This window comes from Oreochromis aureus, linkage group 23, assembly GCF_013358895.1.
Source record: "Oreochromis aureus strain Israel breed Guangdong linkage group 23, ZZ_aureus, whole genome shotgun sequence".
NCBI classification, from domain to species: domain Eukaryota; kingdom Metazoa; phylum Chordata; class Actinopteri; order Cichliformes; family Cichlidae; genus Oreochromis; species Oreochromis aureus.
In genome coordinates, this window is record NC_052963.1 from 27,886,242 (window position 1) to 28,030,420 (window position 144,179).

At 39.7% G+C, this 144,179-nt stretch overlaps 5 protein-coding genes and 2 long non-coding RNA genes across 12 annotated transcripts in view; all 7 read right to left on the bottom strand.

Annotated features, from left to right (window-relative positions):
- Window positions 1–22,926: 22,926 nt before the first annotated feature.
- Window positions 22,927–39,164, bottom strand: LOC116327369 (hydroperoxide isomerase ALOXE3-like). The gene is made up of 16 exons (XM_031748944.2): window positions 39,099–39,164; window positions 38,825–38,997; window positions 37,293–37,497; window positions 35,847–35,931; window positions 35,195–35,308; window positions 34,608–34,708; window positions 33,947–34,113; window positions 33,626–33,769; window positions 30,214–30,417; window positions 29,934–30,020; window positions 29,682–29,851; window positions 29,123–29,244; window positions 28,943–29,043; window positions 26,791–26,961; window positions 26,407–26,632; window positions 22,927–23,159 (listed from the first exon to the last, which is right to left on the bottom strand). Exons 2-15 carry the CDS (start codon window positions 38,969–38,971, stop codon window positions 26,453–26,455), a joined length of 1,998 nt encoding a protein of 665 aa, XP_031604804.2. The 5' UTR covers window positions 38,972–38,997; window positions 39,099–39,164; the 3' UTR covers window positions 22,927–23,159; window positions 26,407–26,452.
- Window positions 39,165–49,470: 10,306 nt separating this feature from the next.
- On the bottom strand, window positions 49,471–56,366 carry LOC120436319 (polyunsaturated fatty acid 5-lipoxygenase-like). Its single transcript, XM_039607140.1, has 4 exons — window positions 56,252–56,366; window positions 56,028–56,128; window positions 50,093–50,296; window positions 49,471–49,589 (listed from the first exon to the last, which is right to left on the bottom strand). The coding sequence occupies exons 2-4, from the start codon at window positions 56,094–56,096 to the stop codon at window positions 49,494–49,496; spliced, it is 369 nt and encodes a 122-aa protein (XP_039463074.1). The 5' UTR covers window positions 56,097–56,128; window positions 56,252–56,366; the 3' UTR covers window positions 49,471–49,493.
- Window positions 56,367–57,634: 1,268 nt separating this feature from the next.
- On the bottom strand, window positions 57,635–58,432 carry LOC116327371. The gene is made up of 3 exons (XR_005610313.1): window positions 58,202–58,432; window positions 57,909–57,995; window positions 57,635–57,822 (listed from the first exon to the last, which is right to left on the bottom strand). It is a non-coding gene; the product is annotated as an uncharacterized LOC116327371 (long non-coding RNA).
- Window positions 58,433–68,581: 10,149 nt separating this feature from the next.
- LOC116327379 (hydroperoxide isomerase ALOXE3-like) lies at window positions 68,582–88,088 on the bottom strand. Of its 3 annotated transcripts, none has more exons than XM_031748960.2 (15): window positions 87,919–88,088; window positions 85,144–85,297; window positions 84,858–85,056; window positions 84,600–84,684; window positions 82,115–82,237; window positions 81,917–82,020; window positions 81,197–81,363; window positions 80,937–81,080; window positions 79,755–79,958; window positions 78,416–78,502; window positions 78,136–78,305; window positions 76,658–76,779; window positions 75,236–75,336; window positions 70,190–70,360; window positions 68,582–70,074 (listed from the first exon to the last, which is right to left on the bottom strand). In XM_031748960.2, exons 2-15 carry the CDS (start codon window positions 85,288–85,290, stop codon window positions 69,895–69,897), a joined length of 2,004 nt encoding a protein of 667 aa, XP_031604820.2. In that variant the 5' UTR covers window positions 85,291–85,297; window positions 87,919–88,088; the 3' UTR covers window positions 68,582–69,894. The 3 variants fall into 3 exon arrangements, with proteins under 3 accessions (XP_031604820.2, XP_039463066.1, XP_039463067.1); XM_039607132.1 differs by having other exon boundaries at window positions 85,144–85,315; XM_039607133.1 differs by lacking the exon at window positions 87,919–88,088 and having other exon boundaries at window positions 85,148–85,281.
- A 7,093-nt stretch (window positions 88,089–95,181) lies between these two features.
- LOC120436326 lies at window positions 95,182–98,697 on the bottom strand. Its single transcript, XR_005610314.1, has 3 exons — window positions 98,615–98,697; window positions 97,717–97,857; window positions 95,182–97,457 (listed from the first exon to the last, which is right to left on the bottom strand). It is a non-coding gene; the product is annotated as an uncharacterized LOC120436326 (long non-coding RNA).
- A 2,565-nt stretch (window positions 98,698–101,262) lies between these two features.
- LOC116327372 (arachidonate 12-lipoxygenase, 12R-type-like) lies at window positions 101,263–110,622 on the bottom strand. Its single transcript, XM_039607059.1, has 6 exons — window positions 110,562–110,622; window positions 106,747–107,006; window positions 106,434–106,577; window positions 101,818–102,021; window positions 101,538–101,624; window positions 101,263–101,454 (listed from the first exon to the last, which is right to left on the bottom strand). The coding sequence occupies exons 1-6, from the start codon at window positions 110,620–110,622 to the stop codon at window positions 101,263–101,265; spliced, it is 948 nt and encodes a 315-aa protein (XP_039462993.1).
- Window positions 110,623–113,722: 3,100 nt separating this feature from the next.
- The window catches only part of LOC116327377 (polyunsaturated fatty acid lipoxygenase ALOX15B-like), a 30,521-nt gene continuing 64 nt past the window's right edge, over window positions 113,723–144,179 (bottom strand). The window contains exons 1-17 of one of the 4 annotated variants that reach the window (XM_039607128.1): window positions 126,910–127,096; window positions 126,555–126,627; window positions 121,550–121,695; window positions 121,250–121,404; window positions 120,877–121,081; window positions 120,637–120,721; window positions 120,373–120,489; window positions 120,185–120,288; window positions 119,715–119,881; window positions 119,315–119,458; window positions 117,312–117,515; window positions 117,059–117,145; window positions 116,815–116,984; window positions 115,785–115,906; window positions 115,598–115,698; window positions 114,552–114,722; window positions 113,723–114,405 (exon numbers count right to left, since the gene is read on the bottom strand). In XM_039607128.1, coding sequence (XP_039463062.1) covers window positions 114,226–114,405; window positions 114,552–114,722; window positions 115,598–115,698; window positions 115,785–115,906; window positions 116,815–116,984; window positions 117,059–117,145; window positions 117,312–117,515; window positions 119,315–119,458; window positions 119,715–119,881; window positions 120,185–120,288; window positions 120,373–120,489; window positions 120,637–120,721; window positions 120,877–121,081; window positions 121,250–121,396 — 2,004 coding nt within the window. In that variant the 5' untranslated portion in view covers window positions 121,397–121,404; window positions 121,550–121,695; window positions 126,555–126,627; window positions 126,910–127,096 and the 3' untranslated portion in view covers window positions 113,723–114,225. The other 3 variants (XM_039607129.1, XM_039607131.1, XM_039607130.1) reach the window with 3 other exon arrangements.

Sequence of the window (144,179 nt, forward strand, 5' to 3'; positions counted from 1 at the left end):
GTAGATGTCACACCGTAGAAATTTGTATTTATCTTGTATATTGGTTTTATTCTGATTTTTATTTGCATGGTTCTATTCTGTTTCTATTGCATGTTTTTGTTTTTTTAGTGTTTTATCTGACATGGTTTTAATCCACTGTGGACTGGCTGGGCATGGGATAAAGTAGTTGATAGGATCACCTGCTGAGGTATGGGCAGTAGCGGTTTTTGATACGGGCGACACCGGTAGTTGCCCGGGGCGGCATCGTGGTGGGGGGCGGCATCACGGGCATCGGCAAAAAAAAGAAAAAGAAAAAAATTGCTCGTACTCATGCTGCCCCGACATGATGCCAGCGCATTTTGGGAATGTCGTAGGCACCGATCGGTTTTCTATCGCCCATTTGCTGGGAGTAAGGGCGCCCTCGTTTGCGAGGTGCGCCTGCTGCTTGCGGCACAGGGAGGAGAGGGCGGGGCGGCGGGGGATTCTCTGGCTGGCTGGAGCAGCATCTAATAACCAACTCGCAAAATAAAACAAAATAAAAACAAAACAACAAACACGAAAACACCGGACATTATGATACAGACTTATAATTTGCACCGATGTTTTTTCGAAATTCTATACGCGAAAAGTGAGCGCGAGAGCCCTCGGTGCGCCTGCTCGCTGCTGAAGTCAAAGTAAACTTTATTGTCATCTCCGCTACAGTCCAGTATATAGAGAGACGAGACGACGAGGCTGCAGTTACTGCAGTGCAAGTAAACAAACAATATAGTAAGAAAATAAATATACACTTTAGGACTAGGGGTAAAGGGATCAATAACAATTTAAAATTTATAATTTGATGATTTAAAGTCTCACACATAACCCGTCGAAAGGGGAGGAGAGCCCTGCTGCTTCCAAATAGAGCACATTTCATTCATAATGTTGTAAATCCAAAACCATTATGTATTCATGATCTGAATCGTGGGTTGTGTGAAATCCCAGAAATAAACCCTAGACAAAGTGAATCTGTGAACTAAGGTGTAGGTCTATTAGGTTATGTTGTGGTGATCCTCGAGTTGGGGGATGGGTGTTCATACTGGAGTGCAAAATTAAAACCAATGGAAGATGGACAAGAAAAGTTCAAAGCCATCAGGTGCTCAGTTTAGAAAAAAGAGAAAAGAAGAGGAGAAACGACCAAAAGATACAGGCTACGTCCACACGTACCCGGGTATTTTTGAAAACGCAGATTTTTCTATGCGTTTGCACCTTTAAATCCACACGTAGCGGCGTTTTCGGTCACTGAAAACGGAGATTTCTAAAACGCCTGCCAGGGTGGATATTTTCGAAAACTCCGTTTTGCATTTACGTGTGGACGAGGAAAAGCGGAGAAAACGCATGGCGTCATAGGTGTGCGCCTTTTTGACGTCACACTGTGCGCCACGTTATTGTTTCGGTGAAATTAATTTCTACAATACTGTTACCGTTAATTGTACTCTCTGCGGTGTTTAAATGCTTACATATACACACACAGTTACTGTCCCTCCACACATACGACTCGGTTCTGCTTCTATGCCCCATCTTTGTTTACTATTTCCCACCGAGGCTCCTAGACTTCTGATTGGCCAACATTTCTACACGGTTAGGAATATATCGCCACCTGTTGCTTTGGCATGTTCCTAGCAGCGTTTTCCTTCATTTCTGCGTTTACGTGTGGACGGGATTATTTTTAAAAACGAAAACGGAAAATCTCCGTTTTCAAAAATACCCGTGTACGTGTGGACGTAGCCACAGGAAAGCAGATGTGTGATTGGATAATGGCAGGTCATGTATCCTGAAACAATCATAATCAGAATACTTTATTAATCCCTAAGGAAATTATGTGGGTTACAGTTGCTCCAAGAAGAAATGGTAAAAAAAAAAATGGTAAAAATAGTAACAGTAACAGACTAAACTCCAAACATTATGTAACATTATGTTACAGATTTTACACATTTAAGAAATAGCACTAATATATACAGATCACTCAGTTCTAAATATCAAGGATTAACAGAGGTGATTATAAATAAATATCAAGAAGATTGACAAGAATATTACAGAGTAGAAAAGAGCGTGTGTAAAAAAGGGTGTAGCTATTGCAGTGTTTACAGTGTTTTAGATGGAGGAGTTGTACAGGGAAATGGCCACAGGCAGGAATGATTACTTCTGTCGGTCAGTGGTGCTTTTTGGTCAACTCAGTCACTCACTGAACGTGCTCCTGTGACTAGCCAGCATCTCATGTCATAGAGTGGGTGGGAGGTATTATCTAACAGTATCTTTATCTTGGAAAACATCTGCCTCTCAGACACCACCCTAACAGAGTCCAGCTCCATCCCCACAACATTACTGGCCTTGTGGATCAGTTAATTTAGTCTGTTGGCATCTGTGACCCTCAACCTGCTGCCCCAGCATGCAACAGCATAGAGGATAGCACTGACCACAACAGAGATACAACGAGATAACATCAATTAGTAGGGATAGTGAAGTGTCACTTGGCTATGATAGTAAACAGTAGACACTGATGTAGCTTACTGAATCTTTTGGACTGTGTTCAGCACAATATTATATTATTATATTGTTGATTTGTCCTGTTCTCATTGTATGACGAATTATAATGGCTGTTCGTTAGCCGTTTGCATACTATGCATACACTCTCTCTCTCTCTCGGGGGCAGAGGGAGTGTTCGCCCAGGGCACCAAACAGGCTAGGACCGCCACTGGGTATGGGTGTGGCCAGAGGTGGCCTATCAGCTGTGCAAAGACCTTATAAAAGCAGGCTAGCTTTGCAGTGGGAGGAGAGAGGCCTCAGATTGTTTGTTTTTTTTTGGGGGGGGGGGGTTATTTGTGCTCCCTGGCCTGGGAATAAACTGTTTCCGATCAGACCTGCTTCATATTTGTGCTCTTGGTATCTGACTGGCTTGCTCCCCCTTGTATTTAAAAGAATCATTCTCTTCAGTGTGACGTTCTGGCGCATCAGCTTTAGTGTCTGCGTTACATAGACATAACCTATCAACATATAATGCAGTGTGACTCATACCAGCCGAAGCTGTCTGCACAGCTGATGAGACTGTGGCACCTGATTTAAAAGCAAGCGGTGGGTATTTGTCATGTGCGAGGACAGTGAGTTCCTGAATTTAAACTTGTTTATCAAGGTTAAAAAAGTCTAACAGATTCAAAAATGTATTTTTTTAATACTCGCCAAGAGGATGAGAAATTGCTACGAAACCTTGTTAAGATATTTGATGTGGTCATAGAGATCAAATCGCTTTTTGTGAGACTACACATATAATTTTCACCCGTGCTCGTGTGCAGCTTCGTCTACCACAGCAGTATCTCAGTGGGGATAGATGGTAACCCGGGGGACTTTTAATGATTTTTATTTATATTGTATTGTGTTTTTCTTTGGAGAAGCAGAAGCTGGTTAGCAGCTGCTTAAATGAGGAACTATGTGGGACCTTTCTGACGGTGGCGTCACTGTCCAGCGCTGAGGGTTCTGTTTGCATCCGTTTGAGGCTGGTGTACTTTTAGGCTGTATAATATGGGGAATTAAAGTTTGTCATGTTATCTTTAGTTTCTGTGGCTGTGTTTTGCTCTCAGATCTTAAACAGCTCAATCATTGCAACACTTATTTTATTTTATTTTTTTTGTGTGTGTGTTTTTCTGAGCGCTGAGAAAAGCGAGCTCACTTTAGTTCACATGTATGCCAGCATTGCAGAGCAGCACGTTTTTGTGGCTCTTGGCTCTGGAGATCGAGAACTGAGCCTGTGTATTTGTTTAACCCAAAATCTACAGCTTTTGTGACGTTTTTCCAGACGATGTTCTTGTTTATATGACCGCTTTTAATGATGTTAAACGCAGGTCATATATAACAGTCTAGTGTGAATGCGTTTCTCCTTCAGATCTTTTCTTGATCCCATTTCTATTGCGGTCAAACAGAAGTGCTTAGGAAGTACACTTTTAAACTATTCTAGGATGCCCAAAGTGTGGCTTTTATTTTGAAAAGAGTGTGGGAATTCCGTGTTGGCATATAGTTAGGGCGTCGGGCTGATGCATGACTCATGAGGAAAGGCACGTAATTGGTTTAGGGAAAGGCAGTGAGTCAGAGAATAAATGAAGTAACGTTTTTCCCTGTTTGATGTTCAACATCTTACATATTTCTGCACACACAGCTGAGGGAATATGAACAAAGTAACTCCCTTTATGGCTTTACAAATTTCTGGTTTTGTTTGCATTGCAGAAGTGAAGTTTAACAAATATTTTCATTTTGTCTATGATACAAAGAATATTAACATTTTTAAACTTCAATGTTTAAAAAGATTTTAAATAAAATACTAAAATAATATTGTATCAATATTTTCCACAAAATACTGTGGAATAATATATTTTTTATTGTAAATAAATTAGTAAAATGTTTTTTTTTGTATATTAAAAAAATGTGTTCTAGTTGAACTGGTTTTCGTGATAACTGGTTATGTTTGTCTATATTGTCCGTGCTCTACGCTCCAAATGTTGCAGACTTGTTACCACTGCTTGCTAATGTGTCAGTGAGTAAACAAAGGTTGCTATGTCCAGTTCATGCAAATCTATATTTGTGTTAATGCTATAAATATAATTATCCCTCTGAGTACACTCGTACCACAAACCAACATTTTCCTTTTTGAAACCACTGATCGACCAAATAGATGCACTTCTGCACACATCCTGTTCACACTGTGAGGTGATTGACTTGTCTCTTGTCTCTTCAGGAAACACGGCCACGTTAGCTGGTAATCATCACCTCTTATCACTTTAACAACACATGCAGCTGCCTGCTCAACAGGATGTAGCATTGTGGCATTGCTTTGTAGAAAACAAGCAAATGCACCTTCAGCTGAGAGTTTGGAGGTTTTTTGGGGGGTTTTTTCCCCAACCTGCAGAATAACTTAGTCTGAGATCAAATTCTGATCTGCCTCTAGATCACAAAGTTTTGAGCACCTGGAATTTGAGCGGTGTGCTGTACTGTCAGTAAAATCCAACCACAAACAGGCCAAACACTCATTAAGGCTTATAAAGGGCTCTGTAGTTGTTCAATGAAAGCACTATGTGGGAAATAGCTACGGGAGGTTTCTGGAAGTCAGTATTTAAAAATGCCCACCTTTATTCTTCACTAATAAACGTATCAGCTGAAGGTCCAGGTGCCTTGCTCGGGTCTCATTTCACTGCATATACGATGAATGTTTCCACATTCACTTTACATGCATTGTTTATGAAAGCATTGGGACTATCAGTCTCTCTTGCTCCCAAGTTAGGTGTACGCTTTGTGGGAACTTGTTCTGCTGGATCTGCATCAGAGAACTATCCACTGAGTGTTATTAATTTAGCTTATTTTTGCCCTTCCTGTATGTAAGAAGGTTGGGCCAGCTTTTTGTTTAGATATATTAGTTTCTAATACCAAGTGCTTCCAACTGTGGGAGGCCTAAAAACTATCTACAGCTGACGAACACAAGGAAACACCAGAGACAGGATGTTACGGCCCTGGGCCTCGGAGGGAGTGAGACCGCCTTTTCCCTTCAAGCAAATCCAAGAGCGCCAGGACTCTCGGACGATTGGCTAGCTGGAGACTCGTGCCAGCCCCTGTGCATGCAGATTGCACTGTGTCAACCCACATAGACGATTGGCTGCCTGGGGATCCTGTGGCACTCCGTGAAGCAATCAGTGGCTGATCGTGCTCACCTGCCGCTACAAGACTGGAGATCCTTCACTCAGGGCGACTGCTTTGGAGAGTGTGTATCTTGCCCTTCCTGCCTTTGCGGGTTAATCCCGGTGTATGGTTGAGCTTAACCTGTTTAGAGTTGTCATTTGTTATTCTCACCTGTGTTTGCCTTATGTGTTAATTGGTTGCCCAGTGGTGTGTTGAACACAGCCCTGTCGGTTTTCTGTTCAAAGTTGGTAATAAACCTTTTTTTTAACTGATTCCCCTCAGGGTGGCCTTGTTTGTGTTAGTCTCCTTAGTTATGTTGTGACTTTTGTGCCGGGTCGTAACACAGGACCCGAGCGATGTATCTGGACCTTCAGCTGATATATCTATTGTTGAAGAATAAAGGCGGCCATATCAAATATTAGCTTTTTAAAATTATATAAACTGCTTTTGCCTTAAATACTGCATTTCTGTGCATTTTTGCACATGCTAAAAAGAAATTAAAAGTGGCTTGAGACTTTTACACAGTAATATAGGGTAATCAAGAAAGTGGGAACAGCTAGGTAAAAGACAGGCACAGTGAATGAGACAGGGGAGCAAGTGAAACTCAAAGCAAAACACTGGAGACAAGCAAGTCAGAAAAAATCCCTCAGGGAATGAACAACAACAAAACGAAGCCCATCGTTAAAGACTCCAAACAGAAACCACTTCAAACAGCACTAGAGGATGCTAAAGAAGGAATGTGAGGAAGGCTAAAATAATAAACCGTATTCTACTCAAACTATTCAGTAGAATACAGAAACCAAAGACTGAAGAACATAACAAAGCACTAAATTCACTACAGGTTCAAAGGAAATCACAACAGGAATACCCTGATATCACCATGATAGCAACTGTTTGGCCTTTGCCTGAAACAGCTCTGATGACTACCTGTGAATACAAGGGACATGTGTAAACACATAACTAGTTGATCAGGTTTTTCCATCTCTCAGGTTTATAACTATTACATCTTTCACAAAGCTGCACCCTGAACAGTTTGTGCTGATGAGGCGCCGTATGGACGGCTGGCTGAAGAAGGAATCATCGACAGTTTTAGATCTGAACATTTAGCAGCTGTGTCGATCTAAAGGATGAACGCAAGACTGTTGTTTGATGTAAGTGAAGCATGAGTGGTTTGTTTTTTATCTTACCAAGTCAAACTTTTTGCTCTCTTCATGTCAACATGTCAGGCGAGGTCATGTCACATTACAGATTGGGAAATTGGGAAAAGAGTTGTTAAACAGCTGCTGTCTGTGAGCCAAAACAGAAAACTACAGCTGCTTGAGTTTAAAGGCTCATTACAGAAAATTATCTGAATCTGGCAGAGAAAGTCTCACAGTTCCCCCAGGTCCTGCACGCTTGCGCAATTGCAGGACTCTCTCCCAGACCACAGACTCATACTCATAATACAAGTCAGAGCTTTATAAAAAATAAATAAATAAATAAAGTTGTGTTTTCAAAATTGGAGTTCAAGTTATTTTTACTTCCAATAGTGCTAACGTACTACACAGGTCAGGAACAAGATTTTTTTTAATTTTCATTGTAATCAGGCTAAAGCACTTAATTAAAAGTAGTCTAACATAAATGTAAATGCTGTAATTTGATTATTTTAATAAACCATGTAACTTGGATGGATTCGATGCTGGCGTGACCACAGTGCACACGTCCAATGTCGCTCACAGTGGTCCAAGGGACCGCTCAGGGAGTTTGTGTGTTCGCTCAGACACATGAAAAATTAGAGGGAACATTGGTCCTCATCATGATTTCATTTTGTTCCTGTTCTTCAGCTCGCTGGCTTTTATTATTGATCTTAGAGATTTCATTATTTCCTATTTTATTTCACTCATGTGTATAATTTTAATCATTTAATCATGTTTGGTCAGGTGTTATCTAACACTATTAGCCTAGAATGAAGAATGTTGTGAAGGTTTTGGTACAGTACTGGTGGTTAGCACTGTTGCCTCACCATCTGGCCGGGACCTTTCTGTGTGGAGTTTGCATTTTCTCCCTGTGTTTGTGTGGATTCTCTCCGGGTACTCGAGCTTCCTCCAACAGTCCAAACACATGCAGTTAGTGGAGTTTGGTTACGTGATGAATCTAAATTGCCCATAGGTGTGAATGCAAGTGTGAATGGTTGTCTCTCTGTGTTAGCCCTCAGGCTGGCCTCCTGTTCAGGGTGTACCCTGCCTCTTGCCCTATGGTAGCTGGCATAAGCTCCAACTCCTCCCCTCTGCGCCCCTCAACCCCGATAAAGAAAAGATGGATGCATTTCTCTTTGTTTGTTTTTTTTTGGTATAATTTGCTTGTTTGTTTGTTTTGTCATTTTTGTTATTACAATATTGTAAATCTGTAGTGAGAGTTGGAAGCAGGTGGAAAAGAGACCGGTGGAAAGAAGACTAATCAAAGTGAGCCGAAGTAAGGCAGATTACATGTGTGTGAATGAGAGGGACACAGGTGTAACTGTGGAGCTGCACGGAGCAGACGTGGATGAGTTTAAATATTTATTTGCTCCACATAAATAACTGAATTCTGCTTTTTTTTTTATGACTCTTTCATAGTGTTTTTTATATACAGTGCCTGTATTTATTTTCCATATTCATATTTATTATATATAAAAAGGATTTTGAATGAAATACCATTCTTTTACTCCAGTAAAGGACCTAAATACTTTCACCTTCAAGTATGACCTTCTTTGCTCAGTGCAAACTATGAATCCAAACACGTGACATTAGTCCTGTTTCACAGGAATCAGTCTGCTGCCTTCAGTAGACATGTCATTTACACAAGGGTGCAGACACCCAGCTCGAACCTTGTTCACAGTCTGCAGTTTATGTTACACTGCCAGGCAGGTTGGTGAAGTTTGTTTATGTGTCATAAACCTGGCCGTGACAAAAGATGTGTGTTTCTAAATGTAACAGCTCGAGTATTGAAGTGGGTCACATTTCATTTAAGCAAATAAACCAGAGGCAGGGTCAGATAAGGATATAAGTGCAATAACGAGTGTGGGTGTGTGTGTGTTTGTGCCGCTGTCTGGTTCAATGGCCCACTCTTTTGTGTTGTTGCTCCTGTTGTGTTGAACTAATTGGATTTGTGTTTCCTCCATTTCTTTGTGTCCCAAACCCCCTCCATCAGATGTTAAAGCACACAAATTCTGTGTGCAATAAAAATCAGAAAATCAGAAAAAAAAAATCAAAAGCAAAGCCAGTTAAAGGGCTCAAAAATATAATATTTAAAAGTGACAACGCGATGGAGAGCAGAAACTGAACTGTGTATGAAGATTTATTTGGGACTTTGGGTGATATATTATTCTAAGGTAACAAATGATGTATTATTGTATGAAAAGGATGATGCAATAAGCTTCAGCCTGCAGGTTTATAATGTCCTGAGAGAAAACAGAAAGCCAAGTTTTTAATAGATGCATAAAAACCTATAAACCATGGAAATCTACTTCACCAACTGGTTTGTTGCTATGAAGCCAAGGGGATTTGACTGAGAAACCACAGACTGAATAGCTAACAAGTCACTGAGCTGAGCATGACAACATGGTTTTTCCTCTTTTTTTCTTGCTAAAAGGTCCAAAGTTTTCAGAAGAGTTTTTGCTGAGGTCAACTGGACACAAGAAATGAGGCAGTTCTACTGCACTTAAACCTGGAAGCTACGTCTATCTTTTATGCAGTATATGCTACAAAGTCTATGCAAACCATGTAACAGTCCATTTCACGCTTTTCCTGTCCAAAGTGTGAAATGGACACAGTGGACCAAACAAAAACACAAAGTTTAATTTTGAGGTAACTGTGGTAATAGATTTGTGTACTCTAACATGGAAAGCCAACAAAAAAGAAGAGTTTCTTCTCCATCTGTTTATTCTCATTATATTTTGTTGTGTATTTTAAAGTACAGAAAGTATTTTCTGTGAGTTAGGAAAACCTGATTGGATTCAGAACCTCAGTTCTTCAAGGAGGTTACAACATTTCTGTCACATTTACAAGGTATTAATGACTGAAACATGCTGCTTGTAAGTCACATGACTAAAGGACTTAGGACAAAGATCATTCAGTCCATCAAAGTTTTTAACCACTGACAGGCTGACCTTTGAGACTAACAAAGGAGAGCTGGTTTGCTTATGTGGAAACACTTACATACTTTGGTGCTTCACTACTAAACAGTCTGGCAGCTGTAATGATAAAGACATGGAGTAGTTCAAAAGCAAATGAGAGCACATTTCAATAAATTATGCATTATTATGGCTCGCTCAGGTCGGGTATCTATAACGGCCTTCTCCATGCATGGCAGTGCATTAAAGAGCACATACACCAACTAACATCTAAATGTTTTCATTGGACTACAGCAAGTTATCCAGTTGTTAAGTGATGACGTATGAACCCTGTTTCCGGGGCCAAATTACACTACGTTCATTAAGACTGTTGTATTTTTAACGTGTTTTAATGCTTTGTATCTTGTTCTGTCTAACAAGCGCCTGAAAAAAGTCAGTGATCATTGTCGGCCTCTCTGAGTTTTTATCACCACTATTCATCAGCAGCACGTTTTAAAGCTCAATTTTTAAAACCTTAGCTCAGCTCGCGGTCGGCCAGACACCAAATATTTGATCGGATCAGAAAAGAATCGCTCTGAGGCTAACAAAGATTTGAATGTGTACATGAAGCTGAGGAACAGGAATTTTGCATAGTGAGTAATCCAAACCATGCAGCAGTATATCAGTGACTAACCCTGTATTGAGGATGATTATGTTAGGTGTTCCCACGACTGAACTTTGGTCTGTTTTCTGCATGTTTTTCCTGCCATGCGATCGGATTTCAGGGATTCTCATGTTAACTTTTATTGAGGGGGGAAAAGCGTTCATCCTCTAGCTTCACTGTGCTAATGTGTATATTATTAGTTTTCTCCCTTCATTTATGTCTGAAGTGACAGCCGAGCTGTATATGATCTTTATATGGAAACTGAGTTGGTAACTCCATGAAACTTCATAAAACCTGTTTTCATGGATGGGTGTTAAACTTGTTGTTGGTACACCTGGTAGAGCAGCCACACTGATCTTTGTATTAAAGATGAAAGACTTTTTATGATGAAAGAGTTTTTAACTCTCAGTGATGCAGTAGTGTTTGTTTGACTTTGGCCCTGAAGAGGAATTTGTATCAGCTGACACCATCAGACATAAGAGGCAGTGCACACATCAGTAGGCTCCTGGGCTGCTTGCCATGTTTTAATCTGGCATTCTGACTTTGGCACCTATAAACTCAATTTTAGAGTTTATCTATATTGTCATCTATAATGACCAAGAATCTGTGTGTTGCAGTAGCAAGAAAGCGCATTAGAAGTACGGGGCAGTGAATACCTCACAGAGGTGCTTGGTTTGTTTAAGAAATGATGTACAGCATGGATGGACTTCCCCACAGGACTGACTCACAGATTCAAACTAAACCATAACAACATCAGTTATTCATACCTCTCATTACGTCTGAACACTCCCGGAGCACTGTATGAATGAGAAGGCCTATACTGAAAATGTTACTCTGACATTTATTTAAATCTAGTCATGTCCTGCAGATAATTCAATAATAAGCTGTCTTGTTCAGGTTCTCATGATTTGGCTTCCTGCCTGCATTCAAAACAGCTTGGTGCAGACATTAAAACTGTAGCCACAGTGACCAAATATACAATCATCAACACGCTCAGTGCAGTTGTGCTTACCACTTTGGTTTTTTTGCACACTTGTCACATAACAGTTCTCCCAGAACTGAGTAAAAAAGTTTTTTATTTTCAGCATGTTGGTTCCTGTTTGGTAATCTAGCAACTGCCATCAGCTCTCTGCACCAGCACTTGAACAGCTTTACCTTTTTAAAATGTCTAAGTTGTTAAACATAAATATATAACCTGGGTTAAGAAGAAAGCAAAAGTAAAAGCATGCTTTTTTCTGCTGTAGCAGGTTAAAGAGGAGTTACAGTTACAGGGTGTTTTTTCTCCATTGCATTTCTGCAAAATTCTTAGAAATGTCACTTCAAAGTGACACATTTATGCTGTTGCAAAGTCTGAAAGGATGCATTCCCAAGACAAGAAAAAAGTGCACACATTTCTGCACTGAATGATCACCAGCTGGGTGTCTTTTTGTTTAGTGTGTTTTATTTGTGGAAAACTCAAACTGCCTCTCTAAAGTTTGGTTCTCGTTTGAGGAGCTAATTGAGCATCAGTGATAAGACCACAGCGTGTCTTTATAACACCAAATGAGCAAATCAAAAAAAAAAGCATAAACATTTGCATTTGCAATTTCGTTACAAAAACACAAATGTTTTCTTTTTGTTTATTTTAGTTGGGCTGATTTTCTTTTGTGGTCTATGATGTGACAGTCTGCATTTCGTTTTGATTCTGTTATGACAGACTCAGTGCCTACCCCAACACACACATGCACACACACACACACATTTTGCTCTTTATGAGTAACAAACATCTAAATAGGGAACCGTGATGTAAAACCACAATCGACTGAGACAAATATGTCTGCACTGCAGAAAGAGGAAAGGAGGCTTTTGAATCTGACGAGCGTTGTAAAACAGACCCTTGGTAAAAAAAAAAAAAAGGCACTTATGCACACTAACATGTTTCATAAGAAATGAAACAAATGTTTTTGTGTAAAAGCTGTAAAAGCAAAAACATTCAGAGGAGAACACCTCTGAGATTCTGGTTATATTGAGCAATTTTAATCAAATGGATTACTTTTATCCCACAGAGCCCAAAACGGATGTACTTCATTTTGTGCAGTGAGTTGTGATGTTGTTGTTCTGGTTTGTTTTCACACTGGTTCTATTTGTGAATGTATTTAAACTGATAATTTTCAAACTTAACATTAAACGAACTTATGCGAGTTTAGATTTATGTAGCTGCCTGACTCATTGTTGTAAAGATAAACATGGAGTGTTTCTCTGTGAAAAAAAAGTCTGTAGAGTCTGTACTCTGTACATGACCTCAGATATATTGCTTATTCAAAGTCTTGGATCAATTTTGTCTGAGAACGTGCTGAGGTTTCTGAGAAAGTGCAACTTTAAGATAAGAAGCCCTTCAGCACCCCCCTGGCCCTCTTTTTGAGTCATCCCGTACGCCAAGGAATATCAGATTCATGATGGTGGGAACAAGCTACGGGCTGCTATGCAGCCTGTACAACAGAGCTGCTGATGTCAGACAGAGACAAGTACAGAGCCTGTTCAAACCTGAAAAAAGAACAAAAGTGACAAAGGTTGTGTACATGTTTGGACAGCTGAACAGTTACAATCTACAGAGTGAAAACAGCTGAGCTGAGAGTTCATTCTCAACAGTAAACATGTCTGAGTGTGAGTGATAGGAAGGGCGAAAGGAACATTTTATTTAAAGCAAAGTCACTTTTAATGTGTCACTGAAAGTGTAGTGAGGAAAACTGAAGGATATTTTTTTATATTTTTTATATTTTTCACCAAACAACCAAATCCCAGCACAACACAAGCAGCAGTTTTACATTTTGTGGTCCCAAACTGGGTTTCATACAGCAAACCTATTTTAGACCATGAACTCACCAGCAAATTGTTTACTGAGGTCAAGGCCGAGCGTTGCTTCCCTACAGACCTCTACAGGACAGGAAGTCTGGCCTTGAGCTCCCTTCATTCTGGCTAATGTTAGCTAATGCTAGCTTGTCTTTGAATGCGAGCAAATTGCTCTTTCATTCAATATAATGTTGTCTGAAAGTGAAAAAGTGAAGCGTCAAAGTTCAAGCTGTTAACATGTGAGAGGATTTATGGTTGAACTTTAACCTGAGAGGTGTTAAAGAGTTACATTCAATTAAAATCTAACTCTCAGTGAGGTGACCCGAAGACCGAGATGAAGACGTGTAGACTCATACTTATGGTTTAATGTGAAAGTTTGTGTGGTTATATCATAGCAACGGTGACAAAAGCAGGAAATAAGAAGTTGGTATATAAGTATAGCATGCCCTACGGTGCATTCGAAGCATTAGAGGCACATATGAACTGGAGCATCCCTGCCAAACAGAGCACTAAATCGATAAATGTGCAGCTTATGTTCATATAACCACATCTGGAAGTCTTTTCTGGTGACTCAACACCTTAGCAGCGTTACTTCACAGTTTTATGGTGGTTTTCTCAAACAATCAAACCCACAAAGGAAAGCTTACAGGGGGGTAAAATAGGTCACAAGATCACAGAGCTCTCACATCAAGTTGCTGTTTCATCACAGCACTAAACATTTTTTTCGACTACTTTTCGAATCATGCTTGAATGGTTGCCATCTTTGCACAGAGCCAAGTTCTGACATTCAGGTCAGAGGATTATTGAATATATTAGAGTTTGAATAAGCTGCAACAATTTAGCAAAAACAACAAGACAAAAAGAAAGAACAATCCAGATTTTTGTGAGTGGTGTCAGGGGGAAATACTGGCCACTGGTCAAATCTGAATGTTACCAAATCCAGTGTGGTTGGCGTGGAAAACCAGAAACAATTTCCCCCAGGTTTTCCTGTCTCATGTTATTAACAGATACAAAAACAAAGTTTAACTCACAGCATTGGCCAACACAGGCGGATATCTGATCAGCTCAGTTCTTACATCTCATGCTGTTTTTGACTCTGTAACGTCATATCTTCTGGTGCTGATTAGTGTTTTTTGCAAACACATTGGGATATAAGAAGCCTGGAAATGCCCTAGTACAGAGTCATGTCTCTAAATAAAGATAATCTGTCTCTATCCTTTCTGTCAGTGTCCTTTGATGCACTGTTTGTATGCAAACTATGATCACAAAGGCAAATACTTCCCAAAACTGAACAATGAACAGTTACACTGATCAAAGATAAGAGCCCAGCACCGGTACGCAGGTGTGGTCGGGTGTAACCTACAGAGAGAATACAGCAGAAATCATTATGAGACGACAGCAGGAACATTTGTTTAAGTGAAAGTGAAGTTGTATGCATATTCATGTTAATTCTCACTCACTCTTGTGATAATCAGAGTTCACAAACCAAACTCCAGCAGGAAAAAGTTCAAATGAAACTCAGGCTGACTTTCATTTGAACTCAGGCTACAGAGGCTTCGGGCCATGGCTGTCTTCTTTAGACAAAATGGGGACCTTTGTTTTCAGGCCGAGGGCTGAACATTAAACTCGGAGGCAGCTGCTAACAAATTCTCAAACAAACAACTCATTTACTCAAACTTCTGCTTAGTCATGACATCTCTTATGTAACATCATGGTCAGTACTGGTAATAGCTTCCATTATAACACAACTGGCTTTAGACACCCGCAAGTGTCTAAAGCCAGAATCTGTTTTTTGTTCTTTTACCAACTCTGATCATCAGTGTCCTGGCATCATCTAGCCTGGCATCAATAGTTTTAAATAAACTGCACCAGTTTAGAAGAATTCCAGCATTGTTGCCCTGAATTTTTGATCTGTTTTCTGATAACTCACTGGTGAAAACCTGGAAGGTTTTGTGCATGGTGGGTAAACTGTCAAGGCTCATTTCATCATGGGGGATAAATAAAGCAAACTTTAAATTGTCAAACTTGGAGAGAGTGTAAAAGTGATTTGGTACAGTTTTAAGGAAATGTTTTTCACCTCTAAAACTTTCTGTTAGGACAAATCTGGACCACACTTGTGTCAGCTGAGGGCCTGAACACAAACTTCACACGGCTTAATAAGATATGCTGAAGTTATTGTAATAAAAGGAAACAGCTGATTGTGACGGGGTCGGGGGGAGCACCGTTGCTCTTACAATGTAGGATGCCGAGCAGTGAAAAAAACCCAATTAAATTCCAGTTTGTTATTTTAATGCTGAGTGTGTAATCAAATCAGCCGACATTTCCCATAATACAACTTCAGCAAACACTCAAAAACACGATGATATGACTCCAGACTTATTAAAATGTGTGAATCTTTAGTGCAATAGATGCTGAGAGCAGTGAGAGCCTAAAGTGATTTGTTTGGCAGTCGCTTACTCTACTCCAGGAAATGGATACGTGATGGATCATTATCGGCCTTATGAGCCCGTGAAGAATAATCTCATGTTCTCGTATTTTCATTTTTTCATTCATTTCTTAATGTTTAATTCTGACTTTACTGTAAGCAAGCCAAACGAGGCTGCCGTTCCATGTCTACTCAAACTTTCAAGCATCGCGTTAGAAGAATGAGAAAAATTAAAAGCACGGTATGTCTGTGTCACCGTGAGCAGTGCCATTCAGATCAAGCACAACAACATTTTTACATTTTTACAATCTCTAAATTAATACATGCACATTCCAGGGACAATACAGTTCACAGTTTGCAGTTCATTTAGTGGTTTCAGTGGCACAGAATACATATTGACTTAAAACAATCTGTAAACAAAAAAATTAAGTGAACAATAAGTGCTTCCAGATTATTTTAAACCGAAACCAAAACATCAGGAGCAGGTTATGCTCCTGATGTATTCAGCATAAGTTAACACAGTGATTTAGGCAGGCAAAGAGACACTAACAACTCTGACTTTAAGCTCAACATAGTTGGGACTGCTCTCACAGCTAGAGATTGACGAGGTACAACACAAATGCTACGGCAAGGGGGAGCCAGGACGCCAGGTCAGGGGGGTGATGATATCAGCCACCCGAGATTGGGTACCAAGCCCCAAGTGCGATAGAAGGATTGTTGAGTGTGAGAGGAACTGACCTGAAAGATAGGATCATGGCCAAGCTTGAAACCTGGATCCCCCGTAGCCGGTTATCAAGACTACGTGAAGTACCCTCAGAACGTCTGCTAGATGATGTTAATGCAGCACTACGGATGATACCTACAGCCACCATTACTGAGACTAACAAGCTGATCTACACTACAGCAGCAGTGATCAGTGCGATGCTTGGCTACAACTTGAACAGCCACAAGCAGTACCCTCCATGGAGAAGGAGGCTAGAGGCTAAGATCAAGGTAGCACGGAGGGAGGTAGCCAACTATCAGAACTGCAGAAAGGTGCGATGAAGAAGGTGCCTAAGAAGTACAGCAAGCTGTCCGTACCTGAGGCCTTGGAAACTGCCAAGCAACGACTCGCCAGCTGCTTGAAGAGGTACACTAGAGAGATTGAAGGCAGGGAAATAAAACAGCTGTTCTCTACAGAACCAGCCAAGTTGTACTCTCAGTGGCAGGGGAACATTACGAGAACAGCACCACCAAGGCTGGAGACGGAACAATACTGGAAGAGCATATGGGAGAAGGACGCAACCCATAAGCCACTGACATCAAGACAAGGAAGGTCCTGACCATGCATGGAGGGTTTCACCCCGAGTCCAGCACCCTGAGGCTGTATGCTAAGCGGAAGGAAGGAGGCTGGGGACTGGTGAGTGTCAGCACCACTTTTCCAGGATGAGACAACAAACATCCACGAATACATCAGTAAGATGGCCCCAACTGACAGCGTGCTCAGTGAATACCTCAGGCAGCAGAAACCCAAGAATGAGGAGGAAGAGGAGGCACCATCATGGAAGGACAGGCCCCTGCACGGTATGTACCACCGGCAGATAGCGGATGTGGCTGATATGCAGAAATTCTACCAGTGGCTGGACAAAGCCGGATTGAAAGACAGCACACAGGCACTAATCATGGCAGCACAGGAAGAAACTCTGAGCACAAGATCCATAGAGGCTGGGGTCTATCACACCAGGCAAGACCCCAGGTGTAGGCTGTGTAAAGATGCCCCTGAGACAATCCAGCACATAACACCAGGGTGTAAGATGCTAGCAGGCAGGGCATACATGGAACGCCATAACCAAGTGGCCAGCATAGTATACAGAAACATCTGTGCCGAATACGGCCTGGAAGTCCCAAGGTCAAAATGGGAGATGCCCCCTAGGGTGTTGGAGAATGACCGAGCTAAGATCCTGTGGGACTTCCAGATACAGACGGAAAAAATGGTGGTGGCTAACCAACCGGACATAGTGGTGGTAGACAAACAGGAGAAGACGGCCGTAGTGATCGATGTAGCGGTTCCGAATGACAGCAACATCAGAAAGAAGGAATGCAAGAAGCTCGAGAAATACCAAGAGCTCAGAGAAGAGCTCGAGAAAATGTGGAGGGTGAAGGTAACAGTTGTCCCAGTGGTAATCGGAGCACTAGGTGCGGTGACTCCCAAACTAGGCGAGTGGCTCCAGCGGATCCCAGGAACAACATCGGAGATCTCTGTCCAGAAGAGCGCAGTCCTAGGAAAAGCTAAGATATTGCGCAGGACCCTCAAGCTCCCACCCTCTGGTAGAGGACCCAAGCTTGAAGGATAGACCGCCCGCAGGGGCGAGCGAGGATTTTAAAAAAAAATATTTGTGTAAGTGTATATATCAAGGTTTAAGGTTCTTTATTCGTCACATGCATAGCTATACAGGTGTAACACACAGTGAAATGTAACCATATATATAGATATATATGTGTGTGTGTGTGTGTGTGTGTGTGTGTAATATAATAGTATAGAATAAAAGCAACATGGCATGAGTCATGCCATGTTCCTAGTTATAGGCGAGTCATGCTGGACGTCCAGTAGTAGAGCCAAAGAATGTTTTTAGCTTCTCTGGAGTGCTTTTAATGCTGGTTTCAGAGGTGAGCACTTCCCTATTGTCTGCGTTTCTGAATTTTATTTTAAAAAACTCTGTCATTTATGTTGTAACTGGAGTAACCACAAGGCTTCCAGTTTTAGTAGCTGTGGCTAGCCAAGTTCATGTTTCTAAATCAGCAATAGTCAACAGTTGAAGAAATCAAGAATTTAGCTGATTGTGAAATCATGCTGCCATAAAATGGACAGGCTGCAATGCACAATTGCAATGCAATGCATTTTGAAAATTAGGTGTGTGCTGTGTTAGTCAAAGCCCCCCACTGTGGCATCACTAGAACACCCATGATGCCCCTGTGACAACACACCGGGAGTCTCATATTAACTTTTTATCTCCCAAAGAGCAAAAAACAGAAGAACAGCTGGCTCAGAGCTGTGTAGAACAAAAACAACGGTTTAATAACTGGATGCTTTGATGAGTTTGATAGTGTAATTTAACATGAACACAGATCAGTTTTACAGTTTCCAACACAATTACAAGAAGTATGAATGATCTCTTCCTTTGATTTACTTTCCAGGTATGAAAACAACCTCCAAACCTTCTTTGAAATGACTGACTTACTGATTGTGTCCACCGCTCCAGCAACAGAAAGTGTGCACAGTTGTTACTGTTTTTACGAAACGCCATCGGTGCTGCAGTTCTGCTTATTGCGGTCAGCTTACTGAGAACACATTTCAGCGAAAAAGGTGAAATGAAATCTGCGAGCGAGCGGGCTGGGGGTGCTGATGCAATAAAAAGACATTCAGAAAGCTGGAACTGTCTAACTCTGTTACGACTCACTCGCAAACGTTCCAAACACCCGTGCCAAATCTTCCAACTCATGCGCAAGAGTTGTGCTCTCCTATCCACTACTCCGCACACTAAGCCTATTTCCCTAAAATATAAACCGATTTTCACCATTTCACGTTTTAGTGTGGAAGCAGGCTTTACGTTTATGAGCTAGAAATAAACCTGCTCTATATTTTAATGGGAAAGGGAAAAAAATGTGGGGGGTTAATATATATATAAATATATATAATATATATGAATAGTTTTTGCTGTCCGTCACTTAAAATGATTATTGGCCAAACTTTAAAGAATAGTTTAAGAAAACGGTGGAATCAAAACAACACACCAAGCTCTCTGTGTTGGGATCTGGTTCGTTACCGATGAGACTAATGTTTAATGTTAAATGTTTAATGTGAAACTTACCTTGAGAGCTGAGCCTGAGGACTCCCGTGAGTCGTGTCACCTCGCTGCCCCGCGAAGTTCTTCTCCACTCGTGACATCTGTCCCGCTGAAGTCTGACATATTCTCAGTTTAGAACAATAACCGGGTCCCCTTTTGACAGAGAGTGCTTCTGCCGACACAGCGCTCTGAAGAATGAGGAGGAGGAGGTGGAGGGGGAGGCGGGAGTGACTCACCCTGCATCTAGTGACACCGAGGAGCCGGACTCCAGGTTTAGAGATTAGAGGCTCTTTGAGCTGAACGTCCCCATAAGAGAGCTTTGTTCATGGCTGAATAATTCCGAGTTAATCTCACCTGCAGGGAACAAAGAGCACGGTGGTAATGCATTGTTTGAAAATTCTGTGAAGCTCTACAATTTTTTTTCAGACTTTCGCTCCGTTTTCTTGGCCAGCACAAATTTAAAAGTGATTTTTTTGTCTCCATCTAATGGACAACCGGAGCGACTACACACAGAGAAGCAGACTTCATGTCTGAGGAGAGAAGCGAACTTCACGTCATTACAGTTTTTTCTGATTGCTTAAGCACATTTTTTGTAACTATTGGCTATTTTTGCAAAACTCTACACACAAATAAGAAAACCTGTCACCCAATTATCAAAACATTGTAGTTCTCTTGCAAAAGCGAACACAGCTAGATTAACTCTTCACACCTTCGTAAAAATGGTGTTTTCGTATCAAACAGTACACACAAGCCATCATCTACTAAACACACAATGCGCCAACTACACACTGATGGTATGAATACAAAACACATCTGACTTTTGCTTTCTCTGTGCACAAGGTAGGCCATGTCAGTTTGAGCTCATACTTTTGTCATAGATCCGTAAGCATAGAGGGATCCAAACTTCTGGTACTGGTGTTTATTCACACACATCAAAACAAACACAAGTGTTTATTTCCAAGTATAGGACTATTTGCAATCACCATATTGACTATATGGGTTTCTTGGTCTGCAGTGAACATGCTTCCTCTGCCCCAGCATCTGGTCGTCTAGCAATTCTGTAAAGTAACAATTTCAGTATTTTTACATCTATGGTATTTTTGTGTTTCTCATTAGAATATGGCAGTGCTACAAGTCTTAGTGCAAAGTGACTGTACTAACCGATTCTGATTTCGAAATGTCCTTATGATGCTTGCTACAGTGCAGCAGCTCGAGTTAGGCTGAACCCGTTGGCCAGCTTCCCTCAGGGTCACTCCATGGTTGATTACATGGTCCACTATTGTAGCTCTGATGTCATCAGCAATTCTATTTCTTACTCTTCCTACCCTTCCTCTCCCCCCTCCTCGTCCTCCTTTCCCCCCTCCTCATCCTCCTCTTGCGCCTCCTTCTCCTTGTTGTCCTCTTCGTCCTACTTCTTCCCCTCCACGTCCTCTTCCTCGGCCTCCTCTACTTCTCACTCTTCCTGCTCCCTCCATTGTACTCCACACACAGAGCTTACCTGTAGCTTTTTCATAGTGCTTAGGCTGATTGCAAAGTGAACTAATTATCTAAAAAAGTTTTCACATGTGAAAGTGTGCCAGACAGTTGGCAAAATAGCGTAAATAATGGCCATAAATGTGTATAGTTTTGCTAGGAGTGTGTTGGAAATTTGGTAATTGAGTGTAAGCAGTGAGTTGTGTTTAAAGTTCTGCAAAAAGAGTGTTGTGCAGTGAGTTGTGTCTACAGTTTTGCAAAGTGTGTGTTACAAAATGGCAAACTGAGTGCAAAGCAGTGTTTGTGCTTTTAGTTTTGCAAACTCAGTGAGTGGTTTTGCTATAAGTATTAATAGTTTTAGAAATTGTGCTATAAGAATCACAGTTAGGGTTTAAGCATTCAGAAAAAACTGTAAACATACATAATATGTATGTTTAGGCAGCAAACCTCCATACAAAACCCCAAAATATAAAAAAAAGATATAAAACGTTCTTTATTCTCAGCAGTTATTGTCTGAGTAAAATAGCAGTTTCTTCCTTCTTCAGTTATAGTCACAACATTAAAACTTGAAAAAACACAATGTAATACATTATGAGCACCATACATAACAAGGAAAACCAAAGGCCTTCATTTCTTTTAGGCCTCCAAGGTCATTCAGCCTTCAACCATACCAACAAGCCTGACTTTTAACTCCTTGGAAAATACAGCACTGGGCAATTCAGCCGTGTGAAACATAAGAAGGACAAAAGAAATTCAATAAAAATGTGATTCTAACTGACAAACTTCAATAACTACCTCATGATTTCTTTGGTGAATCTACACTCGCTGGATAATTTATTAGGTTCAGGCACCCAGACAAGAACTGTTTTTATTTTTGATGGCTGAGGTTCAAGAAGCTGCTGGAAACATTCCTCAGGGACTTTGGTTCATGTTATTATGACAGCATCAGACAGCTGCTTCCTGATTGTGGGTCCCGTCCTGCTCAGCTGGGCCAAGATCAGCGGCTTAACCTGAAGAAATTCGCAACCAGGACACGGCACATGAAGGGAAGGTCAGCAACAGCACCGTGGCCTTCACATGATGCTCGACTAGTGCTGAACCTGAAACACTCAATCCAGCCTCTCTGGCATCAAACCAAATCACAGCAAGTAACACTTAATCTGTTCCTAATAAAATGGCTGCTTAAACTGAGTGCACATCTCTACCTAGTGGGGAGCTACAGTTTTGACATTTAACTCACTGTGAACTCTTTTCTCAGAGTGCTCTTCACATGTTGCATAACTGAAGAGGAGGGGAAAAGTTTTTGTCCTTCATCCCTCTGACAATCAGACTGCTTTAAAAACAGTTAAGGAAGAAATTCATTTTCCTCCTTCTGCCTGTTTCTGCACTTATGTTAATGTCACATAAACACACAAATGAATCCAGCTTAAAAATGCAGATAATAAAAAAGTTGTTCATCAGCTCAGAAACCCTCTGCTGATGTTTCACTTTCCCAATCTTGCTTCATGTGTTCGGCTTCTAATGTGAACTCTACTGAAGAGCATCGAAACAGATGAGAAACAGTCATCTGCTTTTATGCTTTGTTCATTGTTATTCCTGCAGCTCTTTGTGGGGCCCAGGAAGGGAATTATGTTTAGGTGCTGTCCTAAAACCTTTTATTCAGACACATTTATGTCTCAGTCCCACAGCTGGCATGATAATGTCAGACTTCAAATACAGATAGAATTTCCCAGCAGTCAAAGGCCCAGAGATTAATAGTAGCAGCTGTTGTTCTTGGCTGCCCCAACATAAGAATGGGTGGGGTTTTATTTATTTATTTATTTATTTTTAAAACAGTGTGATCTGTTTCCAACGCGGAATGTAATTTCTTGGAAATTAAAACAGAATGGACCTCAACTGTCCAGTTTGAATATTTTAATCCCATGTGATCAAAGTACACATGTAACGGAAACAAATGATTTACCCCAAATAGAAAGTGAAAGATATAAAGACATGAGTTTATCAGATTGTCACGGTCTGGGTGGCAGACCATGGGGATGTGGGGAAGTAGGACCCAAAATGCAGGACTCTTGTGATGAAAAAGTGTCTTAAAGGCAAACAATAAATCCCCGTAAACTCCCGCTTCGTGTCCCTGCGCCCGTGCTCTGTGCTCCGTGTCTCCGTTCCCTGTGTACAATCCGTTCGCTGCTTCCTCGTTTCCTCCTGGGAAACACACACAAAGGCAATACTTTCACACAGCGGCACACTAGCACTTACTTCACACAGTTGCTTAGAAACTGACGGGAAGTCACGCAACAATCCAGCATCCTGTTCAGTTGCAGGTGTGTGATCCTCGACCTTGGGTGTGGCCAGCCTTTCAACGGGAACAACCCTCCCTCCAGGCCTGGTGTGCCAGGAAAACCAGGACACTACACACACACACACACACACACACACACACACACACACACACACACACACACACACACACACACACACACACACCAGTCAGTACACAGGAAAACAAGGGACAGCAGCACCAAACACACACCATCAAACATTAACAAGTCCATAGACTGCTCATGAACCCTGGGTCGCTCAGAGCCGGGTCCCTGACACAAATGAATCGGGGATTCACTGACAACATGCTGTCTCTGTGTGATGTATCAGGAAGTCAAGGATAGTGGATACACCGGATGGAAGAAGGATAGGGAGAGGCTGGTGTGGCAGAGGAGGATGTCGGGGAGAGTGTGAGACTGAGGCAGATGATCCTCTGTGGTGAACCCTAAAGGGAGCAGCTCAAAGGAGAAGTTGTTTATCATTTTACACCTCATTGAACTGCATATACATTTCTAAAGTTTTAATGAGTTTCATTTCCTTTTATAGTGTGTAGCCTTTACATATTTGTATACTTCATATTTTCTGATATCTGTATGTCATATATTTATAGCACACTATTGTATTCTTAGTTCTTGCCACACACTATCAATGAGTGAAAAATATGTTGATCCTGTGTATGTCCAGGCAGATCTGACATAAAGCTGACTTTTGACTTAAAGTTTAACACTTAAAGAGTTGGGTTCAGTTATATTCCCCAACTTTTCTTTCTTTTTATTTTTGCTGTTGAGTAATCCCATTTTAATATTAATTTTATACTGTTGCTGACTCATCCATTGCATATTATGGAGATAGCCAAAGATGGTCTGCTATGAAATGGGACAAGCTGGAACCCGTGTGTGCTTATTTTAATAAACAAACTTAGATTATCAACATACAATGATGGCTTCTGTCTTATAAAGATGATCCAAAGAATATGTGCCCCAGTTTAGGTGACTGAAATTCCAGGATTTTATTTGGATTTTATTTAGCATCAGTTAGCATGTATGTTCCCATACAGTCTGTGGATGCAGCTGATAGCTCATAACTTAGCACTCAACTGTCTTTTCCAGGTATGCTCACCTCAGGCTCCATGAAACCAACATGGTGATGGTCATAAATGTGACATAAAATAAGGAGTTAAAAAATGATTGGGGTAAAGTATACACATCCATCTTTTATATGCTGCCTGTCAGCTCAGATGGAGATGAAGCTATAAGCATTTATTTGATATAACCTCAATAATCAGCTGTGTAAAAAAGCATAATGGATCCAGTCATAACTGAAGTCACACAGATTAATTGAGTTTAATGTTTTAAACATGTGATCACAACACGGTAGTTACACAGTATTTTGTCATCACTTATCACACAGTTCCTAAGATGATTAAACTGTATTAATCTGAAACTGCATATGTAATTGTCTCATTGTCTGTCTCTAGGTTTGTCAAATCTCCTTTAAAACAGAATGCATCCTTATCTTCATTTCTTCACTTCTTATTTAAAGGGATGTAAATGTTTTATATGGAATCATTTTTGTTAGTTTTTTTTTTTTTTAATCAGAATTTGAGGTAGGGGAAACTCAGTGATCAGTAACTGCTGCAGACATGCAGTACACACTGGAATAAGAAAAAAATACAGATCAAATCATTCATATATTGAGACAAAAGACTACAAAGAACCCCCTCTTCATAAAAACTTTCTGACTTAACATTCATTCTTATAGTTGCACTGGTTGTTATAATCACTGATAAGCTATTAAGCAGTTTAAAGATTATGATGTGAAACAAACAGTGTTGGGGAGAAACGGAATACATGTACCACCGTTACGTATTTAAAATACAAAATATGAGTAACTGTATTCCGTTATAGTTACCGTTTAAAAAGGTGGTATTCAGAATACAGCTACTTTGCTGAAATAAAGGGATTACACGGCGGTACTTTCCTTTTTCATATGTTCGGCTATGCCCTTTGCTATTTTTGGTTTCCACGCCTCAAACAAATCATGCATTAAGAGGCTCTAATGCCTGTGTCTCAATCTCGCGGCCCATGTCACCCCTACTTGCGGCTGCATAATTACATGAAGAAATATTTTAAAAAATTATTCACAAAAATGATTTAATATAAAGGCAATAGGCAGAGTGTTACAGGCATAGCCCTAAAGAATGTAAGTAAGTAAGTAAAGTTAATTTATTAAGCGCTTTTCATAGACAGGTAGTCACAAAGCGCTGTACACAAAGATTAAAATAAACAGTATGATAAATAGCAAAATGCACAATATACGCAATATAATAAATAATGTAGCTTCATGGGCAGTGTAGTCCGTGCTGCAGGGAGAATGGACTGTCATACCGTTATGTGTCTGTGAGCGAGGGAGGGAGAAAAAGGAAAAGTACGAGTTGTCACCGAGCAGAAGCGGGAGATGGAAGCATGTAAATATAATAATAACCACTGCAGCCAAAAAGAGTGCCTGACGAGCCCAGTTCTAAGTAAGCTATTAAGACTCGGCTGTACACTTTTTTTTGTGTTTTTCTCCGAAACAATAAATTCAGTTGGAGCAGCCTTTCAACGCCTCTCTCTGTCTCTCGCTAGCAAAGTTGACCCAGACAACAAAGTAAAGCTAGTTTTCAGCTACGAGCCGCCACAGAACCCGACATATTAGCCAGATGTCCCTTTACTACGGTTCGGAGCCGTGAACCTGTTCTATATACGCGCAGAATAGTTTTCGATACGAGAGCGCTGCAAAAAGTGCGGACTTACCTAATGTCAACCTACTGTTACTTATTTTATATTAAGATTTAAAAATCTAGTCGGTATTGGTATGGCGAGTAACCTTCAGTAAAAGTCATAATTCACACAGCAATAGTACATTCATGTAGTTGTAAAAAGCATGATAATATATTAAGTATTCCAAAGTATTCAGAATACTTTACTCTCATTGAGTAACGTAACGGAATATGTTACAAAATACATTTTGGGTCATGTATTCTGTAATCTGTAGTGGAATACATTTTAAAAGTAACCTTCCCAACACTGGAAACAAAAGCTAAATCAGTAGAAACAGTTCAAATCTGAACACACTCTCTTCCTCCTACCCCGTTATATTAATATGAAGCTGAAGGAGAAGATGCATTTCAGTATTCAAATGGACACACTGTTTTCGACCACCTCTGGATCCAGGTATGTGTATGGCAGGTCCAAACTTGAGTTTCTGGCTTTGATGTCTGCACTCAGCTTTTTGAGCTCTTCTTGGAATTCTTTTATCTTCAGGAGAGGAAACCTTTCAGTGAAATGTTTCTCTGGGTACTGGCCAAGAAAAATCTGTTGACATCAATATGAAATCAATGGGAGATTGTGTTTTGGTTTCACTGTCACGCCAATCAAATATGTAACTCTAGTAACATTTTAATGTATTTTACATAAAATAAACATAAATGTAATGACATACATTTTTCATATGGTCTTTGGTGAGTACTTACACTATCAGAGGACTGCTTGCTGAGTAGCCATACGGTGGCCATGGCATGCACTGTTGTGTTAACACTGGGAAATGTCTCCAGTATTGTTTTCTCAGTTGTTGTCCCCTTTTCTTTTGGTGGGGCAAGTTCCATGGTAGTAGGACTGTTGGGCATCCAGCCACCAAAGTCATACTGCATTGGAGAAGTAACGGATACATCATTTATAGGATTTGAAGGATAGTTTTTAAGTCTGATGGCATTAACCATTGGATCCCAATGTACCAGATAGTCCCCAAATATAAGAGGTTGTTTTCTGAGGTGTTTAACATCTAGGTTCATCCATCAAGTCTAACATCCTGGTATCCATGAGGTTTAGCCAAGTTAAACATTAGCAGGTAGTTAGGTAGCAAGAGCCCATCTAAAGATGTGGCACCATGCTCTGACTGACTAAAAACTAAATAGCAGCCATGTTTAGTAAAGTCATGCTACTTAACCAATAATGATTTGCTACCTGGTGGCTAGCTACAGAGCTATGGTTAGGCTAATATAAACACATAAGGCACAGGGAAGATGAATGTGCAAAAAGTCTTACTGGGATACCACAGAATTGTATCATGACGGTGGAAGACCCACGAGCTATGTTGCTTTTGTTTTTGATGGAGCAATGTCTGAACTATAGGTCATGTGGAGGGGAAGCTGGCCAAACAAATGAATTTATGAACAAGGCAGATAAATACAAAATACTAGACTGGGTAGGCAATGAGAAAGATGATCCTGTTAAGTTGCTGGTTAAATGTGATAATTAGATCAGCCAAAGAAAAAAATAAGAGAATGACTTGCTTTAGGGTGTGCAACAAGCTTAGGACTGCTGGGTGAGGACTGGTACACCCTGTCTCAGGGAAGAATCTCTGAGCCCTAACCAACTAGATGAGGCAGAATTGTTGTTTTTACACAAGCTCAATAATAAGTTCATATAATAACTGTTAAACCAGTTCCCAAACTCTGAAAAGTATATTTAGAATTGGTGGCTAGCTTTTAAGTTAGTCAGCTCAAGTTAACCCATTGTTTGCCATATAATTTCAAACACTACAATGTTTCAGTGGTTAGGTCTTTTAGTGTGGAGAAGGTGAGTGCAATATATAATGACATCTTGTTTCTGAGTCATGGCAGACAGAAGATGCTGAAAATTGATCACATTTCAGATAGATAGATAAACAGAGTTAGTTAAACTACAGACATGTCTTGAAAACCTGTACTTAGGACTGCTGGGTGAGGAGTGGTACACCCAGCCTCAGGTGAGAAACTGTAATTAGATTACAGTTGCAATTGTATAGTTACTTGCATTACAAAAATGCAATGCTGCAATGGGCAGCATTCATTTTAAGAAAAGTAATAATTAATGTGTAATACATTACTTCTTTTGAGTAAGGACCCCAACACTGGTGTTTAACATACAATATAAAGCACCTTGAGGTGAGAGTTATGATTCTGCCCTTTATGAATACTATTGAAATAAACTGAAAAACATTTAAAATCCACTGCATGATTTTCTATGAACTTTAAGGTTTATTAATATTTTGGAAGTTAAATTATGAACTACTTGAATGACCTTATGATTTAAAATGTGAGCTGTGGCCTACAAAAGGTGTGGGGGGTGGCTGTAGCTCAGGAGGTAGAGCAGGTCATTTACTGATTGGAAGGTTGATGCCAAATAACCGTGACATGCAGACTAGGGGGAGCAAGGGATCTAAGATATTAACCCCAAGTTGCTCTCCGATGCATCCATCTGAGAATGAATGAATGAATTGGTGAATGTGGCATGCTGTAGAGAGTGCTTTGAGTACTCTGGAAGAGTAGAAAAGCATATAAGAATCAGTCCATTTACCATTTACAAAAATGGTCATGAGTGTAGTACACAAATGAGTGGACAATAAATGGGATTCCAGTTGGAAATAGCTGTACTTACTTGCTGCTTCCATGTTCACAAGGCAAAGTGCAATTGTGATCATAGAATACATTAAGTATTATATTAGCTGTTGATGGAGTTGTATAAATTCTTTCGCAAACCTCAAAAGTTAGTGGAGTTTACCTATCCAAAAGTGATGCATGGAGGACAGAGAAAATCTGACCAGTACACCATCACTGATAATCAGGATAAATTAAAATGCTTCACCTGTCCAGAGTTTACAGCTGAGTGCTGGGCAGAGCAAGTGAAGATCACCATGGTGACAAACTTGACCATCTCATCCACAGTGGTGAATTTCTGTGGAATTCCTGAAAATATGAAAGAATAAGTTATGAATAATGTCAATATTAAATATAATATAATATACAATGAAAACATTATCAGCACCTGTGCTTTCCTGTGAAAGGAATCCATACTGAAAAATTTCTTTAATCCAGTTCTGCAGTTCTGTATCTTCCTGGACCTCAGCATCAGTCTTGTAGTAGAAGGCAAGTGTTGACTTCACAAACCTTTGATGAAATTGAGACACATTCAAATATGTTCCTAGTTTCATTGTAGGTTTCTAAACACATTTCTAAAAAGCTATTATGCATAACAGATGATTATCAAATAATGACATGCAAAACATCCCTGGTTGAATTCTAAGCTTATAAACACATTAACAGATTAAGTTCACAAATTGTCTGAAGCTCATTTGAACTTGATAATTACAATATTTTCTCCTCTGATTGATATTACTTCCCACCCCTGACACTGAGTACTATACTGAGGAAAAATAATGACTGGGAAGCCATCGGGAATAATTTTCATTTGTTTTGGCATCCATCTCAAAGTGCAATACCTCATTTACCAGGGTGTGAAGCATGGTCTTGGAATGAACTTCAAAATAAATGAAAGTTATTCTATAATTATATGTATGTTGGGTCAGACAAAGTAGTGATAGAACCTGCTGATGATTTCCCAAAGCTGGAGTCCATCATCCCTGTAGTAGAAGTTTGGCACATCTTTCAGTCCACGTTCCGCAATATCATCTGGGATACAGAGGGAGCTGTAGGTCAGTGTGGACAGTGATCTTCTCAGGATTGTGAGGGCACCCTCTCCACCAGAAGATGTAAACTAGAGAACAGTCAAATCTCAGTGACAAAAAAATACATGCTGGTCAAAAAAAACATTTGTTTGTCTTTTCTTCTGTTTATACCTTAGCAAAAGTTCCACCTTTAGATATTAGGAGCATCCGAGCTAAGAAGTTGATGTTCAAAGTGTAGCGAGTGTGAGGTATGAGAAGCTGAGGGAAACAGAGAAATTCATTAGTAAGAAAACTACTTTTTCCTTTCTTCTGTGATTTTTTTATATTCACAAGTTTAATTCTGTGTTTCACTGCTGTATAACAAATAAGAAAGTAAAAGACTAACATCACGGTCGCAGGTTTTGTTGCTTTGCACACCATTTAGTGGTGTGTAATATCTTAGCTTTCGTACCTTGTACAGTGGATGCACCATGGGCAGGTTGCGCAGCAGTGACACTGCAAAAACCTCAGCCAGCAGGTGAGTGCGCAGCAGGTGAGCATTTAGCTCATACAGGTTGAAGTTTGCACTTCTCACAAACATCTTGGCAATCAACCAGTCATACTCAGAATCACTAGGATAAAAGATTGGGTTGTCCTCTTTTGGTTTCTGCTTCAGCTGCAGGAGAAGAAATACATGTGTTTTTCTTTTTTGTACTAGCTTTTTTTTATTCAATACTAAGCATCAAACACTTTTGTTAGATGTTGCTTGTGTAGAATATGTGTCATGTGTAACTAAACCCAAGGAGCAGACCAACTTAAATGCACAGTGCAGTGAAAAGCTTTTTTTACAGTTAAAATCTAAAGTAAAGGCACAAAAAGGAAACACACTGAGGATCTCAGACGATCTAGGGAGAGAGAGACACGGTAATTAGTGACTGGAAGGCACATGACTAGGAAAAGATCTGGATAATGAAAGAACAAATTTATAGTTACTTGTCAAACTATTACAAAGTCTTGGGTGGGGAGTTTGAGGACAGCTGGCTGAGGCAGAGAGGAACAAAGGTGAGAGATGTGGTGTGCGAGAGGCATGGCACCCCCATGCCTCTCACCAGGTAAGCAGCAAAGGGCCCTATTTGGGGATGGTGGACTGAAAACAGTGTGACAAGCAAAACATGCTGATCAAAAACCCTCAACTTCGTGATCAGTAAAGCAAACCAGGAGTATTCCAAAACAATGGGAGAGCTGGGAGAGGAGAAAACCAAGACCTGAATCCAATAAACTTGATTATCAGACAAAATAAGGTAGACAGGTTACGTTGGATGAGTGAGGAGTAACTGGCCGTTGAGGACAGTTACTTCCACAAGAGCCTCCAGTGGCCGGACCTCAGTACCGAGTTGTTTCACAAGCTAATTGTCAATTAAACTCTGCTCAGCACCAGAGTTCAAAAGCACTTGTACAGAAAGACTGCCAGTGGATAGTTGCATGGGGGACCTTCGAGTCCAGAAGACACCACTTACCAGTACCCCCACATTTACAGATTGGCACTTTCTTTTGGTTGAACCACGCAGGCGGCCAAGAAAAGGCCCACAGACCTATGTGCAGAGTCACTCCACAAACCTCTACCAGTGGTCCTTTGATGCAACCTAGCTGCATCAGCTCCCACGCAACTAGCTAATAGACTATGTGCACGTTAGCATATGCTACTTCTGGTGCGGAAACTCCTGTGGGGAGCTTTGTTTCCGGTGTCCTATTCACGCCTTGTTTACGGTCCAAAACAAGTTAAGCAAATGAATGACTCAAGCGGCGATTTACATTTCTATAGATCTCTTGGGCATTTACCCAATATATCTGTAAATGATGTTCATCGACTTGTCGATATTTTTTCCCACGCGCCTCAGAGCAAAAGAGAAAAGGGATTCAAATGTTATATTTCTCAGTATCTGTAAACAGCGGTCCCTCGTTTATCGCGGGTGTTATGTTCTAAAAATAACCAGCGATAGGTGAAATCAAGTAGCCAATTTTATTTTTTGACGGTGCAAAACGTTTCGTCGACATCGTGGACATACAGTACTGCACTTCAGAGTCACACTGCTAGCGATCGATGCAGCGATTCTGTACTGTACAGGAGAGATGTCACGGAGGAGATCGTCTACAGCGATCAGGACGCAGGACACAATGTGATGTAAAAAAAAGCATGCAAACTTGCACTAAAAAATCTGCTAAACAGCGAGGTGAAAGGTGAACCGCGTTATAGCGAGGGACCACTGTAATTTTGAAGGTAAGTCACAACGTACCCTTCATAAATACTAATGTATAGAAACCCTTACCAGCAATCATTCATTTTTTGTGTGGCTTTTTTTACGGTTTGTTAATACGCTGTGTAGGTGTGTACTTGACAAGCTGATATCGACATAATGGGGGAAACATCTGGTTTGACTATTCTTCACCTGTAGTTTGAATGCTGAACATTTGCCTGTTTAAATCATAAGACCAGTCACTATACAGAGATGTGCTTCTGAATGTGGATGATGTGTCTTCTGATTTTGTAATGCAGTTCTGCTTGTGTTGAGTGATATAAACAACTGATTGATCTAAACTCTTTAAACATCACAATTGATCATTAGATTTTTTTATGACACAACAGTGGTGAGTGTTCCCACCTTCTGCTCTTTGTAACTTAACGCGATCTTTCCGTTTTTGAGTTTTGGACATGATTTTGGAGTATATCTTCGCAGTAGCGATTGACGGCAAAGTAAAGCTACCGGAAATGTACAACCCTACATCCGGTCTCAAACCAGGAAGTTAGCATTTTCTCGTGCACAGGGTCTATAGCTAAATCCTAAAAGCTAAATTCACAAGATTCTCAAAACTCTGGTTCATCCTGTGAGGCTAACTTGTCCATCATGCATTCATGAAGGCAGAAAGGTAAAAGAAGATAGGATTCAGCCCATCTTAAAGCGTGGTCCCTAAGGGAACTAATTATTAGTGGACGCCCTGGGAGAGCTTTTAAACATCAACAAATATTGCAGAAGAAATCCTCCAGACGCTGAACTTCAACAGGTAACACACTGATGAGCAGTCAGACTGCAGCCTCCATTTCTGCCTGGTCTTGTTGAAATAGTAGAATCACTGTTGTGATTGCTTTGAAGTTTCTTTGTGCTGTTTTTCAAAAAGCTGTTGGCTTTTTGTTCATAGCTAAATATTAAGAGAAAGACCATATGTGACTCCTCATAGGTATTTGTGTAGGTGTATGGGATTGCAACTTCAGGTTTATATTGTTAAATGATATTCCTGAGACAGTGTGTTTCAGGTGGCAATTGGAGCAGTTCTTTGTGGCGAAAAGTAAAATTAACATAAAAAGTAGTAAGACAAATTCTTTTTTTTTTCCTGGGAGTACTTAACTGATGTACTGTGTTACATTTAAGAAAATATTTCTGTGTAATGTGTATAACAAACCTTAACACAAACATTTGACACACAACATGCAATTAATTTGAACAAATGCACTGTCCTTGATATGCTGCTTAGAGAGTAATGACTCTCAAAGCGGAGCCAATCAGAACTCATTGATAATCAATAAGAGAACTGATAAGGAATTGAATCCATGAAGGATAGTGATAATGGAATCTGAATCGCTAAATTCTTATTAATTCCCAACCCTAGCTAAAGCTACTGAGAACTCTTTTCTGGCACACACATTGGCAACAGGAAAAGGAATTGACTTAGTAAGAACTAATCTCTATGCAGAAGGAAAAACACAAACTAAGTCCATATATAACAGAAGCACATTGTATAAAGCAGTTTGAGTGCTCAGGTAGACTAGAAAAGTGCTATATAGGAGCCAGTTCATTTATATGTTATTGGTGTTTGTGTTCTAAGCTCACCTGAATAGCAACTGGCACTAAGTGATCAGCATTGTTTTTCCAGAGTAGGACAAGGGGGGCCGTCAAGAACTGTTTGTTCCCATTGATGGTGTTTGACTCCACTCCATCCAAAAGCTTGTAGTCACACAGGAAGATGTTACCCTTCTGTTTGAAATTTCAGAAGGAATGACAAATTATTTGACCCCATGCATTTAGTCTGGGTATTACAACTGCAAAGTAAAATTTGCCAACACAAATACCTCACCAACATGCAAGAAAGAGCAACCAGATTTCAGTCAATTTAATTTAATGGAAATTTAAATAAATAAAAAACAAACAAACCTCTATTTCTTCTGCCAAATTATGCTGACCATCAGGGAAAACCATTTTATCCGTTACAGGTAAGTTACTAGGCAGTTGTGTACAGCGTTGGATCAACATGGGATTGGTACCATTTAGAAACTGATAGCCAAAGAACGTATCTTCCTTCCAGTGGTTACAGACGTATTCTATAAATAATACATAATTTTACTTCAATGTGTTTAAAATGCTGAAGTTTACAATTCTTCACAGCCACTGTTAATATCATAACATTTGACTGCAGGCAAAACAGGAAAATAAAAATGATCATGTCATGGACATAAATGCCAGTCAGAGTCCTAATAATATGACATATTCTATGGTCCTTTGATTACTGCTAACATTTATATCTACATGTGGGGAAATACAGGTATTTTCCTCACATATTTTTGTTGCTATAGAACAATTACCCTAATGCCCAAAATCTAATATTTAAAAAAAGCCTCTGAGTTCTTATTGTTTTATCTAAAGCTCAAATCCTTTTACACTCTATGACACTGGAAGTTTGTTTTTCAGAAAAAGGGAATTTCACTCTGTCCCTGAATAAAAACCAAGTGTCCCTGACTAGATCATTATTTTTTCAGTTGTACTTTAATATGTGCTATTATGCACTATACAATATGGTCTAATGATTGCTCATTACCTGATACTTGAGTTTTGTGGACATTTAATAGCTGCTTAATATCCTCCATACAAGTAAACTTGTTAGACTGAAGTATTCCCATCAGTCCCAGCCTTCCCAGTCTAGAAAATAAAGTCACAGTACATTTTTTCAAAAGATTGAAATGCACACACACACACACACACACACACACACACACACACACACACACACAACCCCGTTCAGCTATCTTAGTGAGGACCCTCATTGACATAATGGTTTCCCTAGCCCCTTACCCTAAACCTAACCATTAAAAATGAATGCCTAACCCTAACCCTTACCCTAAACCTAACCATAACCTAATTGTAACCCTGACACTAAAACCATGTTTTGAGCCTCAAAAATGGCTTTAAATGCCTTCAAAAATGTGAGGACCGGGTTGTGTGTCCTCACAAGTGACTGCTGGTTCTCACAAGTATAGTAGAATGCAGATTTCGGTCCTCACAAAGATAGCTAGACAAGAACACACACACACACACACACACACACACACACACACACACTCTCTCTCTCTCTCTCTCTCTCTCTCTCTCTCTCTCGTTATCTTTAATATGACATGAGGAGTTCACCCTGTGGCTCCAATGTAGACCATCTCTGCAGTCTTAGTCAAAGAGAATCGGATGTCATAGGGGAGTGATAAAAGACTGTCTGCCTTCAGGTGGGAGATTCCCTGCTTGTCCCAGCTGGAACAAAAGACAAAAAAAACAAACATATACAACTTAAAAAAATAAAACAAAGTGTAGTGGTATGGGATTTAGAATATAGAAAACAAATGTCCTTGCTGATTAAACGTATATACACACAAGTCTATGCTTAGACCATGCACATGAAAGTTTAACCAACAAATCTGTCATTCATCAGTGTTACCTTGTCTGGATTTGTTTGTACCCTACAAACAAATTAGATCTCAAGGTATTATATTCCTTCTGGCTAACATGGTCAAATTTCATCCAAACCCAAATAATCCCTCCATCAATCCCTCTGATCCCGACCATACTATTTCTTCCCCCATTTATACATACAATGAAAAATAAAAACCTATTTAATACTCCAACAAGTTGAACAAGACACACATTATAGATTTTAAAAAAATTCTAGCAGATATCATGTGGTGGTTAAATCATCTTGCTATATCATAAATATACCTACAACTGATCGAGCCAGAGGTGGAGAAAGATTTCAGGCCTTCATTTAGTTGGTTCTCATGCGCTCATCTCTTACCTGTAGACTTCCTGTCGTTCCAGAAGCTCCTGCTGCCGACTGTAGTGACCAAGAAGTCTGTGCTTGTCTTCAATTACTGTGAGCGCTAGAAAGAACACACACACACAACAAGGTATAAACTCTTCTTAAACACAGAATGGTTTGAATTGGTCTTCCTGCTTGGTCTGTTTCATCAGTTCTGGTTACCAGTTGCTGATGTTGCTGCTTAACTGGTTTTCATTGTGTTGTTTGTTTTGTTTTAATTAACTCCAGATGTTTCTAGTCAGAGTTGATGATAAATTATAACATGATATATTATTTCCATTATTCCCACAATCTTGCACTGCAGTGTTATTTAGTTTTCAACTCCAACTGCTCTCAAGTTTAACACTGCACAGTAGAAGAAGGAATTTCTAGAACACTGCCTCAATTTAGATTTCCAACTCAAAAATAAAGACATAAAGACCTGGATGACCTCTAATTTCCTGCTTCTTAATTCAGATAAAACTGAGGTTATTGTACTCGGCCCTACAAATCAAAGAAATATGGTATCTAAGCAGATAGCTATTCTGGATGGCATTACCATGGCCTCCAATAACACTCTGAGGAACCTTGGAGTCATTTTTAACCAGGATGTCCTTCAATGCACATATTAAACAAATATGTAGGACTGCTTTCTTCCATTTGTGCAATATCTCTAAAATTAGAAACATCCTATCACAGAGTATGGATTATAGATTTATTACTTCCAGGCTGGACTACTGTAATTCATTATTATCTGGATGTCCTAAAAACTCCCTGAAAAGCCTTCAGTTAATCCAAAATGCTGCAGCAAGAGTGCTGACAGGGACTAGAAAGAGAGAGCATATTTCTCTTATATTGACTTCCCTTCATTGGCTTCCTGTTAAATCCAGAACTGAATTCAAAATCCTGCTCCTCACATACAAGGTCTTAAATAATCAGGCCCCAGCTTATCTTAATGACCTTGTAGTACCATATCACCCCATTAGAGCACTTCAACAATCAAACAAGTGCTGCTAATTGACAAAAGTTGCAGTGAATTTTCCACTGTCAGACATTTGTGACAGTTGGCATGTTTGGACTGTATATGGACTTTGTGTAGTGCAGTATAGTGGAGTGTGTACTCAGTTTGTGTGTGTGTGTGTGTGTGTGTGTGTGTGTGTGTGTGTGTGTGTGTGTGTGTGTGTGTGTGTGTGTTGGCGTGTTGAAACAATGAGGAATCTCCTGAATGTCACAGATGTCGGACAAAAAGCTACCAAAGGTAGACTGGAATGCAAATGCTGTCTCCAGGTGGAAAACGGCGCTTGCTGTTGATGTGGCCATTTGTCTTGTGGTGGACAGTAACTATTCTTTCAAGCATTTTCTCTCATGTTTATGATGTCTTCTAAATGAATAGCTTTATAGTGTTTTGCTTTTAATTTATTAATTTCTAACATTTCCACAAACCTGCCCCCTCTCTGAAGGACTGCACCTTGCTGTCAGTGATCCAGCGGTAGACAGGAAAGCTGTATTTCCCTCCCTCAGGAGACGTCACATCCACCTTAGCAGGATACCAAGCCTTGTTTGGGACAAGCGTCTGATTCTCTTTTTCTAGCTCTATCAGTGCTAGATGTCCAAGGGATTTTTGGCAGGACACGATAAAATGTGACACCTGGAGTAGAAGTAGTGTAGGAGACCTTAGAAACAGGTGAATACCTTTGAAAAATGTACATTAGGTCAGCATGTATCTAACTGACAATTGTATTTATTCACATGTCATTAACTTCTAGTAATCACAGTGCAGTTACTAAATAGGCAAAATTAAAAAGCACATTTCAGTTTCTGAATATTTAATGTTATAAATAAGTATATACTCTCATATAATCTGGCACAAATTTAAACATGCAGCTGGATTTAGCTTTGTTTCGAATTTTTTTATCTGATTAGTAAGGAGGGCCTCCATCCTACTTTGAAAAGTGCAACCCTTGTTTCTAACAACATGGCCAAATGTATTAAAAACCCCAAAATGTGAGTACCCACAGTTGAGGCTGTGCACTACAGCCTTTTAAGGTGGCTGTAATTAAACCACTACTTACGGAGCTCTTACTTGATCCAGAAGTCTTAGCTGATCATGAGCTGATTTCTAACCTTGTTGTGTTTATACATCACTATTGCATGTCAGGTTTTGTCTGTAAAGGTTCTCAGTCATCCAGGTCATCGTAGTCAAAGGAGTTTGCAAAGAAAAGCGTCTGGACTTCTTTAAGTTGCTTGAAGACGTTTCACCTCTCATCCGAGAAGCTTCTTCAGTTCTAAGGTCAAATGGCCGAGAGTCCCAGATTTAAACCCAGTGGGAGTATCCCCCGAAAGAGGGACAAAGGACCCCCTGGTGATCCTCTAATCACATGCGCCCAGGTGTGAAAGCGGGTGTGGGACCTAATCAGCCAGGGTTTCGGGTGAGCCCATTGTGAAACCTGGCCCCACCTTGTCATGTGAATTCCTGAGGTCAGATGGCCCAGGATGTGAGTGGGCGTTAAGGCGTCTGGGGAGGGAACTCAAAACTGGATTATAGATGGCAGACAGTTGGTGTCGTAAACCACCGCCTCTGTTCAAAGATGGTCGCTCACAGTGGACATAGATGGCCTCTTTCACTCCTCTTTCAAACCATCTGTCCTCTCTGTCCAAAATGTGAACATTGGCATCCTCGAAAGGTTTTGTCAGGTTTTGTCTTCTGTCCCACAGTTTGTGTTTCATCCAGTTTCCCTATACTCTCTTTTCTTACGTCCAAGCAGTCAGGGCAGATGGCTGCCTCTCCCTGAACCTGGTTCTGTTGGAAGTCTTCTTACTTTTATAAGGGAGTTGATTTCCTACTGCCTTTATATTACTCACAGTGGATTGTCTGTCTGTTGGGGTTTTCAACCTTACAGTAGAAACCACCCCGAGGTGACTGTTATTAAGAATTGAGTTTGTATAAATAAAATTTAAATGAATATCATACTTACTGCTCCCCTGTAGAAAGATGGCACACAGCTCCACAGGTGTGTGCGTTCACTCTCTCCATCTGTGCCGACTAACTTAATGTAGATTTTGTTAAAAGTGGAGGCACTTGACACGTTGCCAGTGAAAACGATCACCTCATAATCGCCCATTCTTACTCTTGAAAGAAGAAAAAATCCTGATGGGGAGAGAATTACAGTAACCAAAAGATGAGATGAGAAGTCATTTCAGTTTTCTCATTTATCTACATCAGTTGCAGTCCAGAGTTAGCTATCTTACCTCCACTAGTGACACCAAGATGTTACTCTGAAGAAGTTCCTTGTTGATCTAACAACTCAAAACCGATATCTCTTTTTATACAGGACTTGTGGGAGTGTCCTTTAAGGTGCAGCTGTCAGCAATGTTCAACCTTTTCAGTGTCTTGAAGCTTGATGCTCAATCATCCAGGAAAGTAAGTCCTAAAAGGTTGATTCTTGCCGTCACTACACAGAATAAGTGCTAATCCATTGATGCATCGTGAGGGACATTAATGTATTAATGACATTAATGACATTAATCATATTAATGTACAGAATTCACCTGCCTGCTGCTACTACTGCACATTCACCCAATGTATATACTATGTATATATATATATATATATATATATATATATATATATATATTTATTCCTCTACCCCCTTTTTTTTGCACATGTCGAGGGCGTGTCAGGATACATTTCACTGTGTGTTATACTTGTATAACTATGGATGTGACAAATAAAGAAGCTTGAACCTGAACCAAGGATATACACAATATCAATATATATCTGCACTGCTTTTTGAAGTGTTTCATTGTGTTTGCTGGTACAGATTTTGGTCAATGTTCATCTTTCAGTACAGGTGTGACTTAGCATCAGCTGCATGTTACCAAAAGCAAGCTGAGCAAGTTATCAATAAAGGTTAAAAATAACAGAATCTCATCAGAAATCAGGATCAGTGCTGCTGCATTTTAATGCTTTTATTGCAAATAAAAATTAAATACAAGTAAAAAATTTTTTTTTTAAAACCCAAGTGATTAAAAGCAAAGCATTTTAGCAGCTATTAACGCTTCTTTCATTCAAAAGATGAGCCATGAAACATGAAATCTCTTTCCTGCTCAGCCAGTTGGGTCAGCAAAATACCTTTCAATCTATCAGCAGCGTCCCTTTTTGACTGTTAGTGATGATACACTTCCTTAAACTTGTTGTGAAAGATCAGAGTTCAATAAACAGGTTAGGCACTTGCATTTGACTTACGGGTCTAATTTCACTTTCAATTTTACTGCTATCATTGGATTTCTCTTTCTAAAGTAATTGAAGATTCTACTTTTATTTAAAAAAATGTTATTTTAGAAATAAGATGAGATTGTCAGAAAGTTCAATGATCATTCCAGTTTTAAAAAATTTCTATTTTCTCAAAATGATTTCATGGTTTAAGCTTTACAGGACCAGGTTAAGATGACAACTATCTTTCAGAACACATAAAGCAGTATGAATTAATTAAATTACAAAAATGATAAAGGAGGAACAAGGAAAAGATACGACAGAAGTTAACAGGGAGAGATGTTATGAGGAAACTGTCATTCATTGAGTGTTCAGACGTTTCTCAGTTCCTGGAGCTTTTACTCAATCAAGGAATGGATGACTTAAATTAATTTGTCAGTAACGTATTAAAATACAGTGTATATTTCTCTACTGTAGCACATCTCCAGCCAAACAGATCATGTCTCCATGTCTGCCAAGAAATAGCAATGATTATGATCTTTACCTAACCCTAACCTGGTAGTTTTCTCTAATCATTATCAAAGAATGCATTTTATATTGATAACTTATAAGACAACAATACAAATGAAGTGTAAAAATCTGTTAAAAATTGTGTTTCTGATGTTAGCAGCTAAATGTTTCACACCACCTAGTCCTTCAACTTCCAAATCCAGACTTTTTTCCTTTTTTCCTTTTCAATATAAATTAAAATGTGCACTTATGCATTTGCGATAAATTAAAAAAAAATGTCAGTCTGACCTAAATGACCTTCATTTGTGCTGATGATTGCTTGTTGTATGTCCTGCTTGATCTTTGGAGTCAGTAACTTAGACTATATTATGAGACAGTTTGGTGTTACATTTGCTTGCAGAATTACAAAAAATGTTTAAACTTTTTCTGATATGGTAGTACAATTCATCACACTGGCAATCAATTGTGATAACAACCGACAGTTGTATAATTACATAAGGAACTAACAAGAAGCAGGTGAAACCCCATAAAACCATGAAGAAGAAAAGAGGAAACGATAAACAATAAAACAAAAAGAAACAAGGAAATTTAGTAAATGCACTATACTCCAAACAAGTAACTGATAAGTAATTACTTATTCAAACAGGAGGTTCTCTTTAAACCGGAGAAGTTATGAGGAAACTGTCATTCATCCAGCGTTGTGGAAAGAACAAGCTTATGTTTTAGATTGCTGTTGTTTCCTTAGTGGGCTCCTCGTTTCTCTCTCAGGAGAACTTCCTACTACCATTCATGCTGCTCATAAACCTTTCCTATTATTATAAACTTAGCAGCTATAAATATATATTTTTTAAAGTTTCCAGTCAGATTGAATTTATACCTGACAGGACATGTCATGGTCTCCCAGTCCTCATGTTCTGTCTCTATCACTCTGTCTCTCTTTGATGTCAAATCTTTGCACTACATGTGGTATGCAAGCTCAGGTGAAGCTTAGACATTCTGTTATTTAGCCTCTACATCAATGAGTGTGTCATGGCAATAATATGCAAATGTATGTATGATACCATAATGTATACACTTCACTAGCTGGGCCCACGTCCTCATTTGAGGTTTGACAGTGTTTTAGTAGATAAAGTTGAATTGCTTGGGCATGAATTGAGCCGCAGTTTAGGGAAGGCCTGGAAGGGGACTGGCAGTGGATCCCAGGCCTGGCAGATCCCCATGTGCTAAATAGAAGTGAAGAAGTTAAAGAATTAAAAAGGGAGGGAGGGTGGGGCACGTAAATGAGAACAAACAGCTTGTAGAACTGGGGGAACCTATATAGATGAGAACCGGAATGAGCGTGTTTGGAGGCGTGGTGTCACTCCTGAAATTCAGATACTTTATCTTCAATTTAAAAAAAAGAAATGGAGTGAAGAACATAGTAATGTTAGCAATGGGAAGATTCATGAGGTGGCTTAATCAGTCATGTCTTACTCTTGATATAAGACTAAAAGTATGTTCTTCTGAAAAACAAAATAACCTGTTAGAGCAGACATTTTCATTGAGGCTGAGATGACTTAAATTGTAAGGTGAGCTTAAAAAAATCTATATGATTCTCTATTCATCACCATCAGAGGCTGCCTCCCCATGGATACTGCCTTCATACATGGCATAATTCAGTCCCATGTTGGGGACAAACTGGAGATACAGTCACTAAACCACTGGAGTCTTTTTATAAACAAACTTTAAGAAATGCTGGACAAAAAGTAAAAGACATAAAGTAAGAGACGGAACAAGAGAATATAAAAATTAGCACTAGTACTAATGGCCATGTTAAAGAAGGCGGGGAGAGTTTGTGCTCTTGGAATCGAGCGATTTTAATGTTATGTATTAGTTAGTCTTGAGTTCAGTATTTTCTAGAGTCTCTTAGTTTTCATTGTTTATATTTCTAGTTCTTGAGTGATTATGTTTTTGATTATGTTCTCCTTTTGTGTTCAGTCTGTATAGTCTTGTCTCTGTTCTGCCGTCAGTGTCCCCATGTTTGTTTACCTTTGTTCCCCCAGTCATGTCTCCATGTCCGCCTGGTCTCTCTGTGTTCTGCCTTCATGACTATCTGTCTGGTTTCTGTGTCTTGTCAAGTTATAACGTCTGTAGTCCTGTCCCTGTGTTTATCCCCTCCTATACTCCTCCACAGTACTCAGTACACAGTTTTATGTTAATTCTCCATCAACTACTAAGGAATTACAGTTATTTTTATCCACAGTCACCCATTTACAGACATTCAAAATTAATTGGAAAAATTAACATAATAGCGAACATGAAGACTCTTTATTATTTGAATAAAAAAACACTTTAGAGTCAGAATTTTTCCGCAAGAACTTTATTGGATCCCTTTTGAGTTGCTGCCCGTTTGTGGGTCTATCTACCTTCAGGTTTGTATTTAATCATGGGAAAGCTGCTCTTTTGGGTTAAGATCAGTTGGCTGATTTGACCATGTAAGAATATGCTTTTTCTTTACCTTAAAAACTCTTGAGTTACTTTTGCAGGATGTTTTGAGTCATTATCTGTTTGCACTGTTAAGCAAAGTCTAATCAGTTTTGCAGCATTTGTTTGAGTCCGATGAGAGGGTATAGCACTGTACACTTCAGAATTCATCCTGCTACTTCTATCAGCAATCATATTATCAGTAACAACCCCAGTGACCCAGTTTCAATGGCAGCCACATTTCCAAATTCAACAATGCATTTGGGAACGGATAAATAACAGGGATAGCAATTCAGAACCGGTTACTGAAGAGCATGTGTAAAATATATTTTAGATGAAATATGTATTTTACATTAAGTATATAAAATATGTGGCAAAAGCTGAGAACTTGCACAGTTTTCTCACTCAAAAACTGATAAATAATCCAGTATGGGAAATAACTCCCATGCAAACCAATGATGTTTAACCAAAACATGATTACATATAATTAAATTCCTATTTATATAATTAAAAAAAACAAACCAAGCACAAAGTGCTAGGCCTTATTCATCAATTGGTGGAACACAAACTGGGAAGGAGTTATTTTCTATTAGTATATACTGTATGTGCTGTCAGACAAAGTTATGATATAACCTGTGGATGATGTCCCAAAGCTTGGGTCCATCATCTCTGTAGTAGAAGTTTGGTACATCTTTCAATCCATGCTCTTCAATATCGTCTGGGATACAGAGAATAGAATAGAATAGAATAGAATAGAATAGAATAGAATAGAATTCAACTTTATTGTCATTGCACATGCACAGGTACAGGGCAACGAAATGCAGTTTGCATCCATCCAGAAGTGCTTTAGCCGTGTGTCAGGAGTTTTCCTGTATTGCAACCCAGGTTGGAATAAAAGCGCTCAGACAGGTTACCGGTAACCTGTCTGAGCGTTTTATTCCAACCCTGCTGCAACACAGGAAAACTCCTGACATTTCTTGGTCGCCGAGCGGATGGGACACAGCACTTTTGTGTGACCCCACAGGAAACCTCATCGAGTCCTGACGTCGTGAGAAGCCCGCGCTGAAGTCTGTCGACAGCTCCTGTCCAGGTACAGGATAAAGACCAGAAGCGTGAATTCGGGTTCTGGCCAGCGTTCTTATAAGTGGTCCACGGCGGTGGGGGTCGATGAGGTAGACCTGAGAGACCGGCAGCAACCAGGTGAATATTAACACTCAGACACCTCGCGTAAAACGTTTAGGCTCGCCCAGAGGGGCTGGTAGCATTTTAAAATAAAATAGAGCTCGTCTGGGACTGGTAGCTCCCCCGTAGTGGGTAAAATAGGCTCGCCCAGAGGGGCTGGTAGCATTTTAAAATAAAATAGAGCTCGTCTGGGACTGGCAGCTCCCCCGTAGTGGGTAAAGGTAGCGCGCGTATAAAAGTACTGTTTTGTCTTACTATTGTTTTATTTTTGTTGGTGGAATAAGTTGATTTTACAGCACAATAAGGAGGCTGAACTATTCCACTGTTTTGTTTGCTGTTAGCTACCCAAGTACTGGTGAAAAGAGAGAAACAGGTCGTGTTTCATCACGTAAAGATGACACCGCTTTCAAGAATAGCTTGAAAGTAGAAGGCCGTGTCAACTACCTCTCTCGATTCTCGTGCCAGAGAAGGTGCCGCAGTTGTGTAGTTGTAAAGTATTAAAATTAAAAGGATTAAAATGGGTAATGAAGCTTCAAAACTCACTGCTGATGAGCAGTGGTTAGAAAAGAAATGTCCAGGGGCCGGACAAATTAGTGCATATAGATGGAGAAATCCAAAGAAAACCTAAATGTCCCACGTGGGAGGGAAAATGCATTGACTAAATTATAAGAATCCCTCCAAGGAGAAATAAATACTGAAAAGGAAGCTAAAAAGAAAACAAAGAGTACACAAGAGCTGTAATATTTTAAAGCATGGAAAGTGGAATGAAGCGGAATAAACAAAAGGTTAAATTAAGGTTAACTTAAAGTAGAGCTTATCTAGTGATAAGCATGATAATAGGAGAGGTTAACAACCTGTAAACTGGTATTAACAATGAAACATAGTTGGCATGACGACCGTGCCTAGAATGAATAGAATGCATGAAACCAGATAATTCACACAAAATATATCAAATAAAAAAGAGAGATGCATAAGGTATATTAAGGCTGTGTCATTGTTCAGCCAAGGAAAATGTCTCCAGCTTGGGAAGGTGTGAAGCTGCAGATTCACACAGACCCGTGATGGATACATAATAAAATATAAGCTAATATACTATTGTATATTAGTAGTAAAGTAGTAAAGTAGTGTATTGTAATATACTATTGCTGTTATAAAAAAGGAAAAACAATACTATGATAACATTAACAATGACATACTATTAATAAGAAGGGGCACCTCAGTCAGTTATGATGTGAGGTGGAAGATTGTTAAAAGTAGTCTGAGTCAAGCTTAAGGTTTGCTCAAACTCAGTACAATGATATATGAGATGAAGAAAATAAGGAAATAACTACACTAATCAGGTGCATAGAGACACTTGACCTGCTTGTAAACCTGTCATCTTACATGAGACTTTGTTAAGATGAAGACCTATACTAACAACTAATGAGAAGCTGAATTAAATATGTGGACACTACCAAGCTAATGAGGAGCGGTGACGCGCATGGAGATGCTGGTTTTGCTCACTACAATTGTATAAATAGAGTTTGAATTCATTACTGTGGATGTACAGTGAGTGACCTCTATATATCTTGAAAAGCATATCTGAAATACTCGTATGAAAGCATATTTTGAGTGATTCTAACTGTGTGAATGCTGTGAGTAGTAGGTTTTGAGTGATTGGGTGTGATTTGTACAAAAATAATAAAATATAAGTAATAATAACACTACAAAGGTTCATAGTGGAGTGAGTGAACGAGTGGAAGTGTGTGTGATGATTCCTGATGTCTGAAAGAGCTCAATTTAAAAGTGTGTGTGAAATAAAGGTGTATTGTTTTTAGATCAAGATTTAGTAGAATTAAAGAGGGTTTATAGACTATGAATACAATTTGTTTTATTTTTTGTTTGTTTGCTTAGTGAGTCTGGAAAACAAATTTGTGATCATACTTGTGGATCACAGTGACATATCATGATTAGGCACATGATTTAACAATGACGAGTTTTAGAGCTGTGAGCTATGAGCTATAGGCAATGCAAAGTTTTTCCTAACTTAAAAGTTTGAAATATGTAAGATGTATGAATTCTTTGAGAAATAGGAATTGCCTAAAATGCCTTAAGTCAAAATGTAGTGTTGCATTTACAAAGAAGAAAGCGGAAGAAGCATTCAGTAACTTAAGAATAGCCTAGGACGAAACTGTGTAGGCTATGCAGTAACCACAGCAGATAGAGTTGTAGAAGCGAAACCGTTGACATCCTCACACACGCAGGCCAAGATATAAATATATACACTGACAGACAGTATGTTTTTTCAGCTGTGCAACACTTTGAGATCTTCTAAAGACACTGTTGGAAGTGTTTATATTGCCAAAACAGTTCAAAGGTCACTGAAGGCAATAACTTTGCAGACCAAAGCCGCAAAAGCAGCAGCACAACAATTGTAGACACATTAATGTCTGACTCCTCAATGCAAATACCACTTGATGTGCTTATAAACGAACAGAAAGTTGCACCAACTACAGAACAAAAGAGGTGGTTAAAAGGTGGAGCACAGCCAGAAAATGATTTGATGACTTGTAATAGCAAACCAATACTACCAAAGTACACATATCAGCAGCATTATTGTCAACAGGAGGGGGGGTAGGAATGGTAGATAAAATTGTCGGAACATGCATGATTTGCCAAAAACCTAATGCACATAATGCGCATAATGCACACCACCTCATCCTTTTCATACAATCCACATGAGTCTATTGAGCTAAATGAAAGCCAAGGCTCAGAATACGCTCTAGTGATCATAGACATGATCTCAAAATGGCCAGAAATCTATCCAGTAAAAAAGCAGACGCCATCTCAGTAGCAAAATGTTTGTGCAACCATTTTATTTCAATATATGGCATCCCCACTCTGATAAGATCAGACAATGGGACACATTTTGTTAATGAAGTAATCAGTAAGGTCTCTGAAGCACTGGGAAATAAAACAGAGACTGAGAAAATGCATGGAAGAAACAGGGAGACCATGGCCTGAGTGTATAGGCCTGGTAAAAATGTGGATGAGACTGACACAAAGTTCTCAGAAACTCACAACTTGAAATTACTTGAAAATAAAGAGATTGTTCTAAACAACTCTCCAGTATTTTGCAGGTTGAAACCAGGTGATTGGATCCTGATCAAAGTTATCCAAAGGAAAAATTGGAGTTCACCAAGGTGGGAAGGTCCTTATCAAATGCTACTCACCACACCAACTGCCTGCAAAATAGCAGAAAGACCGTCCTGGATTCATCGAAGCCACTGCAAAAAAGTGAGTGACAACATAGACTAAGAGACGCCGACGCCCCTGCCTGTAGGTGATCTAGGAAGGTGGAGAGAGGGCTGTTTGGGTAGAATCCCGCCCTGTTCTTCTCGCCCCTAGTCTACTCACCTATAGGACCTGGTGCGTCTGGTCACCATGAAGACGCTCATCCTCCTAGTGGCTAGTATTGCACTCCTGGTGAGTTTATTAACACTCACCCGAAAGAAAGAAGATGAACAACGCATGGTTTCGATATATACATGACAGCACACCCAGAAAAGACTGCTATGCTTGCTCCTATATGCCCCTAACGACTGTACGCCACCTTGTATGCGAAGGAATGGACATAATTCAAGCCAATGGGAAACACCACCAACTGCAAAGCAGTACAGACACACGCAGCCCTGAGGGCCCGTGAAGAGCAGCAACATCTCAAATGGCACCTTCTGGGTGCAAGGGATGGCCTGGGATATCCTTCCTGGGAATTGGACGCCACGTCAACATCAACGTCAACAACAAGGAAAAGACGAAGCACCCCAGACCTCAAGCAGCATGATTCCATATGGGGTTCCGATGTCCTAGAGGAATCTAAACTTTGGACTTTTTCTGAATGCTTCATGTAAAATCGACGACGAACAGGATCAGGAAACTGACGCTCTGCGCATTGCAGTAATGCAACACAGGGTAGCATTGGACATAATTCTCGCCGAGAAAGGAGAATTCTCTTTAGCAACACATGTTGCACATACATTCCAGATAATGTGCACTCACCGAACATGACTGATGCTCTGAAAACACTCAGACAACTTCGAGATGCACAACAACGAGACTATGTCACAAACACAGAGAACTGGCTTACGTGGCTTTTAAGCGGCTCTTGGAAGTCCCTGCTGATTAAAGGACTTGTTTTCGTTGGTGTTCTTCTGCTGTTGTTGTGTCTGTTCACTTCATGTGTCGTACCTTGTTTGAAGAACATGGTATCAAAAACAGTAACTGCTTCAATTCATGCTTACATCACCCTATCACAGAATGATGAAGATGATAATGAGATAGACACTTGGATATAACATACTCACAAAACCCACTATTTTATGATGTCTTGGCTAAAAATGTCTACAAGTGGCCATAGACTGATGCACTGTTAGTGGTTGCTATGTACATATATAGAAGGAAAGATCAAACAACAGGTGGGAATGTCAAAAGATTTCAGGATTTTGGCATTTTTATTATTATTTTATTTTATTACTTTATCTTTTGCTCTTTATGTTTATGTTTGCTCTTTCAGTAAGTCACACTTTGTGCAGACTCTTAAATGGGGAAGTTACACTCTGTACTCCAGTCTGCACGCAGCAGCTATTTTATCTCTTCCTGTATCACTTCCTGTATGTGCTTTCAATAAAAGACTACTTCTTTATGCTGAAGGGGAGAGTCTCTCTGAGTCTCCCCGTGTACACGGTAACCTGTCTGAGCGTTTTATTCCAACCTGGGTTGCAATACAGGAAAACTCCTGACACCGTGATATAGATATATTACAATATATATTAGCAATAATATAGACATGTAAGTATATTACAGAAATGGGTCTATTATGGTATGTTATAATGTACACGGTATGAAGTATGTTATGAATATTCTATAACTATAAGTATGTACAGGCTGTAGTGAGTACAAGCTATGTACAGGCTATGAACAGGATATAAATATGAAATAAAAAAACTATACAGAAATATGAGATATACAGTTATACAGAAATGTGAACTATGCAAGTTATAAACAGTTGTAGGATTAAAAATTATCATATGTACAGAATGATTATTTACACAGAACTATACAGTAGTGCAGTTAAGATAAGTGAGGTATGTGGATAATTTCTACAGAGGCTATATAAAGTGCTAGTGGTTGTGAGTGGTGGTTCAGTCCATGTTATTATTGTGTGTTTGAGGGTACGGTTGTCCATTGTGTGTGTGTGTGTAGGTGGTTGTGGGTGTGTGTATGTTCAGTCCATGAGTTTAACGTGGGTCAGATGTCAGGAGGGAGTTGTAGGTCACGGTGGCCAGTGATTTCTTCAGGATTTCGGCAGCACCCTTTCCACCAGAAGCTGTAAACTAGTGAACAGTCAAGGCACAATTAGAGGAGACTACATGATACTCAAAAAGAAGATATATTGGACTTTTCATACCTTAGCAAAAGAACCATTCTCAGATATCAGAATTTATCTGAAGCGTGTATTCATTATTTCAGAAAAATTTGGCTTTCTTGTCTGATTTATATTCACATTCTTTGTGTGTAGTCCTGTGTTTCACGGCTGCACAATCAATCAACATCAAAGTTATATAGCTGTGTGCCTTAACATAGAAGCATGAAGGCTCCTCAGCCTTAGTTACTGTAGATCGTTGGTTAAATGATCACCGAGCAATATTTGTTAATGTAGACCTGCCATAACTGTGGGGGACTAGTCCAACCGGAATAGTATGGTGGGGGGAGTTTTGTTCTTCCGGTACGGCCAGTGTGTTTTATCGTGTGCTGGAGTACATATTAAAGTTTCACAGTGGACTAACGTCGGGAGTGATTATTGGCTCATCACATCACACGAGAGTGCTACAGTTACCTTGTACAGAGGATGCACCATGGGCAGGTTGCGCAGCAGTGAGACTGTAAAAACCTCAGCCAGCAGGTGAGTGCGCAGCAGGTGAGCATTGAGTTCATACAGGTTGAAATCTGCACTTCTCACAAAGATCTTGGCCAACAACCAGTCGTACTCAGAATCAGTAGGGAAAAAGACTGGGTTGTCCTCTGCTAGTTTCTGTTTCAGCTGCGGGAGAAGAGGCAAAAATGTTGTACATTCAATCTACTTATTAGTACTGATTAACTAAATACAACATGGTTTTTAATGCCCCATGTTCTTCCCAGAGACCAGACAGCAAGGTTTGTCTACATCAGTGGTGGGCAATTCCATTTTTCTCACAGGGGTGAGATAAGACACTGGAACTGTTGTGAAGCTCTGCACTAATCAGGTGAACTCAGTTCTGGTCATTATTATTTTTATCTATTATTTTTTATCTAGTTCACAGTTTGTGCAACTGTGTGAATGTACAGTGTGTTTTAATGCTTAAACAATGTGTGATGCAGAAAGATAAGACAAACATAGTTATCAAATATATTTCAGCTCTGGAGCAACTTTGCAGCAGTTGCATCATGGTTCACATTTTGAACAGGACTGGCCAGATGTTTAAACTCACTTAAAAGACTTATGTCTTTTAAAGTGTTTGGAAAGTGTTCTGGATACTATTTTAGCTAAATTTCAGTGTGTGCTAGTCGGAATCACTTCTGCATTTTTTGAGTTTGCCCCAGAGATCAGAGATCAGCCTTAGGGCTAGAGATTGCACAGATTGTCTCCAATCTAATGTTACACATTTATGCAAATCATACTGGTCTTCTGTGTCTGATAAACCCTGGCTACATCACCTCAGAGAGGGTGTCATGTGTTAAAACATTCAAAACATTCACTGACCTCAGGTTACATCGTTATTGATCCATGAGATTGTAATGCTACTTTCACAGCACTGTTATAGATTATTAAACCCCGATTCTTTTGTCCCCATGATAGAACAGAGAAAACCCGACTCATAGTGGTCAAAACATTTTATATTTCTTTTTATTCAATCATCTTCCGGAAGAGAGAGTCCTGCACAGCCCAAACGCCAGTTGCAGAAACTCTAACATTAGAAGCTCAAGATATGTCTCATATAGTGTTATTTTTGTACTTCAGACGTCACACACGTCACACACAGTTTCATTACCAACATTCCTTATATGGCAAAGTTCCTCTTTTCTGTGTCTGATTTATTAATATACCTGTGCACTAAAACTTCCTGTGCAGCTTGCAATAACTTCCCCTTTCTAAGGTCTGTTGCCAGGGCAACCTGTCTAAACTTAGTTTCACTCTGTCTGCTCCTCATATTCTGCAAAAACATGCAGTTTCTGGTCAGCCTGTGACCTAGTCAAGTCTGGGCCTCTCATAAAACAATCTAATGAGCAGATATGCATTAAAAAATATCTATCTATTTCTTAACAAGATCTTGAGGGTGAAAGCTCATCTTTAATTTCAGGTGTGACTGTGCATGAGGTAAGTACAGTTATGTTGTTGGAAATACAGGAGAAAACAAGGTTAGCTCAAAAACTCCTGAACTGAACTTCTTGCTTGGATGAACCAAGTCAAAGGACTTGGTGCTTCCTCAGCAGTATCCTTCTTTGATTGTTGTTTAATCACCTTATGCTATTCTGTATGAAAACAGTACAGATTAGATTCTAATGATTTTCTAAAGGGCCACTCTGAGTCCAACAACCAGTGGTTGCCAATACATAAACTAAAATGTATGTCCAACTTGTCAGGATGGTTTGTGCTTTAAGCTGGTGAATCTCACCTACATGGCCCACATTTGTGTCAGTTATTGCTGTCTTATTATATGTCCCACTTGATCTTGCAGATAATCTCAAAAGGTTTAACAAATTTTTGCCGCAAGGATTGCCAATTCACCTCTTCACACTGGCAATAAGTCATGATAACAACTGACACTTGGACTATAAATACACAAGGAACTAAGAATAAACAGGTGAAACCCCTTAAAAGAGGAGACATGAGGAAAAGATAAATGATAAAACAAAAGTAAATAAGGAAACTTTGCGAAAGCACTCTGCTCCAAACTAATAACTGATGAGTAATTAATCATTCAAACAGGAAGTTCTCTTAAAACCAGAGAAGATATGAGGAAACCGCCATTAATCCAGTGTTGCAGAAAAAAACAAGCTTATATTTTAATTTGTTTGTTGTCTGTCTTTGTGGGCTTCACAGTTGGCCACATTATGATTTAAAAAAAAATTACTTGGACTTGAACCAGTTGGAAATTAAAAAAAAAAAAGATGTTCCATGACTTATCTCTATTACTGCACAACAAAAATACCTTCAAAAGGCTTTAAGGAAAAAAGAAACATAACTCAAGTCGCTAAATATAAAAGCAAAACTAAAGGAAAAAGCTGGAAAATCTCAACAATTCACATGACAAAAAAACTTTAAATGAAGAGGGTGTGTACCAAGGTAGGGATGCAGCTTTTCCTATCATAAGTTGTGAGCCTCCTCTCTTCGTTTGAGGGACCAGACCCTAAACCAGCTGTCATAGGGGAAAATACGGGGCACAGGGCTGTTACAGAAAAGCACTCAACCATTCATGCCCATATAAACAGATGTGGCAAATTCAGACTCACCAATTAACCTAACATGCATGTTTTGTTATTCAGGGAGGAATTGCAGTCACAGGGAGAACATGGAAACTGCTAACTGGCTAAATGGATTCATAAGATAGTGTTTGTTTTATGAAACTAAAACTGGAACTGAATTATGTAGTTTTGTAAGAAATAAACTTGCATCATCAGCATATAGTGCCTTATGAAGTCTAGCATAAATTTAAAGTTTTAAGACTAGACTCTAGTTGTTGGATTTTATTTAGATGTTACTTAGCAGGTATCTCTGTGTAGCTTGATAGACTATCTAGCTTAGCAGTCCATCCTGATGTCCAAAAACAAACAAACAAACAAACAAGAAAATCTTGGTAAAAGCCATAATTCTGTGATTAAACACGGATTTCAAATGGGTCACATGTCAAATGTTTCTCCGTACATCGTCTACAGTGTAGACTCTACAGACTCTTACTCAGACAGAGGTGAAACCACCATCACTTACATAATAAAAGCTCACTAAACTGTTAGAGAAAGAAGGGGCCCAGTCAATATTGAAATCACAGAAAAGGAAAACACAGTGCTTTAAGCTTAGAGCTTAATGTTAAAATGTGATCACAATGTGGCAGTCGGGCAGTTATTTTCTCATCACTTACAATAAAATTATTAAGATGATTAAATGAAGGAACGTCTTAAAGACACTGTTGTCTCAGAGTGTCTCTGTGTAGCTTTGCCAAAACGGAATACAGTAAATGATTCATTTTCTTGTTTGAAAGAATGAAAATATTTGTTTGATTCTTTTTTTAATATCAGGCTTCGCTGTAGATGAACTCAGCAATTAGTGAAAGCTACTAACACTAAGCACAACACAGTGTAGAAAGAAAAAAAAACTGATTCATTAATTTACTCGGACAAAAAATAAAATAAAATTCCAGAAACAAAACCAATCATGAAAACCTCACCTGTTTCCTTTCTCATTAACAAGATAAGATTTAAGATTTATTTACAATGTAAAAGAAAAGTTAAATCATTAGGATCAATTCTAAATCAGACCACAAGCTTTTCCATGCGCCTCCTTTCTAAACGTGAAAGAGATGCTGCAATAATAATTGAGCAAGCAAAAGAAAAGAAAAGAAAATAAGATTAATTTATGTTTTGAGACTGTTTTGAGAGTGTTTGCACAAATCACTAAATAAGAACTAATCACTGTGCAATAGACATTTGGCTGCTGCATCTCAATAATGAGTATATTTCATTGCTTATTTATATATGCTGTATTTATATATTGTAGAGATTAGAAAGATATTTTGCTGCTATTTTTATATCATCATCATTACCATTGCACTAATAATTAATATTGATATTGCATTCAGATGTTCAAGCATACTGGTATCATATTAGCCTTTATTTCAGGTCCAGTTATAACCACTTTAAACTGTTGAGTTGAATCTATAATCCTAAATGCTTTTGAATGCTTTTTATAATCTTAAATGTTTATAGGCAGATTACATTGCATTATATGAAAGGCTCACCTTTGAATATAATCTGGGCCTAAAAGTCTTGACAGGAAACTGCAGGTTTGCAGAGTGTGCTTTTGCAAAAGTGAAACTAAAAGCAGAGTGTAAGTGCAAGTTATTCTGAGGAGCAGTTTGGATGATGCTATTTGAATAACCAGGGTGTTCATTATTATTTTTTATATACTTTTATATTCTTTTATTAAGCTTCTAGTAGTGGTTCTTGCTTAAAAGATTTATTCAACATATTACACATATAGTTTCAGTTGTGTACGTGCTGGCCTTCCGTCTGGTGGAAAGGTTACAAGGTTTAGCTGGTGAGGTGAGAGGTGAAACAAAGTGCAGCAGAGGTGTTATTTGGATTTCCTCCTGTGTATCCCTCCTTAAAATGAACCTTAACAATATATATATATGTGTGTGTGTGTGTGTGTGTGTGTGTGTGCTATATTTATGCTTATATTTATATTCTCTTTTTCCCCTTTGTTTTTTATTCTAATTTCTTACTATGCAAATTTCTGTCTGCTACCGGAAACTGAATTTCCCAGAGGGACCTACCCGAGGGATTAATAAAGTATGTGAAACCTCATATTTAGCTCTCCTGACAGGTAAATATGATGTTTAGCTTGGTTAGACATTAGCAGGAAGTTAGCTAGTTTCCACTGAACGATGAGATACCATGTTCTCAATAAAGTATCTCTGCACAACTAAAGCAAATAGCACTGCTAAAACTTTGGATGTAACTGAAGATGGAAAGCTAAATCACAGAAAGCTGTAGGAAAGTTGGGCTAGTTGATATAAAATGTACTGCCTGGTGACTAGCTACAGAACTATGGTTAGGCTAATATAAATACCTTAGCACAGAGAAGATGAAGACGTAAAAGACTGCAGTTGCAGTTTGCACAACTTTTGGCCCAGAGGAGGGGAGACTCGCTAAGCATCTGGCTTAGCAAACAAATAAGTTCAGTAACTATTCGAGGCCAAATACAAATAACAGAATCACTCGTCACTGCTTCAAAGAGAAAAAGCAAGGCTGGAGTTAACGTTCTGACCACCTTTTCAAAGGTTTACAGCTGCTTTTATAAGCATGCTGAGTCTGATGGCATGCTGACTGATGCTATCACTTATAACTGGAGTCTGATGAGATAGTGTGCATGAAACACTGATACACCGGTGTGAGGGCCTGATTCTTGTCAAAGAAACAAATGTGTCACAGTAACAAAGATCTTCAGAGATTATGTGACACACTCTCAGGTGTTTTGTTGGGTATTTTACTTCCCAAAACTAGCTGAAGCAACTGGGCATTACAGATGCCATTCTGATTTCACTGACTAAGGTGGAAACATAATGACATTTGACGCAAAGTTATCAGAGCCTTTATTTCCGACAGTATTTGTTTTCTACAGCGACCCAAAGGCCTGTCCCACTAGAGTTTTGTAAAAACAACCAGGGCAATGGTTTTGCATGGCTGTTAATGAGATATTATGATCATAGACAGCATTAAACATTATTGCTTTTGGGGTTGTTCAAACTTCTTGAAAACCCTCAGATTTTAGTAGAATTTGTCTGTCCAGAACAGATCCATTCATGCAGGAGAGACACATTTAGAACTGAGCGTATTCTAATTGTTTCCAAATTGCTCAACTGAAGGATGCAAGGGACGGGGTGGCATGGAGGCAAATGAGCCACTGTGGCCAGTACCAAAGGGATCAGCTATGAGAAGAAGATGCAGGACAGAGAACATTGCAAAATTTGATCAAAACACTAGATGGATAATCTGGGTGGAGTAGAAGGCTTCACCTGTCCACAGTTGACAGCTGAGTGCTGTGCAGAGCAAGTGAAGATCGCCATGGTGACAAACTTGACCATCTCATCCACAGTGGTGAATTTCTGTGGAATTCCTGATGATCATAAAGAATAAACTGAATCACATCAACACACAGAAAGTAACTTTAAGATGGATTATATTAATATACAACATACAGATTATCATCATGAAAATTTACACTTTATTAAGAGCTCACCAGTGCTCTCTTGTGAAAGGAATCCATATTGAAAAATGTCCTTAATCTAGGCCTGCAGTTCAGAGTCTTGCTCGACCTCACCATCAGTCTTCTAGTAGAAGCTGAGTGTGCCCTCCACAAATCTTTGACAACCAAAGACACAGACAGTCAAACACATTCCTATTTGCATTAGAGGTTGTTCAGTACAATATTTAAACACTTATAATGCATAATGTATCATTATGAAAAATATAAAATGTACGAAACTTATTTCCACTTTATCAATCATTTTGTTTCAATATGCAAAAAAACCCTAGAAAATCAAGAAGGGGGCAAATACTTTTTCACAGAACTGTATATGTGTCTGTATGTACACTGTCTTCTCCTTAACAGATGGGACAATCTTTAGAGTTTCGTTAAGTTATTTCATCATCCCTTTGTGAAAGCAATGTTAAGAATTATAAATATAGCCCTCAAATATTACAGACCGGGTTAACAGACAAAGCATTAAACTGATATTTTGATGGCTATCAGGACTGCGTGAACCTTATGACAAGTATTGCAAAGTTTTAACTAAAACTTTATTTTTACGTTTAAATGTTTTGTGGCTGTTAATCCTATGTGAGAGAGCAAAAATATAACAATTTAAATGAATTACTATGAGGGCACCAGTTTGAGCTTAAATGATATTAAACATTAGTTCAACAGCCAAGTGATCCAGTAGAGTACAAAGTGTATGAGAATTGAGATCTTAAATTACTGACCAAAGAAATCAATACATGTAATATTTCCCTTTAAATGTGTCATTTAAAATTACAGTGAAAGATTTTTTGGTGATCATCACTGGCCATACAAGATTATTCCCTTAAACATCAAACCCAAGGTTTACGATTGGTTATATTATGAAAATATTTAGAATAACAACATATTTATCTGTTCCTTACATTAGCAGGGTGAAAAAGCACCACATGCTCAAATAGCGTTAAATAATGCAACCTGGTGTTAAATAATGTAGAATAGGTTACTCCCTTCCCATGCAGGGCGCGGATGTCTTCTATTGGCTAAAGTACCATTCATCCACTAACTTGCGCTCATGTCATATTAGTCCCTGTATTAGTTACTACTGAGAGGTAAACAGTGGTATTTGAGGATTGGTTAATAGGAGAGGCATGAAGCCAGGACTGCAACATGAATGAGTGGATGTTTTTACTTTTGTCTTACCTTCGAAATTCTTAAACCCCTATGCCACAAACCTTCACTCATTAAAAAAACAAAACAAAACCCACATTAAGAAGTCTGACTTGGAACAAAATCCAAGGCCTTACGAGGGTCTGGAGCATGATCTTGGATGGAACTTTAAAAACTGATGAAATGTTATGCTCTAATTCTTCACATGTGTTGTCAGACAAAGTGGCAATAGAACCTGTGTATGATGTCCCAGAGCTTCAGTCCATCATCCCTGTAGTGGAAGTTTGGCACATCTTTCAGCCCACGCTCCGCAATATCATCGGGGATACAGAGGGAGCTGTAGGTCAGCGAGGACAGTGATTTCTTCAGGATTGTGAAAACACCCTCTCCACCGAAGCTGTAAACTAGAACAGTCAAATCTCAGTGACAGACAAATACTTAAGATGATACTGAAAAAAAAAAGGGTTTCGGCTTGTTGGTCTTTTCATACCTGAGTGAAAACTCCATTCTTAGATATTAGCAGTTTCCGAGCTAAGAAGTTGATGTTTAGAGTGTAGCGAGTGTGAGGTATGAGGAGCTAGTGGAACAAAAGAAAATGATTATTAAAATCATGACTTTTTGCTTTCTTATTTGATGTTTTACACTCATGTGTTTGTTGTGTTTGCTGTTTCACTGATGTACAACCAAGAAGAAAATAAACAACTTATATTAACATCAAAAGTCTTGAATCTTTCTATAACAATTAGCTGCTTGTAAAATCTTGTAAATATAAGCCTGAGTTACCTTGTACAGAGGGTGAACCGTGGGCAGGTTACGCAACACTGACATTGCACCTCAGCCAGCAGGTGAGTGCGCAGCAGGTGAGCATTTAGTTCAAACAGGTTGAAATCTGCACTTCTCACGAAGATCTTGGCCAACAACCAGTCATATTCAGAATCAGTAGGGAAAAATATTGGGTTGTCCTCTGCTGGTTTCAACATGTTTTTTTAAATTCATCACCTTTGTTCTCCTTTGACCTTGAATGTACTGTCATGTTTTGAGAATGTGACAGTAGATATCTGGGTAACAAGAAGACTTTGCTGGAATGATTGTGAAGTGTATCTTAATTCATTGAGAATTTTCAAGGTCACAAGGGGGTGTCACCAAAAGACACCCCCTTGTACTCACTGTACTCGCTGTTGTGTTCTGCTGATGCTTCTGACTATTCTATTATACTGTACTATTCTTGTGAAAGAGAGCAAGAGGAAAAATATGAAAATATGAACCCTGAATCCTCCCTTAGTTATGCTGCAGTAGATGTAGGCTGCTGGGGGATTCCCATGATGCACTGTGTTTCTTTTTCAGTCACCTTTTTCACTCAGTATGTGTTTACACACCTCTCTGCATTTTATCATTAGTTATTTATAATCTCTGGCTCTTTTCCACAGCCTTTGTTCTGTCTTCCTTCCCATCATCCTCAACAGGTCAGGTCAGATAGCACTGGGGAATTCCTTCTTCATACACATCCCAGCTGGGAAGAAATGGAGAAAGAAATGGATGAGAGGAGGGGTAACGATGGTCCTCAATCAAAGAAGTTTGTTTGCACAAGTCTCTGCATAAATCATGTGTATGATTATTTCATGCTCAAATCTGTGATTCATCAATAACTTCTTACATGAATTTGTTCATACACACACACAGCTAAACCGAGACAAAACTGAAACTTTGATTGTTGCACTGGACACTGCGATGTCTGACATTAAACAGATTATGTTCCTCACAAAAATGTAGCCTCAGAAATGTAGGTGTTATTTTTGATTAATCTTTTTATTTGGCGTAAAACTTAATTCAAATAGTAACAACCTGCTTTTTTCACTTAAGAAACATTTCAAAACTTAGATCAGTGGTGTCAACAAGTAAACTTGAGATGATCATCCATGCTTTTGTTTCTACAAGACTCAACAACTACAACAGTCTGTTTAATTGTCTAAACAAGTCTGTCTCCAGGTTGTTCAAAACTCTGCACCATGACTACTGACTCACTCAAACAAAGGAGCTCGTAGACCTCCTGTTTTAAAGTCACTACACTGGCTACCAATCAGATCTACGCTCCATTTTAAAATTTTAGTTTTAACCTTTAGACCACTACATGGACAGGGCCCTTCTTATACTGCTGATTTGAGATACATATATATATATACACACATACATATACACATATATATACATATACACATATGTTGCACAATATGGTATGACAGTGTGCACTATAACGATATTAATGCTAAATTAAATATGAGTTGTCTTCGTCCTCTGCTGTGCAACCGCTAAACTAAGTCATACTCAGATTTAACAGGTACTGGTCAATAGGCTGTTGTGTTTGGTTAGAGCTCAGTTATGATCACTTTTACCTTCAAGAAAAGAAGAAAAACATTCATTTGTTTATTTTAATATTTATTTTGATACTTCTCATGTGCAGTCAGGATAGGCCCCCTGTTGAAGTGGGCAGGGCCTGGCCCCTAAGGCTCACCCACACCCACAGTAGGTATGACACCTCACAAGACATCTCTGTTCACTCATCAGCAGGAGAGGTAGCCAGAAGAAAAGTAACTCATGCTTGGATTTGTTCCCAACCCCAAACAATCCATCAACAAATCAAATGTACCTCTGACATTCACCATAGTTGTACACTATTGGCCAAACATTGTCAAGTAATAATTTAATACCCTACTCAAAAAAGTAGCATTGCATGCATTTAATACATTTTAGCAAACCATGGTTTATATCCAGTGTTGGGGAGTAACGGAATACATGTACCGCCGTTACGTATTTAGAATACAAAATATGAGTAACTGTATTCCGTTACAGTTACCGTTTAAAAAGGTGGTATTCAGAATACAGTTAATTTGTTGAAATAAATGGATTACACGGCGGTACTTTCCTGTTTCATATTGTCGCGGGTCAGGATTATTTGGGTTAGTTTGACAGCTGTTCTGTTGTTCCAGGCAGCAGCGTTACGGTTGCCATGGTTACAGGGTGAAGCGCTCTCTCTCTGCATGTTTCCTGGGTGAGAGAGCGCTTTTTTGTTGTTGTTGTTGTGCTAAGCTAAAAGGCAGAATGCTACAGGCATGGCCCTAAAGAATGTAGCCTCATGGGCAGTGTAGTCCGTGCTGCAGGGAGAATGGACTGCCATACACGTTATGTGTCTGTGAGCGAGGGAGGGAGAGAAAGGCAAAGTCCGAGCTGTCACGGAGCAAAAACGGGAGCTGGAAGCATGTAAATATAATAATAACCACTGCAGCCAAGAAGAGTGCCTGACGAGCCCATTTGTAAGTAAATGGTAAATGGCCTGTATTTATATAGCACTTTACTAGTCCCTAAGGACCCCAAAGCGCTTTACATATCCAGACATCCACCCATTCACACACACATTCACACACTGGTGATGGCAAGCTACATAGTAGCCACAGCCAGACGATCTGATTTCCTCGTGTTGGCGTTGTTCCCACATCATCATAATAAATGTTGTTCCAGGTTCAACATTGCAAGTGACCAATCACCTTCTTGTGACGTCATACTTCTGCGACTTATAATATAAAACAAACAGGGGCTAAAAGAGGCTAAACTTTCATATGGTATGTCTCTGGCAACATTTACACGATGTCCCAGGGACAACATTAACACGATGTCCCAGGGACAACATTTACACGATGTCCCAGGGACAACTTTTACACGATGTCCCAGGGACAAGATTTACACGATGTCCCAGGGACAACTTTAACACGATGTCCCAGGGACAACATTTACACGATGTCCCAGGGACAACTTTTACACGATGTCCCAGGGACAACTTTAACACGATGTCCCAGGGACAACATTTACACGATGTCCCAGGGACAACTTTTACACGATGTCCCAGGGACAACTTTAACACGATGTCCCAGGGACAACTTTTACACGATGTCCCAGGGACAACTTTAACACAATGTCCCAGGGACAACATTTACACGATGGCCCAGGACAAATTTGTAAATTTCTGGATTACTGTTAATCTCCATAGAATCAAGAACTCATGTCCAGTTTCACGGCTATGGACCAGTTAATTATGTTTCCAGGTGATAGTTTGATTCATAGATTCAGCACACAACCATTAGTCTAGGCCTTTTAGTTCAAATTCTCTTCACTTATGTTTGTAAAATGATCAGGGAAGCTACTGCAATTTTGCCTGACATTGTTATGACAGCTATATTCACCTGTACATTTATTATATATCATAATATATTGACGGGAGAGCTATATTCACCTGTACTTTCATAATAAATCATAATACATTGACACGCAATTCTCTGTCTGGAGAACACTGGTTCGCAAGTAGCCTGTCACTAGCAAACAAACAGCTATCCATTTCAAGGAAAACATATGTATTATGCTTACCGTTTATTAAAGAAAAGTATCTTGAGAGGAATTGAAATTGCTGGATCGGCGGACAAAAGGCGGTTTCCCGAAGAACATTTGTTTTTTTAAGGCGGGTATTTTTCGAAGTCGCAAAAGTATGACGTCACAAGAAGGTGATTGGTTACTTGTAATGTGGACCCTGGAACAACATTAATTATGATGATGTGGGAACAACGCCAACACGAGGATATCAGATCGTCCAGCCACAGCCACCCTGGGGCGCACTGACAGAGGCGAGGCTGCCGAACACTGGCGCCACCGGGCCCTCTGACCACCACCAGTAGGCAACGGGTGAAGTGTCTTGCCCAAGGACACAACAACCGAGACTGTCCAAGCTGGGGCTCGAACCGGCAACCTTCCGATTACAAGGCGAACTCCCAACTCTTGAGCCACGATCGCCCCACAGTAAGTAAGCTGTGGGGCGTAAGCTAGTAAGCTATTAAGTAAGCTATTAAGTAAGCTATTAAGACTGAATTGTACACTGTATTCGTGTTTTCCTCCGGAAAAAATAAGTTCCGTTGGAGCAGCCTTTCAACGCCTCTCTCTGTCTCTGGCAAGCAAAGTTGACCCAGACAACAAAGTAAAGCTATTTTTCGGCTACCAGCCCGACACGGAACCCACTGTATTAGCCGAGGTCCCTTTACTACTGTTCGGAGACATGGACCTTCAGTAACAGTAATAAATCACAGCAATAGTACATTCACGTAGTTGTAAACAGCATGATAATATATTAAGTAATCCAAAGTATTCAGAATACGTTACTCTCATTGAGTAATGTAACGGAATACGTTACAGAATACATTTTGGGGCATGTATTCAGTATTCTGTAATGGAATACATTTTAAAAGTAACCTTCCCAACACTGTTTATATCGGTATCCGGGATCTTTTAAATCCGTCAACAGAACATTTGCCTTCAAAGACTGAGAGCTTCAAATTAAATAAAACAGTGGACTTTAAATTATTTTAAAACACAGTGTAATTTGAATTCTGTCAATCCAATTATTTACAGCTGCTGTCAGTGAAATGCATAAAGGATGTCAGACTAGAGCATTTCCACAAACCTGTGCCCTCTCTGATGTAGTGCACCTCATTGTCAGTGATCCAATGGTAGACGGGAAAGTGGTAGGTGTGTCCCTCAGGGGATTTCACTTCTACCTTAGCAGGATGCCAAGAGTCTTAAAAAAACCTGTTCTGTTTCTGTAACTCTACCAGCACCAGCTTTCCAAGGGATTTGGGGCAGAATATACTTAAGTGTGACTCCTGCAGTAATGACAGAAAAACCTCAGCTTTAGGTGCTTATGATAAGAACTTAGTTGTTACTTTACAACAATTAGAGTACAGTTACTATGAAAATGGGAAAAATGAAAGTGTATGTTTCAGTTTCACAGTATTTAATGTGCTAAATCAATATTTAATCTTATTTAGCCAAGGTTGAGGATACATGAAACAAAATTAAAAACGCATGTGGATTTCAAGACCTACTGTTTCTTTGAGAGATGGTATCCACTTCCTTGGGATTTGCGTTCGTGGGCTCCCGTCTGAACCAACCAGTTTAATGTAGACATCCTCAAACGTAGAGGATTCTACGTTTTAATGATTTGCAGCAGCTGCCCTGCCATGTACATCATGAGGTGCTTTGCGTGGTTCTCCAGTATACCTGCACAAAAACAAAACAAACAAAATGAGAATCCCCTAAAGTTCACATGATTAGGAGATGAGCTGGCTGTCAGTGTGTCAGCTGACAGTGGAGTTACGATTTCAGTTTTGGCTCTAATTATTGATTTACAATTGTATTATTATAACTGGGCCGATCCTAACAACACAAAGGTCATAATTTCAGCCAGACCATTTCATGATTTAGTGAAAAGATTTTTGTTGTTGTTTTATTTTGCTGAAATAGAGGTTCCTGTAAAAGTCAAAAAGCCTTGATGCAATAAACAAATTTATGTGATTCTTTTATGCATTTAAAATTTAAAACGGGTCAGTGCCGACCCTAACACAAGAGGAAGGGTAAATGCAGTACAATGTAAAACTGTAGCTCTTTCTCTGTCCACTAGGTGGAGATGTGGGCTCAATTTCATCACCCACTGTGTTAAAAACAAATGATGGTCAGCCTGATTTTACTTTGGTGAGAGACAGGTTTGTTTGAGTGTGTTTCAGAAACAGTTTTGATGTTAAACCTTATTTGGAGTGTACAAAGAAAAAGGGAGAAGCAGTGAGTGGGAGGAAATGCCTCTTCGTTGTCATCAGGGGAGAAAGATGCTGAAATAGAAGGGCAAGAGCAGCTGAAGACCCTGTTGTTGGTTCTCAAAGGAAAACCACAGGTACAGTGGGCTCACCACATCTAGACAAATGGAAAATGGCAAAAGAGGTCACTTCAGAGAGGAGAAAGCTGTTTTAGCCTATGTGATGTCTGTTGGAGCGATGACAAGTATCAGAAAGCTGTAATATTTTAAACTATCAGTCATGCAAAGTTACTCTAGTAGAGTTCAAGAACAAAAATATGAAGGTGAAAGTGTGAAGTAATGTAACACATGAAGCCAGTGACTGTTGGGGTGGTAAAACTATACTAAATTATACATCAACAACATTCAGATCGAGGTTCAGCAAAAATGATAGAATAAGGCGCCAGATGATAGATGGAGGTTGTGGTGCACAATTTTTTTTGTATTACTATGACTACTGCACAACTGAAAAGCAGTGGACTTTTTTTTGCATGAATTGGCCATAAGAAGCGTGGATCCATGTGGATTATTAGGACACCCCAATCTGAATAACTGATGCTGAGCCGATTATCTCCTCCTTCATGCCTCACTCAAAACCAGGCTCCCAGTGTGCCTTTACAGGAGAGGTTTCTAGGTATCTTGTGATTATTATCAAAGAGGTTTTTCAACTTGTTACAAACAAAAACATTTCCACGTTGCTAAGATAGTGCTCGAAATCAATTCAAGCTATGTTCGTTTTCCAGACTGTTTATAAACATTGGAGTGAAAACTGGTTCTTTGAATACAAATTTTGAAATGGTGTCAGTCCCACATGGATCTGCTGCTGTCAAAAGTGATATGATCTTTCTCCATGATCAGCATAACATTTGCAGATGAAATGAAAGGAAATTCCCTTATTATTTATTTTTTTGCCTAATCACACAGACACATTACACTTTGCAAATGACTTTAAATAATTTATAATTCAATTTGAAATTTCGACAGAAGGTTGTAGCTAAGTTACAGCTTAACTGGTTCTTAGCTACTGCTATAGAAAGCAATAATTAATTGCTTTTTCATTGTCCTATTAAATGATTTATTGTTGGCTAAGCATACCAGGTAGAACACATCTACTAAATTGATAAGGAATCCTTCATTATTATTGGTTAATATTGATAATACATTTGTTTGTGTTCCTGCAGCTGAAGCAGCAACAAGCAAAATATAATCTAATCGCTTTTCCTACTGATTCTGAGTATCACTGGTTGTTGGCCAAGATGTTTGTAAGAGGTGCAAATTTCAACCTGTTTCAACTCAGTGCTCAGCTGTTATGCATTCAGCTTTAACAGCTTTAACAGCTTCATTTCCATTATTGTTTTTATTACAGCATGACCTTGGTGGTGCTACTACCTTAAAGCTTTCCCTAAGTACTGAAAAGAGGACAGCAAGCGAAAGAAACTTGAAAAAAGGTATTTTTTAAAATTAAATTTTGGTTTTATTATTACTGTTGTTACTATTATTTTATTATGCTGAGCATTAGTTCAAGTTTAATTTAACTTCAAATTTTGTTTCTCTTGAACATGATCTGGTTGTTTGTTTGTTTTTTAAATCTCAGACTGAGTAATTTTGCTGTGGCTGAGTGAAAGAGCAACTAGAAGGTGGATCTTCAAAATCCTGTACGTGAGTGCTGATGAGAAGAAAGCATTGATACCTCAAACCAAAGTTCTTTTTGGGCTGATTATGTGTTTGTTTATTAAATATTTTTTTTTGTATTATCCTGATGTATCATATCACGTTGTTTAAGCATTACACATACTGTATGCTTTATAGTTTTGTTGCTCTTTTTTGATTAACCTCAGATGTGAGGTTTTTATACTTTCTTAAACTCTGAATTCACAAAGCGATTCAGTCCAGCACATTTTTTCCCCTCAGAGTGATGTTTACAATAAATAAAGTCCCAGACTGAGAATCAGTTTTAAGCCTAGTAAGCAAGCAAGCAAGATAAAAAGATTTGTTGTCAATGTAATGATGCATGAACACACGTTATGTACGCCACAAAATGGCCTCCTTACAAGAATGTGTTAAGTTCTAATAGTGACCAGAAGGAAACCACCACACACACTGAAAATGGGTTAACACAAGATTTATTTTTCCTCTAAAGCAGACTAGTGGCTGAAGACAAACTTCTGGACTGCAATCAAAGGCCCAAAGCTGCCATGGTTAGAAATGTTAGACTGGCTACACACAGGAAAAAGTGGTAACTCACAAGAAAAAGCAGCCAAACACATGTCAATCTTGCATTTTCCTGAGAAAGGCTTTCCATCCACCTTATCAGTGCTTCTGTTATTAGGGAGTAGGTTTCCACACCAGATCCTGGGACTTCAACTGTCAAACTCTTCTTCTCCAAGTCTTTACCAACTTCCTCTCATTGGTTACTTTCTAATTCCAGAGTAGGCTATTCCTCCGTGAACTCAGCACACCGAGCATCTCCACTCCAGTCATTTTATCACAGCAAATCCACAGGAATCCTGATTTAAACGAGTCCTCCCTCCAGTGTCATTTGATTATTTTAAAAGCAAAAACTTCCAGGCTAGGTTAAAAATAATTTCGTTTAAAATGTGCACTTTTCATACTGGAGTCTCATGTCAGCTGGCTTCCCTGCTGCAACAGTGTACTCCAAATAGCTGGCAGCTGGACTAGAGTAGAATCTCCACTCCACACCTCACAGCTCACACAAAAACACTAAATCATGCGATTATTAAAATGAAAAATAATGCCAACCCAATGCTTAGTGGGGGGTTTTCTTAATTTTTCCACCATGCCACATTCTGCAACACACACAAATCAAGTGAATCCACCTTAAAGATCCAGATAATAAACCGAGTTGTTCATTAGCTCAGCAACTCTCTGCTGAGGTTTCATTGAAATGAACTACACTGAATTAAAAGTGTGGTTGGGCGGGTTGTGCTCTCTGCTTTGTTTCTTCTCTCTCCTTCTCTGGAGGATGATGTTCGCTGTCAGTAGTTTGAGGTGGTTTGATTGTGTTTTACAACAGCTACAGGTAGGCTGCATGTCTGCACCTTATTGTGGGTTACCCACACTTTGATTTATAGTGTGACCACCTCTTAATTCCAGCTGCTGTGTAGGAAACATCATTATACCTACCAGTTGTGATACAGTGTCCTTTTATTCTTGTGAGTGGCTTTGGAGACTCCAAGCTTTTCAGTTGCAATCATTAAATGTAGACTAATAGGACTATTTCATTTTTAGCACTCTGTCTACAGTGGCAGCCGGTGTTGAGGCCTTCTGGCATTCTGGCCACAATTAAAATTAAGAGTTTATAACCTGCAGCGGCCTTTTCTCAGGTCTGCTGTCTTGCCTGCATTGTCCTGTCTGGAAAAGAGCAGCTAGGGGTGGGACTTTTTTCCCAGAGCTTTCCTGGGGCCTGGGTTCTGGTTGCCATTTTCTATTATGGAGTGATTGTTGTGCCAGAGCTATCGCGGGTGAAACTGGTGCTACACAGTTCAGGTGGCAGCCTAATGACTTTACAGAAGCTGAGAAATATTAAAATATACAAAGGGAGATGAAAAGAGAAACAAAAAGCTTCTTCTCTTGCTATATCAGCGCTTATGTGGTGGTATTCTCTGAGTGGCAACACCTATCATTCAGGAGAATATTGTAGTGGCTGTTCAGCTCTCTTGGTTGCTGTGGACGGCCGGCGTCTCCTTTAGTACATTCTGCTACTAACACTCACACACATCCTCTCTCTCTCTGTCTCTAACTCACACACACACACAGCAAAATTGTATATTTGTCTACAGAAAGTATACGGTGCTCCTCTAGGGAAACCAAATATGTCTGGCACAACAAAACATTCAGACCATAATTTTGCCTGTTACAACTGCTGGACAGGACATGTTTAAAACAAAGAAACAAACAAAAAAACTTGTGTGGCCTGTGGATATTTTAGCTTGTGGATATGGCAATACTTTTATTTTTATTGCAGAAAAGGATGAGAGTATGAAGTGCAGACTGCTCCAGGACAGAAACAACTGCAGTATACTGTTAACAGAACTTTGGCTTCTCGCCTCCACTTGCTAATGCTAAGTTAGCCAAGAACCCAGAATGATATTTAAGCCGAGTAGCCGCTGACCCCAGACCAGCACTGTGAGAAAGTGAACCGTCATTTGGGGTGAAGCCGCTGCTGAACTTTAACATTTCAAAAACTGATGGCTGCAGCCTCTGCTTCTACCAGTTCTTGGGTCACATGGTGGAGAGTCTCAGATTTAAAACCCGTGGGAGTTCCCCCCCCCAAAGAGGAACAAAAGGACCCCCTGATGGTTTGAAAGAGGAGTAAAGGAAGCCATTTATGTCCATTGTGAGCGACCATCTTTGAACAGAGGTGGTGGTTTACGACACCAACTGTCTGCCATCTATAATCCAGTTTTGAGATCCCTTCCCAGACACTTTAACGCCCACTCACACCCTGGGCCAACTGACCTCAGGAAATCACATGATAGGGTGGGGCCAGGTTTCACAATGAGCTCACCCGAAACCCTGGATTGTGACCTACGCCCGTTATTATAGGGATTTGTGTTGGTGTGTGGGGCTGGAGCCTCAGGTTTATATTGTCAAATAGTAATTATGAGACAGTGTGGTTCAGGTTTTTATTTTTTAGCAATATGAAAGTAACGTAACAGGTAGTATAATGAATGTCTTTCTCCTGGGTGTAATTAAGTGCATTACTTTTAAGAAAAGTGTTTTGTGTAAGAACTTTTTTACTTTACTTCACTGAGTAATGACCCAACACTGATCACAACAAAGAGGGAAATACCTCCAACATGCACAAACATTCGACCACACAGAATGTAATTAATTTGCATGAATGTAAGTATTTCTTTGATATTCTGCTTAGTGGTGGTGGTGAGTCTCAAAGTGGAGTCAGTTAGAATCAATAAGGAATCCAATCGATAAATGATGGAATCAGAATCGCTAAATTCTTATTAATTTCGTCCTTACTGCTAGTATTTACTAATATCTTAGCACTCCACGCCTTCATCTAAACATGACAAAAGCCATGAATCTGCAATAAAACAAGGATTTTGACTGGGTCAGTGTTTATATTCCATCTTTTACATACGGAAAACAGTTCAGAAAGAGATCAAACTATCATCATTTATGTCAGGCAAGCTTAAAAACCAGTTGATATAAACAGGGCCTAAGTATAGTTCACACAGAAAAATAACACAGTAAGCTCCTTCTTCACCCTTTAAATCATGTATTCACAGGCAGAAATTTCTAAGAATTTAAATGAAACATCATAAAATTATGCATTCATGTCTCTTTTAAAATGATATAGCTATTAATTTTCCTATTTCAAAGTAGTTACACTTTTTATGGATTCATGCAATACACTGCAATAAGACAAAAATATTGATTATATAAAGCTTGTATTGAAACAAAATTGAGAATCAAAAACCAGAGAAGTGCAAAGGAGAACTTATTTCTTCAAGCCCTTCTCACCCTAGCAGCTTTCTATCTATGTATTTACCTTTTCATTATTCAAGAGAGAAACAGCTTTAAAATTATGATTAAAAAAATAGAAATACTTCTAAATCAGAAACACTCTTTCCACTGATATATTTTCTAATTACAAAACATAAAACCTGAAACATAAAACCTGGCCATTGTATTAACTGAAACTCAGAAGAATATTTTAGAAATTGCTGGTAAACTAAAGTTAAATCAATAGAATGCATTACGGGCAGACCTCAAACTTTACTTTCTTTTCTGTTTTTGTTACTGAACTAAAGGAAGAGAAGCTGCCTTCTAATATTCAAATTGACACACTGTTTTCAATCACCTCAGGGTCCAAGTATGTGTATGGCAGGTCCAACCCTGAGTTTCTGGCTTTGATCTCTGCACTCAGCCTTTTGAGCTCTACTTGGAAATCCTTTATTTTTTGGCAGGGAACCTCCTCACTGAAATGCTCCTCTGGGTACTGGCCAAGAAAGATCTGATGAGATAGATATGAGATCACTGGCATGTTTTGCTTCTTCCACTCATAATGCATAGTAGTATGACTTTTGATTTTGACATTTTGATGTACATTACATAACTTGAACACTTACAGAGTCAGAGGACTGCTTGCTGAGTAGCCACATGACGGCCATGCCATGAACTGTTGTTTGAATATCGGGGAATGTATCTAGCATGCTTTTTTCACTTGCTTTCCCCTTTTTAGTTGGTGGGGGAAGCTGCAACGTGACAGGACTATTGGGCATCCAGGCACCAAAGTCGTACTGCATTGAAGAAGTAAAGGAAAGGTCATTAATAGGCTCTGAAGCACATAGCAGTGTGACATTGGTGTTTGGTCAGGCCTGGAGAGTCATGGGGTTTAATACACATTAAGATCTAACTTGATTAAAGACAAACATGAAGGAAAAGAGTGCATCCTTAAACTGCTGACCCAAAAACTAGAAATATTTGATGAAGAAATCTTTAAGAGCTTGAATGAAGGTGACTGGACTAGAAAGATTGCATTGTAGGTAGCCGACACCACCCCTGTTTAATGGTCATTAAGTGGACATTGATGGCTTCTTTCACTCCTCTTTCAGACCATCTCTGTCTTCTCTGTCCAATATGTGAATACCATCAGCCCTAACCCTTTTGATCTCTACAGCCACTTCATAAACACATGGCACAACATAGAAGAGTCACGTCGACGGGCAAGACTCAGCTGTTCCTCTGCATCTGAACAACAAAGGTCACTCTTTTGAGGATGCCAGTGTTCACATTTTGGACAGAGAAGACAGATGAGGAATGAAAGAAGCCATCTTTGTCCACTGTGGATGATCATCTTTGAACAGAGGCGGTGGTTTACGACACCAACTGTCTGCCATCTATAATCCAATTTTGAGATCCCTTCCCAGACACCTTAACCCTTTAAAACCAGTCAGAGCGGGCACGCTCTGTTTTGCGTAACTATTTTGAAATCCCTGTAGAACTGGAAACACGTAAGATACCGCAATAATTTTTTTTGCATATGAAACCGGAGGAGTTGTACTTACATCTTATGCCATCAGCTTGTCCTATGTTACGATTTCCTTCCACATATAGCTTTGCAAAAATTGCATAAAAAGCACTTGCAGCAACAAAAACATAATATTCAAGAAACACGCTTTGCTGATCCGATCAGCTGTTCGTAACACTTCCTACGTTGGAATAGACGTCAGCGCAACTATCGTATGTCCGCCATTACCTGCCCGAAACTGGAAGTGACATTATTTTCGTGAAAAATGTTTTTTTTTTTAACTTTCAGGGCCTTATAAGTCTACACTGGTGTTTTTAAAAGTTATGTTTGACCTTATGCTTTTCTGTATAGTTCCTGGGATGCTTAGAACTCAAATTGCACTGCTGGAAATAGTTTATTTTGATGTACATGCTGTTTTTTTTGTTGCAAATTTGCATTTTGATATTTATTTTCGTTTTTCCTGCAGTATACAAAAGTTGATCTCAAAACTAAAACTATGAAGAAACTCAAAATAAATTTCCTGTTTTTGGAAACTATTTTGTGCAATTTTTTTGTATTTACAGTTTTGAGGGATAAACTTCTGGGCTATAACAGTTGTATTGATGTATAGCAACTTGAAAAGCTCCCAAAAATGACACTACAGCAGGGCTCTAGACTAACTTTTTGCCACCGTTGCACTTGTGTGCCTTTTTTTCTTAGGCGCACCAGCACAAAAGTTAGGCGCACCCAAATCTTTCAACGGCATTGCTTAACACCGCAGTTTTACATGTGCACTTTTTTGGGGGAAAATTGCTGTCCATACAGACAATATTGATTTGTAAATCATTAACTAACAATGTTTTGCTTGTGCTTAAAGTGCGTTGGCACTCTTTGGCAATATTGTAGACAATATTAAACTTAATCATCACATCGGCCTCCTCTGACGACCTGTTTGCTGCTGCCTGTTGCTGAAAGGCAGTGGGGAGAGGGGACACTTGGGCAGTGCATTTATCACGACATATAATGTGTTTTCTGGATACACTGTGCTTTTTCAGCGTTCAGAGATTGTCAGAGCACTGGCTATGAATTTCAGAGGGATCAGGCCTTAACTTAACAAAAAATGTAACAATTGTTCTTTTCATCTTTTCTTATTACCCACAGCTACATCCACTTCTGCTGGGCCTAGCCTACTCACTAGGGCTGGGTATCATCACTGATTTCTATAATCCATTCGATTCTGATTCACAAGCTCCCGATTCGATTCAATTAAGCCTCAGACAGTCAGAAATATTATAATTCTGATCATTTATCAGTACTGATACACATGAGACTTCAACAGAATTGTGAACATCACAGCAGATGCCTTTGTGTCAAAGTAACTGAGAATAAAACAGAAAAACATGAAGGAGATCTTCCTGGCCTGGCTTTTTATAGCAGATAACCTTAAAAATATTCTGCAACTTTGTTGCAAAAGTTTAAATTTCTTCAGTATTGAACAGCAGAAATTAGGCTTTCTTGTCCGAGGTCATTTAAATAAAAAAAAAGAAAGACAGCGGCCGACAGCGCTGTAAACAACGGTAGACTGGTGGGTAATAAGCGAATGAATAATGCCGAAAACAGAGATTTAAGATGGGAAACTGTTCTTGAAGTACACAGAGGGAGAGAGAGAGCTGTGCATGAAGTGTGTGTGTTTCAGCCCCGACGGCATGTCAGTGTACGGGCCGTCGGGTGAGAAAGCCGAGAAAGAGAACGCTGATTCAGATGCGTCGGGTCCGCTCTGTGTTTACGTCTTTGTGCAGAATCAGTCTTCCTGCTCTCATTTGCTGTTTGGTGGTTGTTGAAATAGTTTTGTGAGCTTTAACCTGAGATTCTGGCGTTTCTGCCAAAATACATTTATATTTAAAAGTCGATTCAGGATTTAATGAATCCATATCGCTTTATTCAAGCTACTCACCTCTCTCTATCCACCTGCACTTTCAACTGGACCACGGCCAATCAGAGAGGTCCCGCCCTTGACTATCTCTGATTGGTTTAGACCACTATAGGGGCATAATGTGTGTCTGCTGTTGACCACACAGAGACTCAGAGTTGCGGAGTCTTTTTTCTTTTCTTTGCCCGAACAGTTGCTCGCACCGGTGCGACTTAAGACTTTTTTTAGTCGCACCATTGAAAAATTTGGTTGCATTTGCAACCAAATTGGTTGCACTCTAGAGCCCTGCACTACAGCATGTAAAAATATAAGCATAAGCTCTGGCAGACTTGGTTCTATGGTAGGTCTTAAAGGGTTAGTGCCCACTCACATCCTGGGCCATTTGACCTAAGGCTATGTCCACACTAATGCGTTTTCAAACGAAAAAACTCATCGTTTTCTCTCCGTTTTGGCCTCCCGTCCACACTGAGACGCCGTTTTCGCTCAAGGAAAACGCAGCGTTTTGAAAACACTCTCAAAAACACATATATTTGAAAACGGTGCTTTCCCGTGGCAGTGTGGACAGCAAAAACGATGACGCATGTTAGCCATATGATGCAGTCATGTGACCACTTCAACCAAGATCGTGGAGGGCATTATACAGCAGTTGTTTTGTTTGCTCTCAATTACAGAGGTGGAGTTGTTGCTGCGAGTAACACAAAAGTACAAAGTTGCAAAAGCGAGTGAGAATTAAAGAATTTGAAGAAAAGCTATCTGGAGCATGTACAAACTGATATTAATCTTTAATAGCGCTGTCAAAATTGAGAGCAATCAAAACAACTGCTGTATAATGCCCTCCGCTATCTTTGTTCAACTGGTCACATGACTGCATCACATGACTAAAATGTGTCATCGTTTTAGAAAGTCTGCGTTTTCCAGCGTCCACATTGCAATGGGACAGCTCCGTTTTGAAATGTATGCGTTTTCAAGAGCGTTTCCAAAATGCTGCGTTTTTCCTTGAGGAAAACACCGTCTCAGTGTGGACGGGAGGCCAAAATGGAGAGAAAACGATGAGTTTTTTCGTTTGAAAACGCATTAGTGTGGAGATAGCCTTAGACTGGTTCTTATGTAGCACTTGCAAAGCACATTTTCCTATGTCTCCATAAGTGCTTTCTAACATTCACACTCCACTGGATGCATCATAGAGTTACTTAGGGTTAGCATCTTGCCCAAGGATATGTGGTATACAAACTCGAACTCGACAGGGTTTGAACCACCAAAATTCCAACTAGTAGGTAACCTGCTCTACCACCTGAGCTTCAGCCATCACGTGAAAAGCAAGATGGACCTCAGATCATCAGTCAAGCCAGACTCTAAAATTAATATTCTCTTAGCACTTAAGTATACTTACCTTTTATAAATTATCCTGCCACTAACAAAGGAACCATTGTTAACTGAAGTGTTTTCCCCAAATTGAGAGAAAAGTATTCATGGAGTTGGCAATAATTTTTTAGCTAACTAAACAAAACTCCTTTGCCTTAGCAATTTAAATGTCTTGAATAACGCTATATCATCCAGGTAAGTAAATCCCAAAAGGTTGATTCTGTTCATCTGGATGTAGCATTTTCAGTGGAAGAAACATTTAGTCACTCATCCTAGTGACTTCTTCAGTCTCAGCTGACTGCAGGTTTCCCCAACCTTTGCGCAATTACTGACACTAGCACAACTGAAAGGGATGTGAGGTCAGTTCCTTGATCATGAATATGCAAACTGTCATGACCATTGATCAAGGGCAACTTTTCATAGCCCACTGATCAAAGACCATTGATCAATGGCCATGAGCACTATTTACTGAGAGTTGGGGAATGGCTCCAATCACAGCATTGTAAGATGGTGAAAGATGTACCCTTAGGCCTCCTTCTCGATTCAGAGATGGTTTTTCCCTTCTTGTGTAAATGGCCTCCTTGACTCCCCGTTCAAACCAGTGTTCCTTCTTGTCCAGGATGTGTTCAGGTAGCTGAGACTGAAGTCACTTGGATGAGTGACGAAACATTTCTCCACTGAAAACTTTACGTCCAGATGAACAGAATCAACCTTTTGGGGCTTAGCAATTGAAATTTGTAAAGTGATTGTAGTTTATTTCTGATATATTGTAAGGTAGTTAATCTTATCACTTTAAAATCTTGAAGATTCTTGCATGGCCTTAAACTATTAAAACCTAAATAAATGAAATTAAATGATGTTAGAAGGTTTCACCTGCCCAGAGTTGACAGCTGAGTGCTGGGCAGAGCAAGTGAAGATCACCATGGTGACAAACTTGATCATCTCATCCACAGTGGTGAATTTCTGTGGAATTCCTGATGATTAGAACAAAAAGAAATGCCATTACTTTAATACACTGGGGAAACTAAAGCAAAGTTGTATCATTACAATATTGTAGGTGCACATAAAGTTCTATTATCATAATAAAGTCTCGCATCATGCTTTGGTCAGTGTATATAATATATAGGTAGTCCAAATATGCCAAAAACTTTAAACTGCTCTAAATGCTCAGATTCACACTTTTTTTTAGCCAAAGGATGAGGTAAGGTGTCCAATAGTAGGGATCACTACTAAACTTACCAACTATAATCACCTGTTTCTTTTTTGAATGCTAAAGTGGGAGTAGCACAAAGGTAATCCACAGGCAGTCACAGACTGCCCATCTACCTGCATCTACCTGTTGTTTTCAGGGAAGTAGGGTACTCCTGATTTTGCTGTTGTTGATCTTTTAGCCAGTGGAAGAGACAAGTGAAGTTATGACATACGAAGTGCTGAAGTGGATCAAAATGTTAAAAACAAACATTTCCACCATAGCCGGTGTCTGTATTGTTCATTCTATATTTTTAGTCTTTGATTTTTCTTCTACATCTCTCTGCTGTCTCCCCCTTCTGTTGCCCAGCCCCTTGTCAACCAATCAGAATTTGACCATGGCCGTTCATGCTCAGCAAACTGCTTATGGGATTTTGGTCGACTGCATGGGAGCTTATTTGCAGTGGTTTCTAAACTGAAACATGTATGCAGACAGACACATTTGTGGGACCGTAAATCACGTTGTGTTTTCACCCAAATTCTGCTCAAGGGCAAGGTCATCTTCTTGTCATTTTTACAGGCAGTTTTTCACATTCACTGAAATCTGTACTGCTAAAACTTCTAGTTTGGACTGTGATGTTCAGAAAATGAATGCATTCTTGCACCGCTTTACCATTGAAACATAAATGCCATCATTAAGTTTAGTTATGGTGTAAAAATGTAAGATAGTTTAGAGCTGGTCAAAAACTTGGGAAAGTATAATGTCCTAGTGGTCAATAATAGTTGGTGAACGAGAACAAGTTGTCCTAAATTGATTTACAGGATTTTATTTCTCATTACTTTATGCATTATAGCCAGTGAATGACAGAAAAAAGCTCATAATTTTGCTTCTGTACTTTGATGTTATTTTTTTGGTACGTATTACAATAACCTGTGAATTCGAATAGATCATGGACCAAACGACCTACTATGTTGTTAATGTTCTATTTATTAGTCTTGGATCTATATGATATTTGAACTGTAAATCAGGCATTTAAACTCTAGTAGAGTTAAAATCTAAAATCATAGAGCTTTAAATGAGCAGAGTAAGTCCAAAATAAAGCTCACCTGTGCTTGCTTGTGAAAGGAATCCATGTTCATAAATGTCATGAATCCAGTTCTGCAGTTCAGAGTCTTTCTGGACTTCAGCATCAGTCTTGTAGTAGGAGGTGAGAATTTCTTTCACAAACCTTTGAAAAATAGAGCCATAAGCAATGAAGCACAATCCCAATTTAAATACAGATTTCTTAAACACACTAGACCATAAAATTTGTTAATTTGTATAAAATGTGGTATTTTTTCCCCAACCTTTGGATCTATTTTATATGAACACTTTTCTTTTTTACATAGTAAGGGATGACAGGAAAGGAGGCAGGGTATGAATCTTTTAAGGTTGTTTGATTTAATTGTCATCTATTTTGGAGCAGTTGTTTTGGTTCTGCCACAGGCCTGACAAACAGCCTGGCTATTCAGTGCATACGTTTATCAAACTCCCTTACCTCTAGAAGGATAGAAAGAAATTTGTTTTCTAAGTATAACTTCAATAACCATACCTGCTCATCTATCTTCTTCTTGATTTAAAAAATGTAATAAAAAGTGTATCAGAATCTCCTGAGGGATTTTTTTAATGCATGCAAGTGAACCCATTCTCAACCACATTTCCACAACAAATAGGTTTGAGTTCTGTTTTTTCTTTTTTTCCAAAATGTTGCTGTACATCCAGTTACACAACCACAAATAAAAAACACAAAGGGGGATTGAGTCTATCTGAATGCAGTCCCAAATGGACAGCCTGGACTAGGAATAATGTGAGAGACAATTCTGGGGACTGGCCTATTAGCAAAGGAGAACCTCTCTGGAGGCTGAGAAGGAGACCAGCTAAGGTGGGGAAGCCACACTAGAGGCTTGCAATAATGGACACAGTCCTTCTGGATGGCCTCAAGACAAGAGACCAGAAGAGAAGATGGAACCCCTCCTGTGGCTTGACAGGGGGCTAGTGACGGTCAAGGAGACTGGACTCCTCCAGAGGTTTGGCAAAGGCTAGTTGCAGAGGCTTCACAGGTGGTCTAAAAGCCACTCAGTGGGTGCAGTGGGGCAGTTTATCATGGTGGCCAGCAACAACAAGGCAGCAACAAGGCGACTCGACTCTACTCTGTCTTGGCCATTTTCCTTCGCAAATAAGTACAGTGTGTGTGTGTGGGTGTTTAAGCAATGTGGCAGAAGCTCCCATTATGTAATATGTATTCGACACAAACAAAACCATGGAGGATGTCAAGGCGATGGTATACTGCCGCTCTGACTTTTCTTTTTGCCAGACTGAGGAAACCACGGTGTTGGGTTTTGTGTTGCCATTCCCCTCATTTCCAGGTTTCAAATATGGCAGTTTGGATTTTTGCAGTCTACTGATGTCACATTTTTAGATCAACTCAGCTTGCTTGGAACGCCAGCCGAGTAGGTACTAAAAAAGTATCTGGTATTACCACCTAAAGGAAAACCCTAAAAATCAAGTTGACCTGAGTAAGTACTCAGAGGGAGAGTCAGAGAACCTGAAGATGATTTCCCAAAGCTTCAATCCATCATCCCTGTAGTAGAAGTTTGGTACATCTTTCAGCCCACGTTCTGCAATATCATCTGGGATACAGAGGGAGCTGTAGGTCAGGGAGGATAACGATTTCTGCAGGATTGTGATTACACCCTTTCCACCAGAAGCTGCAAACTAGAGAACAGATACAACAAATACAAGTGAGAAGCAAATACTGTACACAATACTAAAAAAGAAAATGTTGTGTAGGTTTTGGTCTGTTCAATGTGTTGGTCTTTTCGTACCCGAGTCAAAACTCCCGTCTGAGATATTAGAAGTTGCCGAGCTAAGACGTTGATCTGAAGTGTGTAGCGAGTGTGAGGCATCAGAAGCTGGCAGAAAGGGGGAAATTTATTAGTAAGAAGATTACTTTTTCCTTGCTTATTTGATGATTTCCATTCATGCAGTCATGTGAAAAAGAATGTTTAAACAGGTTTCTATGCAGTCTTGTGAAATTCTTACTATACTTATTGGCGACCGTCAAGCCTTTGAGTCGCCGAGCAGCTGAATAGGGGAATAATGTTGACGCGCCCGCTGATCAAACGTAAATCAAAGTTCCAGATTAAAAACTTCTTTATTTGTTATCAATCCTTAAAATCCGTAGAAAAGCAGTGACAAAAGCATTCTAAAATGGGCGGTCAGCAAAAGTCGACTTCCCCCATCACCCACTCATTCACAAATTCCCTCGCGACCTGAACAGGTGATATAGCAATCACTATTACTATTACCGACACCACGTGACCCAAAGCTACGCCTATCCACAACAATACTGTTACCTCTTAATAAGAATTAAGAGGGCCAGTGGCAGCCAGTTGCTGCTGATGAAATGCACAAAGCCAAGAGCTACACCTCAGACTACCGGTGTCAGGGTCCCTCTGTCTAGGATTCAAGGTTTTGAGAGATGTTTTTGAGTTTTGTTTAAGCCTTGTATTTTGGATTATCTTTGCTTTAGGATTCTGTATTGGTTTCTGGTCTCAGTATAGTTGCAATTCTTTTTAGTTCAGTCCTTTGTTACAGATCTGTGTTTCCTGTTTGTTTTCTCTGGCCTTCTCAGTTTTGTTATCCAGGTTTTAGTTTTGTTTATATTCAATCTCATATTTCTGTTATAGTGCCTCCCGTGTTCCCTGTGCATTCTTGTGAAGTCACTCTAGTCTCAGTGTTTGTTTACCTTTCTGTTTTTGTTTCAAGTCTGTGTTTCTGTTCGTGCATTCTGTTTTTTCCCATTTTACTTTGGTGGTCTTTTGTCTCTGGTGCCGAGTTCCTGATTTTTTTTCTCAGCTTGCGTTATTTTTATAATGTTCTTTGGACAAATGAGATCAAAGTAAAGATGTCTGATGACAATGCACAGCACCACATTTGACAAAATGTGGTGCTGTGCATTGTCAGCACAAACACCTTGTACTAACTGTTAAACAGAGTGATGGAGAAGTGATGGAGAAGTGATGAGCCAGAGGAACTGGACACTACATTAGTGCTGCTGCATTGACTTTCCGCTCTTTTCCTTTTTGAGAAATTGACTGCCACTAGTTTGTGCTATACTCGACTCCAAGGCAGAGCAGACTTAGACTGTTTAGCCTCAGTTACCTTGTACAGTGGATGCACCATGGGCAGGTTACGCAGCAGTGAGACTGTAAAAACCTCAGCCAGCAGGTGTGTGCGTAGCAGGTGAACACTGACTTCATAGAAGTTGAAATTTGCACTTCTCACAAAGATTTTGGCCAACAACCAGTCATACTCAGAATCAGTAGGAAGGAAGATTGGGTTGTCCTTTGCTGGTTTCTGCTTTAGCTGAAGAAGAAGGAAGAAATATGCTTTTAATTCATTGCATTTGATCTATTATCCTCATTATTTGATGAATAACCATAACCATAACAAAAAAAAGCTGATGCTCATCCTCCGTCCTCACCGTGCTATTGTTTATATTTTCCTAACCATAGGTCTATAGGTAGCCACCACGTAGCAAACCATTGTATGCCAGCTAGCCCAATTTCAATAATGCTACACACATTGCTGCTGTTTAGTTTCCTGCCGTGTGTTCTGCTTCTTTTTAGAAATCCATTTGTCTTCTTTTTTTGCTTTGCCTTTTATGTTTTTTGCATCTTAAGAAGAAAGTGTGCCCTCTTGATGCATGCTAAATCATTCAGGTCTGAGAAAACATTTCATCACTCATCCAAGTGACTTCTTCAGTCTCAGCTGACTGCAGGTTTCCCCAACCTTATAAACAATACATTTGCACAATGACTGAAACTAGCACCACTGACTAACAATGGTTTGTGAGGTCAGTTTCTTGGTTATGGGCGATCGTGGCTCAAGAGTTGGGAGTTCGCCTTGTAATTGGAAGGTTGCCAGTTTGAGCCCCGGCTTGGACAGTCTCGGTCATTGTGTCCTTGGGCAAGACACTTCACCCGTTGCCTACTGGTGGTGGTCAGAGGGCCCGGTGGCGCCAGTGTCTGGCAGCCTCGCCTCTGTCAGTGCGCCCCAGGGTGGCTGTGGCTACAATGTAGCTTGCCATCACCAGTGTGTGAATGTGTGTGCGAATGGGTGAATGACTGGACGTGTAAAGTGCTTTGGGGTCCTTAGGGACTAGTAAAGTGCTATACAAATACAGGCCATTTACCATTATTAATATGCAAAGTGTTGTGACCATTGAATTACAGGATGATTACTGTTCTGGGACTTGGGGGATTGAATCACAGCACTGTAAGATGATGAAAGATGCACCCTTTAACTTTGTCAAGCATTAGTATTATTGAGTGCTGACCTCACCTGAATAGCAATTGGCATCAGCTTATTATCAGAGGTTTTCTGAAGCAGAATAAGAGGAGCCATCAGATACTGCTTCTTTCTGCTGATGGTGTTTGGTTGCACTCCATCCAAAAGCTTGTAGTCACACAGGAAGATGTTGCCCTTCTGTTTGGAATTCCAGAAAGCATTACTGATGATTTGATGCCAGGCATGCAGTTTGGATATTACAGTTAGGAAGCGAATGTACCAGTAAGATCAAGAGAAGAGAATTAAACAGTTACCATCATTTCATCTGCCAGACTTCCCCCACCATGGAGAGAGACCATGTCACCGGTGACAGGAAAGTTTTTTGGGAGTGCTTTACAGCATCGGATCAACATGGGGTTGACACCATTGAGAAACTGGTAGCCAAATAAAGAGTCTTCCTTCCAATGTTTATGAACAAAGTCTGGAAAAATAATAGTTTTTACTTGATTTTGGAATACAGGAATCACCACCTAAAGAGTCTTGATGCATGCTATATCATCCAGGTAAGTAAATCCCAAAAGGTTGATTCTGTTCATCTGGACGTAGAGAAACGTTTAACCACTCATCAAAGTAACTTCTTCAGCCTCAGCTGACTGCAGGTTTCCCCAACTTTATAAACAGTACATTGATGAAGGCTACACAAATAAGGAATTCAAAACTAATATTTTAACAGTGGAGCAATCTAGGTTTGTACCCAGAACTCATTTTAAACTGAACTGTGAACAGGAAGTCAAAAAATACAACAAGAACTAATGCTCAGATTTACTGGTATGATAAACTGAAAAAGACTAAAAATGATCAAAAAGTTCAAACACTAGAATAATAAACAGGAAACTGACATACATTGACTAAGAATCCAAAAATCAACACAAGAAACAGACTAGAAACCATTCTTGTTTTTAAGTGTAGTTGAATATATAACATCGTGCAGTATGAGCAATGTTTGAGTGAATGAACTTCTGATAATTTGTTACCTGTTACTTGAGTTCGATGAGCGCATAAAAGATGACTAATATCATCTATGTGAGTCCACTTTTTCTTTAACTCAGCCATTTCAATCAGTTCCAACTCTACCAGTCTAGAAAAGAAAAACATAACTTATTATGATGCTTGTGATTTCATTAGATGTGTAGAGATAAAAAGAGATGTGTAACAGGACATGAATACTTCACCCTGTGACTGCAGTGTATTTCATCTCTGCTGTCTTGGTGAAGGAAAACTGGACATCATAGGGCAGAGACTGAATGCTGTCTGCCTTAATGCACTGGGGTATCCCCTGTGCATATACATCCCAGCTGGCCACGATAGAGATAACAGAGTGGTGAGTGGAGAGCCTAATTACCAATGTATCTGCAGTCTCAATATAGATATATATATAAACCTAACCAAGGGCGTAGATTTGGCATGGATGGAAGGGACATGTCCCCACCAATATTCAGCGATTATTGAAATGTCCCCACCAATAATTTGATCAAACAAACCCGATAGAAAGAAAAAAAAAAATCTGTCAACGTCTCATTCACCCAGCACCAACTCACCAAGAGTTAAATTACGTTCTGTACTGGAGTCCTACCTCATGTGACAAATATGGCCAATGTGATTGGCTGTGCCTTTCGGGGAGCTCTGTTTAGTTTTAGCAGCGGCAAGCCTGCGCTGCGAGGACCTGCAAGGAGGAGAGGAGGATGGCAGCACAAAGGAAGAACCTGGATATAAGAAAGCATTTTTCAAAGAAATCTGTAAGTCACTTAAAGCCAAGTTCACTCATAAAATGTGTCCGTCATAATAACGTTACAGGGTATGCTATGCTTTGGCCCACATCAGTCTAAAATTGTATGTAACCATGAATAACATGTTTCGGAAACTAACTGCACAACAGGCAGCACTATTAGTTATCTCAGTCTCAGAGTAGCATTTCTAATTTTGATTGAAACTGTCAGAGAAAACGGCAGCCTCGAGCAAGCCAGGATATTAGTTTACAGAGGCTGTTAAAATTATATGTCTAACGTTAAAATGTTGGTGACACAATAATTTCATCCTAATGGCACTGACATATTCATAGGGTTAATTTTTGAGACAAAATATCATGAGGTAGTCATGATTTTGCAAATATTCCACCTTGTAGTGCAGTTTGCACAAATTGTTTTAAAAATGCACTCACCCTACAAACATTACTGATGAGCCAAGATCTGCACAAAGTGACAGAAACACTGAAGCAGCTACACATTTTATTGTTATTGTCATGTATGTCCTATTTGTCAGGCGACAGAAGAACCAACACAAAGCTCAGAGAGCAATGGTGATGCAAGATCACAGGTGAAATTGGATGATGACTTGATGGTTCATGACTGTATTTGAAGCACATGTGTGACTGCGTATATGTGGAATGTCAGGCTGTTATTTATCAGGTGACAGAGGCAGCTCTGCCATGTTGTAGCTCAGACAGAGGTGAAGAGGCAAGGTCACAGGTGACTGACTGATGATTTGGTGCTATAGATTAACTAGTATTTATTATCATGACAATTGTTAGGCTGCTGATGTAAACTGATTCATTAGTGTATATCTGACAAAGAATCCGAATTGACATGTCTCACTTTTTATATGGCACGAATCAATGTGTTATTTTATCAGGTGGCAATATGTCCTAGTGCAGTCAGAGGGGAGGAGCCAGGGCCAAAGGTGAGGCACATCAAGCACATAATAATAATTTTAATCTGAGGATAAAATGCATGTACTGAGGCTGAAAGAAGCTTCAGTGCTCTCAGAAGACTAAAAACATGACTAAGGTCAACAATGACTCAAATGAGATTAAACAATGCTGCTGTATGCCATGTCCACCAGGAGACACTGGACAGTATAGATGTAAAACAAATATGCCAGCAGTTTATCTCAGTTAACGAGAGTAGAAGGCATGTGTTTGGCTCCTTCACATAGTGGACATTGAGGTGTTGTGTGGGGCACCAGTAGTCCATGTCTGTTGCTGTAACAGTAGTTCATGTTTAGAATAAAAAATCCCAGCTCACTGATCTGATCGGGGCAATAGTGCCTAAAATGTTGCATAATTTTGCTGAGAGATCTTTTACTTTGTGGTAATCTTATGGACAAAAACCAGCAGGTCATTCAGTGTTCCCTTAGTGCTAATGTATCAGAGATGTTGGTGTATTATAACTGAACTAATGTTGTTAAGTCCTTAAAGTCATATTCTTTTATTGTCATGACTCTATTTTTATTTTTGTATGATACCTGATTTATATGGAATATGGCTCAAATAAACTAAAGTCTTAAATACTTAAGTAATTTAACATTATATAATTCACATATAAAACTATGAATTGTAATTTTAAATGGTTTAAAAGCATGTAGAATAGCACACGTAGGCAAGTATATTTATCCTTCTTTTATCAAGAAGCAAAGACAAAAAGGGGAAAAAAAAGAAACAGGGCAGAGTTCGATGGTTGAATCATCCGTCCCCACCAACGCCAAAACCAAATCTACGCCCTTGAACCTAACACACTTAAATTTTACATGATTTTTTTTATAAATCCTGGTGGATTTTGTTTGCTGTTTATTTGTTTCCATATTTCATTAATATACACCAAATTTTGATTTCAGGCAACTTAATGTTAAGATGCAAAATGTAAAAATACTCTAATTTCTTACCGAAAGACTTTCTGTCGCTGCTTAAGTTCCTGCTGCCGACTGTGCCCACCAACATGACTGTTGCTGTCATCAAAGATTCTGAGAGCTTCATAAAAGATTTGAAAAAGATAAAAATAGTACATTAAGGTCTTTTAAAATACAGTATCATTACAGTTTTGCTTGATCCTCTTTATTGCCTCTTTATTGGTTATCTTTTTGGGTTTGATATCTTCTGTTGTCATTAAAATGTAAAGATGAGACAAGCACATTTCCACAAACCTGTCCCCTCTCTGAAGCAATAGACCTCACTGTCAGTAATCCAGTGGTAGATGGGGAAGTGGTAGGTTTTGTTTTTAGGGGATTTCACTTCCACCTTGGCAGGATACCAAGAGTCTTTGAGAATCCTTTTCTGTTTGTCTAACTTTATCATCACCAGCTTTCCAAGGAATTTTGGGCAGGACACAATAAAATGAGATACCTGAAAAAAAAAGAAAAAAACTTCAAATGATCCACATCACATGTAGTTTTAAATAGTTTTAAATATGCAGATGTGTTTCAGACTCACTTGCCCTTTCAAGAAAGATGGTTTCCAGCTTGTGAGATCAATGCGTTTGCTCTCTCCATCTGTCCCGACCAGTGTAATGTAGACACTATTGAAAGTGGAGGCCAAGGCCAGATTGCCAGTGAACACGGTCACTTCATAGTTAATCATGTTCACCCTTCAAAGTAGAAAAATCCTGATGAAGAGAGAATGTTAATAACCATCCTCAGCAAACAAACAAGACCAAACAAAACAATTTACATTTAAATTAGTACTTTATTCGATGATAGGTTGCAGTCCAGATTGAAATAGTTTCATAAATCATCTGCCTTATCTCAGCAAATGAGACCAAGAACATCCTCTGAAGAACTGTTGATATGAAAAAAGTCACTGGTAATATCTTTAATATCTTTATGTTTTGTAGGACTGCTCAGTAAGGTGCATCAGTCATTGCTAATCACAAAAGTATGAACAGGCAGAACCTGCAACAACTATGCACGAGTTAGAAGGGAATTATTTTCTAGGACTGTTTTATTAAATTAGAATGAATTATACATTTTATCCTTGTGTCTTTTCTCTCCTTCTTCCCCTCATCTCTCAACTGGTTGCTGCAGCTGGCTGCTCCTTCCTGAGTCCTGTTAGAGGTCCCTTTCATTTAAGTTAGTTTTTACTCCCTTCACCTGTACGTCCATCTGTATTTTGAAATATTGATGTTCCAGAAGGAGTTTGATGAGTAAAAATCCTGAAAAATGATTAAATCTTATTCATTTTATTCTGTAAAATCCAAATGGCTGACTTCCTCTTCTTATTGAGTTCATTATATGGCTCCAAGAGACTTTTCTGAACAACTTGGGATGTTCAATATGGTAACTGCACTTGTTAATGTAGCTGAACAACAGTGAAAGTCTTAATTAATTGACATTTCTTACAGTAAGTGGTGCTATTGAGCCATTTTATCTCATCCAAACCTGAGACAGATTTCAATTTGAACCGTCTCTGCCATGTTGTAGCTCAGACAGAGGTGAAGAGGCAAGGTCACAGGTGACTGACTGATGATTTGGTGCTATAGATTAACTAGTATTTATTATCATCATCCCAGTATCCTCGGCTGAGGCTGAAAGAAGCTTCAGTGCTCTCAGAAGACTAAAAAGATGGCTAAGGTCAACAATGACTCAAATGAGATTAAACAATGCTGCTGTATGCCATGTCCACCAGGACACACTGGACAGTATAGATGTAAAACCAATATGCCAGCAGTTTATCTCTTTAACGAGAGGAGAAGGCATGTGTTTGGCTCCTTCACATAGTGGACATTGAATTGTTGTGTGGGGCACCAGTAGTCCATGTCTGTTGCTGTAACAGTAGTTCATGTTTAGAATAAAAAATCCCAGCTCACTGAGTTGATCGGGGCAATAGTGCCTAAAATGTTGCATAATTTTGCTGAGAGATCTTTTACTTTGTGGTAATCTTATGGACAAAAACCAGCAGGTCATTCAGTGTTCCCTTAGTGCTAATGTATCAGAGATGTTGGTGTACTATAACTGAAGTAATGTTGTTAAGTCCTTAAAGTCATATTCTTTTATTGTCATGACTCTATTTGAAGCTGTTTTTATTTTTGTATGATACCTGATTTATATGGAATATGGCTGAAGTAAACTAAAGTCTAAAATACTTAGTCATTTGTTTAATAGTAATTTAACATTATATAATTCACATATAAAACTATGAATTGTAATTTTAAATGGTTTAAAAGCATGTAGAATAGCATATGTAGGCAAGTATATTTCTCCTTCTTTTTTTTTTTTTTTTATCAAGAAGCAAAGACAAAAGGGAAAGAAAAAAAAAAAAGAAACGGGGCAGGGTTCGGTGGTTGAATCATCCGTCCCCACCAATGCCAAAACCAAGTGCCCTTGATTTGAACTGCTTCTTTAATGATGTGATAAGGCCATGGTGCGGCAAGGTCAGATTCATAGACTCATTCTTAATAGGTGAAGTCAGTGCAGTTAGATAAGTGGTGTGTGCAGGAGTCCAAGCCGCCACTGAGGTGTTTCTTTTTCTTTTTTAAAGAATATTCTTGTTTATTGCATTTTGTTATAATTATCTTATCTCACTATCTTAATTGGCCTCTTAGACTAACATCGAGTGCAGATAAGATGTCTGCTTTAGTTGTGGGGCTGACACTCTTGACATCAGTAACGGTGCGTAAGCAGGATAACAATGGCAAACAAAAACAGCTGCATAGTTCAAGTGTGGCGCTGGTATGATCAGTTCTGTCACTTATACTATTGTCATTTAGCGATAGAACAGCGGACTCAGATTATTACCAGTTTATATCGAAAGCTTACGAAAAGCAAGTTTTTGTTCTGTATGATCGGGTTTAAATAGTCTGACTCACAGAAATAACATATTGAGACATTTATATTTGACCAGCTGCGCAGAAAACATCGCTGAATCGACAAAACTCGGTCATCTTATCGTTAGACACCGTCAAGGTTAGTTCACAAAGGTCGTTCACAAACGCATACATTTGATCAATGCTAATGATATTTTGTTGTCATTGGGAACAGAAAGAGAAATCGTTCAGAAATGTTTAAAAACTTGCATCACACAGAGCCTTATTCAGTATGTGTACAAAAATGTGCGCACTCAACATGACTGTTATATTCATGTGGCGTATCCCCGGGACTGTTTTGTTCTTTCCACGTTTGATCCGTTATTCTAAATCAGCAGCCTCCTGCACTCTACCTGCAATCTGCACACTGCCGTGCCTCCACTTCTCTGTGAAGGAAACCAGCTTACCTGGAGGGGAAGCGGAGAAAGTTGCGAGGATTTCAGAGAGACGTCTGCACAGCCAAAGCGAAAACGCGCAAGAAAGTCCGACAGAAGAAATCCTGGGTGATTACTTTTATAGTGTCCGAATAGGTCACACGAGGAGGAGGGGCAGTGGCGGTCCTAGCCTGTTTGGCGCCCTGGGCGAACACTCCGTCTGGCGCCCCCCCCCCAACACACACACACACACACACACACACACACACACACATATATGAAGAGAGAGAGAGAGAGTATGCATAGTATGGAAACGGCTACTAAACAGACATCATAATTCGTCATACAATGAGAACAGGACAAATCAACAATTGACAATGACTAATTAGTATTATATTATTGTATATATTGTTTGGAGTTTAGTCTGTTACTGTTACTATTTTTACCATTTCTTCTTGGAGCATCTGTAACCCACATAATTTCCTTAGGGATTAATAAAGTATTCTGATTCTGAATGTTTTAGGATACATGACCTGCCATTATCCAATGACACACCTGCTTACCTGCATCATTTGCTCGTTTCTCCTTGTAGGAGCCATAATTAAATGTATTGAATTTTAATGATCACTGGGTTTTATTTGTTTCGTTGCTATGGTGATGTGTAACGGGAGTCACGTGGCTGCTAGTGGCGACATTAAGAGGGCGTTGTCAGTCTGTCATTCACTGGTTTGATTTTGACAGAGAGAAGGGCTGGGTAGAACGAGTTTCCCCTTGTTGCATTAGAGCCTGTGATGTTTTAAGACTGAATCGCGAGCCGATCACATTACTCTGTAAACTTTTCAAGCACTTTAATAAACAAGCAAGCAATTCCACCTCTCGCATTATTGCGTAAAGTTGACAGCGCGTCAGGCAAATAGGCTCAGTCCCCGGCCTCTTCTTTTCTCTTTTTTAAACTTTAAAACGGGTTGTGTGTGAGACTTTAAATCAACAAAATATAAAATATATATTTTAAATTGTTATTGATCCCTTTACCCTGAGTCCTAAAGTGTATATTATTTTTTTTTACTCTTAAATATTTATTGTTTGTTTACTTGCACTGCTGTAACTGGAGCCTCGTCGTCTCGTCTCTCTATGTACTGTACTGTGTGTAGCGGAGATGACAATAAAGTTTACTTTGACTTCAGCAGCGAGCAGGCGCACCGAGGGCTCTCGCGCTCACTTTTCGCGTATAGAATTTTGAAAAAACATCGGTGTAAATTATAAGTCTGTATCATGATGTCTGGTGTTTTCGTGGTGTTGGTTTTTGTTTTATTTTCTTTTATTTTGCGAGTTGGTTATTAGATGCTGCTCCAGCCAGCCAGAGAATCCCCGCAGCCCCGCCCTCTCCTCCCTGTGCCGCAAGCAGCAGGCGCACCTCGCAAACGGAGGGCGCCCTTACTCCCAGCAAATGGGTGATAGAAAACCGATCGGTGCCTGTGTCATCCCCAGTATGCGCTGGCTGATGTCGGGGCAGCATGAGTACTAGCAATTTTTTTTTTTTGCCGATGCCCGTGATGCCGCCCCCCACCACGATGCCGCCCCGGGCAACTGCCCGTGTCGCCCGTATCTAAAACCGCTACTGAGGAGGGGAATATTTGTGGAGGAAGTTTCAAAAAAAAAAAAAAGGAAAAACAAGTGAGTGGACATTAAACATTACAGACCATAAGAAAGAAAGAAAACAAGAGCGGAGCAAGGAGCACCTTTTATGTGAAAAGAAAATCCGAAACTCACTGGAGTCATGAGAAATAGCCATATGCTCCAGCGTCTGCGGGATAGTGTCAAGAAAACAAACTGTTATTGAGAATATCCAGTTAGAATACTGTTAGAACATCCAGCAAGGATGGTTGCCACATTTAATAAAAGTTAAGATAATGAATAAAAAAATCACACAAATCTGTTGGTTTATTTTGTCTAGGTTACAATCCTATTTTTTCTTCCTTACATGTTTTAATTTATTGACTTTAAAAAAAATGGAACTCAAATCTCAAATAAACTGGCAAAAGCATAACAAGCTATATAACAGCACAGCTTTTCAGGATGATATTCAAGAACAGACGCAGACTGAAGACTATTACTAATAACAGTCAGCACACTCATTCTCACAATGTCAAAAATATCCAGCAGGAGTGTGAGAGACACAATAATGGGACATTGCTCCTCGATTTTAAACTGAAAGTAAAACCCAATGAGTTTCGTTTTTAGTCATTTCCCTGGAAGTGTGGCGCCCCTGTGAACAAACAGGATTTTGGCAAATCCTGTTTGGCAAAAGGATTTGCCAAACAGGAATCTTTTGTCCTTTAGTATTTGACTCATTATATATTTAGACTTAAATAAATGATACCATGAAAACATGTTATACATGAGGTTATTAAACGAGAATAAACATTTATAATTGCATCGTAAAGAGGAATAATGTTTTCTAAATGAGGAATATTTTTGGAAAAATTCTAGTTTAACCTCACATTTTCTTTATGTTTTTGGAATCTCACTGTAGGATTTGGTATAACCTTTGTATGCTTAGGTGAAGTGTGTGTGTGTCAGTATGACCTCATAAAGAAAAACTGCTTAGCTAGGCGTAATGATGTTTCACTATGTTATATGCTGTTTTGCTCAGAAGGATGAAACTCAGGGCCAGCGCCAGGAGCTTCCTGGGAAAAGATAGTGGGAGTTGCTCTCTGCCCAGCCTGTGGGACAGAAACCTGTTGTAACTAAAAGATACAGAGAGTTGTGTGTGGGGAGGAGGTATAAAAGAGGGGCTGAGAAGTCCCAAGGGAGAGCTGGTATGATTGTGAACTGTGATGTTTGATGTGTGTGTTGGCTCTCCTGCGCAGTAATAAACAGCTTGATCACAGCTGTTTCTGTGTTGCAGAATTTATTTACAAAATTCCACGACAGGAATTAAGCACTTACTAATATCTTACTAATGCTTAATAGTGTGACATTATTATAAAGTGTTACCATATTTTTCAGTAGTGACAGATTACTTTAGTGATGAAAATAATTATTTGATATCTTTGGAACACATTGTGTGTTAGTTGGTGGACTAACTTTTGCTGCTACTCATACATTTCTTTAAGTCAGTCACCAGGTTTGTGCACAACTCAGCAGGTATATTTTTAACCACTACTCTTTGAAGATGTTCTTGATCTAATGTACTTCTTCCTGTGCTGCTCCTACTGTGCTGTGCCCAGTTAGCTTTTCATTCACCAGTCCAGTTCTTACATCAATATTTGATAGATCAGCTTTAAGTTTGGAAACCATGTGAACCAGTTCACTCCTCCAGGGAAAAAACACACACAAAAACAAAACACTCCCTTCAAGTAAAACATCAACTTACTTGTTAAATATTACAAGTTCCTCTTGTATGAACAGATTTAATATTTAATAATGGAAAGCTAATGATTAATATTATGTCCTTCCTTCCATTGTAGAAAAAATAAATACTTCATTATAATCATATGCTACAGGTTGAACTGTTCTGTTACTGTGACATTTGGCAGTTGTTAGGAGGCCTGGGTCGTTGACCCAGGGTTTTTGAGGTTGTTATATCATTTATCATTTCTAGTCTCTGGTTTCTTAAGTTCTGTCTTATGGTTTATGTCTCTGTCGTCTCTAGTTGCTCTGTCTCCCCTGTCAGCTGTATCCCCTTGTCTAGTTCGCGTCTCTGTGTATCCTTAGTTGCTATATCCCCGTATCCAGTCAGTCTGTGTCTGTAAGTTCAGTCTGTGTTGTGTTTCCTGTTTTACTTTGAAGGTCTCTGTCTTTTCTCAGTGTGTTCAGTTTACGCTTCTTTGTCTCGTTAGTCCTGATTTGCCCCAGCTGTGTTTCCCTCCTGTTGCCCATTCCCTGATTACTCCCTCTGCGTATTTAAGCCCTGTGTTTTCCTGTGCTCTCTGTCGTGTTCTACCGTTTACTTAGCTGTGTGTTCTGTTAGTCCTCTGGTTTAAGTTTATTTTGATTTTTTCCAGTCATGTTATGTTACCCTTTTTTGAGTTCAGTATTAAAGCTGTTTTGAGTTCACCTTTGGTCTCCGGAGTCTGCACCTTGGGTCCTATTCCTGTCTGCACACAGCCTGCACCTAACAGAAGAACGCGACCAGAACATGGACCCAGCAGACTCCATATGGTATCGGCGACCCGCAGTTTCTGCCTTCCTCAGGGAGAGCGTGAGGCAGGAGGCTAAGCATGCCCAGGAGCTCCAGTCACCCTTCTATGGGTCTCGTTTGGCTTTCGGAGGGCCCCGCAGCCTCCAAACCGCCATGGCTACGGCCGAGCCGGCACCTATGCCTCGGAAGATCAGATTGAGCACGTGCTCATTCTCTCCGGTCGCTACACCAGATTTCCAGTCCAACAAGAGGGTTAAACGGCAAAGGAAGAAGGATTACGTGACGCCGGACGTTAGACTCACTCCGCTGCAGTCCTTCGCTCTGTTTTTGGGTCTGCCCCGTTCTGAGCTTCACAAACTCTCTGCGTCCTCATCGCAGCCCGTTCTTTGGAGGATACGCAGCCCAGTTTGCCAGCTCCCACTTCCCGGAGAAAGCGACGCCACGCCGCCACTCTGTCTCTGCTGAGCCACTCCCGTGGTGAGTTGTAATGACTGTTTTCATTCTGCTCCCTCTGAGCTGGAAAAAGACAATCATGGGAACACTGTAAATTCTGAGACTGTGAAAACTGTTAAGACTGTTAGACGTGGTGGTGGTAGGAAGCTAAGAAACTTTGTAAAGGAGTCTGTGTTTGCTGAACCTACTCCTTCGCCCCGTTGTGTTCCTGCTCCCAGGGCAGCTCGGGCCCAGCATTCCCCTGCACCTGTTTCAGTGCTTCAGGTGAGGGAGGCTGAGGTCCAGCTGGTCCCTGCTCCAGTGTTCAGGCCGGCTGAGGCTCTGCCTGTCGCTGCACCCGTACCAGCTCCTCGGGTGGGGACAGCAGCTGCCCAGCCATTGACGGTGCCTGTCCCGGCTCCCAGGGTGAGGATGACCGGGAACCAGTTAGCTCCTGCACCCGTACCTTCTCCTCGGGTGGGAGTGGCTGGTGTCCGGCAGGTACCTGCACCTGTTTCTGACCTCGCTGGGGGCTCAGGTGAGCCCGTCCAGCGGTTTTCTTCAGGTTCTGGAGGCTCAGGGGAACTAGCTCAGTTTATTGCTAATCCACCACCTAACCCACCATTACTACCATCGTTACAACAGTCAATAGAACTTAAACTTCTATCAATAGCTCGAACATTAGCTCACCTCTCAGCTCAGTCACCTGTTCAGTTACCACCCGCCTCGCCTGGAGGGTCCGAGGGGCCCGTCCAGCCTTCTGTTCCTGCTGGGGGTTCTGGAGAACCGCACCAGCCTTCTGCCTCCGCTGGAGGGTCCGAGGGGCCCGTCCAGCCTTCTGCCTCCGCTGGAGGGTCCGAGGAGCCCGTCCAGCCGTCTGTTCCCGCTGGAGGGCCCGAGGAGCCTGTCCAGCCTCCTGCCTCGTCAGCTGGTGGGCCCGAGGAGCCCGTCCAGTCTCCTGCCTCGTCAGCTGGAGGGCCCGAGGAGCCCGTCCAGCCTCCTGCCTCGTCAGCTGGAGGGCCCGAGGAGCCCGTCCAGCCTCCTGCCTCGTCAGCTGGGGATCTTGGAGGACCGAGCCAACACATCCTCATCTCTACTGACGGTTCCGGGGAGACCGTTCAGCCACCACCTACGTCGCCGCCTGCAGTGCCACCGCCTGCGGCTCCCACGCCGTCGCCTGCAGTGCCACCACCTGCGGCTCCCACGCCGTCGCCTGCAGTGCCACCACCTGTTTCGTCGCCTGCAGCTTCGTCCTCGCCTGGTCCAGCTTCGTCTCCTGGTCCAGCTTCAGCCTCGTCGCCTGGTCCAGCCCCAGCTTCAGCGCCTGCAGCGCCTACGCCGTCGCCTGGTCCAGCCCCAGCTTCAGCGTCGCCTGCAGTGCCACCACCTGCGGCTCCCACGCCGTTGCCTGCAGTGCCACCACCTGCGGCTCCCACGCCGTCGCCTGCAGCGCCACCATCTGTTTCGTCGCCTCTGGCTTCTGCTTCGCCGTCGCCTGGTCCGGCTTCTGCTTTGCCGTCGCCTGATCCGGCTTCGGCTTCAGCTCCGCCTGTCCGTCCTGTCCGTCCTGCTCGTCCTGCTCGGCCTGTCCGGCCGCTTTCCGGGCCGATGATTGGGCGTCCTCGCCGTCGTGGACGGCCTCCCGACCTGCTCCGTCGCCGCCGGTGCCTCCCGACCTGCTCCGTCGCCGCCGGTGCCTCCCGCCCGGTCGGCCTCCTGACCTGCTCCGTCGCCGCCGGTGCCTCCCACCCGGCCGGCCTCCTGAACTTTTTTTGGACTCTTGGGCCGTCATCCTCCGGGCCGGCCCCCTGAACTTTGTGTGAATTGTTTTTCCTGGCAGCCTGTGTGTTTTGTTATGTTGCTTTCTGGGCTCCGTTGTTTGCGCTTTTTTTTGTTTCTGGCTCCTTGTTTGGTTTGTTTCGAGCCCTCCGTCCTGTTTCCCCCACCGCCCGCCCTGGTTGGGTTGTTTTTCGTTTTTGGTGTTCTGGTTTGGGCTGTCTGGAAGCCAGCCCTTAAGGGGGGGGTACTGTTAGGAGGCCTGGGTCGTTGACCCAGGGTTTTTGAGGTTGTTATATCATTTATCATTTCTAGTCTCTGGTTTCTTAAGTTCTGTCTTATGGTTTATGTCTCTGTCGTCTCTAGTTGCTCTGTCTCCCCTGTCAGCTGTATCCCCTTGTCTAGTTCGCGTCTCTGTGTATCCTTAGTTGCTATATCCCCGTATCCAGTCAGTCTGTGTCTGTAAGTTCAGTCTGTGTTGTGTTTCCTGTTTTACTTTGAAGGTCTCTGTCTTTTCTCAGTGTGTTCAGTTTACGCTTCTTTGTCTCGTTAGTCCTGATTTGCCCCAGCTGTGTTTCCCTCCTGTTGCCCATTCCCTGATTACTCCCTCTGCGTATTTAAGCCCTGTGTTTTCCTGTGCTCTCTGTCGCGTTCTACCGTTTACTTAGCTGTGTGTTCTGTTAGTCCTCTGGTTTAAGTTTATTTTGATTTTTTCCAGTCATGTTATGTTACCCTTTTTTGAGTTCAGTATTAAAGCTGTTTTGAGTTCACCTTTGGTCTCCGGAGTCTGCACCTTGGGTCCTATTCCTGTCTGCACACAGCCTGCACCTAACAGCAGTTTGTGGCAGGGTCAGTCAGAGCCAGCCAGTGTAACCGTAGTGCTGGTCTGAAGCTCAGATAAATGAATAGGATTGTGTTAGGAAGGATATCCGGTGTAAAATCTCTGCCCAATTAAACATGTAGATCATACCAGAAGGACACAGAAGTGTGGAGGTAAGAGTATAGACTTTAATATGGAGAGAAATTTGCCTCAAAAGTGTTAGAAATGCGTACGATGTGATCTACAAGCATTTGTAACTTTTGAGGACTCACAAACACGTGCTCCAATCCACACACAAATACAACACAGCCTGACCACACGTAAAACAATTTCACAAATGCGTACATCCAAACCTGAATAAATACTCATCATTTACTCAAAACTTTTTAAGTTTAGCCTCACAAATCTGAACATTTTTCTCTTTAAAAGGATTTCCTTGCAGAAAATACTGCCAAGTTGTTTTTTTTTCTTTAATTAATACAGTAATCATTAATTAGCTGATTAACTTTCCTTTAAAATTAATGTGAACAAAGAAACATCCAGCAATCTACATTGCTAACAAAATGCTTCATATTAATAATAGTGTCATTCTGTTTTACACATTACCTATGGATGACAAGAATGACCACTGGAGGGGTTTATATGTTTGCTGTGGGGATGATGATGTGAATGGGGATAATAGAATGTTTATAGTATTGATGAAACTGCTGACAAACACCTGAGTTAATCCCTTAGTTTGGGACAAGGCACCTGCAGTCATGCGAAAAACCAAGTACTGACTTAATGAGCCTCTAAAATCATTCTGGAGGAATTTAGTCCCACTCTTCTTTGCAGCATTGCTTCACTTCATTAAGGTTTGTAGGGATTTGTTTATGTACAGCTATCTTAAGGTCCCATCACAGCATTCTGATCAGGTTGAGGTCTGATATTTGACATGGTCATTGCAAGACTTATTATTTTCATTTTCAGCCATTCCGTTGTAGGTTTGCTGTTGGAATTGATATTTTTTATATTGTAATTTGTGCTTAGGAACATATAATCATTTATGCTTAGAAATATATAATCATTTGTATGCTGATAAAAATCATATCTTTATTAGGTCTGATAAGATTCTGTGTGCACTTGTGTACCATGAGACGAGAGGAAGCAGCCTCAACGTTATAATTTCCATTATAGCTTTAGGAACTACACTGCTCTGTTTCTTAAAAGTGCAAGACTTCACACCTTTAAATGTTCGTTTGAGACATGACCCATTGCAAGTTCCTGTTCTTATAATTTAGCGAGACGCTTACTTCTGCTTTTCTGCATACCTCATACACACAGTTTAAGTTCATTGAAAGGTCGTATGTCTATGTATGGTATGGTTGACACACACACACACACACACACACACACACACACACACACACACACACACACACACACACACAGAATACAGACACTGATGTTGTTCAGATATGCCTGCTTAAGAATGTCACATGTATTTGTAATTGCATATTCATGTATGTGACAATAAAAAGGGCTGTAGCGAAGGAATCAGTCGAAGTTGGCTAAGGACAGGTGAATGCCTGGGTTGACTTCCCTCGCGAGCCACAAAGACAAAGAGCTCTGTCTTGTCTTGTTTTGTCGTGCAGTCATTGAGTGTCTTGTGTTCCAGCAGGGTTTGTGCCTAGATAAACCCAACATTTGCTGCTGTGTTAGTAATAATTCGGCTGAAATTGGTTACATGGCCCAATTTCAGCCGAGCCTTCTCTGTGGCACAGATGGCCTCACATCTGACTCTAAAATACTTTGGTATACAGAGGAGTTCATGATGGACTCAGTGACTACAAGTGGCACAAATCATCACCCGCCTCCTCCACCACCACGATGACAGTTGGTATAAGGTGTTTGTGCTGATGTGCTGTGTGTTGCGGTCAAACATAACAGAGGAGATCTCATCTGTCCAAAATGAATTACTTGAAGTCGTGGCAAAACTAAGCCATGCTGACGTTTTCTTTTCAGACAGTAGAGGATTTCTCTTGGCAACGCTTCCAAACAGGCCATACTTATTTAGTCTTTTTCTGATTCTGTTGTCCTGAACTCTAAGACTTAACATGCAGGTCTGTTGAGTCTATATGGTCTGGTCTGATATGTATAGATTAGTGCTGTCAGCGTTAATCTTGTTAAAATGGCGTTAATGCCATAAACGCATTAACGCGGCAAATCTCTGTTAGCGAGTTATCACGGATCGCCCCGTGCATGGGGCTGCACGCTGTGTACTGGTTTTATTATGATCTTGGATATTTGGGAGTAGAACGAGTAGAACGAGGGGGCCATCAAGTACTGCTTCTTTCCAGTGATGGTGTTTGTCTGCACTCCATCCAAAATCTTGTAGTCACACAGGAAGATGTTGCCATTCTGTTTAAAATTACAGAAAGAATGAGAAATGATTTAATCAAACACATACAGTCTGGATATTATATTTACAAAGTTTATGACCATGTAGATGAGTTGCGATATAACTGTCAGTCAACTTTATTTCACAAGAATTGAAACATTACCTCTATTTCATCTGCTAAACTGTTCTGACCATGAAGAAAGATTTTTAATATTTTTTTTTTATTTAGATCAGCCAGATTTTTCAGTCACAGTTATTTCATGGAGAATAAGTGGTTACCTTCATTTCATCTGCTAAACTATGCTGACTATGTCATCAGTGACAGGAAAGTTCTCCAGCAGTTCTGTACAGCGCCGGATCAAAAAGGGATTGGCACCATTTAGAAACTGGTAGCCAAAAAAAGAGTCTTCCTTGTATGATCTGGAATAAAGACATCATTATATTTCAGTGTTTAAAATGTTTAGATAACACCCATCTCATCCAATTTGTTACCCTAATCTTTGAATGCAGAAAAAACAGGAAATTAAAATGGTTTTAATGTCATAGACATACAGCAGGTAAAAAAAGCTTTGGACACAAGAGAAGCGTATGTCACAGGGTAGAGACAGAAGACTGTCTGCTTTCATGCTGTGGGAAAGTCCCTCTTTATACACATCCCAGCTGGGAAAAAAGGAAACAAAGAAGCAGAAGAGCAGAGGGAAAAGAGATTGGGATGGTCCATATTCACAAACAGTTTTTATGAATGAATCTGTCCATCTCTAATGTTGTGTCATGCACTGGCCTAAACTTGTTTATACTTTACAAGCAAATTTAGAAATTTACTTGTAAAGTATGTCTCGGAGAATGCATACAAATTAAAAATGGAGCTGTAAACAAAGTTAAAACATAATACTACTAATAATAATAACAATAAAAGTTATTATTAATGTTATTATAATAATTATAACAATAGTTTAGTTTACAATAGTTTTACCAAACACTGCATATACACATGCAATACATGTGAATAATACACATAATACACTACATAATACACATGTAATACATTTTAATAAATCCTCAAAGGTTTCATGTATTGGCTAATTTATCCTGATTAGCACATAAACATATATCCACCCAGGGTTGGAGCAGATAGTTTTTGTATAAAAATGTTAAAACACGTGCTGTGATCACTTACCAATAGACTCTCTGTTGTTGCTCGAGCTCCTGCTGCCGACTGTACTCACCCAGAAGACTGTTGTTGTCTTCAAATATTCTCGGAGCTTAAAATATAATAATAAATAAATAATTCAGCATTTTCTATGTTTATTTAAAATGCAGCATTGTTTGAATTTAATCAGTCCAACTACCTAGTCTTCTGTCTTGGCTCTATATAATCAGCATATTTCCACAAACCTGTCTCCTCTCTGAAATGGTGCACCTCGTTGTCAATGATCCAGTGGTACACAGGGAGGAGTCTCCTTCGGGGGAGATCGCTTCCACTTTGGCAGGATACCAAGAAACTTTGTGAAACTTTTTCTGTTTGTCTAACTCTGTGAGCACCAGCTTTCCAAGGGAGGTTGGACATGATATGGTAAAGTGTGACACCTGAAATAATGACAGAAAAGCTCTGAAAATAAAGAGAGAAGTTTCAAGTGTGTATGATAATCACAACGCAGTTACTGCAGAGGTGAGCATGGTTTAGAAATGGAGTTGGGTCTCAGACTCACTGCGCCTCTGTAAAAAGATGGTGTCAGCCTTTTGAGATGTGTACGTTTGCTCTCTCCAGCAGTACCAACCAGGTTAATGTAGATGCTATTGAAAGCTGTGGCAAAGGCTAGATTGCCAGTGAAAATGATCACGTTGTAGCTCACCATTTTCTCTCTTGAAAGTCAAGAAAATCCTGATGGAGAGACAATTATATTAATCAACAGATTTCATGAGAAATCATTTCAAATTTCAGTAGCACATTCTACTACAGCTCAGTAATAATGTGGTAATACCTGAATAATAAGGTGGAAACTAGATGCTAATGGTAATAATTTGGAAATAGCCTTTCATTACTACTTAATTACCAAAACTAACTATTCAAGTTACATTGTATCACTAGCTATAGTAGTTATAGTTTAGTTAAAATTCAAATAAGGGAGTAATAACAGTTTTATTTGGGAATAATTGTGTAGAAACAGATGTGAAGATTCGTCTGCTTTTTATGTGCTAACTGGCGTCTTACTAGTGGCAACGGCTCTGCTCATCATGCTATCCGTACTGGAAGACGGCAGAAAAACAATACCCGAGCCGAGAAAAGAGATGGACACATGACAACTCACATATAACGCACATGACACAAGCACATCAGTACATCTAACCATATATGAGAAACACGCTGGACCTTACGAAGCATTCTGAATACTGATGAAAGCACTGAACGGCACGTGCTCAGAAAGGAACATGGTTATAATAAAATTTTAAATGTTACAATATAACCTTGAGCATTAACATTGCATTAATCATGTAACCTATAGCATTGATATTGCACTGAGATGTTTATTAAAGTAGCAGGCCTCAGATTAACCTTTCTCTTACAGGGGCAACTATAATCATTGTATACACACTGCATATTGTGTTTATTAAGAAGTGTGTTCTGATCGACCAACTCGAACACCTGAGGTTGTTGTCTCATTCCCTAGCCAGAGGACTGCTAGAGAGGGCCAGAGAAATGACACAAGCAGTGTGGTCACGTCTCTGAGTGAGACGTCAAGAGAGGGAATGTGGAATTGAAGAAATTATTTTACTGCTATAATATATCCTGCATCATTAACAATATAATCTACAGCATTGATACTGCATTAAGATGTTCATTAAAACCTGTTGGCCTCACATTAACCTTTTATTACAGGAGCAGCCATAATAATTGTATACACACATTGCATTAAGGTTAAAACTGCATACATGCTTACAAAACACATATAGTACATATAATCTAGAAATAGGCTTGAGTGAAAGCCTGAACGTATTCAGCTTCTTGTGCAACCTGTTGCATTTGAGTTTGCTTAGCAACAGATGATAGGAGATGGGTCAACAGGAGGACAAGTCTACGGGGATCTCCAGGGTCTGAGATCATCACCATATTTGGAAAGAAGATGCTAGAAAGAGGAACTTCTGTGTCTGACTTTAGCTCTAAAAATTGATTATTGTTTGTACAAGATGCTTGTACAAAATTCTTAGAATCCAAATAATGTTCTTAGAACGTGGGAAGGGGCGTTTTTAACCCTGACGTTATAAAAGCTACTGTCTGTGTATTTTGGGAGAAGAACCCCGCAGATGTGATGCTGTGTGCTTCTTCCCACGCGTGTGTTCAATAAACTCATCTGTTTGATTGCATCCCTCTGGGCCTCTGGTATTTTGGTTTGGTTCTCAATATCTCGAATCAGGACAGTGGGGTTTTTTTGTTTGTTTGTTTGTTTTGCTGTCCTCAAACTGCTCTCCTAGTGGAGGCCAGTCTGAGTAGAGTCCTTTTTTTCTCCTCCTGTCCCTGATGTTGTGTATTTTCACTGTTCTTCTTAAATGCTATCTATTCTGACTTGTCTCCGCAATGTGATGTTTGTGTAATATATGTATGGTCAGAGGGGTCAGTTTCACTGCAGGCAACTGCAGTTCACAAATAAAGGTTTCATTCATTCTTTCTTTCATTTAAAATAATAACTGGGAAGCCATCTGGAAGAATTTTGTTTTTGTTTCGGCAAGCATCTGAAAGTGCATTACCACATTTACCAGGGTGTGAAGAATGGTCTACGTGAACTTCAAAATAAATTGAAGTTATTCTATAATTATATGTATGTTGGGTCAGACAAAGTAGTGATAGAACCTGTTTATGATTTCCCAAAGCTGGAGTCCATCATCCCTGTAGTGGAAGTTTGGCACATCTTTCAGTCCACGTTCTGCAATATCATCTGGGATACAGAGGGAGCTGTAGGTCAGTGTGGACAGTGATCTTCTCAGGATTGTGAGGGCACCCTCCTCACCAGAAGATGTAAACTAGGGAACAGTCAAATCTTAGTGGCAAAAAAATACATGTTGGTCAAACAGAACATTTGTTTGTCTTTTTTGTTTGTTTATACCTTAGCAAAAGTTCCTCCTTTAAATATCAGAAGCATCCAAGCTAAGCAGTTGATGTTCAAAGTGTAGCGAGTGTGAGGTATGAGAAGCTGAGGGAAACAGAGAAGTTCATTTGTAAGAAGACTACTTTTTCCTTTCTTGTCTGATGTTTTATATTCACATGTTTAATTCTGCTGTATAACATATATGTAAATGACTAACATCAAAGTCACAAGTTTTGTTGCTTTCTGTACCATTTACCATTGTGTTATATCTCCGAAACGGTTAATCAGCTTTAATTACCTTGTACAGTGGATGCACCATGGGCAGGTTGCAGAGCAGTGACACTGCAAAAACTTCAGCCAGCAGGTGAGTGCGCAGCAGATGAGCATTTAGTTCATAAAGGCTGAAATTTGCACTTCTCACAAACGTCTTGGCAATCAACCAGTCGTACTCAGAATCACTAGGATAAAAGATCGGGTTGTCCTCTGCTGGTTTCTGCTTCAGCTGCAGGAGAAGGAATAAATGTGTTTTCTTACTTGTACTAGCTTTTTTTAAATCAATACTAACTGCTAACCATCAAGCACTTTTATAAACAGAAACTGCAGTGAAAAGCTTTATTTATTGTAAAAATAACAATTAAAGGCGCAGGAAAGAAACAGACCGAGGATCTCGGGCAATCCAGGGAGAGAGAGAAATGGCAGTTAGTGACTGGAAAGCACATGACTAGGAAAAGATTTGGATAATGAATGAAAGAATTTAAAGGTGAGTAGAGATTATTTGTCAAAAAGTTAAAAAGTCTTGCGTGAGGAGTTTGAGGAAAGGTGGCTGAGGCAGAGAGGAATAAAGGTAAGAGTAGTAGTGTGTGAAAGGCATAGAGGTGTCCAGGTAAGCAGCACATGGTGCAGGATTTACGATGGCAAGACAGTCTCTTCAGTCTCTTAGGAAGCAATAGCTACTGGTCTCCGTCCTTGTAAAGTAATTTAGAGATAACTTGAAAGGGGAGAGACCAGTAGCTGAGAGTCTTAGGGGTCGTGTGGAGGAAGGAAAATAACCTGCTGTTCATGTCAAGATATTACTAGGGAACTAAAGCTAAATCTGCAGTTTCTAAGACAGGTTTAAGGACCCAATTTTGGGCTGAAGGGATGGTGAATTGTAAGAAGTGTGACAAGCAGAACGTGCTGATCAAAAACCCTGTGATGATGATGGTGGAGAGTGACTGGCAGTTACTTCCACAGGAGCCTCGAGGGCCAAAACTCCGTACTGAGTTGTTTCATAAGCTAACTGTCAATTAAACTCAGCACCAGAGTTTAAAATCACTTGAAAAGAAAGACTGCCAGTGAAAGGTTGTTGCATGTGGGGACCCTCGAGTCCAGAAGACACCGCTTACCAGTACCGCCACATTTAGAGGTTGGCACTTTCTTTAGGTTGTACGAGGCAGGTGGCCAAGAAAAGGCAGACAGATCGCAATATGTGCAGAGTCACTCCACAAATCTCTGCCATCTCCTTCGATGCCAGTCTTGTGTGACCCAGCTGGATTGGCTCCCATGCTACAAGCTAACAGATAAATCCCAATAGCTAAATTTACAAGATTCTCAAAGCTCTCTAAGTTATCTTGTGAGGCTAAGTTGTCCATCGTGCATTCATTAAGGTAAAAGAAGACAGGATTCAGCCAAATTTCAGATGTGGTTCCTAAGGGAACTAATTATTAGTGGGAGCCCTGGGAGAGCTTTTAAACAATGAACATTGCAGAAGAAATCCTCCAGACGCTGAACTTCAACAGGTAACAAACTGATGAGCAGTCAGGCTGCAACCTCAATTTCTGGCTGTTCTTGTTGAAACAGTAGAATCACAGTTCTGATTGTTTTTAAGTTTCTTTGTGCTGTTTATATCTTTGCTTTGTGTTGTTGGCTTTTTGTTCATATCTAAATATTAAGAGAAAGATCATATGTGACTCTTCATTAGGATAGGATTTGTGTAGGTGTATGAGATTTTAACTTCAGTTTGATATTGTTAGATGATATTCCTGAGACATTCCTTGATATGCTGCTGAGAGATAGTGGCTATTCTCAAAGCTGAGCCAATCAGAACCTATTGACAATAAATAAGAGAACTGATAATGAATTGAATCAATGAATGATATTGATAATGGAATAGGAATCCCTAAATTCTTATTAATTTCCTTCCCTAGCTAAAGCTACTGAGAACTTTTTTCTGGCACACACATTGGCAACAGCAACAGGGATTGGCTTAGCAAGAGCTTTTTTTTTTTTAAGATACTAAGTTGGGCATTTTAATATGGGAAGCTGCCTCCAGAGCGTGTCTTAAGTAGACTTTTTTTTTTTATTTAATTGTACAATGTACCAAAATACATCGCAGAACTTAAGCAGATCCATCAAAAATGTACAATTATGGGTGATGAGGAACGAAGCAGCCATCAATCAGAAAAGAAAGGAAAGGCACAGTAATAGAAGTCTCCAGCAGCAAACAATTATCTTAATGTCCTTCCTTATAAAGTAAGATATAACTAAATCAAAAAGAAAAGTAATACTAAGAAATTTTGCTATCTAAAGAGATTAGCTCTTTAGCAAGAGCTAATCTCTATGCAGAAGGAAAAAGATAAACAAAATCCATATACAACAGAGGCACATTGTCTAAAGCAGGGGTCGGCAACCCTAGGCACGCGTGCCACCGTTGGCACGCGAAGGGTTAACTGATGGCACGCACGACCATAGCTGGACTGGACATCGGGCATACCGGACATTTGCTCGGTGGCCCGATGATTTTTTTTTTTTTATTTATTTATTTTTTGGTGGTGGTGGATTGGCCAGACGCTGGTCGGTGTGTAAAAATAACTCAATTGTTTGGTGTTGGCCATGGCGTAGCTTCCACAGATTCAGTAAAATTAACAAGTGGTGGAGGCCAGCAGGTGGGTGAGGGAAGGGGAGGCAGGAGGAGGAGAGACCCGAGGCGGCCGCCGGTCGGAGCGTCAGGTGAACTAAACTTCTGGTAAGAAGTTATGACCTGCAGTCTATCTGGGTCAGATATAAACCAAGTTTAGGTGGAGTTTATTTTCGTTGTGCTGACTTTTTACAGTCAGTTACAATAACTCGTACTGCGTGCTAGCTAGCATGACGGAATTTATATACTGCTGGGCGGGTGCTATGATTTTATTGATAGTGAACTTTATTTTATTCATAAGGTTAGTTAGTAGAGTTGCCAACCATCCCGTACAAACGGAATTCAGAGAAATTATTACGCGTTTCGTGTTGAGCTGAGAAGGAACACAGTTTGTCCCGTACTTCAGCCAGGATGGAAAAAGACACAAAGCTGGAGTTATTCTGTGTCTTTGCTGCACAGCTGCATCTTCTTCTCCTCTCATTCTCTCCCCTCTCTCTCCTGTTGCTACTTCAATCATGAAACTGATCAATGATCAGCTGATCAGCTTTTCTCTCTTGTTTGTTTATCGCCCACTTTGCGCCAGAAAGAGGAAACCGCCGGATGTCGCACTAAACAACAGCAGCACGTTTAAGCTTGGTCAGCTGTTGTTAGAATTTATTTAATATTAATTTCTAGTATCAGCTGATGTTTGCTGGAGCCACAGCTGTAAAAGCTGTTGGTCATGATATCGGTTTGGATATGTGGTGAGAGGGAAACATGCAGATGAAACCAGGAGATGTCCTTACTGAATCATCAGAGCTGAACAGGTGATGGAGAAACAGGTTTACCTTTTAGGTGACATGAATGAGTTGAAGGGAAGTTATGAACTGTTTCTCAGAGACAAATAACACCAGGATCCTTTTCTAAGTAGCTGACAGCTGATAACTGTGCAGGGCGGATCTAGCAAAGTTTTGCCAGGGGGCCAGGTAGGGCATTAACAGGAGCAGGGGCACAAAGAAATACTTTCTTATTCTCATTTAAAATGTCTGGCTGTTATTAAATAATTATCTGAAGCTTACAATCAAGGTTTTTAATCTGACGTAAAATGAATAGAAATCATACATTTACCAACAAGACAGTGTACATCACTGTCACAACAGCGTTTGTTTTCATTCAAAGGCTTTATGGCTTTAATATCTGGGGGGCCGGTCTTTAGTCAAAATGCATCCATAGACTCGAGACACAATGCATTTTTGGGACTTTCAGGTGTATGGACCAATGTTTTATCTTCTGATCAAACCAGAAATCTTTAATGAGCAGCTAGATTTGTCTCGCATTAACTGGCTGAGTTAATGCCAGTTATTGCGACATCGAAGCAGCTGGAATCTACAGCTGTGCGTGTTCATGGAGCTTGCGTTTTCACCTGCTGGACATCACTACCTGACAAGTTTAACTGTCTTCAGAACATTGCAGAGGCCTTATTGACAGTATTTGGCTCTACATATCTGTGTGAGCAGATTTTCTCTCACATGAGTGACCTCAGGTAGCCGTCTGAATGTTGGACACTCGGAGACCTGTATCTCTGAGTGGGAGACCAGAGATCACATTAACATGTGTGTCTCTGTATTAACAAACATGCCATATTGGCCCAGTTTATTTTTCTTATCATTGTTGTGAGGAGACCATAAATAGCATTTGTATTTTCTGTTGTACAGTTCATTTGCTGTTATGGATAAAAAGTCTTTTTTTGTTTCAAAATAGCTGATAACTATTCGCTGATAGCTGCCAACATTTGCAAACAAATATAATTCTATAAAGTGGTTCTATATAATGTGTAACTGTTCATATAGAGCGTTATTAAATTTATTGCTAATGCAATCATATGGCACACTGACTTCTGAGGAAATTTTAAATGGCACTCGCCATCAAAAAGGTTGCCTACCCCTGGTCTAAAGCAATTTGAGTGCTCAGGTAGGCTTGAAAAGTGCTATATAGGAAGCAGTTAATTTACGTTATTAATGTCTGAGTACTAAGCTCACCTGAATAGCAACTGGCATTAACTGACCAGCATTGTTTTTCCAGAGTAGGACAAGGGGGGCCATCAAGAACTGTTTGTTCCCATTGATGGTGTTTGACTCCACTTCATCCAAAAGCTTGTAGTCACACAGGAAGATGTTACCTTTCTGTTTGAAATTTCAGAAGGAATGACAAATTATTTGACCCCATGCATTTAGTCTGGGTATTACAACTGCAAAGTAAAATTTGCCAACACAAATACCTCACCAACATGCAAGAAAGAGCAACCAGATATCAGTCAACTTTATTTCACAGAAATTTAAATAATAAAAAAACCTCTATTTCTTCTGCCAAATTATGCTGACCATCAGGGGAAACCGTTTTATCCGTGACAGGTAAGTTATTGGGCAGTTGTGTACAGCATTGGATCAAAATGGGATTGGTACCATTTAGAAACTGATAGCCAAAGAATGCATCTTCCTTCCAGTGGTTAGAGACGTAAATAAAAAAAAAAATGTCAGTCTGTCTTATTGTATGTCCTGTTTGATCTTTGGAGTCAGTAACTTTATTAATGAGACAGTTTGGTGGGTCATTTGCTTGCAGAATTACAAAAAATGTTAATTGTTTAAACTTTTTCTGATATGTTGGTCAGTCCAATTCATCACACTGGCAATACGCTGCAATAACAACCAACAGGTGGATGATATACACAAGGAACTAACAAGAAGCAGGTGAAACCCCATTAAACTATGAAGAGGAAAAGAGGAAACGATAAACAATAAAACAAAAAGAAACAAGGAAATTTAGCAAATGCACTATACTCCAAACAAGCAACTAATGAGTAATTACTTATTCAAACAGGAAGTTGTCTTTAAACCGGAGAAGTTATGAGGAAACTGTCATTCATCCAGCGTTGTGGAAAGAACAAGATTTCGTTTTAGACTGCTGTTGTTACCTTAAGTGGGCATATACAGTGGGATGCAAAAGTTTAAACAATTTTGTTTAAACAATTATTGAACACTTTCTGTAAATCCAATAAACTTCATTTCACTTCTGAAATATCACTGTGTGTGTCTCCTGTATGATATATTTAACTGACCTTTTTATATTGTAACAACCAACGATTTATACAGGAAAATAATGACTATTAACAAGGTTGCCCAAACCTTTGCATCGCACTGTACTGTGAGATTTTTTCAGTCGTGTTGTTTAAATCCTGCTCAAACTGTATTACTGAATCGCAGGGGCTAGAAGTTCGTATGTTACGATGCAGGGTCTCACAGTACACGGCCCGATGCTGTGATGCTTCCTGAGTGCTCACACTGTGTGTCCATAACATGAAACTTATAACACAAAATCTGTCTCTCACTCTCCCCCTCTCCCCCTCTCTCCCTCTCTGTCTTTCACTCACACAGACACACACACCACCATCAGCTTTGCTAAATTCCTAACGAAAAACATTGACCAGGCAGCTGCAACTGAGCAGCAATTGTATTCTATTTTATTCGATTGTATATAGTATTTTATTCTATTCTATTGTGTACAGTTGTGTTCAGTATCTAATTTTCCATGTAGCTTTGCACTGTCCACTGCTGTAACAAAACAAATTTCCCACATGTGGGACTAATAAAGGTTATCTTATCTTATCTTATGTCCATCCAACTCTTTTCACGGTTGTTGTGGTCGTGATAATTTTGAGGCCACATTGAAAAGCCTCAGATGAGCTTGTCAAAGTTCTACAAGTTGGGCATCCATCACTTGTGTCCAGATCACACCCTGCACTGCCGTGCTACTCCGTCTTATTCACGTTAATTTCTGAGTTTGTGCGTGTGCAGTGTGAGAGGCCGCGTTGACACCCTCACGAGGGACGACAGGTTTGATTTTCTTGCAACTATACAGTTGATGATCGGGAGCTGGTTGTGAGGATTTAACTGCTTCTTGTTACCCCATGTTCTCTCTTCTCAAAATCCCAAAAGGCTGGCCGACACGATAGACGATGGGCAGGGCTGTGAGTACTCGGATTGTGTTTATTGAACGCAATATTGACAAGATCTTGGAGAAGCTCATGGGTCTGTAATATGGATAAGATCTTGAAGAAGAACAACAGGAATTGAGAGAGCTGGTGACCAGTGATGGACATTAGACCAACCGTAAAATTGGAAGCACTTTGTTCGCAGTAACCAAAACAACTACCATCTTCATCTCATGCGGCCCCCCTGGCGACAGCTGGATGCTCAAGGCAAAAGCTGACGGGAATAACAAATTCTCCTTAGATAACAAGACTGTGTTGTGACTTTCTCGGTTCTCATTCAAGGCCCCCCTCGTCGGCCGAAGATTGTTGACTTTTGCCTATTTTGCCGAGTGAAGGGACACTTTCTCCCAGCTGAACATGGAACACACACAAACAAACCCACGTGCACACATACGTATGTATACTGACACAGACCTCACCCCCTCCCAAACGCCTTCAAAGCTTATGTCTTCTGTCTTGTAAGATGTGATGATTCATGTGCTATGTGCTGAGGTGATTTTTTCTGTTCTCAAACTGATCTCCCTGTTGGAGCTCAGTCTGGGGGAGTTCTTTTGTTCTCCTCGTCCTTCCTCATGTTGTGCATTTTCCATTGTTATACCTCTCTGACCTGCCTTCCCCATGTGATGTTTGTGTAATATATGTATGGTCGGAAGGGTAAGACGGCGCTGGCAAACGGTCGGCAGGCTTAACCCAATTTCCTTTGGGGTCAAACTTCAGGATCAATAAAGTTTTATTGAATTGAATGTATACTACACGATGCACGACACACGATTAAGGCCAAGACATGACTGAAAAATCTGCTCAAAATGGGCCAAAAATCGTACAGTGTATGCCCAGCTTTAGTGGGCACTTCGTTTCTCTGTTAGGAGAACTTCCTACTACCATTCATGCTGCTCATAAACCTTTCCTATTATTATAAACTTAGCAGCTATAAATACATAGTTTTTTAAAGTTTCCAGTCAGATTGAATTTATACCTGACAGGACATGTCATGGTCTCCCAGGCCTCATGTTGTGTCTCTATCACTCTGTCTGTCTTTGATGTCAAATCTTTGCACTACATGTGTCATGAAAGCTCAGATGAAACTTAGACCTTCTGTTATTTAGCCTCTACATCAATGAATGTGTCATGGCAAAAATATGCAAATGTATGAATGACACTGTAATGTATACGCTTAAAAAAACACACACACAAAGTGAAGAACATAATAATGTTATGAATGGGAAGATTCATGAGGTGGCTACATCCTAAGTAGGTGGGTAGTCTATCACAGGGCTAACACAAGGAAAATGTCACAGTCAGCAAGGCGAGCCGTGTGGAATTTATTAAAGGACCCAAGATGCAAGCATAAGTGATGTGAGTGGGCTTTTATTGAGGAGGAATACAAATAGAAATGGCAAAGGCGTGGGCAGAAACTAAACCTAAACTGGAGAAAGCTAACAAAACACAGACCTGAAATGGTGAAGCAGGGAGACTCAGGTACATGACACAGAACCAAGCAGAGAACAAACAGAGAGCAACACAATTATCATATATCCAGTAACTCCAAAAACATTAATAACCTCCGGCCTCTTCAAAAATCTCAGACTTCATTGAACTCTACTGTCAAAAATCCACCAGTCTCAATTAGTATGGCACTTTTAAACGTCCGCTCTCTGTTGAATAAGTCTTTTATTATTAATGATTTAATTTTAGATAATAAACTTGATTGTTTATTTTTAACTGAAACATGGCTGGGTTCGGATGCACCAGTTGTTCTCACTGAGGCCTCCCCACCAAATTTTAATTTCTCTTTTTCCTTTAGAAGTGGTAAGAGAGGTGGTGGCACTGCATCTTTAACCAATAACACACTCACCACCAAACAAATTTTATTTGATCATTTTACCACTTTCGAATTCCACGCTATTGTTTTTAGCAGCCCTCCAGTTTTATCTGTCACAATTTATAGACCACCTAAAGACAGTGCTGCTTTTATCAAGGAATTCTCAGAATTTTTAACAAACATACATTCAAAGTATAATATGATAATTCTAACCGGTGATTTTAACCTGCACATAGATAATCCTTCTGACCCTGCATCAAAAGAATTCTTAAACATTCTTCACTGTATGGATTTTACCCAGCACGTCACGCAGCCGACTCACAACAGAGGACACACTCTGGACCTGGTCATCACCCATGGGCTGTCCACCAGTGTGTCCTCTGTTGTTGACTTAGCTGTCTCTGACCACTACTGTGTGTTTTTAACATCACGGTTTTATTCAGAGGAGACCTCGGTGCGAACTGTGAGGAGGCGCTATCTAACCTCTGAAGTGGCTGCAAATTTTACCAGGGTTTTAGACGAATGCCCCCTGTGATTCTACCTGCACCCTGTGATTTTATTTTAATCATTTTAACCTCAAACTGAAGAAAAGCCTTGACTCCGTTGCTCCACTCACCACCAAAAAGATTAACGTAAAACGTGTATCACCCTGGAGAAACGAAGAAGTCAAAAAATTCAAAAGAAATTGCAGGGCAGCAGAAAGGAGATGGAGGAAAAATAAAAATGAAATCAACTATCAAATACTTTGCGAGCAACTTAAAATTTACAATAATACACTAAGGAATTCAAGAAACTCATACTTCGCCAAAATAATCAGTAATAACAAAAATAATCCGAAGGTCCTCTTCTCCACCATAGATCATTTATTTAACCCTGATTTTAACAGCTCCCAAAGAACTCCCACAGACTCACTCTGTGAGCAGTTTGCAGACCACTTCAGGGGAAAAATCAACACCATCAGATGTGATATTTTATCTTCTTATGATATGATTTTAAACACATCTGAGGGCTCGACTGTACCTGAGGAGACACTGGACAGCTTTGTCCTGGTTAATGCTGGGAACCTTAGGAAAGTTTTCTCCACAGTGAGACCCACCACATGTCTTTTAGATCCAATCCCCTCTTCACTTTTTAAAACACTTTATGGATTTTTTGAAGCTGAGCTTTTATACATGATGAATTGCTCTCTTCAGTCGGGTGTCTTCCCTGCTGCCTTTAAAACGGCGGTGGTGAGTCCCCTTCTGAAGAAGAGCAATTTGGATTGCAATAATTTTAATAACTACAGACCTGTATCCAACTTACCATTTTTAAGTAAAATTTTAGAAAAACTTGTTTTTACTCAGATTAATGATTTTCTGAATGATAAACAGATCCTAGAAATATTTCAGTCTGGATTTAGGGTGAACCACAGCACAGAGACCGCTCTCCTAAAGGTTTTAAATGATATTAGATGTAACTGGGACTCCCAAAAGCTCTCAGTCCTGGTGCTACTGGATCTAAGCGCAGCCTTTGATACAGTAGACCACACTATTCTACTAAACAGACTGAAACACATGGTGGGCCTCTCTGGTGCTGTACACAACTGGTTCACTTCCTATCTCTCAGACAGAACTTTTATGGTGAGTATGGATACATGCTCCTCTAAGATCCATAAAATGACATGTGGTGTGCCCCAAGGGTCGGTTTTAGGCCCTGTACTTTTTAATTTGTATATGCTCCCTCTTGGCGGCGTCATCAGGAGGCATGGAGTGAACTTCCACAGTTACGCTGATGACACTCAGCTGTACATCTCCGTGTCTCCTGATGACACCAGACCAATGGATGCCCTTTTTAACCGTATTCTAGATATAAAATCTTGGATGGCAGAAAACTTTTTACAGCTTAACCAGGACAAAACTGAAGTTTTAATCATTGGTCCTGAGGCTCAGAGAGAGAAACGCTTGTCTAAATTACAGGCATTTTCACTATGCCCTTCACTACAAGTGAAAAACTTGGGTGTTATTTTTGACTCTGAGCTTGGTTTTATCCCACATATTAAACATGTAACCAAAATTGGATTTTATCATCTAAAAAATATAGCCAGAGTCCGCCCTATTCTCTCTCGGGCCAACACGGAGATGCTGATGCATGCTTTATTACCAGTCGCATTGATTACTGTAATGCCCTGCTCTCTGGTCTCCCCAAAAAGAATATTTCACCTTTGCAACTTTTGCAAAACTCTGCAGCTCGTGTGCTGACGAAGACCAGAGGGCGGGCCCACATTACACCAGTTTTACAATCGCTGCATTGGCTCCCCGTGTGTTTCAGGATCGATTTTAAAGTTCTTTTATTGGTTTTTAAATGTCTTAATGGTCTTGGGCCTTCTTATCTTTCAGATCTGCTTTTACCATACGAACCCTCGCGGACCCTGAGGTCCTCTGGTACTGGCCTTTTGATTGTCCCTAAAGTCAGGACACATACTCACGGAGAGGCAGCTTTTCAGTCGTATGGTCCTCGACTGTGGAACAGCCTGCCGGAGGAGCTCAGGGCCGCAGAGAACGTACATGTTTTTAAAAACAGGCTCAAGACCCACCTTTTTAATTTAGCTTTTAACTAACGCTTATTTATTTAATGCTTATTTATTCTATCCTGTTATTCTATTTATATTATTCATTTAGTTTTACCTAATACCTATTGATTGTATTCTTATTCATTTTTTATCTTCTTACTCTGTTTATACTTATATTTATATTATATCCCACTCTTATTTATTTTATCTTTTTATCCTGTTTATATTCTTATTAGGTCATATCTCCAGTGTTTCCTCGGAGGGGGTTCTCTGCACCGGGGCTGTGATCGACCGTGGCTGCTGGGGCCCTGTGGGTCCTCTGAGCCTGGCTGGGGGGCTTCTTTGCCTCCCTCCTGCTGTGTGCCCAGCCTGGAGGCTGCGGTCTGTGACCGGCTCCCGGTGCAGACAGCTCCCTGTGATAGTGTTTCCTCACTTGGCTAATACGTACCCAGCCCAATTTTACTCTTTAGGTGTGTGTGTGTGTATGTGTGTGTGTGTGTGTGTGTGTTGGGGGGGGGGGCTGCTTTTAACCATGTAAAGCACTTTGTGCTACAGTTTGTATGAAAAGTGCTTTATAAATAAAGATTGATTGATTGAAACACAGATGACGGAGGGAGATAACACAGACGAACCGGCAACAGGCAGGAGAACACACAGGGCTTATATACACAGGGCGGTAATCAGGAAATGGGCAACAGGAGGGAGACAGCTGGGAGAAATTAGACTAACGAAACAGGGGGAGCGAAGCTGGACACACTGACATAAGACACAATCCTTCAAAATAAAATAGGAAACAATACACAAACCACAAAGACGCAGACTTGACACCGAGAGGCAAACAGAAAGAATATAACACATGGAACTCAAACTATACTAAACATAGGACACAACTGAAGAACTAATCCCTCGCCAAGAATAAGACATATATATTTATAATAATAATCAAAGCACCAGAGCACAAGAAAATAATCCATAATGCAAAAATAAATCAAAACATGAGAACTCAAAATTCTGGGTCAGAACTGACCCAGAACCATGACAGAAAAGAAGGCTTAAGTTTAAACATACAGTCGCTGAGTCATCGGTTAACATACCACGCAAGTTCTTGGACTGAAGAAGGACACCATGCAGATACAAGGAGAACATGCAAATTCTACACATAATTTATTCACTGCATCTGCCAAGATATGTGGCATAATGTGTCAGTTATATAGTATTTTGTAATGCCTATCATATATATACATATATTCACTAACATGGTCACTAGCAGGTCAATTATTTTAGTTTTCCTGTTCATAAGCTTAAAAGCTGTTTTTAGATTATGATGTGAAACAAAAGCCTGACCAGAAGCATCGCTGCTCTCCCTCTCCTCCTGTTTATTGATATGAAACTGAAGAACACACTTTCTAATATTCAAATGGACACACTGTTTTCAATCACTTTTGGATCCAGGTATGTGTATGGAAGGTCCAAATCCTTGTTTCTGGTTTTGATCTCTGCACTCAGCCTTTGGAGCTCTTCTTGAAATTCCATTATCCTCTTGCGAGGAAATTTATCAGTGAAATGCTCCTCGGGGAAGTGGCCAAGAAGGACCTGGTGAGATTGACATTAGATCAACTAAACAATTACTTCTTATTCAACTATGGGCAATTTTTTTCTTTGCTCTTATTGTGCATTACATAAAATACACACATACATGATGATCTTTGTCTTTTATAAAGCCTTTGCAGAGCACTTACACGGTCAGATGACTCCTTGCTGAGTAGCCATAAGGTGGCCATGGCATGCACTGTGGTGTTAACACTGGGAAATGTGTCCAACATCGTTTTCTCAGTTGCTGTCTCCTTTGTTGTTGGTGGGGGAAGCTGCAAAGAGGTAGGACTATTGGGCATCCAGCCACCAAAGTCATACTGCATTGAGAAAGTAATGGATAAATATATCTATTAATAGGCCTTGAAGTATAGCTTTGAAACACAAGAATGTGACATTAAAAGCCATTACATTAAAAAAACAATACAATAAAATGTGGCTGCTCTCCCAGGTGTTGAGCTTTTTAAAATCCAGTATATATAATGGATTTATGAAGTTTACATAGGTAGCAGAAAATCAGCTGGCAAGTTCCTATCTTGAGAAAAAAAACTGCTAAAATGTACAGCAGTGCTAGACTGCTAAATGAAGGTGCAAAGCTGAATATCACCAATCCTTGAACAGTTAGTGAATTTGGGGTAGCTAACATTACATGATGTCAACTAGCTTGATGGCTAAACTATTATAGGCACCAGGACAAAGAAGATGAAGGTGTAAAATGCTGATTTAAATTTCAGTCCCAGTCAGACAAATTTGTAGCAAAAACATTCATAGGTCACTTTTGTCTTTGATGAATCACTGACTGAGCTTTTGGCCAGACAGAGGGCAGACTGGGGACTGGGGACAAGTCAAATACCATTCACTGCTTGATATATGCTCAATCATCCAGATAAGGAAATTCCAGAAAGCTGATTCTGCTCTGAATGTTGTGTTTTCACCGAAAAACAGGGTCAACACTGTAGCAGTCAAATGATTATACGATAAATGGGATTCCAATTGGAGTGAGCTCTACCTATTTGCTGCTAGGATGGTGCTAATGTAAAGTCAGATTATGTACAAATACTCATCAAAGTTTACAGCCTCAAAGTTTAGTGCAATTTATCTGCACAGAACTGGCCTTCATCCTTTCATATAGGAAAACCACACTCTCTGAACGATACACAATCACTTTTAACTGAGGTAAATTAAAAGGCTTCACCTGTCCAGAGTTGACAGCTGAGTGCTGGGCGGAGCAAGTGAAGATCACCATGGTGACAAACTTGACCATCTCATTCTTAGTGGTGAATTTCTGTGGAATTCCTATAAATACAGAAGAATAAACTGTCAACACATAAATTCAATTAAAACTATTTCATGATAATATTCAACATTCACATTATCATCACCTGAATTGTTATTTGAAAGGAATCCATGTTCAAAAATTTCTTTGATCCAGTTCTGGAGTTCATGGTCTTCCTGGACATCAGCATCAGTCTCGTAGTAGTGGGTGAGTACTGGCTCCACAAACCTTTGGACAAATGGGGATACATTCAAACATTGTTTTTGGTTTCATTGTAGCTTTCTATGCACACTAATTAAAAAAAAAAACTATAATGCATAACAGATAATTATCAAGTATATAAAATGTGTGAAAATCATTTCCACTCTGTAATTAGAGTTTTTACTCCTCTTATCAAGTTTATTTCCCGCCACTGACATTGAGAGAGAGATTGGCATGTAAAGGAAAACTATTCACTAGGAAGGCATGAGGGACTATTTTGTTTTGGTAAGCCTTTGGGAATGGATGAATAGTAAACATGGTTGCATGGATAAATTCATCCATCCATCCATTCGCTTCCGCTTATCCTTTTCAGGGTCGCGGGGGGCGCTGGAGCCTATCCCAGCTGTCATAGGGCGAGAGGCGGGGTACACCCTGGACAGGTCGCCAGTCTGTCGCAGGGCCAACACACAAGGACAGACAACCATTCACACTCACACCTAGTGACAATTTGGGTTATCCAATTAACCTATCCCCACAAGCTGCATGTCTTTGGACGGTGGGAGGAAGCCGGAGTACCCGAAGGGAACCCACGCAAACACGGGGAGAACATGCAAACTCCACACAGAAAGACCCCGGCCTGATGGTGGAATTGAACTCAGGACCTTCTTGCTGTGCGGCAACAGTGCTAACCACCGTGCCACCGTGCTGCTCGGATGCTGCCCGGATGTGAGGGCGATCTGGCTGCGACATCTGTCACCCCATTGATCGCTAGGGTTGATTCGGCTGATCTGGCTGGATAAATTCATATAATTAAAAAAACAAAAAAAACAAGCACAAAGTGCAAGGCCTTATCTGTGGGTGGAGCACAAACTGGGAAGGAGTTATTTTCCTTTTTTATATATTTTATGTGTTGTCAGACAAAGTTGTGATATAACCTGTGGATGATGTCCCAAAGCTTGAGTCCATCATCTCTGTAGTAGAAGTTTGGTACATCTTTCAATCCACGCTCTTCAATATCATCTGGGATACAGAGGGAGGTGTAGGTCACGGTGGCCAGTGATTTCTTCAGGATTTCGGCAGCACCCTTTCCACCAGAAGCTGTAAACTAGTGAATAGTCAAGGCACAATTAGAGGAGACTACATGATACTTAAAAAGAAGATATATTAGACTATTTATACCTTAGCAAAAGACCCATTCTCAGAGATAAGAAGGTCCCGAGCTAAGTAATTGATCTGAAGAGTGTAGCGAGTGTGGGGTCTGAGAAGCTGAGAGAAAGAGGAAAATTCATTAAGAAAAGTACTTATTCCTTTCTTTTCTGATTATTTATATTCACATTCTTTGTGTGTAGTCCTGTGTTTCACTGCTGCACAATCAAGTTATTTAGCTGTATAGCTTAACTTGGAAGCATGAAGGCTCCTCAGCCTTAATTACCTTGTATAGAGGATGTACCATGGGCAGGTTGCGCAGCAATGAGACTGTAAAAACCTCAGCCAGCAGGTGAGCGCGCAGCAGGTGAGCATTCAGTTCATACAGGTTGAAATCTGCACTCCTCACAAAGATTTTGGCTAACAACCAGTCGTACTCAGAATCAGTAGGGAGAAAGACTGGGTTGTCCTCTGCTGGTTTCTGCTTCAGCTGCGGCAGACGAGACAAACATGTTGTAAATTCAATTAATTTGTTAGTACTGAATAAATAAATATAACGTGTGTTTTTAATGCCCCATGTTCTTCCCAGAGACCAGACAGCAAGGTTTGTGTAGGTTTTCATCAACAGTGGGTAATTCAGTTTTCCCAAAGGGGTCAAATGATAAACTGAAACTTTTGTAGAGTTCTGCATGTGAACACAGTTATGGTCATTATTATTTTGATCTATTTAAAAAATGAAAGTGTTTTGAGTAAATGTTGCAGTCTCATGTACTCCAGTTTTTATTCCTGTTTTTCTTTTACTTTCTGTCTTGATTGATATCAGTACTGATGGGATGGTCATCCCACTTGACCCACACAATGACCCTGCTTCCACACATGGAGGAATGCATCCTTATTTTAAGTAAGCAGCATAAAACAGGAAACTGCCTTCTCTGCCAGAATCCTCTCACTAAACTATTCCCACATCAGTGTGTTTGATCCAGCCACTGCCAGAGCAGCACTCTGCTTAGCCTACCAGTAACTGTAATCATCCATTAGCATCCTATAAATTAACCAAGTTAAAAAAAACTCCTCCTTTGATTTGACAGCACTCTTAACCTTTGGTGCCTATTGTTCGGTTTGTAGACTGCCAACATGGCATGCGCCAACTACCAACTGGAGCAACTTCACGCACCCATATCTTGCCTGCTTCAGAATGCAGTTGAAGTTCTGCACAGGTAGGAATTGTGCCAGATGCACTTAAGCTTGAAGTCTTTATTATGGATAATCTGTGATTAACATTGAGATCCAGTAACATAACATCACTCAGGCTCAGATAAGCAAGGCATTCTTACTTGCCTCTTAAGGTTTCATTGTCGTTGCCCACATGAGCAATTAAGTCCTCCAGCATGAAAATTAAATTTCATGCATCTTGTTCACCCAATCTGGGTGCTCCAATGAGACCAGCTGGACACACATGCAGGCTAGGGGCAACCCCAAAGTAAAAGCACAAAGCTGAGGCAATGCAATTATACCCATTCCTGGTCGCTTTCTCATACACAAGCTTGGATTCTTTCCACACCAGAAAGGTGACATCCCATGTCTAAAGAAAGAGTTACAGCATATAGGGATAGAACCATCAAGAACTCTGATCCACATAACAGTCGGCCACTGTGGCCCCTCCTGCAACCCATGCAATCAACAGAATAAAGATCCATTAACGGCGGGTTTTTGTCAACTTCATTGAATGCAGATGATGATGACATTTATGATTATTACATTTGGATTTCCACAAATCACACTTAGGTGATTGAACTTCACTTCATGGTAAATGGTAAAATGGTAAATGGCCTGTATTTATATAGCGCTTTTCTGGTCCCTAAGGACCCCAAAGCACTTTACATATCCAGTCATTCATCCATTCACACACACATTCACACACTGGTGATGGCAAGCTACGTTGTAGCTACAGCCACCCTGGGGCGCACTGACAGAGGCGAGGCTGCCGGACACTGGCGCCACCGGGCCCTCTGACCACCACCAGTAGGCAACGGGTGAAGTGTCTTGCCCAAGGACACAACGACCGAGACTGTCCAAGCCGGGGCTCGAACTGGTAACCTTCCGATTACAAGGCGAACTCCCAACTCTTGAGCCACGATCGTCATAACAAAGAGAAGTCTTTGCTGCTGTTGAGATCAATTAGCAGCTGAGCTAACTGCGACTATCACATTCAGCAAGGTTGATATTTTTTCTTGTAAACGAAAATAACCTTGATAGTACTTGAATTTAGAACCAAAGTCCTAAGCTTACCTGAATAGCAATTGGCATCAGCTGGTCCTCTTCATTTTTCCTGAGTAGAACAAGGGGAGCCATCAAGTACTGTTTTTTCCCATTGATGGTGTTTGCCTGCACTCCATCCAAAAGCTTATAGTCACACAGGAAGATGTTGCCCTTCTGTTTTAAATTTCAGAAAGAATACACAATAATTTGATTCCATACACATACTCATGCTATTACATTTACAAAGTAAACGTGTGAATGTCCTCACATTGCCAAACAGATAAACCAGATAACAGTCAACTTTAGTTCATCGGGATTACCATAATTTCATCCTCCAATTTCTAGTGACAATTGTGAAATACCTTGCTTTTAGGGAAAGAAAACTTCTCTGGCCATTCTTTACAGCATTTGATGGGAATTGAACAATTACCGTCATTTCATCTTTGAGATTATGCTGATCATCAGGGAAGACCATTTTATCAGTGACACGAAAGTTGTCTGGCAGTGCTGTACAGCGTCGGATCAATATGGGGTTGACACCATTTAGAAACTGGTAGCCAAAGAAAGCGTCCTCCTTCCAATGTTTCTGAACATAATCTGGAAATAAAACATCATTTTACTTCATCGTAAAATAAAACCGACTTTAGGTTCATGGATGTAACTGTGAGTCTGAACCTTCCAGATATTAAACAGGAATCTTTATTGGAATTGGTAAAATATACATGTTTTGATAGATAAACAACTCTTTTAAAAGCTCATATACTTGTAATTTTCTCTTGGTTTCAGAAGAAGCCAAGAGAAAATAGTGGAATAGTGATTTCACAACCTTATTTACTGGGAATTAAGTACTCCTGAGTCAATTGTCATCTTTAGAGAGTAGTTTAATGATAATTTCATTACCTGATCTTTTAGTCTGATGGATATGCAACAGGAGACTAATATCTTCCATACGAGTAAATTCCTTTTTCCACTCCAGTATTTGCATTAGTCCCATTTGCCCCAGTCTACAAAGTAAAGATACAACAGTTTGTGTTAAGATTATTTTAATAATTCCATTATATCTGTAGATAAATAGTTAAGGCATTCACCCTTTGGCTGAAATGTAGGTCATTTCTGCAGTCTTAGTTAAAGAGAAGCGGATATCATAGGGCAGCGACTGGGCATTGTCTGCCTTCATGCAGTGTGCAATTCCCTCTTTTTCCCAGCTGAAAAAAAAAAGTTTTAAGATGTAAGGGATGCAGGTGGTCCCCATTCACAAACAACGCCTGTGTCTGAGAATAAACACAGACAGAGGTGGATGATGTTATTAGCTTTAGTTATTAGCTGTTAAAATAACAGCTCAGCACTCTTACCAATAGACTTGCTGTTGCTTCTCCAGCTCCTCCTGCCGACTGTACTTGGCTAAAAGACTGTTTTTTTCTTGAGAGGCTCTGAGAGCTTAAACATAGAAATGTTTACTGTTTTACAGCAATTGCCTTAAATTATAGTATGGTTTGAATTTTTTCATTATTCTTTATACTTTATCTTTCTGTTTTATTTTTCCTGTTCAGTAAATTACATGCATGATGTCAGGCAAGCATGTTTCCACAAACCTTTTCCCTCTTTGAAGCGGTGGACATCGCTGTTGGTGATCCATTGGTAGATAGGAAAGTGGTAGGTGTCTCCTTCAGGGGAAGTCACTTCTACCTTGGCAGCGTACCAAGACATGTCTGGGAGGAGTAACCGATGTTCTTTGTCTACCTCTATCAGTAAAAGCTCTCCAAGGGAGACTGGGCAGGTCACAGTAAAACGTGACACCTAGAGTAATGACACATCAGCTTTGGAACATTTACAAGTGACCAAGATTACGTATATATTATAATCGGGAGCTAGGCTGTGACCTTATGAAACATCTACTTTAATTGTGGGGGAAAAAAAGCAAGCATGTCCCACATTTGAACGTAGAGATGGATATTTCAGACTTACTGCACCGCTGTAGAAAGATGGCATGCAGCTCCACAGGCATTTGCGTTTGCTCGATCCATTCAGGCCAACCAGCTTAATGTAGATATTGTCAAAAGTGGTGGCAAAGCCCAGACTGCCAGTGAGCACAATGACTTCATAATCAACCATTTTCACCCCTGAAAGTAAAACAAAAATCCTGATGGTTAAAGAATTCTGATAATATTTTTTTATGATTTTCTTTTTTCTTTTTTTTTTTTTTGACAATGAATTAATCCCAAACCTGACACTGACTGAAATCCTTTCAAAGGTTATCTGTCTTACCTCTGCTAATGACACCAAGACGTTCCTTTGATGAACTGCTCTGCTGATGCAGCAGTACTGATGTCTCTATTTATGCACAATTTTGTGGGAGTGTCCTTTGAAATGATACTGTCATCTCTGGTGAGATCATGCTCAACCTGTGGGACCTGAAAAAAAAAGGCACAGCACATACAATACAATACATTTTACACCTCATTTTACAAGATTATGAATATTTCTTATGTCTAGAAACTAATTACACACTGAAAAAAAATGACTGACTTTCTGTTACAGATATCTGTTTGACTGCTTTTTAAGGTTTTTGTAATCGTTCTATCAACGGAAATACTGGTACAGACATAAGAGAGTGCACGAGTATGCAACTATAAATTTCTTTTTCAGGTCAACAACTATAGATGGGGACAAAATTATTAGGCCCCCCAATAAAATTTTTATTTTTTTGTGAAAAAAACAACCTCTCAAAACCTAGTGAATGACTTAGCCAAGTGAGGTAGTTTCAAAAAAGACATTAGAATCCTGAACAAGCTGCAAGGTTCCAGACCAAGAGAAACACTTCTGCAGAGGAAACATCTTCAGGCCAAACTGAAGGACAACCTAGAGAAATATTATGCACATTGGAAGCATGATGTTTTGGCCAGATAAGAAAACCCTAGAGATGCTCCTTATGTTTGCAAAAAGGAGGGAGAGGTGTGCACCCAAAGAATGTCATCCCCACAGGGAAACATGGTGATGGGAGTATTATGCAGTGGGGATGCTCTGGGAATCTCATCAAGGTTCAAGGAATCGTGGAGAAATAAGTATATGAAGACTTTGAAAGAAAACCTCAAGCATCAACAGCAAAGCTGGGTCTTGTTCATCACCTTGTCTTCCAACAGATAAGTTGTTCCTAGTGAAGAACTACCTCCAGAAAACCAAAGGGAATGGCCTTACTGGCCTGAACAAAGCCCTGACTTGAACTGCGTTGAAAATCTATGAATTGAACTGAAGACCAAGGTTCATCCAGAAGAAAATCAAACGGGGAGGAGCTTGAGAGATTTGCCAAAGACATGGCTGGGATTTCTCAGGAGATGTGTGTGAGACTTGCTGAGAACTAGAAGAAAAGAGTGCAGACTGTTGAATATTGACATTGGGGAGCTAACAACGTTTTACCCTGGCCTTTGTTTTTTGTAGAACTTTGTTTCTTTGTACAAAGGAAAAAAATGTAAGAGCCAAAATAAAACTAGGATATTTGGAAATGCTGTGTTAAAAATCTCTTGCTGTGTTTAAAAGGACTGGGGAAATACATAAAAAAAATATAAAAAATCCACCCTCATGTGTGTAACTGCAGATGAAGGTAAAAACAACAACAGAGTCTCAACAGAAACCAAAACCAGAGTAGTTTAGTTGTGCATACCAAGCATTTCAGTAAGTATTAACAACATATTTCCTAAGCTTCCTATCAAAAGGCAATGTAAACACTTGTTCCTATTCAGCCAGTTGTAAGCAAAATGCATAGTGTTGCATAGCAATACCTGCAGTACCTTTATGATACTTCACACAGATTACAACTTAACTTGTAAAGATAAAATAAATACAAATAAAAAAGGAGCATCATCATGTGTATCATTCTTTAAAAAATACAGATGATTGCTTTATTTAAAAGTAAATTGGGTATTTTAAAAGTACAGGTTTTATTGACATTTAAAGCTCTCTTCTCTACGAAAAGCAACTTCAGCTCAGGGCTGACAGCAGGTTATCTCTTACGAACTACTTGCTTCAGCTACCACAACATTTTCAGGCAAGGGATTTGACTTGGTGGGTAGTGAAAAGTGACTGAGCACACGACTGGCTGAATACCTGGCATCTAAGAAATATACCTAAAATTGCAAATCCAGAGTGGATGTTTAGTTGTTTTGTTTTGCAAAAATACAGATAGTATGAACACACTAACAAAGCAACTATTCCTGCAATAGGCAGTGCACTGTATTACACTGGTAATGATTCACCATGACAACTGAACAGTAGATGAACCTTAGATGAAGAGGAACTAACTAAGAAACAGGTGAAACCCTGGGAAACCACACAAAAGTGAAACAAAACAAAAAACAAGGAAACTTTACAAAACGCCCGCACAATGATACGTACTTAATCTCTTGAAGAGACGGCTCTCTTCAAACCCAAAAAGTTATAAGGACACTGTCATTCAATGTTCAAGTGAAAGATTAAAATGAACTTGTTTCACTTTCATTTCTTTATTTTCTTTTTTTCAGTGAGCGGATCATTTCTATCAATTCCCAATAACTGGCAACATTCCAGCTGGATTCATCTCAACTATATTCAGCGATTATATGTTGTTAGCTTGATTTCTCCCACATTCTAGGGTTACTTAGTGACTTTATGGAAAATAAGCAGTTAAATGTACATTACTGAAGCACAATCGCCACAGTGACTTGATCTCAAAAATGTAATGCTAGAATTGAGCTTTTTTTATGATAACTAGATAATAATCACAGAACTTAGTAAAAACAACAGCTGCTGGCTAAGTTATAATCTAATTTTGTTCTGGATCTAGTAACAATAAAAGTAATAACAAAAGTAAAAGCTGCAAAGTGGATGGACTCAAGATAGGATACATACATAAGGTTCAAGAAACACACACAGCAAAACTCTGCCCTGTGTTGTATAGACTGGCGTGAATAGGCTAGTTGTTCAGTGAGGTATGTGTAGTATAGAGGTCCTGTCCCTAGCCACTGTTACGGATACGTGAATGACACCTAGGTCAAAATCAAAGCCCAAGAAGTAGAAACCTTCACTACTCACATCAAGTCAGTGTATAGAAACATAAAGAAAGAGTGTATGAACACTGATTTGCCATACAACGGCTCTTTGGTACAAAGTTTATCACTCAACAGTTGACAGCTCCTCATTTGCTAGGTGTCCCTTTTAAAGGGACAGTACCTTTTAACGGGACAGTACCTAGCCACTGGTACAGATATGTGAATGACACCTAGGTCAAAACCAAAGCCCAAGAAGTAGAAACCTTCACTACTCACATCAAGTCAGTGTATAGAAACATAAAGTTTACAACGGAAGACACAAAAGATAATAGTTTGCCATTCCTGGGTTGAGGCGAATGGAAACCTCAATACTGGAGTTTACCGGAAGCCCACACATGGACTAGTACTTACTCTTGGACTATCACCGCCCTCTAGAGCACAAAATTGAAGTAATCTGGACTGGGCAGAAAATGTTCCCGCTAAGCCAAAAGGGAAAAAGAGGGAACACACACATGTAAAGGAAGCTCTTAAAACATGTGGTTATCCCAAGTGGGATTTCATAAAATTGGCAAAGATTCACAGTAAAGAAGCTCAGACACCAACTAAGGAGAACCAGAAGGACAAAATGAACAACATATCATGTCATCCCTTATGTAGCACGTTTATCAGAGAAACTCAGGAGAGTCTTCTCCAAGTATGACATCCCAGTGTACTTCAGATCCAGCCACACATTTAGACAAAAACTGGTTCATCCCAAAGACATAACTGCTAAACACAAACTTAATAATGTAGTGTATGCTGTACAGTGTAGTGAGGAATGCCCAGACCTCTATTTGGAGAGACCAGACAGCCACTTCATAAACGTATGGCACAACATAGAAGAGCCACCTCCACGGGACAACACTTGGCTGTCCCTCTGCATCTAAAGGACAAAGGTCACTCTGTCCAAAATTTTAACATTTTGGGTGCAGAGAAGAAAGATGGTTTGAAAGAGGAGTGAAAGAAGCCATCTATGTCCACTGTGAACGGCCATCTTTGAATAGAGGCGGTGGCTTACAAAATCATTTGTCTGCCATCTATAAATCAGTTGAGAGATCTTCCCACGTGTCTAAACGCCCACTCACATCTTTGGTCATTTGGTCTCAGTAAGTCACATAATAGGGTGGGGCACGTTCATTTTGGGTTCACCTGAAACCTTGGCTGACCCACACCCGTTTTTACGCCTTGGCTTGTATGATTAGGCAAAACAATCAATAGTGGGTCAACAAGCTTCTCAAGGGACACTCCCAATGGGGCTTACATATCTGGGACTCTCCACCATTTGCTCTTAGAAATGAAGAAGCTTCTGAGATAAGAGGTGAAATGTCTTCAAGAAACTTAAAGAAGTCCAGATGCTTTTCTTTCAAAGCTCTTAGATTATCGTGACCTGGATGATTGAGAACCTACACAGACATAACTTTCCCATAGATCCCAAACCAGATGTGGAAATTATTTTGGAGTCTGGTAGAGCTTCATTTTTCATTTAGCCTATTGTTTGCTGGGTTGTTACTTCTTCAAACCTCTGTTTGAATTAAGAGCATGTCCTTCATTTGTTCTGTTGGGTTGCAGCTTAATATTTTGCTGTATTCTTAGCAATGCTAATTATCTATGTAATCTCATTCATAGATGATCTATGAGGAAGCTCACAGATCATAGAAGAAGTGTGAAATAAACAAATTCAGAGCAATAAATTCCACAGAATTTATTGCTCTCTATATATGCAAACTGATATTTAATTTTTTTGAATTGTTTCTCAGAAGGTTCAATACACACTTTCAAAATAAATTAGTTTTCTGGCAATTATCTCATGGTTTAGGCTTTAATGGGTTAAGCTATGATAAGAACTAACATTCAGAACACTACAGGGAACAAGGAAAAGATACACAAGTAAAGATAACAGTAAACACTAACAAGTAAAGATGTCAAATGAAGTTATGAGGAAACTGTCCAGTGTTCACAAGGTTCTCACTTAAAAAGCTTAGTGTTGTGTTGTTGTGTAGTGTTGAAGTCGCAGTAATTAGAATGAGCTGGTTCAAATTCATTTCATAGTTAGTTGTTTCTGTTTGCAGAAACTACTGATTCATACCACCACACAGCCTCCCACTCACTAATTAAGCCCTCTTGATTTACTGGTAGAATACACAGATACATATATACAGTACATTTAAATACTTGAGACACTGTGTGATACAGCAGTTAAATAAAATCACCTTTAGATTAACTTTGCAGTTGCTGGTTTGTGAAGTGTGTGAAGACTGTCTTCTTGTCACCTTCTTTGGGGTGCTGTTGGAAATACAGGAGAAAACAAGATTAACTCAGAAACGTCTGAACTCAACTTCTTGCTTGAATGAACCAAGTCAAAAAGACTTGGTGCTTCCTCAGCAATATCCTTCTTTCATTGTTGTTTAGTCACCTCATGTTATTCTGTACGAATACAGTACAGATTGGTTTCTAATGATTAATGGGCTGCTCTCAGTCCAACAACCAGTGATCGCCCATACATAAGCTAAAATCTGTGTGTCCACTTCTTCAAGATGGGTTTTGTTTTAAGCTGGTGAATCTTACCTACATGGCCCACATTTGTTTCAGTCATTGCTGTCATATTATACGTCCCACTTTATATTCCAGTATAGAGAGGGTGTGGTCCTTTGGGTCGAATGTTTGAAGAAATGCAGATAATAAGCAAACTGATGGGCAGTTCACCTCTTCACACTGGCAATAAGTCATGACACCTGGAATATAATTACACAAGGAACTAAGAAGAAGCAGGTGAAACCACTTAAAAGAGGAGAAATGAGGAAAAGATAAATGATAAAATAAAAAGAAACAAGGAAACTTTGCAAAAGCACTCTGCCCCAAACTAGTAGCTGAGTTACATTCAAACAGGAAGTTCTCTTAAAAACAGAGAAGATATGAGGAAACATGTCATTCATCCAGTGTTGTGAAAAGAACAAGCTTATGTTGTAGTTTGTTTATTCTTTGCTTTTTAATGGACTGCTCATTTCTCTGTTAAGAGATCTCTCTACCGTCATCCACACAACTCATAAAATTAGCAGAAGTAGGAACTTCTAAGCTATAGATATTTTTTTTTTTTAAATGTTTGCTACTAAGGGTGATTTTATACCCATGTTCTTCAGAAAAAACAAAAGAAACTCTACTTGGACTTGAACCATTTGAAAAAAAAAAAAAGATGTTCCATGACTTTTCTCTATTACTGCACAACATAAATACATTCGAAAGGCTTTAACCTCCTAAGACCTGGCGTCCACATATGTGGACATCACATTTTGGGTTGTCTAAACCAGGGGTCGGCAACCTGTGGCTCCGGAGCCGCATGCGGCTCTTCAGTCCTTATACTGCGGCTCCACGTGGTTTGGAAAAAAATTATAAGTATTTAACTGAAGTGTATTTTATTTGTGTTAGTTCTTTTTTAACTTGGAAGATTATTGTGATCTTGAAATATAAAAATAAAATTATGTTATTATTTTTCATCGCTCAAAATAAGCGTCACACTCGCATAAACCGCACCCACCGAAATGCTGTGCATTTATCGAGACTTTCAACCCCAGGCAGGCCAAGTATGGATCTTCGGATCCACATATGTATGTGAGCAGCTATTCTCCTCCATGAACTATGGTAACAACAAACACAGCTCACGCCTCACAGATGACAGCTTACTAGCGACTTCATCCAGCCACGGTCTGCAGACGCTGTGCGCAGAGGTTCAGGAGCAGATGTCCCATTGTAAACATACCACGGGAGACCCAACGATGTTTGCATGAACATGCTTTTTTTCTTTATTGACCACTTTTCACACATGGTTTGTGTACCCACACAGCCAGCTGTAGTTTTACAGCTCACAGCCCGACACACACCAACACGACAGCAGAGAGAGCACAGACTTTAAGCCGGCGAGGCTTGATTGCAGATGCCGCTCAGGTGCGTCCGCCTCCCCTGCAGCGGCACTGCAGACCACGCCCTGCCACACACATTAACCACGTAAAATAAATATTTATGCAGATATTTTGCAAAATATTTATTTTCCATTTTTTAGCAGCATAGTGATTTTTTCCAATTATTTTTAAAATTCAGGTCAAGGCTCCACTACAGGCTGCGAAATCCCAAAGGTGATATAAGGATGACGGCTCACTACAGTTTTCGTTTAAGTTCAGCTTCAGCTTCATTTAAAAGAGACCTTCACCTGGGTGTCTTTCTTTTTTGTTATATTTTTTAAGAGTTCAAAATGTGTTCATTACATAAATAAAATTAAATTTTCTCTGTATCTTCATTTTAGATGTCAAAAAGTATTTGCGGCTCCCAGTGTTTTCTTTTCCGTGGAAACTGGGTCCAAACAGCTCTTTGGGTGTTAAGGGTTGCTGACCCCTGGTCTAGACCAAAATACAAAATTTTGCTCGACAAGGGCCTGATGTCCACTTACGAGGGCATTATACTGCCACTGTTCTATCAAAATTTTATATGAATATCCTGATATGTGGCTCTCATTTTTCTTAGAAACAAAAATCTGGTAAAAAAAAAAAAAAATCAAATCTGGTAATTCTTTGTTTTTACATTCATCGGGTCCCAATATGCCCAAATATCAAAGAGAAATTAAAAATGCATGCCATGGAAGAGTTCGGGTCTTAGGAGGTTAAGGAAAAAAAGAAACATAACTCGCTAAATATTAAAGGAAAACTAAAGGAAAAAGCTGGGAAAACTCGAGAACTCACTTCACAAAAAAACTTCATGAAGAGCTCTTGTATGGATCCTATCATGAGCTGTAGGCTCTAGCTGTAGTATTTTATTTGGATGTTACTTAACAGGAATCTGTGATGCAGATTGATAAGGCTATCTAACTTAGCAGTCCATCTTGATGTACAAAAACAAACAAACAAAAAAGAAAATCTTGGGAATAGCCATAATTCTATGATTAAACAGTACATCGTCTACACTGTTTATTGCTCAGACGGAGGAGAAACCACCACTTATATAATAAAAGCTCACTAAACTGTTAGAGAAATAAGAAAGGACCCAGTCAGAGTTGAAATCACAGAAAAGGAAAACACAGTGCTTTAAGTTTTAAATTTTAATGTTTCAACGTGATCACAATGTGGCAGAAAGACAGTTTTTTTCTCATCAGTACAATAAAATAATTAAGGTGATTAAATGAAGGAACGTATTATAGACACTGGTGGCTCAGAGTGTCTGTGTGTAGCTTTGCCAAAACAGAGTACAATAAATGATTCATTTTCCTGTTTGAAAGAATTAAAATATTTGTTTGACTCATTTTTTAATATCAGCATTCACAGTAGATGAACTCAGCAGTTAGTGAAAGCTACTAACACTAAGCACACAACACAGTGTAAAAAGAAAAAAAAACAGATCAATTAATTTACACAGACAAAAAAAGAAAAGAATATTCAAGAACCTCACCTACTTCAGTTCTGATGCTGGTCTATAAAGCTTTGAATGGTTTAGGACCAAAATACATCAGTGACCTCCTGACCCAGTATGAACCTTCCAGATCCCTCAGGTCATCTGGATCCGGTCTGTTGTCAGTCCCCAGAGTCAGAACCAGACACGGAGAAGCTGCATTCAGTTTTTATGCTCCTTATATCTGGAACAAACTCCCAGAAAGCCTCAGATCAGCTGAAACACTCAGTTTATTTAAATCCAGGTTGAAGACTCACCTATTCTCAGCTGCATTTGAATAAAGCACCAAATCCACACTTAAGTTTAAATTTCAAAACCTACTTTTTAACTACTGATTTTATCTACTGTTCTGATTTTATCTACTGTTTTGATATTTGATTTTATATACTGTTTTGTTTGTTTGTTTGTTTGCTTGTTTTAATCAAATTCAAATCATTTTTTTTAGTGTCTCTGTAAAGCACTTTGAATCACCTTGTTGTTGAATTGTGCTATATAAATAAACTTGCCTTGCCTTGCCTTACTTCCTTTCTCATTAAAAAAACTCAGATTTAAATTCTATTTACATTGTAAAAGAAAAATTCAATCATTAGAATCAATTATAAATCAGACCACAAGCTTTTCCATGCGCCCCCTTTCTAAAGATGAAAGAGATGCTACAATAGTAATCAAGCAAAATAAAAAAGAAGATTAATTCATGTTTTGAGACAAATTAAAAAAAAACCCACACCAAAGCAGACCATATTCACTCAAAAACTTCTGGGTCTATTCCCTTTCCTTGTACTCACTGATAAACTAAAAAAGTAGATTAAAAATGATGACTAATAACAAAAGATAAATCATCAGAACTAGTTATGATTCAGACCAGATGCTTTCCTCTTTGCTTCTTTTTATTAATCTGAATCTGAAGAAGAAGGAGGAGCTGCATTCTAATATTCACAGGACACACTGTTTTCGACCACATCTGGATCCAAGTATATATATGGCAGGTCCAAACTTGAGTTTCTGGCCTTGATGTCTGCACTCAGCTTTTTGAGCTCTTCCTGAAATTCCTTTATCTTCTGGAGAGGAAACTCCTCAGTGAAACGCATCTCTGGGTACTGGCCAATAAGGACCTAACAAGATTGGTATGACATCACTGACATTTAAATATTTTTTTCACATTTTGAGATTGTTAATGTACAGTCTTGTATTTTTCAAGAGCTTTTTGCAACACACTTACACGGTCAGAGGACTGCTTGCTGAGTAGCCACATCACAGCCAAGCCATGCACTGTTGTGTTAACACTGGGGAAGCAGTCCAGCATTGTTTTCTCAGTTGCTATCCCCTTTTTTGTTGGTGGAGGAAGCTGCAAGGAGGTAGGACTGTTGGGCATCCAGGCACCAAAATCATACTGCATTGAAGAATTAATCGATAAGTCATTAATAATCTTTACAGGCTGACACCATTATTGTATCCAAGGGGAAAAAAAGGCTCCTTCAGGTCAACAATCAATGCAGTTCTTAGTGTTTATGTTCCAAATTCCTTCTGTTTTCCCAGAAGCTAAAATAAAGCTTAAAATCAGGTATCCATGTACGAGGGTTTATGAGGTTTAGCTCAGTTAGACATTAGCAGGAAGCTAACTAGTTTCCATTGAAGGATGATGTACCATGTTCTTACCAAGGTATTTCTGCAAAACTAAAACATATAGCACTGATAAAACCTTGATGTGACTGAAGATGAAAAGCTAAGTCAGAAAGCTGTAGTAAAGTTGGCTAGTTGACATATAATGTATTACCTGGTGACTACAGAGCTATGGTTAGGCTAATATAAATACATTAGCACAGAGAAGATGAAGATGTAAAAGACTGACTGGGATGCATGTATGATAAGTTTGTTTTTTTGTAATGAATTGTGTTCTGAGCTTTTGGCCAAGCAGAGGGGAGACTCACTAAGCAAATAAGTTCAGTAACTATTCGAGGTCAAAGCAAATAGAAGAATCACTCGTACCTGCTTCAAAGAGAGCAAGCGAGGCTGGAATTAACGTCCTGACCACCTGTTCAAAGGTTTACAGCTGCCTTTATGAGCATGCTGAGCCTGATGGCGTGTTGGCTGATGCTATCACTTATTACTAGAGTCTGATGGGAGAGCGTGCATGCAACACTTCAGAGATTAGGTGACATACGCTCAGGTGTTTTGTTGAGTATTTCGCTTCCCAAAGTTACAGGTGACATTCTGATTTCACTGACTAAGGTGGAAACATATAATGACATTTGACGCAAAGTTATCAAAGCCTTTATTTCCTACAGCATTTGTTTTCTACAGCGACCAAAGACATGTCACACTAGATTTTTTGTAAAAGCAACCAGGGCAATGGGTTTGCATGGCTGTTAACGAGGTATTATGATCACAGACAGCATTAAACATTATTGCTTATGGGGTTTTTTTTAGTGTCTTGATAACGCTCAGATTTTAGCACAGTTTGTCTGTTCATAACAGATCCATTCCTGCAGGAGAGACACAATTAGAACTGAGTGTATTCTAACTGTCTCCAAATTGCTTAACTGAAGGATGTGAGGGACGGGGTGACATGGAGGCAAATGAGACACAGTGGCCAGTCCTACAGGGATCAGCTACAAGAAGACGATGCATCCTGCACCTTTTTCTTGTACCTGAGAGAACATTACAGAATTTGATCAGAACACTAGATTGGTAATCTGGGTAAAATAGAAGGCTTCACCTGTCCAGAGTTGACAGCTGAGTGCTGAGCAGAGCAAGTGAAGATCACCATGGTGACAAACTTGACCATCTCATCCACAGTGGTGAATTTTTGTGGAATTCCTGATGATCATAAAGAATAAACTGAATCACATCAATACACAGAAAGTAACTTTAAGATGGAATACGTTAATGTACAATTTACAGATTATCATCATGAAAACTGACACTTTATTAAGAGCTCACCAGTGCTCTCTAGTGAAAGGAATCCATATTGAAAAATGTCCTTAATCCAGGCCTGCAGTTCAGAGTCTTGCTCGACCTCAACGTCAGTCTTGTAGTAGAAGCTGAGTGTGCCCTTCACAAATCTTTGACAACCAAAAACACAGTCAGTCAAACACATTAGATTTTATTAATACAATATTTAAACACCTATAATGCATAACATATTATTATCAAAAATATACATTAAACTTATTTCCACTTTGTCAGTCATTATGTTTCTTTTTTAAATAATGTGCTTTCTTCATTTCTTAACCATTGTGAGGTGTGGAGGGAGTAAGAGTCAGGAAAGATCAGAGATGTTGGGAGTCTGTGTCAAAAAGCGTAAAACAATAGTTACATGTATGCATAAGGCACACAGGACTTTTTCACTTCATGTGAAATATTTGAGTGTGAAAAATATGCAAACAACTAGAAATTAAAGAAGAAGGCAAAGACTTTTCAAAACGCTGTATATGTGTCTGTATGTACCCTGTCCTCTCTTTAACAGGTGGGACAATCTTTAGAGTTTTGTATTCTAAGTTCATTCCATCATCCCTTTGGGAAAGCAATATTAAGAATGATAAATATAGCCCTCAACTCTCACAGACATATAGTTTAATAGACAATCTGACATTTTTGATGGCCGTCAGCATGAACCTTATGACAAGTATTGCAAAGTTTTAAGTAGAACATTATTTTTACTTTTAAATGTTTTGTGGCTGTTAATCCTATGTGAGAGAGCAAGATTATAAGAAGAATAAATGAAACACTACGAGGACACCAGTTTGAGCTTAAATGATATTAAAAGTTAGATCTACAGCCAAGTAAATCCAATAGAGGACAAAGTGTATTAGAATTGAGATCGTAAATTACTGACCAAAGAAATCAATACATGTAATATGTAATATTTTTGGTGATCGTCACTGGCCATACATTATTCCACTTAAATATCAAACCCAAACTTTAGTGACCTATTTTTAAATAAAGTAGAATAGGTTACTCCCTTCCCATGCAGGGCACAAATGTCTTCTCTTGGCTAAAGTACCATTCATCCACTAACTTGGACTGTGTTAATGTCACATTACCCCGTTTATTAGTAACTACTGAGAGGTAAACAGTGGTATTAGAGGAGTGAGTAATAGGAGAGGCAGGAAGCCAGAACTGCAACATGAATGTGTGGATGTTTTTACTTTTGTCTTAGCTTCGAAATTCTTAAATTCCTATGACGGCAAACCTTCACTCAAAAAAAAAAAAAACCCACATTAAGTGTCTGACTCGAAACAAAATCCAAGGCCTTACGAGGGTCTTGATCTTGGACGGAACTTTAAAAACTGATGATGATAGTTTAATTTGTCATATTGTTTGTTGTCAGATAAAGTGGCAATAGAACCTGTGTATGATGTCCCAGAGCTTCAGTCCATCATCCCTGTAGTGGAAGTTTGGCACATCTTTCAGCCCACGCTCCGCGATATCATCGGGGATACAGAGGGAGCTGTAGGTCAGCGAGGACAGTGATTTCTTCAGGATTGTGAAAACACCCTCTCCACCAGAAGCTGTAAACTAGAACAGTCAAATCTCAGTGACAGACAAATACTTGAGATGATTAAAAAAAAAAGGTTTTTTGGTTGGTTGGTCTTTTCATACCTGAGTGAAAACTCCATTCTTAGATATTAGCAGTTTCCGAGCTAAGAAGTTGATGTTTAGAGTGTAGCGAGTGTGAGGTATGAGGAGCTAGTGGGATAAAAGAAAATAATTATTAAAAGCATTACTTTTTGCTTTCTTATTTGATGTTTTACACTCATGTGTTTGTTGTGTTTGCTGTTTCACTGATGTACAACAAAGAAGAAAATAAAAGACTTATATTAACATCAAAAGTCTTAAATCGTTCTAACAATTAGCTGTGTGTAAAATCTTATAAATATAAGCCTGAGTTACCTTGTACAGAGGGTGAACCATGGGCAAGTTACGGAACACTGACATTGCAAAAACCTCAGCCAGCAGGTGAGTGCGCAGCAGGTGAGCATTAAGTTCATAAAGGTTGAAGTTTGCACTTCTCACAAAGATCTTGGCCAACAACCAGTCGTATTCTGAATCAGTAGGAAGAAAGATCGGGTTGTCCTCTGCTGGTTTCTGCTTCAGCTGCAGTAGGAGAAACAACATGTTTTTTAAATTTACCGCCTTTGATCTGTTATCAATACTGACCAATAACCATCAAAGGTTTTTAAGTTAAATGTTGCTTATTTACAGTTTGTTTTATGCCCAAATGTCATATATGAATGAATGTTTTGAGAGTTTTTGTTTGAAAGTGGATATCTGGGCAACAAGAAGACTTGTCTGGAATGATTATTAAGTGTATCTTATTTCAGTAAAAATTTTCAAGGTTAAAAGGGGGTGTCACCAAAAGATATCTTTGTACTTGCTGTTGTGTTCTGCTGATGCTTCTGACTATTCTATTATTATTCTTGTGAAATACGGCAAGAGGAAAAATCGCACACTTAAAATCCTTCTTTTTCTCAAAAATTGTCAGTGCGCCTTATAATCCTGTGCGCTTTATGTATGAATTCTGGTTGTGCTTACTGACCTCAAACCAATCTTATGTGGTACAAAAATCTCTTAAAAATGTTTAAGTACAACTTTGGTAAGCTACAAAGCCGCACCACTTGATGGATTATCAGAGCATTACGGCTACTGTAGTTAGGAGCCTCGCGGCGTAATCTGGGTCCAAAACTCCGTTCGCTTCAGGTCCCAAAGTCAAACAAACTGTATAAATTCTTTCATCTTTAATCAAATGGTCAGCATTGCTGCTTTACCAGGTGTAACAATCAAGTTTAACATCCAGGCATCCATGAAAACAGAATTTATTACATTTAAAGGAGTTAGAAGTTAGCAAGAAGTTAGCTCGCTAGTTTCCACTAGAAACCAGCGAGCTAACTATGATATACCATGTTCTGACTGAGAGAGTTCTGAAAAAATCAAAGCTTACAGCTCTGCTAACACTTCCAACATAAATGAAGACAGAAAACTAAACGACAGTGACTTCTGTGGGGTTTCTGAAGTTGGACTAGCTGGTAATGATGTGCTACGTGATTGCTAGCGACACAGCTATGTTATCATAACATAAACACAGTGAAGCTGGAGGATGAACGCTAACTTTTTTCCACTCAATAAAAGTTAACGGGAGGGTTCCCGATGGTTAGGGAGAAATGCAATCGCATGGCACGATGCCGTAAATGGACCAAACTTGAGTCAGGAGAACAACTGACATAATCCATCTACAATACGAGGGTAGTCATTAATATACTGCAACAACATGGGAAGAGAGCAGCTGTGAGAGAATTCAACATTAATGAATCAATGGTACGGAAGTGGAGGAAGCAAGAAGAATGAGTTGAGTAAAGTTTGACTTATCTGTTTTGTTTCGCTTAATGCACCTTATAATCTGGTGCGCCTTATGTATGAAAACAGACCCGTTCATCGACAGTGTGCCTTATAATCAGATGGGCCTCATGGTCCCAAATATATGGTGGGCTTAAAACTTTCCTTTTTGCTAAAGCATATAGTTAGGGCTGGATCAGGTGACCCTGAATCCTCCCTTAGGTATGCTGCAATAGATGTAGGCTTCTGGGGGATTCCCATTATTCACTGTGTATTTCTTTTTGTGTTGATACACCTCTGCATTTTACCATTAGTTATTTAGAATCTCTGGCTCTTTTCCACAGCCTTTGTTCTGTCTTCCTTCCCATCATCCTCAACCAGTCGGGGCAGATAGCAGGATCCTGGTTCTGTTGGAGGTTTCTTCCTAATAAAAGGTAATTTTTCTTTCTGTTCATCACCAAAGTGCTTACTCATAGATGGTCATCTGATTGTGGGTGTTTTCTCTGTCTTGTAGTGTGTTTACCTTACAATATAAAGCACCTTAACGCAACTGTTGATGTGATTTGGCACTGTATAAATAAAACTTTAATTAAATTATCAGCTCCTGGGTGCTACTTGTTCTAGTACTAGTTGTACTAGTTTTTCAAACAATTGCATAGAGTTGTTTGAAAACTCTCTTTATCACAGCTGTACAGGTCCTTCTCAAAAAATTAGCATATTGTGATAAAGTTCATTTTTTCCTGTAATGTACTGATAAACATTAGGCTTTGATATATTTTAGATTCATTACACACAACTGAAGTAGTTCAATCCTTTCATAGTTTTAATATTGATGATTTTGGCATACATAACTCATGAAAACCCAAAATTCCTGTCTCAAAAAATTAGCATATTTCATCCGACCAATAAAAGAAAAGTGTTTTTAATACAAAAAAAGTCAACCTTCAAATAATTATGTTCAGTTATGCACTCAATACTTGGTCGGGAATCCTTTTGCAGAAATGACTGCTTCAATGCGGCGTGGCATGGAGGCAATCAGCCTGTGGCACTGCTGAGGTGTTATGGAGGCCCAGGATGCTTCGATAGCGGCCTTAAGCTCATCCAGAGTGTTGGGTCTTGCGTCTCTCAACTTTCTCTTCACAATATCCCACAGATTCTCTATGGGGCTCAGGTCAGGAGAGTTGGCAGGCCAATTGAGCACAGTAATACCATGTTCAGTAAACCATTTACCAGTGGCTTTGGCACTGTGAGCAGGTGCCAGGTCGTGCTGAAAAATGAAATCTTCATCTCCATAAAGCTTTTCAGCAGATGGAAGCATGAAGTGCTCCAAAATCTCCTGATAGCTAGCTGCATTGACCCTGCCCTTGATAAAACACAGTGGACCAACAGCAGCTGACATGGCACCCCAGACCATCACTGACTGTGGGTACTTGACACTGGACTTCAGGCATTTTGGCATTTCCCTCTCCCTAGTCTTCCTCCAGACTCTGGCACCTTAATTTCCGAATGACATGCAAAAGTTGCTTTCATCCGAAAAAAGTACTTTGGACCACTGAGCAACAGTCCAGTGCTGCTTCTCTGTAGCCCAGGTCAGGCGCTTCTGCCGCTGTTTCTGGTTCAAAAGTGGCTTGACCTGGGGAATGCGGCACCTGTAGCCCATTTCCTGCACACGCCTGTACACGGTGGCTCTGGATGTTTCTACTCCAGACTCAGTCCACTTCTTCTGCAGGTCCCCCAGGGTCTGGAATCGGTCCTTCTCCACAATCTTCCTCAGGGTCCGGTCACCTCTTCTCGTTGTGCAGCGTTTTCTGCCACACTTTTTCCTTCCCACAGAGGTGCCTTGATACAGCACTCTGGGAACAGCCTATTCATTCAGAAATTTCTTTCTGTCTTACCCTCTTGCTTGAGGGTGTCAATGATGGCCTTCTGGACAGCAGTCAGGTCGGCAGTCTTACATGGGTAAGATTGCGGTTTTGAGTAATGAACCAGGCTGGGACTTTTTAAAAGCCTCAGAAATCTTTTGCAGGTGTTTAGAGTTAATTCGTTGATTCAGATGATTAGGTTAATAGCTCGTTTAGAGAACCTTTTCATCATATGCTAATTTTTTGAGACAGGAATTTTGGGGTTTCATGAGTTATGTATGCCAAAATCATCAATATTAAAACAATGAAAGGCTTGAACTACTTCAGTTGTGTGTAATGAATCTAAAATATATGAAAGTCTAATGTTTATCAGTACATTACAGGAAATAATGAACTTTATCACAATATGCTAATTTTTTGAGAAGGACCTGTATATGTGGGGAAACTAAATGCAAAAGCAATGCTGCATTAGAAGTACATCAATAAGTTAAATCAACCCAAGAAGGATTATTCGAAGATCCAATTCAAAGAAGAGCATCTGAGCACCCTAATAGCTATCATTTGAAGCCAAGGGTTGGATAGACAATGGGAGATTTTTTTATTATCATCCCTGTTGTGAAATATCCTAGCTAAAGTTTACAAATTTACATTTAGATTTGGATTAAGAGAGAAAAATAAGTACCGGTAAGCAATGTTCCCTCTAATTTGTCATGTGTCTGAGCGAACACACAAACTCCCTGAGCGATCCCCTGGACCACTGTGAGCAACAGCAGACGTGTGCACTGTGGTCACGCCAGCATCATATCCATCCAAGTTACATGGTTTATTAAAATAATCAAATTAAAACATTTACATTTATGTTAGACTACTTTTAATTAACTGCTTTAGCCCACTTACAATGAAAATTAAAAAAAAATCTTGTTCCTGACCTGTGTAGTATGTTAATACTATTGGAAGTAAAAATAACTTGAACTCCAATTTTGAAAACACAACTTTATTTTTTATTTATTTATTTTTGCTCTGACTTGTATTATGAGTCTGTGGTCTGGGTAACACCTGTTACATTTAGCAGTCGCGTCATTGTTCTGACACACACAACAAACCTATTGACTACACTACACACTAACTACACAAGATTTGCGCTAAACGCCGCAAATCTCTCACATCTCAAAACACCGCCGTCACTCCTAAAACGTCCCCCTCCCTAAACAACTAAATGCCATGTTGCTATATCATTTTCTGATTGGTCGACATGGTGCATTTTTCGACCAATAGGAAAGGGTGGGGGTTTTTTTTGGTTTTGGCTTTTCTCACAGGTGGAGAGCGCTTTCCTTATAAAACGCTGTTTTTACCGTTTCTTCCCGCAGTAAATATAAACAACGATAGCATTCAGAAAGAAAACCAAACATTGCATATATTTTATCATAACTATGTTTTACGTGGCCTATCAACACAATTTAAAAACTGGTATAAAGTCCACACTTTTTCTGACAATTTTTCCATCTGACCTGCTCACATCTCCAATGGTTGTACACATTGTTATTAACGTGGCTTCACTCCTCATCAGCCACGCCGCTTTGCTAGCTAAAACACCGGTGTCGGCACATAAGGACGCTGTCATAGCCTGTCAACAACGTTGATTGGCTGTGTATATACGAATATGAATCGCATTATTGGCTGGACTATGGGATAAGGTGGCATTGTTCTAATCCCATACTGGAGCAGCCAGTCACTTACTGACTAACACTGCAAAACAGAATTGTTAACGTATTTACTTTCATTTCAATTCAGGTTAGATTTTTTTTTGTGCGCATCGCAGATTTTTTATGCGCAAAGACCGTGCCAGCAGTGCGCAACTGCGCACGTGCGCAGCTTAGAGGGAACATTGCCGGTAAGTAGAAAGAAAACAGTTCCAAATTTGAACAATCCATGAAAAAGATAAAACCAAGGGCAAAGGTATTATGATTTTGGGAATTCATGATATGAAATTATTATCCCAGTCGGATCACACTTTCCAAATTTGCAAGTCCACTAAGGTCTGCTTGGGTCCAACTGAAAATTTTGTCATGAAACAGTGAGTGCAAAGGTCTTAGCAGATGTCAACGTGCCTACCTGTTTTTTGCAAATGTGTGAACTGCCCTAGAAAGAATTTACATTACAATGCACCAATTACAGATACACCCAAGGTAGTGGACTTGTAAGTATAAAAGTAGTGACTATTCATCCATCAGGTCTCCAACTGTCCATACCCATGTTCAAAACCGTGCATAATCTAGGCTCTGAAGAGTTCATTCGGAAGAAGAAAAACATTTCGCAAATCGTTTCATGAACTGAATTAATAATCTGGTAGTTTAAAGTTTATTTTGTATATCTTTCCACTTTATGCTGATCCCCCCTCAGGGTTATTGGCATGATTATTGCAAAGCAAACAGCTCATTATATGTTGCTTAACAGATGTGATCATTTATCAGTTACTGTTCTCTGAAGCGTGTTTTACCATGATATATAACTCAAACACGCACACAAACAAACAATTCATTTCAGTGGGTGGAATGTTTGAAGCTCAAGTGGATGAATTAACTGTCTGAATGGTAGAAGCAGAAAAATTATTCTGACAGTTTTTATCACTAACCTGCTGATGAGGTCACATTTTTCACTCAAACTTACCTGAATAGCAATTGGCATCAGCTTATCATCATTAGTTTTCTGGAGCAGAACAAGTGGAGCCATCAAGAACTGTTGCTTCCCATTGATGGTGTTTGCCTGCACTCCATCCAAAAGCTTGTAGTCACACAGGAAGATGTTGCCCTTCTGTTTAAAGTTTCATAAAGATAGAGAAATGTTTGTTTTTTTGGTCCCTTTGCATGCAGTCTTCACATTACATTTGCAAAGTGAATGAATCAGTGGAATCATTCACTAAACATGCAGATTAGATGTTTCAGTCAACTTTATTTGATACGAATTAAACAATCACCTTCATTTCCTCTGCCAAATTATGTTGACCATTGGAAAAAACCATTTCATCAGTGACACCAAAGTTGTCTGGCAGTGCTGTACAGCGTCGGATCAATATGGGGTTGACGCCATTTAGAAACTGGTAGCCAAAGAAAGCATCGTCCTTCCAATGTTTCTGAACATAATCTGAAAGTAAACATCATTTTACTTCATCATAAAATAAAACTGACTTTCAGTTTTTACAGACGTATTCTAAAAATAAAACAAAGTCTTTCTTACAATAACTTTGAACAAAGTCTGGAAAAAGAACATTTTTGTATTTCACTGCGTTCAAAACATTGGGCTTTTACCTTCTCAGCTTGTATTGCCCTCATTTTAGAAACAGGAAAATAAAACTGACTTTAAATTCTACAGATTGTGATATTCTGCAGTTTAATATATTCCATTACGCATACACTATAAAGTGTGGTATGATCTTACAACAATAGTTCATTACCTGACGTGACTGACTGATGCACGTGTGACAGGCGGCTAATATCCTCTATGCAAGTAAAATTTTTCTTACACTCTGCTATTTGTATCAGTTCCAGTTCTATCAATCTGAAAAAGGAAAGTACAGTAACATTTTCAGATCGTTTAAATAATTTCAATAGGTGTGTAAATAAATAGATACATTTATATGACTCACCCTGTGGTTGCAGTGTAGGTTATCTCTGCATACTTAGTGAAAGAGAAGCGGATGTCATAGGGCAGAGATGTAAGACCATCTGCCTTCAGGCAGTGGGGAATTCCTTCTTCATACACATCCCAGCTGAGAAGAAATGGAGAATGAAATGGATGAGAGGAGGGGTAAGGATGATCCTCATTCGGGGAAGTTTGTTTGCACAAGTCTCTGCATAAATCATGTGTATGATTATTTCATGCTCAAATCTGTGATTCATCAATAACTTCTTACATGAATTTGTTCATACTCATTGAACAACAGTTATTTACAGCTAAACCGAGACAAAACTGAAACTTTGATTGTTGCACTGGACACTGCAGTGTCTGACATTAAACAGATTATGTTCCTCACAGGAGTGTAGCCTCAGAAATGTAGGTGTTATTTTTGATTAATCTGTCTTTTTTGAGCAAAACTTAATTCAAATAGTAACAACCTGTTTTTTTCACTTGAGAAACATTTCAAAACTTAGATCAATCGTTGATGTTTGAGATGTTTCTACAAGACTGAACAACTACAACAGTCTGTTTACTTGTCTAAACAAGTCTGTCTCCAGGTTGTTCAAAGCTCTGCACCATGACTACTGACTCACTCAAACAAAGGAACTCGTTTAACTCCTGTTTTAAAGTCACTACACTGGCTACCAATCAGATTTACGTTCTATTTAAAAATTTTAGGTTTAACCTTTAGAGCACTACATGGACAGGTCCATCCTCATATTGCTGATTTGAGACACACACACACAATCACACACACACACACACACACACACACACACACACACACACACACACACACACACACACACACACACACACATGTTGCACAATATGGTATGGCAGTGTGCACTATAAAGATATTAATGCTAAATTAAATATGAGGTGTCTTCATCCTCTGCTGTGCAACCGCTAAACTAAGTCATAGTCAGATTTAACAGGTACTGGTCAATAGGCTGTTGTGTTTGGTTAGAGCTCAGTTATGATCACTTTTACCTTTAAGAAAAGAAGAAAAACATTCATTTGTTTATTTTATTATTTATTTTGATACTTCTCATGGGCAGTCAGGATAGGCCCCCTGTTGAAGTGGGCAGGGCCTGGCCCCTAAGGCTCACCCACACCCACAGTAGGTATGACACCTCACAAGACATCTCTGTTCACTCATCAGCAGGAGAGGTAGCCAGAAGAAAAGTAACTCATGCTTGAATTTGTTCCCAACCCCAAACAATCCATCAACAAATCAAATGTACCTCTGACATTCACCATAGTTGTACACTATTGGCCAAACATTGTCAATTAATAATTTAATATCCTACTAAAAAAGTAGCATTGCATGCATTTAATACATTTTAGCAAATCCTGGTTTATATCGTATGTCATGAATATAAATCAGAGCAGAGATGGACGTGTATTTCAGGCTCTTTAGTTTTAGAATCCTAATGTCAAAACACAAGCTCTGATTACTTACCAATAAACTTTTTGTTGCTTTTTAATCTCCTCCTCCCGACTGTACCCGTCAACAGAACATTTGTCTTCAAAGACTGTGAGAGCTTAAAATCAAATAAAACAGTGGATTTTAAATTATTGTAAAACACAATTTAATTTGAATTCTGTCAATCCAGTTATTTACAGCTGTTTTCTTTCTTTATTTTATACCTTCTGCTGTCAGTGAAATGCATACAGGATGTCAGACTAGAGCATTTCCACAAACCTGTGCCCTCTCTGATGTAGTGCACCTCATTGTCAGTGATCCAATGGTAGACGGGAAAGTGGTAGGTGTGTCCCTCAGGGGATTTCACTTCTACCTTAGCAGGATGCCAAGAGTCTTCAAAAAACCTGTTCTGTTTCTGTAACTCTACCAGCACCAGCTTTCCAAGGGATTTTGGGCAGGATATACTTAAGTGTGACTCCTGCAGTAATGACAGAAAAACCTCAGCTTTAGGTGTTTATGATAAGAACTTAGTTGTTACTTTACAACAATTAGAGTACAGTTACTATGAAGATGGAAAAAATGAAAGTGTATGTTTCAGTTTCACAGTATTTAATCAATAATTTAATCTCATTTAGCCAAAGTTGAGGATGGATGAGACACAATTAAAAACGCATGTGGATTTCAAACTTACTGTGTCTTTGAGAGATGGTATCCACTTCCTTGGGATTTGCGTTCGGGGGCTCTCGTCTGAGCCGACCAGTTTAATGTAGACATCGTCAAACGTAGAGGCCAAGTCCAGTTTGCCAGTGAACACGGTCACTTCATACTCAACCATTTTCACTCTTGAACATAGATAAAATGTAATAACCATTCACCTTTATAATACTGTCATATCACAATGAAAAGGCTGATGGAAAATATAGAATAAATTAAAAAATATAAATATATTTATATATATTTCATATATAAATCTAAAATCGATTTAAATGTCTGTTTTTCTATGATCGTGAGCTGTAGTCTAGTTGTAACATTAGACGTTCTATCTTATCCAAGCATTCTATCTTACCTCTGCTAATGAGACCAAGAAGTTCCCCTGAGGAATTACT

Excerpts from the sequence above, each read along its gene's own strand:
- LOC116327369 (XM_031748944.2), bottom strand. The coding sequence starts at position 38,971 with ATGGGCGATTATGAGGTGATCGTTTTCACTGGCAACGTGTCAAGTGCC. Across the intron at positions 35,932-37,292 it reads GTCCTTCAGAGAGGGGGCAG|CGCTCACAGTAATTGAAGAC; the intron begins GTTTGTGGAAAT and ends TGTTCTTTCTAG. Across the intron at positions 30,418-33,625 it reads TAGTGCCAGTTGCTATTCAG|CTGAAGCAGAAACCAAAAGA; the intron begins GTGAGCTTAGAA and ends CTTCTCCTGCAG.
- LOC116327379 (XM_031748960.2), bottom strand. The coding sequence starts at position 85,290 with ATGATTAACTATGAAGTGACCGTGTTCACTGGCAATCTGGCCTTGGCC. Across the intron at positions 70,361-75,235 it reads CAGCTGTCAACTCTGGGCAG|TACGACTTTGGTGCCTGGAT; the intron begins GTGAAACCTTCT and ends TCTTCAATGCAG. Across the intron at positions 70,075-70,189 it reads GCAAGCAGTCCTCTGACTCT|ATCTTTCTTGGCCAGTACCC; the intron begins GTAAGTGTTCAA and ends CTATCTCATCAG.
- LOC120436319 (XM_039607140.1), bottom strand. The coding sequence starts at position 56,096 with ATGGTCAAGTTTGTCACCATGGCGATCTTCACTTGCTCTGCACAGCAC. Across the intron at positions 50,297-56,027 it reads CAGCTGTCAACTGTGGACAG|CTGAAACAGAAACTAGCAGA; the intron begins GTGAAGCCTTCT and ends CTTCTCCCGCAG. Across the intron at positions 49,590-50,092 it reads TGGTGCATCCTCTGTACAAG|TTTACAGCTTCTGGTGGAAA; the intron begins GTAACTGTAGCA and ends ACTGTTCACTAG.
- LOC116327372 (XM_039607059.1), bottom strand. The coding sequence starts at position 110,622 with ATGGGTGATGACCAGGTCCAGAGTGTGTCCTCTGTTGTGAGTCGGCTG. Across the intron at positions 102,022-106,433 it reads TAATGCCAGTTGCTATTCAG|CTGAAGCAGAAACCAGCAGA; the intron begins GTGAGCTTAGTA and ends CTTCTCCTGCAG. Across the intron at positions 101,455-101,537 it reads AAGGAGGAACTTTTGCTAAG|TTTACATCTTCTGGTGAGGA; the intron begins GTATAAACAAAC and ends ACTGTTCCCTAG.